A 144,179-nucleotide genomic window follows, 5' to 3' on the forward strand; every position below is an offset into this window, starting at 1 on the left:
GGCCAAGGAAACGGTCAAGATATGAAAAGGTGGACACTTGGGAGGCCAAATTTGAGCATGCCTTTTGAGTTTGGACCCCCCCCAAAAAATTTATGCACCTTATGAAGCAAAAAACGTGGAGAGCGAATGAAGAGGCATGAAAAAACGTGGAAGAAGATGGCGCCCGAAAAATGCGCCATGAATGGATGAGAGGCATCATGGCTGCTGCAAACAACCCCCCCAATGGATTATGGGGCTTCATTCCCCTCTGTCTGTGGACTCTATCGCCGCCCTTCGCCCGTGGAATGATGGCCTGGTTTGAAATTTCTGATTCTAGTCTTTCTCTCTCCTCCCTCTCTCTCTTCTAAGAGGCAGTTCATGTGTGGGAAGGAGCAATGAAGAAAGAATGATGGAGACTTGTCCGGCATGGACCGGATTGCTACACGGGCTGAGAATGGTGATTTGGGATGTTGCTGGACATGAAGTGTTGCTGTTTTCCAAATCTACAGCCATGGACACAAAACCCGAAACACGCGTTTAAGCGGTAAACCAAAAAATTACAAAGAAAATTTAGTGTTTTATGCTTTTGATTGATGGAATGCCGTTCATATGGACTAAGATTTGATTATGTTGCTGATTCTTCTGAGTTCTTACTGTTTATAACCAGAAATTATGAAAAAACATGCATTTCATGGCCCGAAATAATGTCAAGAAACCCGAAAATGCATGAAAAATGGGGAAAAACAAGGGTTTTGGGCATATAAATGGGGAAAACCGTCGATACACATCAACTAATCTTTCAATTTTGTTGCAAATGAACTAAGGGCCACAGCCCACAAACTGGTTTTCATTTTCAGCAATTTAAAAAATACAAGAAAATGAAGAAAATGGGGAAAAATGATAAAAACACCATGAAAAATAGGGGAAAAATACATTTGGGGCTACGAAAAATATAGAAAAATAGGATTTATGTTTGTTGATGTATAGCAAGGCTGGGGCATGAAGTTATGCTTCAGTTCAGCCTTGTTTATATGTTTTAGTGCGTGTTTCCTTCCTTTCTCCACATAAAATGGCAAGGAAACCCTGAAAGAAATGAATGCAATGATGCACTATCAACGGGGAAGGGTAGAGTTGTGGAAAAATGGTTAAATGCCGTTGAGCATGAGGAATAATTTGCTGATTTTATATGCATTGCATCTAGGACGGAATAATAATGATAAAAATTAAAACCTAGTAGCACGAAGATCACTTCGGTGCTAGGTGTTGCAGCGAAGCACAAAGCGGTTAGAAAGAAAAGCATGAAAGAGATGTTTTGCACTTGCACGCTGGTGGTTTTTAAAATGTTTGAGCACTAGGCATCCACCTCTTTGCATGATCATTTAGAGGAAATTAAAAGTATCAGAGTTAGCTCCTGGATATGCATAGCAATTGTTTTCAGTAGGCCTGTGACCCACCGTTGAGAGTGTGAGGTTCCTATGCTGTAGGCTAGTCGTGGGATCATAAAGGGGAAATTAAGTAAGGACAATGGTACATTCCTGGATACGTTTATTTGGTACCTTGAGTGACGTTTGTGCGAAATGTCTAAATGTTGAGCGGCGCATCGAGGGGCCAATCCCCAAGGTGTAGGAGAGTCGCAGAGGGTTGACGGCATTCAGCCGTAGGAGGAACCCCACGTGTGTGTGATTCGAGCCTTTTGGCTATGTGAAAGGGACTCCCTCTGAGGAGCAATATTGGGTTAGGATCAGTTGGACTACAACGTATTACAAACGCAATGTTTAGGAAGGCAGAGATTTTGATAGACGCTCCTGGCCGCGAGGCCGAGGGGTTGTCTTGTGCATAGTGACGAGGTCCGGCTAGTGCATGAGCCAGTGCCGGCCCGTTTTTAGGTCCATCAAATTGAGACTTATTAATCAAAAACAATAGTGTCCGATGATCCACATGGAAAATAACTTGATTTCCCAATAAACAATGTCTAAATTTCTACACCGAGAAGACCATTCCAAGTGCATCTCTTTTAGTAATAGAATTATTCTTTTCAGCAACACTCAATCTTCTGCTTGCATAATAAATTGGTTTGTACCAACTAGGCACTTTGTCCTGCATCAAAATAGCTCCCACCGCCAAATCAAATGCATCAATAAAAACATGGAAAGGTAATTCCCATGCTGGAGGTTGCAAGATTGGAGCCACAACCAACATCTTTTTCAAAACACATAAGGCTCTCTCCTGATCTTCCCTCCACACAAATTGCATCCCTTTCTTTGTGAGAGTTGTAAGAGGAGAGAAAATATGTGACAGATACCTTAAATATCTGCTATGCCACTTGACTTGCCCCACAAACTACATAATTTAATGCACATTACTTGGAGCCTTATCCTTCTAAACAACTGCAATCTTTCAGGGATCTATACTCGTACCTTCTTCAGATAGGATATGACCTAACAGCACACCCCTTTTGGTTGATAACACTGATTTGAAAGGATTTAATGGCATGCCAAACATTCTACATCTTTGAAAGCATAATCTCATGTGTTTTAAATGTTCTCATTTGCTGCCAAAAATGCAAAAATCATCAATGAATACTCTCATAAAAGTTGTTAAGTATGGTTCAAATGTTTTATGAGCAACTCCCTAAAACTCAAGTAGTCCATTTTTCAACCCAAATTTCATAATTGTGCTAACATAATCTCCCCACTGTGTAATAAAAGCTATCTTATCCATATCTTCCGAATGCATCCTAATTTTGATTATATCCTAAAAATCCATCCAAAAAACTTTACATCTCATGGCCTACCACATCATCCAAAAAAGAATCAATAAAAGGAATTGGGAAATGATCAGTAATAGTAGCTGCAATTAATTTCCTGTAATCCACACAAACTTTGATCTTCCCATTCTTCTTTGGCACTGCAACAATAGGAGATAACCAAGTAATGTCATTAACTGGTTTGGTAAACCCAACTCTCAAATGCTTGTCAATTTCTTCCTTTACCTGTTTGGCATAGTTAGGATTCATTCTATACCTCTTTTGAGAAATAGGCTTAGCATTTTTCTTCAAATTTATCCTATGCTAACAAACAACTAGATCAAATCCTTTCATATCCGTATAATCCCAAGAAAAAATACCTTGAAACTCTTTGCACAACTGAATCAAATCCTGCTTGAAATTGTCTTCAACAAAAATATTGACCTTGATAGGTTTAGGCTCTCCTTCACTATTTAGGTTAACCTCCTCAACCTCATCTTCAACCACTCTTGCATATCTTCTCATTGGATGCTCATATCTTAGTTCAACCTGAACAATAGCTTTCTACCCTTCCTCTTCTAGTACACCAAAATTGTCCATAAAACTATCCATACCAGTTTGATGTTTTTCAAGTCCTTGCTAAAAAATTTTAGGATGAGTAGTACTCTGGTCTCAAATTAATTTATTCTACTCATTTCAGGATCTTTTCTGAAATTCAAGATGCTCTTGATCTTCAGGAAGCCCTTCTAAATTTTGCCTTCTGGACTACAATTTGAATATTTTGCTACTCCAAAAGTACATTTCCAACCACATTGGGCTGCTCTTGATACTCTTGTATGATACCATCAACATCTATTTATAAAACTGGAACCACCAAAGAATTTTCTTGAAGAAATAATTCCTCCTCGTCATCTTCTACTTCATCTGCAAAATTAATAGTTTGAGCTACAACAGGTCTAGAAGACATCTTCAAAATAACCTTATTAACTGTGGATAACCTGATTTCCTTCAGTCCTCTTGGGATACACACATAATCATTTTTCCAATACTATTTGAGTTTAGCCAATTTAAACCACAGTCTCCCCAAAAGCATTGTATAAGAATCTCCAATCTCTGGCATTCTCAGCACAACAAAACTCACTCTAAACTTTAGACAAGCCACTCAAACTTTTTGATTCCGTAAAATACCCAAGGGCTATAACCTTCTCTAATCTACCATCCTAACCTAAAATGGAACTCGCAATAGCTCTTTTTTCTCAGTTGGCAAATATGTATGTTCAAGGAGTATATTAACTCCTGAACCCCCATCCAATAGGACGTCGTCATGTTTTCTTCCTGCATACTCAACTTGAATAGTAGACACTTGATAATCCACAACTTCTTGTTGAGTTGGTATAACTGCTTGACATTCAAGAATTGCATGATCTTGAATTGTTGTACTTTCAAGAACTTCATGTTGCTTTTTCCTCATCTTCATAAGTAACTTCTCTTCAAATCCTGGTATCAAGTACAAATTTTGCTCTAAGGTTAAATGCAAAGAACGCTTTGCTAAATTTTGAAATAACTCTTCTGAACCTCCTTGCTATAATTTTCCAGCAAATGTGGTATTAGAAAATTTTTCCTGATCATCAAAAAATTGATTATGTTGTTCAAGAACATACTCCTGATATTCAAGAAACTGCTCCTACATTTTAGGTTTCTGCACACCTAGATCCCCTACATCATCAAATTCAAATTTTTCAATAAGTTTTGCAACTTTTTAACCTACTTTGTTGTCTTTTCCCTTGTTTTCTCTTAATTTTGCCAATCAAGCTTCACAACTTCCTGGCTTCTAGTTACCACTAAAACCATGGGTTCCTCTTGACATTCATCTACTTCAATACAATTAGAACAATCGCAATGAACATGCACACTTGTAGCATTAGTGTTACCAGACACCTCCTTTGCCCCTTCTTGAACCTATACTTGGTGAATATTCCTATAGCCAACAGTTCCTGGACCTTCAAGAAATTGCATTTTTTCATATTGATCAAGTAACTCTATAAGGACTACTACAACTAGGGCAGGTGGATGTTGTTGATGAGATGCTTCTACAGGTCTTCCATCATTGCGGGACCTCGCTACTAGCATTTCTCTCTCGGTCTTATGCCTAGCCCAAAGTTCATAGTTTGGTCCAACAAAGTGTCCTTGACCTCCACAATAGTGACATGCTCCCATTTGGGTGGTTTGATGCATGTGCCTGAAAATTTCCCCAAGGTTGTCTTGCCTACATTCTTCTAGTTCCTTTGAAGGGTCATTGTGCTATAGTGTCAATAATAATCTGATTCATTGCAACTGGCTAAATAGGTCTCGGCCTAGGCTACATCACTGGCATCTGTTGTGCCATCCTAACATTAGGATTATACCAGCAAGTCCTAGCTTCATGGCCCTTTCTCTAACAAATCTCACAATTCTTTTTCTTCTTCTTAGTTTCAGAAAGACCCAAATCTTTCAACTTCTATTTAATCATCTTATCCAACTTACTGTCCTTTGATATTCTTATCTTTATCCTTTACTTTTTTCTTTTTAGTCTTGGATGATCCTAATTTATTCCTTTTCTTCTTACACTTTTTCCTACTAGACTCTTCGTCATCAGAGTCACTAGAATCATCATTTGCATCTAGACTGTCATTGTTGTCCTCATCAGCACTATATGTATCTAAATCTGAATCTGAGTCTTCATCTGAATCTGAATCTGAAGAATCCTCATCCTTACTGGTCTTAGATCTAGAAGTACCAAGTCTCCTTTCCACTATCATAGCTGCCCTAATCAATGTATCCAAAGTATCATTTTGACACATCTCCACATTGGCAATGGGATTCTTAATCTTACCCCTTAGGTCATTCATAAAATAAGTGATATGCACTTCCATTGAAGATGTATCATTAGCATTCAACCTCTTCAACAGATTCGTAAACTTCTGGGCATAGTCCTCCACCAACATAGTCTTTTGTTTGATCTTCTTAATCTTCCTAAGAATATCTCTCGAAGCCTTGTCATTACGGAAGTTGTTTTTAAAGCATCATATGAATTGAAGGCTGCCATACAATAATTGGAAAACCAATCCATGGCCTTTCCCTAAAAGGTAGTAGCAAACTATTGTTTTTTAACCTGATCCCCATACATCTGGTTGAATCCACTGGCTATCCACCTTGCCTTGAATTGTGCCACATGGCAGTCAGGGTCCTCCTTTCTTTTGCCTAAAAATTTAGATGCTCAAACATTTGGATTAACTAACTGATTCAAATTCATTATGGTTTGCTTCTTAGGCTTCCTTTGATGTGGTAAAGGATTAAAATTCAAAACCCTCTAAGTTGGAATTCTAACATTCCTCAACAAATTTGTTCTTCCCAACACTCTATGATCTAGCCTCTCAAATGCCTGCCTAGGACGAGTATTGTGTTGTTCCAGAGGTAATATTGCATCATCATCTGACAAATTTGGAGAGTCTATTGAAGTGGCACGGGGATATCTGTTGAGGTACCCCCTGCCACAGAAGTCTTCCATGCCTCAATAAACTGCTTGTCATCTAGCCTACCCAAGCCTTCTAATTCACTCCTATCATTCAGTCCTACAACCTGTTGTTGCTTTCTTGCTAAGGCCTCCCTGATTTCTTGAGATCTGCTCTTGGTTAGGATAGGATTGGATAAATAAGGATAATTGTCTGGCATAAAAACCACCCATAGAAGGCATCTTATTTGGTCTCAATGCCATCAACATTCCAACAGTCTGATTTAATAACTATTCATTCCATATATGCACCTTGATCAAGAAATGACTTCCATGAAAACTAGAAAGGATTGAATATTAGAGCCACTTTATTTCTTGAATTGAGATCAGCCACAAACAGCACTTGATTTGCAAGAATGACATACATATATATAATACACAGCATAATTTTTCATAGCAATATGCTATCCTAAAAATTGTCGATCGCGTATTTCTTATCTTTAAACTTCATGACCACCCTTCTTTATGAATATGCCATCCTAAAATCCCGATATGATGGCTTCATATTGCAACTCTCAAAATGATTAGAGATCTGAAAATTTCAACCTGACTTAGAAGCAAGAACTTCAAATTGGAAGATAAAACCTGCAGGATTTTCCTTGAATCCCCAGCATTGAAAACTTTTGAAGAGATCGAATTCTTCAAAAATAATAACTTCAAATTTTCCTCCTTGAAACAACTTAACTGCAGAATGCATCTTATGCACAGATGATGTGATACATCGTCTTGGAAAAAAAGATGGTTTTCTCTGCTTAGCAAGTACATAATTGCCAAACTGTCCTCATTCACAGGCTGACCCTGTCATTTCTTGCTTCATTGGCAAACCATATCCCTTTCTTTTTTCCCAGGCCTAAATCCTAAATCATGATAACTTTTCCCATGAAACTGGCAAGATCACCAAAGTGTTAAAGGCATGCTCAACAAGAAAGCAGAGAATACATAAACACACCATCAGGCTAGAATAAAGATCATAAGTATAAACATATTCTCTATACACACTTTGATATCCATAACCAAAAACCTTTTATAATCCTATAATGCAGAAATAGATATTCATATGTTTGAAGAACATGACTTAAACATTGAAAACAGCCAACAGTCGACCATAAAGGTATGGCATTGTTCATTCATGTATATTAAAATCCACACAACTGAGATGAGGGATACCCACGTCTGCATAACAAAATCAGTGCCTAGCATACAGTTATTCTGTCCCATGACATTTAAAGATGCAATTACATAGGCTGATATCAAACCACTATATCCATATATGAAAATAAGAAACTAAGGTTACTAATAGAATTTGAGTCCTAGGGATTTGTGCCCCTAACCGGCATAGTTCTAATCAAACCATTGATAGTATCATGTATGTCTTGGGATGCATTGAATACCCTTTGTGGTGAATTTTAGAGAGCAACACACGAGACATTTAATTTGTACTTGGCAAGATTCATGTGGGTCTTCCTAGATGAGCTTTTGGTCCTCAAGAGAACAGGTGATCATTTGTGGCATTTAAGGTTGTTATTTGAGAGATTTATGATCTTTGGTATATCTCTGAATCTTTTTAAGTTAGTGTTTGCTAAAAAAGAGGAGTATTATTGAGGGATATACTCTCTAAAGAAGGAACGTCAATAGATCCAAGAAATATCTCAATAGTTCAAAGGTCAAAGTATCAAGAATGTTTTGAGAGATATAAGATGTTCGGTATGTCTTTGAATCCTTGTAAGTCAATATTTGTTACCAAAAGAGGAGTATCATTAGGGAAAATACTCTCTAAAGAAGGAATGCCAATAGATCCAAGAAATATCTTAATAGTTCAGAAGGTCAAAGTATAAAGGAATGTACATGAAGTGATGAGGTTTGTGGGACAAAAATCAAATGGTATGCACGGAACCTCAAGTATTTATCCAATTTTTTGGCACCTCCAAAAACTTTAAGAAATAAGGGGATGCATTTTTCATGGACACAAGATTAGAATAAATCCTTTAGTTCTGAAGAAATGTTAATAGTAGCTCCAATACTATGACCCCTGCAAAGGGACTTTCCATTCCCTCTATCCATGGATACATCAAATGTTGTTCTTGGAGCAATATTAATGTAGGAAAAGGTTCTTCAATAGTTTAAACTAATGTACAAGTCCAAGAGGAGGTTATCTACAATGGAAACAAATTATACCACCTGACATTAAATTATTTGAGGCTCAAGTTATTGATGTGCAAAAAACAAATTTAAGACAATGAATGTGTTAGTTATATACCTTAGCATATATATCTTAATACTTAAAACAAAACAAAGCATATATATTATATAAGCTTTTTTGTCAGAAAATGGCGGATTATAAGCTATATAATAGCTTGTAGAACGTCGATGTAATCAATGACGTCCTCATCATCGTGGATGTCAGCATCGTCCTCATTATCACGTTGCAAACTCGGAAGGATAATAACCCCCCCCCCCCCAAACATAAATTACACAAAAGAAAAATTAACGTGCCTTGATCAGCACCCCCCTGCAAAACTATAAATTGAGGGCATGGGGTTAACTAGAAAGAAAAAAAAAAGGCAATCATTGATGAGGACGAGACGGTGATTGAGAAGGAGGAGACTCTACTCCGTCGACTAGAGAGAGAGAGAGAGATCATACCTATTCTCTCACTATTGCTCTATACTAGAGAAAGAGCTACTCTTGCTCTTACCCTTGCTTGCCAAGGTGAGAGAGAGAGAAAGAAGTATTACTCTCCACAAAGCAAGAAGAACCATCCGCGAGGCCTACATTATCGAATCCCGCAATAACCATCATCATCATCGAGAGTCTTACACCTTTGCTAACTGGTATTATTGCCGTGTTCTTCTACTTCTACAAATCATATCTCCATCATGGCCCCAAAGAGAAGGAATTGCAGGTGGCCCTGCTAATGTGGAAGCAACGGTTGGAGTTGTGAGCATGGGAGTCACTAACGGAGTCATGAGCATAAACAACAACCCTTTACCAATTGTGATACCACGTGTTTTTCTAAAAATTTCTATTTAAATTCACTAGTAATAAGATAAGTCTCTTAAGAAATATTATGACCCTAGAGCATTCACTTAGTAAATTATTAGAACACCTTGTAGACTAGAAACTGTTAAAGGAACTATGAAAACCTAGAACTCAAGAGGAATCATGAGGAAATTTTAATGTTAAACCCCCCCCCCCCCCCCCAATTTTAAAAAAACTACTGAATTCAAGACAAATTTACTAAGAAGAACAAAACCGTGAAGAAACTAGCCTAGGATATAGTTTCAATCTAGAAGCTCTAATAGAAGATTTTAAAGACCAAAAATAACTCTAAATTAAAGAAACTGACTTAAGGCCAAGATACTCGGGTTACAAGAATGTCATCATAAATCTTAAACTGGGAAGTTAGAGACCCCAAAAATCTAGATACCCTTAGTTAAATTCCAAGGGAAAGAGTTCACTGTGTGAAATTCAAGGGTCAATTGCTACTAGATTAATCATCATTTGAAAGTTGCATTTTTTATTGAAGTCATAACTGCTTGAAGACATCAATCTTGTTTGCGATTTTCTAGATTAGATCCTGATTTGATTAAGTATTGGAACAAATAAAAATTGAGGATCCCTATACCTCCCCCAAGATAGGGGCCGAATTCCCATACCAAGTGGGGATTTTTTTTTACCGTTGCAGAAGCATGGACCGGCTCCAATGGCAAGAGGTCTCCCAATAGGGATCATATTAAGTAGGAGGTGGCTAGGGTGCCAAGGGGGCTCTAGCTAGTAAATCCTTTACACATCTAAGAACTACTTGATCCCCCTATATGGCCCAAGTTCTACTTGGGACATCTAAAAACGCTAGCTATAGGCGGATTTGATCTTGGTGATGTGCAGATGCGCCGAATAAGGCAACATGTGAAATTGTAATTTTTCTCATGTATGAGCAGGAGAACACACATTATGGAATGTAATCAATGAAATTGTTTTATTCTGATTGCATGTCTGTGGGTAAATTACGCGAACGAGAAATTGTGCATAAAAGGATTTTTAAATTAATGAAGCTATTTTTATATGTTTTACATAATGTGGTAGGTAACTAGATGACTAAGAACTTCCAGAGAGGGAAGCGGGTGGATGTATTCCCGATGAATCCAATCCTATGGCAAGGTGCTCTCGGTTAACCAAGAGGTTTTCCCAAAAACAAACTCTAGGAAGGGCCGATTTGCTAACTTACCTAGGGTTTGGTCTTAGAACCCGTACTATTAATTATCTTAAGGGAAAGGTACAGTGGCTGTGCCAAAGTACTGCAAGGGATTTCATAAATCCTTAGCTTGCTACCGGAAAAAAGCATTGTACTCCATGAATCAAGGGTAATAGCAATGGCTCCTTTTGTACAAGAAGCCTCTCAAAGGACCCCTCCGGATGTGATCTAGTTGTTGATAGGTGATTATTAGGTCAATTAGAAACCTTTAGATCGGTCCTCCATAGGTAACGGCAGGACACTTCCCCCGTGGGGTAGACCTAGGGTTAACTAGCTAGAAAAAACCAGATCATTCTGGTTAGAGTACGGATGGCGACGGCTTGAAGGCAAACTCTGGACGACTACTTGTAATGTTATCTATCACGTAATTGAGGCCGATATGTTACAATATTTTAGTACACTTTTTTTGTTTAAACACTACAAAGTTTTCAACATCCGCAGAACTTCAAGAGCTGCAAAAAATTTAGATTATGTGAGCATGAAACATAACCACATGAGAAAGTATTTCCATTCCCAAAGAACATGTAATTTTATTACTTCGATTACTATAAATGCTTGAAACTTTCCATTGACTCAAGTCGTATATTTAGCCTTCGATATAGTATGTAATCTTTGCAACATACCAATTCTTCAATCATCAAAACTCTCGTTTTCCTTCTTTATTTTATGAAAACCCTCTAACATGTGACATGCACCATCAACAACACAAATGAAACAATCCTCTTCTTGTCTCTCTCATCGACAACAACGCCTCAAACAAAAGATTTCACTCATTGTGCTTCCTATAATTGGAGAAAAGGAAAGAGAGATTGAAAGCAAACCCTTACTCTCACAATCAAATAATAGAGAAATTATAGCAACTGACTTCATCCTACAATTCCATTCTTCAGCACATCACCATCAAGCTCAAAAACCAAGCAAGCTTCCATCACCTATTGTACGTTTTTTTCCCTCATGTTGTGCTTTTCACTTCTTCTCACATCTCCCACATCTTCACTTATTACTAATATCCCTTTTCCTTGCCATGTGGCAAACATATTACTAAACACTTAAAAATTCAACTCGAGATTCTAAATACCACGGTAGGATCACAAATCCTATCAGTAGGACTGCACTTCCTACAGTAGCATGAATGCATTTCAAAACTAAGGGGAACTATTCATTGGCCAACATGTGAGTTACCACTTAAGACTCCCATCCATTAACATCACTCCCACTATGGATAAGCATTGAAAAGTCTAGCAAGTGGCATTTATACTACTTGTTCAGTTTGTTCATATGTAGAGACATATTCAAGGTCAAACATTTTCACACACCATGATTAGCTTACCCCTCTAATTTGTTCATACTTTGTGTGAACTTTTATTTTTATTTTTTAACATCTGACAAATGCATGCTTTGACTTCCAAAACCTTATCAATTAGGATACCTAGGCATTAAACTACTCATAACTTTTGATCCATAGCTCAAATTGATGTGCTTTCTCAAGTTCTAGCTCCAATTCCAAACTACAGATTGTTAGGAGATATTAGAATCAAATTCCAAGGATTTCAATCCCAAAAAATCTCTTCACAATCTACAATCCCACATTTTTGCATATAGTGTATTATAGATATTAAACTTCCAAATTTCATATCTCCCATATACTTGCTCAATTGGCTACCAAACTTTGTAGGGATCTTTGTTAGGTATGAAAGTACACTTTGAGCATGTTGCCCATCATTTGAAACCCCTTGATTAACACCATATTTCATAATATCAAATTTTTCCAAAACTACTATCCATAATAAGCTACTCTATACCTTATATATACACTACTTACAACATCCATATGTACATAATTCTACAAATGTATTTCTTGAGACAAAACCCGTTGATATTGCTTTTATAAACTGTCCCATCTACATCCTATAATATGCAACAATACCCTTTTAGCAAATAACTAATGAGTATGGCAATGTTTACACCAATGAGAGCAACATCATCACACTCAAACTAGGCCAAGTGAGTCCTAGTAATAGAATTTTCCTTTTGGTTAGCTCAAATCCAAAGTGGTCTCCATATCCTTCTTCATTACAAGATAAACAAGTAAGAATTTCAAATATGCCCAACCCTTCTCAGTACATTATCAGCCCCTCTCATATATAGCTAATCATTTATAAGTGTGTATGACTTGTCCTTTTTCACAATTACATGTATTTTACCCTTACCAGCCAAAGATTTAAGCTCGCTAGGTTTTAGGAACTCTTCAATTAAATGAAGGCTTTCCATTTCTTCATATCTAGGATTGTCTACCCTCATAGCATCAACATCATTTGAAATAGCATTTTTAGCCAACTCATGGGCTAGTATTAATTTTCTTGCTAATATACGAAATTATAAATTTTTACAAACTACTTCATGTACCCCTTTATCTTGAGCAACCAGTTCCTCAAAACTTATTTGTTAGCTTTCTAGAGATTTTGAACTTGCTTGACAGCTACTAACATAGCATCCCCCTTTGCAACCACCTTTCTATATCCAAACTAAATACATTGTTTTAAGCACCATGTAAACTTGCATATTTAGACTCGTTATTGCTTAGTATTTCCTTGCTTTTATGACTTCCTGAAAATACTTATTAACTTTTAGCATTCAAAATGGAAAATCCCAAACCTCCCTTTTTCAACATTCTTCTATATTTTCCATCAAAAAACAAAGTGGCACAATTATCCTTCATTTTCTCATGAATTCAAGGATGTAGGATCGTCTTTTTATAATAGCTGCACTTTCAACATGCTCTTTATAGGTCAAACTGCTAGCTAAATTAGCTCTTATAGTATCCTCTTTCAAACAAGTAAATTCGAACTCCTATAGAACCAACAATCATTTAGTTATCCACAAGGCATTCTCATTAAACCGCAAAACTTGTGGCAATGATTGGGAACTAGTAAGTACTACAATGGTTATTTAATCAAATATGATTTCCATCTTTTAATTGCATATACCAACCCCCATGCTGGCAGCTCTTCCATCTAAGCCTTTGCAAATTGCTCCAATAGATCTGTTGTGTAAAATGCATCAAAATAGCTCTAACAACATTCTTTCCAATACTTATGCTAATAAAAAAATATTCATCCCAATTTTGAGGCATAAAAACTAGCAAAGTAGTCTGCTTCTCATGTATCTAAAGAAATGCATCCTCTTCTATTCGTATCCAAACTGAAGGATCTTTTTGAATTTCTTTCTGTAAGGGATACACATTCCAGCTAGCATATGCATAGACCTTGATATGTACCTCGGTTTTCTGAAAAACCCTCATTAACTTTTTTACTATTTTTGGAGAATCCATAAGAAGCAAAGCCTTAGCTTAGCTTTACTAGGTTCTGGTAAAATGCCACGAATAGAGACCACATGAACCCCATCGTTCACCCATTCAGTTGCATATCTCAAGATTCTTGCATGAATGAAAAAATGTCAATAGAAAAAAAAAATGGAAAGGACCTCCCCTAACTCGCAACAACAAGCTGAGAGTCCTCAAGTGTATCACTTTTCCTCTTGCCAACTTGCATTCATCGGGATTTAGCTATCCCCCATCTTGATTTAGTTTGTAAAAAACCTAATCTAGCTTTTGAACATCCAAAGCTGTAGAGCTATCAATGCAAATGTCATCCTTAAACACTCACAAGGATTTCTCAATGAAAGAAGAGAATACCCACTTAACCCATCTTTGAAAGCTCGCATATGAAACCCATCACATACACTACAAAGCTCATGGCCTGCTACTCTCATCTTGAAATGGAAGAGGATAGTAATCCCTTGTGGTCACTATATTAGAAGACTTAAAATCAATGCATAAGCTCCATTTTTCATTCTTCTTTGGTTTGATCACAATAGGAAATATCCATTCTACATCATTAGTAGGATAAATAATTCCTACATCCAACAATTTTTGAATTTCAACTCTTAAGTATATTTTCTTGAACTATACCAAGTTTTTCTAGTGTATGATCTATTAGTTTATATCCTTCTACCAATTTGATGTGATACACAATACTATTAGTACCACTCAACTAATAATATTTAGCCTGAGTATATAGCTTTGGGTATGTCTAAAAGATGGTTGGATATTTAGCTATTTCACCATTAGTCAACTTGTTTCTCAACATGTTCATCAGCTTAGGTAACCCAACATTCATTTCATGTTGTTGATTATAAATTTCATGGTGTGGGTTATACATTTCCTACTATAGGTTATGCATTTCGTGTTGCATGTTATGCATTTCCTACACTGGATTTATTATTTTCTTCTCTTCTTTTGTACCTTGAATTGACAACCCAAAGAGGTCAACATTTGTAGAAAGTAAACTAGCTTCTCATTCTATATCTTCTTCATCAATGCTAGAACTTTCTAAGTCACTAGTCTCATCTCTTTCACCATCACTTTCATGTCCACCTTAAATGACAGACCCTCTTTTCATATCAAAAATTGTCCACTTATGGGTAGGCTTGTCCAAATAGAGTTCCAATTAGCCTGTATGCCAATCTTGTCTGGATGTCATACCAATCAACCATGGTCATCTCAAAATGAGAGAATATGCCCCTAGCTTGGCAAGTATAAGATAAAAGTCCAAGCATGTCCTTGGCCTCCAATATTAACCTCCAAGTTTTCAATAACTCCCAAAACTTTACCTTTGAGCTATTAGCTATTTTAACCTTAAATATTAACTTCCCTATCATTTTAAGATGCATTTGTAGCATTGTCTCTTCAATGATTACACAAGTAGTACAATACCATCTACATAAACTTGATCAACTTTCCTTCCATATATCTATGCATCCATAATAGATATAATGTCTTTCATATTTAATAGGTATGCAACCTCCCACATGCTCTTAGCTTTGGTCCTTCCTTTTCTAACATCAACTAGCCCACGCCATTGTCTTCTCAAGGATGAACTCATTTGCAATAGTTGTCTATATATAACATTGCCTAATTGACTCCTGAGGCAAAATCCCCCATTTGAATTTTTTTTTCTTTGTCTAGCCTTCTTGCTAGTCTTTGGCTCATCTGTAACATGTTTTTCTTTCTTAATTTTTGTTGTGTGTTGAGCTTTAATTTTAGTATCCCTCTCTTTGGCTCTCTTGTTTTTCTTTCTTAATTTTTGTTGTGTATTGAGCTTTAATTTCAATATCCCTCTCTTTAGCTCTCTTATTAGCTAGAATATCTACATTTTTCCTATCATCAAATATGTTGGTTTCAATTACATTCATATCAAATGGACCTTCATCAAGTATTCTTTCCAATTGTTCCCTAGCATGTTTAGGCTATCACTATTCCTACTACAGTCTAGCATCTTGCCTAGCATTTTATTGCAACATGGGATACATCCCCCCACGTGTTCTTCTTGGATATGGACAATTAGGAGCAATATATCCTCTTTCCTACATTTGAAATATTCCAAGTTTTTCCACCTATTTCTTGGAGGTCCTCTAAATCTCAGTCACAACAAAGGTTGCCTAACTCACAAAATATTCATATTCAAATCCAAATTTATCAATTGTTCTTGTGATTTTCGAAGTACATCATCATTAGGTTTTCTATAATATTGTTGTATATCATTAAGTCTTTGAAATATCCTAGAAAGATTTATAGCTTGCTATCTTGTATTTTCTAGAGCGATATCAATCATGTTGAGCATTTGAAAGAAAGAGGAAGAGAGAAATGGTTGTTGTGTTTGTTGTACTCTCGTGTTCTGAAACTAGTGAGTAGTAGTAGCAACAGCAGTAGCAGCAGCAGCAGCAATAGTAGTAGTAGTAGTAGTAGTTGATGAGAGAGAGAGGTTTTGTTAAAGGTGCACCTTGGGTGTGTTCGATGCTTTAGGAAGGCGTAGAAGGCTTGTGTCTCCATGCCCGGTAAGAGAGATACTGTAAGCTTTCCCATAAGGGAGTGGAGAGAAACAAAAAGAGTGGCAACAAAGAAAGAGAGAGAGAAAAAAAGATAGAAAATAAGAGAGGGAGAAGAAGAAAGGAAGAGGAAGAGAGAACGAAAAAGGGAGAATCAACATGAAAAACAAAGAAAACATGAAAGAGAAAGGGGAGAGAATATAAAACGAAGAGCGCAAAGAAAGGTGCAAAGAAAGGGGGAGAAACAAAGAAAGGGGGAGAAAACCAAGACTTTAGTTGACGTTAATTTTGTTAAGTTACAAGAGAAGAAATCCTTCTCAAACAAATTTTTTTTTAAGAGAATAAGAACAAAAACAAATTATTTGTCGTAACGTAGACCAAATGGAAAATGATGACATGTCAATCATTCGAAGATTATCAACATTAGTATCTCTATGATCCTATTAGACCATCCATTCCAATTTTTTTATAAACTTATTTGCATCCTCATTTTTAGTACCAAAAAAAGGTTCATACCCAATCGCAATCATGCTTGAGTTTTGGTTTCCAAACCTTACACTTTCCAATTGATATGATCAATTAGAGATTCTTTGGGGATACCAATATATGGTAGATGAATTGGGAGGTTGATCCCTATAGACTCCCAAGACAATACCATATTACAAAAGCCAAGAATCTCTCACAACAAAAGTACTTAAATCAATACCACAAAAAGCAAAACAATGTCCCCTATATCACTTTCCTTCCATTGAGAGCACAATCCAACCTTATAACAGTTCAAATTTTTAGATTTATAGATCTCCCTATTTTTAAAAGCGGTAACCTACTATTGGATGCAAATCTATTGCAAAGAGGTGAATACTACTCAAGGGACTCCATGAACAGGTAACAAACTGTCTTATTATTCCACATCTATATGCTAACATAGAAAAATATATAGTTCAATATACTCTTTTTTTATAAAATATTAAAAAGATTTCAAGACTCACAAAACTTCAAAAACTACAAATTTTCAAATTATGCAAGCGTAAAACATAGCTATGTGAGAAAAGTTCCCATTCCCAAAGCAACTTGTAATTCTATTACTCTGCATGTTGTAAATCCTTTGAACTTTTCATTAACTCAAGTTGTATATTCAACCTTCGACATTAGTATATAATCTTTGTAACATATCAATCCTTCAACCATCAAAACTCTTGTTTTCCTTCTCTAATTGATAAGAAACCTCTAACATGTGGCATATACCATCGACAACACAAAACAAAATAACCCTCTTGCTATCTCTCTCACCGACAACACTACCTCAAACAATAGATTACACTCGCCATGCTTTCTATAGCAAGAGAAAAGAAAATATGACTAAAGGCGAACCCTTACTCTCGTAGTCAAAGAACAAAGAAAATGTAGCGATAGACTTCATCCCATGATTCCATTCTTTAGCACATTGCCATCAAGCTCGAAAACCACACAAGCTTCAATTACCTATTGAAGTCGCTTTTTTCCACATATTGTTCACTTCTTCTCACATCTCCTACGGTTCTTCCTTATTGCTAAGGTCCCTTTTCCTTGCCAAGAAGCAAACATGCCACTAAACACTTAAAATTTCACTTAGGATCCCAAATACCGTAGGTGGGACCATAAATCTTGTCAGTAGTACTACACTTCCTATAGAAGCGAGAACACATTTCAAAAGTAAGAAGAAAAACACATAGTAAACATGTGAGTTATCACTTAAGACTCCCATCCATTGACATGACTCTCGATGTGGTTAAGCATTGAAAAATTAAGTGAATGGCATTTACACTACTTGTCTAGTTTGTCCACATGCAGTGACATCCAAGGTTAAGCATTTTCACACATCAACGTTGAGTGGTTCTATGAACATTTTTTATACTACAAGACAATTATTATCCAATTTATAAGAAATTCTCTAGAATCTCACCTCTTATCTAATTTGAGCATGGATTGATATGTAATATATTCCCCTTCCCTCCCCTCCCTCCCAAAATACCCCTGAATACCCCTCTCAAAAATCATGCAAACACATGCCTAACGTGGCACCCACTAGCTCATTCGAATGCCTATATAATACATGTTTATGTAAAAAGAAAGAAAGAAAATGTGTGTGTGTGTGTGTGTGTGTGTGTGTGTGTGTGTGTGTGTGTGTGCGCGCGCGCGCGTGCGTAAACTACCAGTATTAGTTTGGTTAGTCATGCAAGTTAGTGAGTTAGTACATAGTTAGTAAAATTAGTTAATAGAGGAACGATGGTGGATGTAAACTAATCATCGTCGCCATCATCCTCTCCTCCACCTCATCATTTTTCCCTCCCTCCAAAACTAGATGTTGACAACCTTGCCATAATGGTGCCACTGCCATCGTATCCTCTTCTCCACCCATCCCCCCTTTTCTCCTCCTCCTCTCTTACCCTACTACTTGGATTACAATATGTGCACTCCATAATCCACATGTTTCTTCACATATATATATACACACATACATACATACACATATATAAATATAAAATCAGCCCCCATCCTATAAAAGGTCTCCCCGCCATACCACCCTAAGGAATGAAACCTTGAGGTTGGAGAGAGAGAGAGAGAGAGAGAGAGAGAGAGAGAGAGAGAGAGAGAGAGAGAGAGAGAGAGAGAGAGAGAGAGAGTGTGTGTGTGTGTGTGTGTGTGTGTGTGTGTGTGTGTGTGTGCGTGCATGCGCGCGCATGCGCAAGAGAGAAGAAAAGTGTAGAGGTAATAGAAAAGAGAGAGAGAAAGAGAATGCAAAGCCGAAGTAAGGAACGTACTGATCTCACAAGGCAAAGAAGGATGCACACATAAATAGATTATGACCACCCATATCTTTTCTTATATAATCTTTCACTCTCGTATTGTCATGGTATGCTAGAAAACATGTGGACATCAAGGGGATTATCATCAAACACGCAAACATCATCCACAAAGCCTAATATTTTTATTTTCCTATTTCATTTAAATATTAATTAGAGATTATATAAAATTACTACTACTAAAGGTTAAGAAATACTTAAAAATTCTAGACCATTGCAAGAAAAAAATAGTTGGTTGCTTGAATAGCATATAAGTCTATAATTATATGCAAAGTCGGGAATTATATTGTAGGGAAAGATGAGATAGTAAAAGGAATGAGAGGATATAATATTGACTTGAACCGCACCTTATGCATGTATGGAAGCCTTGTTAATGAAGATAGGGATCATGCAATGGTGTTGTCAAGATAAACGAAAAATGTAATGATTTCTTAGATTATACTTGGTGCTTGCATAGACATGTTATCTAAGATAGGGATCATGTAAGGGTATTCTATGTGCACATGGCTAAGATGTTATAGAGAACAGGCAATGGTAGCAACTTGAACGGGTTTGTTGATAGAAATTCTTGCACCTGGATCTGGATATGGTTGTTTGTGGATATACCTAAAAGATCTACCATGGATGTGGATGTGATGAGGTTACTATGGAATTGTGACTGGCATAGTACTCCCTCCCCTAAGCCTTGCAGCTAGGGAGGGCTTACTACCCAACTGAATATTACTATCTAGAGTATGAGATCCTCACCTAAACAATGAGGTCAAACGTGCATGGAAGGTTCCCTCCTATGAAGGCCTAGGGCCAAATGGCAGCTTTAGTCATATTATCATTAATCTTGCTTGCCTATACTGAGAGAAGAAATCATTAGCAAACATGGTATATGGAGACGAGCACCAAAGAGACCCTAAGAAGAAGAAATGAATAAGAGTGAGATGGATCTAGGCTAGAGTATTTCATTATCGTATTGAGACCGTTTAAAGTATTCTAATAAAAATTGCCTATTTGGAAAATTTTGTTAACTACTTTCGTGTCATGCCAAAAGGACATTCAATAAACCTTGTGTAACAAGACAATTAAGCAAGATACTTTTATGTGTTCTCATATTGTGGTAGGACTCTAAAAAAATAACTAAGAATGTTGAGTGTATTGGGTGGAAAGCATATGGATAGTCACTCACAATTATGCTATCCTATGGATAGGTGGACTTAATAAGTCAAAGTGCTTTCTAATGGAAATTCATGTGAACCCAATGATTGCCTAATCACTAGGACCATTATCAAGGCCATAGTGATTATATCAAGGCAGAGAAGTTTTTTAAACTCCCCTTCGCCTCTCACTCATTTTGAACCAAGTACAGTGATAATCCACTATTAGCTTCGATTGATTGCAAAACAATCCTTCTTGGTGGCTGGGCACTAGATTACTAATAGAGATTGATAAATCAAAGGTCTCTCAATTGAATCAAGTATTAGTTGGTCTTAGAGAAAAGCTATGCATGGTAGTGCCTTTAATCATCAAACCCCAAAAGCAAATCCCAACTAGAGCACAGAAGTCTATTCCCCAATCACATTGGGTGGATTCGAGTACCACTTCGATTTAACAAACATATATCTTGACCTATCTCACAGAATTGACTTTATCTTTCAATTCCTTGATCCACTTTGAGTGTTATGATTCAAAATTAAAATAGGCAAAACTATGCCAAGCACTACATTAACATGCAAGATCCCAAAGACAAAACCCATATCAGCTACTTGAAGCTTCTAGATGATCACCTCAATTGGAAGCAAGATCAACCTCGATTATATCAATTTGATCACCTTGACTTGGTCTCAACATTAATCTAAACCAAAAGGCAATCTAAAAGCAACAGAAAATCTCAACCTCAAGTGAGTTGCCCATATAAGTGTGATGTAATTTAAGAATTAAATTATCAGTGTATATTTAACCTAGTTAGAGATATTTTAAATTTTTATTACTTTAAAAATCATGATGTAATTTGACCTTCAATATTTTTAAGCTAAAAATCATTGTCGGTAAGTTGATAATGAAGGTGGGAGGAAACTTAGAAACATCCACCAACATACACTTTTGAGAAACGAACCTTTAAAATCCAACACATACGAATCTCACTAACAAACAACTCAACAATAGATAAAGGGGGTTAAAGGCACTAGGACTAGAACAAAAAGAGAGCCAAAGAAAGTGAAAAATGAAACTCAATTGATTAAAGAAGCCTAAGAGACAAAAAAAGCATAAAAGCATAAAAATAGCAAAGTAAGAGGACCAAAGAAAACAAAGCAATCCAAAAGTAAGACTAACATTCCTCAAGAGAGCTAAACTCAAAACCACCAAAAGGAATTGGTTCAGAACTAGAGCTTTAAAAGCTAGACTCTTGCGAATGCGGAATGAAGAGACCTATCTATTTGGATAAGAGAAAAAATACAAATGGTCCAAAAAAAATTGTATACTTGATCTTTTACATTATTGCATACCAATTCAAGTGTCTTCTACAAGGGAAGAGCTTCAGAGGCAAACTCTGATTAGAGAAGCTTAAGAGACAAAAAGCATAAAAGCATAAATATAGCTAAGTATGAGAAACAAATAAAACAAAGCAATACAAAACTAAGACTAGCATTGCTCTTTGAGAGCTAACCTCAAAACCACCAAAAGGAATGAGTTAAGAACTAGAGCTTTAAAAGCCCACCTTGTGAATGTGGAATAAAAGAGACCTATCTATCTCAATAACATTAAAAAAGGTAAAAGGTCTAAAAATAATTGTATACTTTACCTTTTACATTATTGCACACCAATTCAAAAGTGTCTCCTATAAGGGAAGGGCTTAAGAGCTAAACTCCCATCCCTTTCTTCTAAGACTTTATTGATCATCTCATTAGTTTATAGAAGCCAACAAAGATTGAGGATCGAAGGATCTCATTGTTATTTAGTTTTCTTGTTTGTTGTTGTTGTTGTTGTAGTAGTGGTAGTAGTAGTAGTAATTTTTTCTTCTTTTCTTGTTTGTTGTTATTGTTGTTGTTGTTGTAGTAGTAGTTGTTGTTGTTTTTTCTTTTTTCTTGTTTATTATAGTAGTAATGGTAGTGGTAGTGGTAGTGGTAGGTAGTGTTAGTGGTAGTGGTAGTGGTAGAGAGAGAGAGAGAGAGATGTTCTGTTAAAGGAAATGAGAGAGGGAGAGGAAGAGAAAAAGAAAGAAGCAACGAGAGAGAGGGAATAAACATACAACATAATAAAGAAAGAGAAAAAGAGAGAGAGATGGAAGGAGAGAAGAGAATGAATGGATAAAAAACAAAGAGAAAGTGGTGGCGAGGTTCGATGAGATCCGGTGCAATACCACGAGATGGAAAACACTTTGGCATACGTTAATTTGTGGGTGGGTGGAGACTTTACATACGTTAATTTTGTTAAGTTACAAGAGAAGAAATCCATTCTCAAACAATTTAAGAAAGAAAAAAAGAATGATAACAAAAACAAATTGTTTGTCATAACGTTGTCAAAGAGTTTTTTATTCATAATATAAATCATAGAATTCTTATGTTTGCACTATGAGTTTAATATAATGAGTATTGAAGGGCACTCTATGTAGAGGTAGAAGGAGGATCCCAAAAACACATTCTTAGAAGAGACCTTCTATAAGAGATGCCCAAAATTTAGTTAAGGAATCGCTAGATTCCACAAGAAGACAACATGAGGCTAAGATGAAACAAGATAAGAGAGATAGACCAAGGAATGTGATAGAGCTATCAAGACTTCTAATAAACCTTGAAGAGACCTTACCCACGCGCTATTGTTTTGGAAGAAACCCCATAGTTACCCAAATTGGAGCAACCATAAGAACTACATTGTTTAACATTCTGGGTGTAGTACCAACCATGAAAGAGTGATCTAAAGTTCCAATGATTGTGAAACAATTAGAACCCTACAACTTGACCTCTATAGCTTTGTAGATTTGAACAAGTCTATGAGGCTATAACCTTGAACCCACCAACAAGAAGGCTCAATTCTTTGGCCTGTCACAATAAGAAAGGAAGAACATGGTTCATAAGTCCCAATACTACAAAAAAGGAAAATATTAACTTATTCAAGAACTTACTCATTAGCAAATTCTTTGAAGTTGGCTATGTAGATATGTTGATAATCAAGCTAATAAATATAAGCCAGCAAGAAATGAGGCTATAACATGACTATATGCTTGGTGTTTAAAAGGCAAGAAATCTCAGTCTAAACAAATTCAATAATCCCTCTCATCAGCACTGCCTAAACCAACCCCTTCCAATCACTAAAGAAGGCATGGACAAAGAAAGTTGTAAAGCGATGGATTATTAAAGACATGGTTAAGGCAATCCTTGATCATGAAGTGGGAATACATCTTAGAAAATGTGCTAACAAGTATGGGATGAGCCTCTCAACTATTCTTAATCGGCAAGAGGCAATGAGCCTCTCAAAAATTCTAAGTTGGGAAGAGGTGAGGACCAATGAGAAGGGATGAGACAACAATGTTAATTGTAAAAGAGGAGGTTCTTCTCAATTGGTACTTCAAAAAATGTGATTTAGACACGGTGCATCTCTTCTTGATGTGAAGCTAAAAGTAGTTGAAACATGTCAAAGCAAGGATACTATATTTACTCAAAGTATCCCTGGCAAGAATTCATGAGATTGTTTTTGCAAGCCACATCCACCATTGGTATTTCAAATAAGTGAACCCTTGGAGCAATCTAGGGCCATTAGTTTTTATCAAACATTATGAAGGGCTTACATGGCAACTTGAAGAAGATATATGAACTACACAACTAAACCCCAAGCAATATTCGAAATGTAAATAAGATGAGATTCCAAGGCCGAAAAGAAATAAGAGTCATGAATTATATTACCATGGACACTCAAACAATTCCATACAATACTAATGCTACTAGTAATGTTATTCCTAGATGCTATATCTTCAAAGGACAAGATTGTTGGCAATTACATCTAGGATTGTTGTGAGGAACTGCCGTGGCCAAGCAAAAGAAAACATGGATGATTGGGAAGTTGTTTCAAGCACAATTGGATCATTCGTACAATTTTATTGACGAGTCTATAAGGTTTGCTACAAGGCACTTACTAATTCTTGATAGCCATGACATTCATATTTTTATTTCACTTGTTGACAATGCAAGTTTATTTATATCATTACACTATCGTTCCACACTTCTCATAAGCTTTAACCTTTGGATAGGACTATATTCAAGTCATTTAAAACTCATTTTCATTAAGAAAGAGCAAGCTAGGAGCAAAAAATAAGTAGCACTCAAGCAAGCAAGGGTGACTTGGCTTCCATATTAGCCAAAGCTTTCCAATTTTAATGCATTGTGGATATGGCCTCTTAATCAAAGAGATTACAATTTGATGGGATATCACTCCATCGAATTGATAGGATGACATCCCAACACACGAATGTTATTAGAAATGACAAAGAGATATTAAAAGAGGTTATACCACAAGTTCCTAGCACCGCATTGGAGGAACATATAGAAGGTCATATTGTGGAGGCAATCACATCATCATCATTAAGAACTAAAGAAGTATTTTTCCATCACGATGATTTGGACCTCTTGAGGAGGAATCTTATGGACTTGAATTGCTTAGACTTATACATTCTCCTATGGTAATTGCAATCTCTTGGAGAGGCACACTTATAGACTTGCCATAACCTACATAAGTAGTCGATTCTTTTAAGCACTTTGACAAGGTAATTATTTAGATAGTGCATACCTAATCACTTGACATTTCGACATCATCAAAGATTATGAAGTCCAAGGATCTATTCATTTTCTTTAGAGCATTATTACGTGGAGAATACTATTCCTATCATTGATTATTATTTCTCATTTCATGTTTTGACACAAATCTATGATCTAACTAGTCATCTCCAATGAACCCCTATGAGGAACACACATCTCAAGCATGACTTCAAGGAATCATTTGGTACTTGAAGATTTTTACCATTTATGACTTGATTTCTTCAATGATCTTTTTCACAATAATGAAATGAGTATGCTTACTAAGCCCATCCACAATTGTCTAGTTGCTATCCTTTCAACTTTGTGTTAGAATGCAAAAACGATGGCATCCCAAGGAAGTCAAATAAAAGAACGCTTATGCATTTTTGCCTCAATGCTCCAAGGGCTTGTATAAGGTGGTGTACGACTTTCATATGGCTTTCAACTCAAGGGACTAGTCACATACTTTACCATGTATCGATAAAAATTCATAGTTAAGAGTATAATGATTATATCACTGCCCCAAATATTGTATTATACCAATATGCTCAAGGTGGAGTATATGCTCAATCTAATCAAGCTTTTTGTTAATATATATGAAAAATGTTAGCTTTTGAATAAAGTAAAGCTTCCATGATTTAATTTCACTGTGTCAATAATGCTAGCTTATCAATTCATAAGCAACATCAACATTGCCATATCATGATGATGTAACAATTTCATATCTATAATCCCATAGTTTGAATCAAAATCCTCTTTTCAATGCTGCAATTTTCATGAACAAATTACATTTTCATTAGATTATTTGATTCTTCATCCATTGCTGACTAAACTAACAATTCATTATCTAGGATACAATCCCATACACCTCTCTAGTTTACCTACCACTTTTATACTTTGGCATTATATCTTGATATACGAGGATTAGGGTTTATATACAAAGAAAGTGCACAATTGGACTATCATTTACTCATAACAAGAAAACTCTAGTAGCTACTATGCTTGACATTTTTCTTATATCAATGGGTCTTGCATGGCCATGTGTGCAATAAAAGGTGATACAACAAATGGGTGAACACAAAGTTAATCATAAAAGGCAGAGGGCTTTAAATCAATCATATCCCGCATGATGTTTCGTCTTGCATAGCTCCCATATTCTTGTTAGCCTGCAAATGTGAGAATAGTTGTGCAAGTCTACAGGACACACAGGAGGAGGGAATCATTCAAGTCCAAGTGACTAACCAAGTTGTGAGAGGGTACAGCCACAGAGGAACGTAAGAGGGATGGCAAGATGAAGAGGGCAGTGTAATGCATAGGGAGGTGAACAGGGATAAAGTTGATAAATCACTTGATAATACTGTTCGTACATGTGTAGTATAAGGGCATAATCATACAACAGTTCAGGTATGCAATACTTGAAAAATGCCATGTTATGTACACCACCATACAATCTGAAGGACCCATAAAAAGCAACACACATTAACTTAAACAAAGCTACAGCACACCAAAAAGTGGGGAGCTCAGACAGATTATTTAGAAGCCCTCAAAATCCCTCCCACAAGCTCCACAAGCTCACAAGCAGGGCACTCCCTCGTAAGTGCAAAAGGTAATTATTGATCTGATAGATGGTCACCTTGCTGTCGCTCTTGCAGCTTCATTTTGACAACATGGAGAGAGTGAAAACATTAAACTAATTCTGATTTTGTAATAGGATGGCTGAACCTTCAGAGGATACTGAAACACCAAAAGTTATTTTGCACACCATCAATCCAACAGTCTTAGCTTTAATGACTCAGGCAACCTGCCTACATCTTGCTGCGAATTTGCTAGAGCTCGGAAGTCAACCTCGACCATACCAGATTGCTGCAAATAAAGGAGAGCTATGCAACGTACTGTCCTAAACCGACTTGGACCTGCACTGCCAGCTGCACCAAAATTTCCAACTCACAGTCAAAACAGGCCTTCACTGTCTAAAGATTTGCAGTAGATCGAATCAGTAAGGTCAATGCTTTGTATGTTCTTAGTATGCTACAACTCCCATTTTGTGCAAAGCCTGTCTTAGCTCTTACTGTCTTGTTCTGCTAAATTTTCATAAATGTTATCAGTCCCCCCACCCCCCGCGACAAATTTTGACTCTTGATCTCATAGTTCATCACACCTTAACACGTATTTTGAAGTGATGGTGGACCAATACACCTTATACCGTTAACATCAACTCACCTAGCATGCATTCTAGCACAAAGGTATAGATTTAAAGAATCACTGAGAGCATACTGAAGAAAGAGAAACACCAGGTTGTTACTTGCTGCTCCAAGAAATAGTACCTGATCTCAAAGTCCAGCAAAAGTGTCTTATGTCACCTGCACAATCATAATCTGTCCCATTTATCAATGTGAACCCCTCTCGACACATAATCCCATGTATCTAGGTGCCCTGTAAAGAATCACAATATCTCCAATGAAGCTTACCAATGAGGAAAGAGGGGCATCTGCCAAACCGAACTAAGAACAGTAACTAAAGGGAAACAGCCAGCCAGGTGCGAATTAGCCTTACACTGCTGCCTCTTCTCCGTTAGAGCATCCTCAACATAAGCAGGCTCTCTATCCAAAGGCTTCCAAGTTCCCCCTATCCATGATGTAACCTCTAAGAGCTTCAAAGATCATCAATGCAAGGCTTGGGATATAACCGAACTCCAGAATCTTTCATGAGAGCAACAAACCGTGGAACTCAGAAGAAAAGATACTAAGGAGACTCTCCACTATCCATGATGTGACCTCTAAGACCTTTGAAGATCATCAATGCAAGGCTTGGGATATAACCCAACTCCAGAATCTTTCATGAGAGTGACAAACCGTGGAACTCAGAAGAAAAGCTACTGAGGAGGCTCGCTAGCCTCTACCTCTATCTACTCACTTGCATCCTAGAACTCTGACTCGCTCTCCTCTTATCATCTGCATATGTGGAGGTTGCAAACCACGTGGTTGTAAAAATCACATGGCACAACCGACAGAATCTGAGCAACGAGTGAAGAACACACAGCAAATATGAGAAGAACAATTTCAAATGAACTGATACAAAGATAGATCTGTCCACCCGCGTGCTTCTACTACTGTGAAGCTTAGATGGCGATCCAAATAGATGATAGGCGAAGAGCTTAAGGGTAGCATATGCCATAGGATCCTCCTTAACAATACTGCTTCACATACACCAAGCAACTCGATGCATTGTGCCTCGAGTTGCTACCAACATAACTACTCTATTTAACCCAAAGGCTAGATCCACAAAGGGCACCTTTTTGCCATTTGGTCACATAGACCTCATCTGATATACAAGTCAGCACCCACCCAATGTCCGTACTCACACATGGCTTTGTCAGAGTGCAGCGGTGCGGAAGCGTAGGACTGAGAGAGAGAGAACGCAGAGAGAAAAAGGAGAGAAAGAGACAGTGTACAATGAAGATCTGCTGTATAAAGAATGCTGAATACAAAGATATACACGGGCGCAGTGCGCTGGACTGCGTGTCTCCACCTCGACGATGCGACCTGCTGTCCACCTCGAAGTCTGCTGCAGTCTGCACTGTCTGCTGTCTGAAACCTGTGAACAGAGACAGAAAACTGCACAGCACCGGTCTGTAATCTGCGACAGAGAAGAGTGGGCAGACTGCTGGAAACGTCGGCAATATATAGCCGAAAAACTGCCTGAAATGGGGCGCCAAAAATAGGGCGCAGCCTGGAATAAGTCGGCTGCAGGCAGTCGGACTGCCACGTGGCAGTCCGACTGCACAGTCCGACTGTGCAGCAGCCTGCTGGTCCGACTGTGCAGGCTTGCCTGCCCACCAAACAGGCTATGATCTCTAACAGGCTTCTCCTCATAATGGGGGCCTTACAACTTTGAGCACCATGGATCATTGGTGGCACCTTATGAGGGTAGGACATTGAGCATATCTAACACCCCCCTCCCTCAACATCCACCCGCACGTGAACTACATTCTTAGCCCAACGCCAAGTCTTTGAAGATGAATTTAAAGAAGATCCTTTATAAGAGATTTGGTGAAGATATCTGCTCCATTCTCCTCTGTTGGACAGTAGACCACCGATCAAGTCATACACATAGTGATATTGGATCTCAATGTGTTTGATGCATGCATGAAAATTTGGATTTTTGGCAATGATGATACAACTCTAATTGTCGCATCTTAGTACTATTGAATCTTCATCTTGTACTCCCATATGCCATAGAATTATCATTAACCATACAGCTTCACATGTAGCAAAGTAAGTTGCCTTGTACTCCCATATGCCATAGGATTATCATTAACCATACAGCTTCACATGTAGCAAAGTAAGTTGCCTTGTACTATGCTTCAGTAGAAGACATTGCCACACTTGGTTGCCAAGAGAAGATTCCTAAACCTAAAGAGAAACAATATCCAAAAACCGATTCCTCGAATCACTGTCACTTTCCTAATCTGAGTCACAGCTCCCCATAAGAGCACTTCCAGATTTGTAAGTTCCCTTCAAGTATCTGAGCACCCCCATCACAGCTATCCAATGACTTTCTCGTAGTTTGTTTGAGAACCTCCTCAAAACCCCAATAATAAAACTAATATATGGCTTGGTGTTACACAACTAGATGAGGCTGCCAACCAACCTTTTGTACCTCCCAATGTCTGCTAGTGCTAATGTATCCTCAATGAACAACTTCACATTGACCTCCATAGGTGTAGCTATCTCCTTACACTCAATCGTGCCAAATGTTTTTAAGATCTATACATACTTCTTTTGAGAGATGAAGATTTTGTCGAACACTTGTCAAACTTCGATCCCCAAACAATAGTACAACAAGCCCAAGTCTATCATTTCGAACTCAGAGCTCAAAGCCTTTTAAGCTTAATGGATCATATATTCATAGTAACCTGTAATAATAAGGTCATCCACATATAGGACAATCACTACAGACTTTTCACCATCCCTGCAAACATACAAGTTAGCATCTGAAGCATATCTTTTGAATTTCAAGCCTAAAAAGAATTTATCTATCCATTGGTACCATGCTCTAGGGGCTTATTTCAGCCCATACAATGCCTTCTTTAACTTACAAACTTTGTTCTCAAAATGGGAGGGCCTCAAACCCTAGTGGCTGAACCGCATACACCTCCTCCTTGAGATCACCATTCAAGAATGTTGATTTGATATCCATTCGATAAACTTGCCACTTCTTATAAGCAGCCATTGCAAGTACTGTGCGAATAGTGGTCATTCTAGCAATTAGAGCAAATGATTCTTGAAAATCAAATCCTTCAACCTGTGAAAATCCCTATGCAACTAATCTCGCTTTGTACTTTTCTAAGCTACTATTAGCCTTGTACTTTACCTTCCAAACCCACGTGGTATCAAGAATCTTCCTCTTTTCTAGCTGATCCACTACCTCTCCCAAGTATCATTCTTCATTAGGTTGTCATACTCAGCTTGCATACCTATTCTCCATGCTCGATCGGCAAGTACTTCCAAGTCTGCTAGCTCCTTTACTTCTCTCATAATCTCAGCCATCAAGGCCATTTTGACTATGTGAGCAGAAGCCTTTCTTTGCTTCTCTATTCTCAAAGAACTCCTTGGCCCATCTGCCTTTTCCTCAGTTGTGGTAGGCATAGAATTGCTACAATCATAGAGCTACTTCACCTATCGTGGCAATGGCTTTTCCGATGGTGTGATTGCAGGTTAATGAACTTTTTCCTCATCATCCAAAGATGATACTTCCTCCTCCTTGAGAGTAGGGATAGCTCTTGGAATAGGCTCATAGTGGACTACTTCGCTAGATGATAAATTGAAAGAACTTATATTCTTCTCCTACTGTATGTGGCTATCTCCTGAACACCACATCACAGCTCGCTATGATCTTCTTTGCCGCTTGGTCATTCAATTTGTAAGCCTTTTGCTCATCACTATAACCCAAGAAGATACATTTTGTACTTTTTGGATTTAACTTGTTTCTCTTATCCTTTGGAACATGTGCATAGTATTCACATCTCAAAGTTCTAAAATGTGAGACAAATGGTTTTTTACCAGAATAGGCCCCATGAGGAGTTTTGCCCTTAAGAGCCTTTATGTAACTCCCATTCTAAATATTTACTACACTATTAAAAACTTCTGCCAAAACTGGTTAGGCAATTCCTAACTATGTTTTTCATAGGTTTGTCAAGCCGTTTTGAGTTTGTGCAGCCTTTGCATTTTAGTTTCCAGCCCCTGCCATGTGTTGACTACCCCAGGACTGCCACATCATCATCTGCGCAGTTTTCTGCAACAGTCAGACTGCATTTATTGCAATCGCCCAGTCAGGGCTGATCGTCCAGCATCAAGTCAGACAGTTTTCTAAATTTTCAGTCTTTTATCGAACAGGGAGTAAGCAGTCAGCCTTTTATGATACTCAACACGAGATGTTTTAAGGAGTTGGCATTGGACGAGAACTAGGGCTTGATAGGACATCTCAAGATAAGGAGATGACAGCATGCATATGGATCCCATTTGCTAGCATTAGGAAGTGCTCACGGATTAGCTATATTCAATGGCTTATTGAGACGGCCATGATCAAGATGGCCTTGTGGCAAAACATTTTGCACATGCATGTTATGCATTGATATCTTGTCAAATATCTTCAATAGAGCTATATGTGAGGGGTTTCCAGCAAGTTGGTATGACCACACAATAGTGCTGATTTTTAAGAGCAGAGATCCATTGGTCACTAACTACTACTACACTATTATGTTTGGCCATATGCTAGCGAAGATATATGCCTCTATTGTGGAGCATGAGTTGAGTTGGTGGGCTGAAACAAAGGGGATACAATCTGCACGACAAGCTGGCTTCCGCCAAGGATACAATGATCGGCCAGCATCAAGTCGGACAGTTTTCTAAATTTTCAGCCTTTTATGAAACAAGGAGTGAGCAGTCAGCCTTTTATGATACTCAACACGAGATGTTTAAGGAGTTGGCATTGGACGAGAACTAGGGCTTGATAGGACATCTCAAGATAAGGAGATGACAGCATATGGATCCCATTTGCTAGCATTAGGAAGTGCTCACGAATTAGCTATATTCAATGGCTTATCGAGACCGCCATGATCAAGATGGCCTTGTGGCAAAACATTTTGCACATGCATGTTATGCATTGATATCTTGTCAAATATCTTCAATAGAGTATGTGAGGGGTTTCCAGCAAGTTGGTATGACCACACAATAGTGCCGATTTTTAAGAGCGGAGATCCATTGGTCACTAACCACTACTACACTATTATGATTGGCCATATACTAGCGAAGATACAGCCTCTATTGTGGAGCATGAGTTGAGTTGGTGGGCTGAAACAAAGGGGATACAATCTGCACGACAAGCTGCCTTCCGCCAAGGATACAATACATTAGATCATATATTCATGTTGAGGGCCTTGACTGAGGAGGGACGATCACGAAGGCAAAAAATCTATTGTTGTTTCGTGGATTTCTGCAAAGCTTTTGATGCAGTACCACGTGCAAGACTCATGCAGAGGTTGTGAACCATTGGGGTCCAAAAGGATATGTAGTGGCTTATTTATACATTATATGAGATAGTGACAGGTGGAGTACGAGTGCCTAGAGGCACAACAGACTCAGTGTCTAGCACGGTTGGTGTAAAGCAAGGGTGTCCGCTCTCTCCTTTGCTATTTGAATCGTACATTGACAAGATTTCAAATTACATACAAAGATGGGGTGGTGTTGGAGCCAACTTGGCTAGGGTATTGATACCAATTTTTTATATACATGGAAATGGTTAGACAATATGTATACCTCAGAGTCACTTTCAAAGGGCCACATTTTCATGGAAGGAGAATTTAGAGGCTAGGCTTACAGGGGCATATGTAGCTTTGGGCACTCTAGAGTGACAATGTGCAAATATACAGTTCCAAGAGCCCCATACCAAATTGTGGCTCTTTGACACTTTAGTTATGCCCACACTTCTTTTTGGAGCAGCCATTTGGGGCCCAAGCCTTTATCATTCTAGACGGGCACCTCTCATAGACTGTAACAGACCTAAGGCACAACATTATGATGGCTGGGAACATATGGAGAGATTGTTGGTCATGATGATAGCGCATATGATAAGGGCAAAATCCTAAGTACCACAAGAGATCATCCGAGTAGAGTTGGATGCAACACCCATGGTAGTGAAGGCAGTATTTGTGATATCCCAACTTATCGCAAAATGGACTTGAAGCACTATAAAATCATTAAATAGAGGAGATCTCGAGCAAAAAAAACCCGAGGATCGTAACTTAACATTTTTTCCGAATTGACAGGACTGTAGCCACCTATCACGGAAGTTACCACGTGAACAAGAGTTATGAGCCATATTAGTCATTAGTGTCAGTGTCCATAATATGGACGGTCCAAAAATACTGGATTTTTCAACAAAACTAGTATATTTTTTATATTTTAGATATTATTTATTGTAAATATCCTTAAAAGCTATGGAAACTTCTAGAACCGGGTGTCATGTGAAAAAAGCAAGTGGCTTTCTTAGCCAATTTTAGAGATATAATGCAAAAAGAAGGATTGGAGAAATCGCACGCATCGCGATAGCAGTTTACAGGTAGCAAACAACACTCCGAACAGGAAGGAGGAGTGTAGGAGTGATCTGGAAGATTTCTAACCAGGTGTCCTGGGTATCCGGGGATTTTACTCACCTTTCAAAGTCAATGGAACCATCAGATTTGCGATTTGAGTATCAAATTGCATCTTGGAAGCTTCAGATTACTAATTTTGCCAAGATCCCCTCTATAAAGAGCTCTTTTTCTTGGCCACAACCCTTCTTCTCTAATTTAGCTATAAATCAGAGACATGGGGAGCACTTGAAAGAGGTTTGAGCAAGAGAGGAGAGGCCCTTCTCAGGAATATAGAGCAAAAGGGAGGAAAAGAGAGGAAGGTAGAAGGATGCCTCCCTCTCCCCCCGAGAGGCTACGAGAGGAAGCTAGAGAGGGGAAATTAGAAAGAGAAAGAAGGAAGATCCCGAGAGGCAGCGAGAGTGTGAATTAGGGAGGAGGTTAGAGAGAAAACGGCTTAACTCAACCTCCCTCTGTCTCAGTCTTCAACTCGGCAAGCTGCTCTCACGCTCTCCCATCACGAATTCATTTCACCTTCTCTATCTCTCGTACCCGCTCGCGAACGATGGCTCCAAAGCAACAAGGCAGAAAGACCATGAAATCCACCGCAACCGATCAAAGAGTATTGCCAAAGATACAAGAATGCCCAAGGTTGCCAGAATTGCCACTATCAATAGAACATCGGGTGTGGCGAATGCAAGCGCAAGCAAAGACGAAATTCCCAATGATGTCGTGCCAAACCAAGTTGTTCACAACTCAGAAATAGGCTATTATTTTCATATCGCCACATAAAATAATAAGGTTTTTTCCAAAATTAAATACATAAAATGTTAGCTTTTACATTTACATTACACGAGATGTCAGTTTCATCTAGAGAGCGTATTAATACACACACAAACAGTTAACGGCTACCTATGATTTGTAGATAGATTAATCCAGATTACAATTCATAGAATCATGATGGAAATAATTGCAGGAGGTTATTGCACGAAATGAGTAAAGGACGTTATACGCACTCGAGATTATTAAAATAACTTGATATATTTATTGCCAAACGCGACAATGGAGTTGATTAATCCTTAAAAAGTGAAAGTCTATTCAAAGAATCTTGTAAATCATCTCGTTAAATTATTATCGCAATATTTTTCTAAGTACCAACTAAAGGAAATTGGCTTCTGTTGGGTAAGCTAGCCCTAAACGAGAAATTCATGTCTTACTTAACAACGTTGAAAGATTTGTACTCAACACTTCTTTATGGAAAGAAAAATCCTCCTTAGAATGTAAGGTTACCTTAGGTTAAGGATCTATCTTGGCTATATGAAGCTATGAACTGCACAATGGTGTGATTATCATTGTTTGAAAGGATTATTTGTGTTTGCTAGAATCTAGATCTCTGATTAAAAACATTGATAAACAAGATAAAAAGAAAGATCACACTAGGCTACCCCCAAGCTATATGCGAGACCCTACTCCAAGGGGATCATGATTATCAATTAGAGAGGCTTAGACCGACTCCGTAGCGGAAAGATCTATCTGTAGGGATAGTCTCGAGCAATAGAAAATGTGGATGCCAGGGGAGGCTCTGACTGTAAATTCCGCATTACTTTTAAAATCTGACAAGCCCCTCCGCAACCCAGGATGGGATCCTAGAACCCTAATACTAATTACAAGGGAGAAATCTTGGTGGACAAAATATCCTCATGAAATTCTATATGTCTTCCGCAGGATTGGAAAGATGAAAATTATAATAAACTTTCAATATAATAAAGGAATTTATTTTTTATTCAAGGGTTGTTTAAATTGTATGTGTGTCCGTGAGATAAATTACATGAAGGAACCTGTGATTTAATGGACTAATTAAGGAAGCTGGTTGTATATGTTTCAATAAATGTGCTATAGGTAATTAAAAAACTAAAGATGATACTATCATCAAAGAAAAGCGGGTGGGCATGATCCCCGACCGGTTTGTCCAACGGAAGGGTGGTCCCTGTTAGATGGGAGCTTTTCTAAATTGGTAATAGAAATAGGAAGACGATAAATTAACCGACTAGTCGTTAAGTGAAAAACCGACTTGCATTGTTTTAGAGGGCCAGAACGGGATTTTGCCTTATGGACAGGAGGATTGATGTACCGCACTTCCCTCCATCTTCCATTCTCTTTGAACCAAGTGCAATGGCAAGTCCGCTTCAGTTCGAGTAATCCTGTAAGAAGTGAGAACTCAAAATTATTGACGCTAGCTGGTTGTTAGAAGACCCGCTTGATTTTAGGACCCCGAAAATTCAAGTCGTCGATCCTAGTGGGTTCGGCCGAAACTCTTTCGTTGCAATGTAGACTCAGTAGGGCCTAAGTGATAAACCCCATGATACTCCAAGGGAGCACCGGGCGGCGTCATTTTGGAAAACCTACTAATGGACTACTAAAAGGTGCGCCTTGAATTGAGACTGGCGGACACCTCACAGTTGGTATCTGAGCACTCATTAGAATAGAATACGACGTAAGCTTAAGAAAAATATTTCTTGGATGGTAAATATAGCCTAGGACATGTTTTCTTCTCTTTGTTAATGTATATTTTTGAATTATGGCAAAATAACGAATTTTGAAAACGATTTTTGATTTTCCGAGTAATGTTTATGTCAGCTATGCATTCATCTAGTCTTGCCTAGAGAAATCACATGATGCGGATATTAGATCTGTTGTACAACCCCTCGCCTCTATATCGTGAAAAATGGGAGATGATTAGCAGAGAACATTGCTATATCAATGCAAGCTATCTAGCTTATCTTCAGAATAATCTGAAAATGATAAAATGGATGGAAGATCTTAAAGTTGTGAAGATCTATCTCTTTTGTGAAGCCAGTGTAAACTCAACCCTATATACTAGGAGCAAGAAGATCAAACTAAACCCGTACATCTATGAGGAAGTTACAAAGATCCTTCCAACTGACAGAATAAAAATCGTAGATCACTCTAGCCGCCGCAACTACAAAAGGGACGGATTTCTTGAACTCCCTCAAAAATATAGATCCTTCCAACCAACAAAATAAAAGTCATAGGTCGCTCTAGCCGCCGCAACTACAAAAGGGACGGATTTCTTGAACTCCCTCAAAAATATAGATTCCTGGATATCTACTCTCAAAATCCAAGTTACTTCATAAAGAATGTATTAGAGTGTCATGCTTAGATTGTAGTAGGGAATCCTTTTCTGAAAAAAATAAGATGAACCTGTGAGCTATCTGAACAATGTATTTTTTTTTCCCATTTGATTACCTTGTACATCCATTGTAATAAAGATTGATTGATACTTTATCAATCAGAGAAATAATGGGACCTTACTTTTTCCATGGAACCTCTGAAATCACAGTTTAACTTTAGTAATGGAAAAAGAGTTTTGTTTGAAATTGTTTTAATAGATTAAGCGAAAAATAATTTGAGTATCAAACTCTAATATTAACGCTATATAAATTTCGTAAAATTTAACTTGGGAATTGTTGAAAATTTCCCAGAATTTTGCACCCACAATAATTCCCAACGAAGCCCAAGAGAAAAGGAATCTTTTAAAGCAAGTCAAACCTCCGAATTTTGACAGGAAAGGCGAGAATACAGAAACCAATACAGAAATTTAGATCGAATCCATAGAAGATTATTTTACTACTACTGAAACTGTCCCAGCCAACCAAGCCATGATAGCTAAGCTAAAATTAATTGGTGAAGCTCAACTTTGGTGAAAGCAGTGGTGTCGAGATCAAGGTGTCCCTGAAAATACCATTACTTGGGATTTGCAGAAAGAAGTTGTAAGAGGAAGATATTTACCTCCATCTTATGACACCCAGAAGATAAATGAGTTCTTTAATTTGAAGCAAATGAAACTGACCCTGGAGGCATATTACTCCAAGTTTGTTTCACTTCTTAAATATGCACTCTCCATGGATACTGCTCAACAAGTATCCAAGTTCTGCAATGGGCTAAATTCTCCTCTCAACACTCATTTGGAATCAATGCGTCAATAGACCTCCAAGATGCTTTGATTCGAGCTGCTCTTATTATGCAAGAAGTACAATCAAAGCATAAAAATAATAAGTTCTGAAGCTACAATAACCAGAACAAAGGAGGATTCAAAGGTCAAGCAAAAAGAACCCAAGGCCAATTTCACCAAGGTCAGAAGAAAAAGGCAAAACCCAATGCAATTGAAAATTTTGTTCCTACCCAAGGAAACAATGATGGTCTTAGGTGCTTTCACTATAATGAGCCAAGACATTTCAGGAGAGATTGTCCAAAGCTTGGTGGAAACCATCGCCAAGGCCAATTTCGAGGTCAAGGTAGAGCTACCCAAGGCCGTGGTCAAGTAGCTATGGCAAGAGGAAGAAAGTCAAATATTACCCTTAAAAAGATTAATAAGGAGGAAGACCCTACTATGGAAGAAGATATTGAAAAAGCAATTTTTCATGATGCATTTCACAAGAAGGGTCCAAATCGTCAATATTTGATAATACAAACACCAGCTAGTCACCGAGGTAAATCATTTAAAGTTTTGATTGATTGTGGAAGTACACACTCATTTAGTTCTCCCAAGTGTGCTAAGAAGTTAGGAATAGATACAATAAATGCATCAAAACTGCTTGTGAAATTAGCAAATGGAAAGGAAGTATTTTCTACACAACAAACTGCCAAGGTAGAGTTTAGCCTAGGAGGAAACCTTTAAGTATGAGATTCAAAGTAATGAACTTAGGAGCTTATGAATGTTTACTAGGAATGGATTGGTCAATTCCCAATGATGCTCATATCCATTGTGGAAAAAGTCAAGTCACATTTCAAGATTTAAACAGTGAAATAGCAACTACACAAGGTGAAACAGGGAAACCTAAAAGTTCAATTAGCAAAAGCTTCTCGAATTGTGAAAGGCCTGAATAAAGGATTACCAATTTACTTGATCAAGCTTAACAAGGTAAATTAAGATGGCAGACAAAAGAAGAACCATCCTGGTTAAAAGAATACGCCGACGTATTTCCTAAATAGCTAACTGAGTTACCTCCGAAAAGAGAAGTCGATCATAAGATCAAACTTGTTTCAAAAGCCACTCCAGTGGCAAAAAGACCTTACAAAGTGTCTATTCCTGAAGCCATCGAACTAAAAGAGCAACTCAAACAACTACTAGAACAAGGGTATATTCGGCCAAGTAGTTCACTATGGAAAGCCCCAGTATTATTCCAAAAGAAGAAAGATGAAACTCTCTATCTTTGTATTGACTACCGAGGGCTAAACCAAGTAACAGTGAAGAATAAGTACCCGATTTCGAGGATAGACAAGCTTCTTGATCGTCTACAAGGAGCAAGGATCTTTTCTAAGATCGATCTTTGGTCAAGATATTATCATATCTGAATTAAGAATGAAGATATTCCTAATACCGCCTTCAACACAAGATACGGCCATTTCGAATTCATCATGATGTCATTTAGGTTGACAAATGTCCCAGCTACCTTCAACAGGTTAATGCAAGACATTTTCAAGCCTCACCTCGATGATTTTGTTCTTGTATTCTTTGATGACGTCCTAATTTATTCTAAGGAGGAAGAAGATAATGAACCACATCTTCGCATTATCCTAGAGACGATGAGAACACACAAATTTTATGCCAAGAAAAAGAAGAGTGCCTTCTTCAAAATGAAGATTAAGTACTTGGGATTTATAGTGTCTGCTAAAGGTATATCAGTAGATCTTGCCAAGTTCAAAGATGTTCAAGATTAGCCATCCCCCACCACTATCAAGGAAGTGAGAAGTTTTCTAGGTCTAACAAGATGATATAGGATATTCATCAGAAACTATACCCAAATTGCAACACCTCTTACACAGACCTACTCAAAAAGTCTGTTGCCATTATCTGGACGCCAATTGAACAATCTAGCTTTGAGCAACTAAAGCATAGTTTGATAACTACTCCTATCTTAAGCCTACCTAACTTAAGCAAGGAATTTGAAGTTATCACAGATGCCAACTCTCTTGCATTGGGATGCGTACTAATACAAGAAGGTCATCTTGTAGCTTACTCTTCGAGAAAATAAAAAGCCCATGAAAAGAGAGATGATACTTACGACTTGGAGTTGTTAGTTGTGATTCACGCTCTTAAATTATGGAGACATTACTTGCTTGGAAATAAGTTTTCCTTAGTCACAGATCATAAAAGTCTTAAGTGGATTTTTACTCAGCCTGATCTTAATATGAGGCAATGACGGTGGATCGAAATTCTGCAGGAGTATGACTTTGCAATTAAGTTCAAATCTAGTAAAGAAAATGTAGTAGCAGATACCCTTAGTCGTAAAGCCTTCCTTAATGCTCTTATCGCTGAATAACTATCTACGGCAGAAACTCTGGCTACAATGGTATCGATGCCAACTAATCCTATCATCGAGTTGACTAAGGATGAAGCAAATAAGGACCCAGACTATCAACAATTGTTTTGGGAAGTTCAGAATAAGGAATAAGATCCCAAATTCAAGACTAAGTATCAAGAATTCTCCACAGATGAAGATGGACTTGTTTATTTCAAAATGAGACTATGCATTCCTTTAAGTCAAACTCTCAAGAGAATGATACTTTGAAAAGCACATGACTCTCCTTTTTCAAAACACCCGAGGTATGCAAAAACTCTTTATGCTATCAGGAAAAGCTATTACTGGCAAAGACTCAAGGGTGATGTACTTAAGTATATCATTAAATGTCTAAATTGCCAAAGGATCAAATCTGGACGTGTTAAGTTACCAAGAAAACTCCAACCACTTGACATTTCCCAGATGAAATGGGAGTTTATTAGCATGGACTTTGTAGTTGGCTTACCTTCTGTGCAAGGAGAATATAACTCAATAATGGTAATAGTAGACATGCTAACAAAGATCACTCATCTTATTCCACAAAAATCAATTACAAAGCTTCAGATATTGCAAGATTTTTTGTGAAAGAGATTTTTAGGTTACATAGGTTTCCTAAAAAGGATCATCAATGATCATGATTCTCTTTTCACATCACATTTCTAGAAGAGTTTATTTAAAGCAATTGGGACCCAACTTTGCATCCACTGACTAATAGGCAGACAGAACGAGTTAATCAAGTAATTGAGAATATTCTGCACGCATATTATAGCAAGGAACCTAAAAGACGGATTCAGTATCTATCCTTAGTGGAATTTGCTTATAATGCCTCCTATCATCGAAGTATTCAAATGACTCCATTTCAGGCACTATATGGTCAATATTGCCGTATGTCACTTAATTTTTCTGATTCTAATAAGGATAGAAACTTCGAGAAAAATGTTAAAAGATATGGATGATCAAATCAAGATTATCAGACAAGATATTCAAGCTGCCAAGGACCGACAAAAGGCATATGCTAATCTAAAAAGGCAAGAACGCATCTTCAAAGAAAGAAACATGATCTTCGTATGTGTCCATCCAAAGAAGAGTTCTTTGTCTTTAAGAGAATTTAAGAAGCTAAGTCCAAGATATTGTGGACTCTATCCTCTCTACATATCGAGTCTCAAGGCCAGTCCGATCGCGATTTGTAATGGAGTGCTACAAAGAAAACAAAATACTAACGGTTAGAAACCTGATTGTCAGTACAAAGGATATCGTTAAAAAAAAAAAAGCAAGCAAAACAAAAGAAAAACTTACAAAGTCCTCCAGATATGTCCTGTGGCCGCCACTCCCAAGATGATGGACCACCTTATTGAAAGCATATGTAGCTAACCCTAACCCTAACCATATCCTTGATTATCAATAAGTTTTAATACCTAACCAAGGAGTCCTTGAGCTATAACCTGACAGAGTAATTAATGTAAGGGAGAGGAAATTGAGAAGTAGAACCCTTACAGAATATCTCATCCAGTAGAAAGACTACCCTAAAGAAGATGCCACTTGGATTGACCATGAGTCACTATGTAACCAATATCCCTAGTTTCATTCGAGATGAGGACATTCCGATTCCTCTAAGAGGGAGAGGATGTGATATCCCGACTTTGATTTAAAATCTTCCTGACTTCTCCCAAAATGGATTTGAAGAACTCTAAAATCATTAAATAGAGAAGATCTCGAGCAAAAAAACCCGAGGATCATAACCAGCCATCCAAATGAGCAATGCCACAAGCCACAATCAAACCCATAGACTCATCAATGAGCTCAACAATGTCTTTATGGAAAAGATGAGGCTTTCTAGCTAGCAAAGCTGACTAGCCAAGAGTAGACGGACCCCAAGCTACAGAACAAAGTAAACATTGTTGACTGTGGTATTTGGGCTTTGCTCAATATCGAAAAAAACTAAACCAGTACTCTAAATTTTGGCATTAGTGTTATTACCATACCTAACGGATGTACTTGAATATCTTTGTGAGATGAAAAAGTTGAATCCGTCATAAAGTGAGAAGAACCACTATTGACGATACACTAGACCACGTGGCCATAGGGGAGAGTGGGGCAAGCCTCAACTAGCTATTGAGGCAGGTCCATAGTTTGAACCAAGTCGAAATCCCTTGCACTCTCAATAAAAGCTGGATTGGCTTGAGGACCCAGGTCCATTGAAGGTTCAACTGACCAATCAAACATACCCTCAAAAGTTTGAAAGGGTGCAAACTAAGAGGGATTGCCTTGAGCCACATTACCAAGAGGACCAGCACCTTGCCATTAGTTGTTACTGGTAACTTGATTTTGATTTTGAGGTACGGCATTTCCTCCTCTCTACCCTTGTAGAAGAGAGGTCTAACACCAAAAATGCTAGGCGTGGTCCCTTTGGCCTTAGCATGACACTCCTAATCCATATGACTTGCCTTTTGAAAATGGATACAGAAGTGCTTTTTCTTAGGCTTAGTGTGCTGACACCTCTTGCGAACCACTTCAAGGGAATTATTTGGTAGGTTATCACCATTCCCTTTAGATTTAGATCCATTACCTGATTTTTCCCTTCTGTGAGGTAGCAACCACTGAATCCTCCCAACAAAATGTATTCTTCTTATGGACCTGATCGTGCTGCCTTCCAAAGCCTAAGAGGTGGCATTCAAAGTCATAAATGGAAGGAGTATGAGGTTTTTTGGATTTGGTGTGCCAATGGTGGAGAATTCGGCAAGCAATCGTCGACATTCAACAAACTTAACTTTCAAGTTATCATGTTACACTCTTGGACATTTGGTTGGGCACTAGCAACAAACCAAGTCATGACCACATCCTAAGAGCTAGCATCCCATACCATAACCCACACCATCCCGGTGTATGGACGTGTTGGCCTATAGGCCAACAATCAAAGAATGGTGATCACACAATGATATGCACAATAGGTCTATGATTTCTATAAATAGGACTCAGCTGCCCTAAGCCTAAAGTGCCCATGGTATATTCATACTAGGTCACTTTAATGACCATTGCATGGTACATCCTTCAACATCTAGATAGGCAATAGCAAAATTGGTCACAAGTGGTCATGAAGTTTCTTAGTACGAATGCACTAAGGGAACTTCAAGGTTAGGCCAAGCAAGTCCTTACATCGAGGATGTACCAAACAAATGTCATTAACGTGACCTGTCACCTAGTACGAATGCACTGGGGATACTTTAGGGTTAGGGTTAGGGACCTATTGTGCACATTACTGTGTGATCACCACTCTTGGACTATTGGCCCAATGCATCTATACACTAGGACGGTGTGGGCTAGTGGTATGGGATGCCAGCTCTTGGGACATGGTGGTGTTGAGCTAAAAATGCATTAGCTTTACTTAAACAGCCCCAAAACATGCTTAATTAATGAAGAAACCTAGTTTATTTAAAAGAAACGTGATCCTAGAGAGTTTCTGTGTCCCATAAGCACATACTCACTTGGGAGGGCCCAAACTTTCTATAAATACATATGTTGCCCTCCATTCAGCCCTTAATCTCGTTTTTGTAGATTTCAGGTGTTTCAACTTGCTGCCCACACCCCGTTCGCGGAGGACATCTTAGCCAAGCTATCTATTGCTGTCTACATCAGTTGGCGCCTGATTTCCAGCCCTCTTCTCGCAGTTTGGAGCTGATCCCAGCCAGGCGGTTGTTGTTCCTGCACAAACCTGCTGCCGTACTGCCTGCCACGTCATCTACAGCCTGCATTTGGCAGTTTTCTCTCTCCTCCAGTAATCGCCAACTCCTACAGGCTGTTGCCAAGCTGTTTTCCTGCGTCTAGTAGTTTCTCTCTCCTGCAAGCTATCCTACTTGCATTTTTAGTCTGTCCCTCTCCTACAGTTTGTGTTTTTAGTCTTTCTCTCTCCTACAGTCTGTGTTTTAAGTCTTTCTCTCACTTGCTGCCTACGTTTTTAGTCTTTCTCTCTCCTCGCCGTTGTCTGCATCAAATCCAACTTCTCACTGCTACGTTTGCTGGTGTTCGACATTCGAAGGCTACCTTGCTGCGATTCGGGATCTGTTCAGAGTACGACGCTCTCTCCAGCTCATTACCCCTACCCTGATCCTTGAGATACAAGAGTTCGAGGTTCAGTATTCATTCACTACATAGTGTGTTTACTGCATGAGCATCATACATTCAATAGTCATATCACTTCATTCATTCATTGTGTTCATTGTCTCTAAGTTACCCTAACCCTAACTGTGTTAGGGTATCTATGCTTTGTCGTACGGCTTCTGTTTATGTTTCTGTATTAGGGCATTTCTTTATAGATGGTGACTTGATTTGTTGCTAGCGCCCATCTAGATTTCCAAGGATGTAACACATGATCAAGATTAATTCTACATGTTTTATCTTGAGCTGCCTAGTGGTGAGTAAGGTGAGCCTACTAGTCTAATGTAACACGTGACTGGACTAGAGTGGCTATAGAATGTCCCTTGTCCATTCTCTTGCAAAAGAAGACTCTGGGTTTTCTTCAACCACCTTGTCTAACTATGTGCTACTTCTAGACGGCCTATTAAAATCAAAACTCAAATGTGAGTTCATTGCTGACGATGAAAAGAAATCCCTCAAAGCTTGAACCAATGGACTCATAAGAGAGGGCTCTAAGGAGGGTTTTGGAGTATCAGACTAAGACATCAGAAGTTACCAAAGTTCGTTCATGCAACCCCTAGTCTCACAAATGCTATGATACCATGTGAGGAGAACACCTAAGGGTCTGCAAAGAAAACACAAAAAAACACAAAACATAGAAGTGTAGAGCGAAGGAAAAACTCAATGAATTTAATGAAATAATATATGTTCAAAGATTGGAGAAGAATTCAAACCATTGTCTCTTTAGGAGCGGGCTGAGCAAAGGGAGTCTATGGAGACCACGGTTGTCACGTCTGATAGCGTCCAATTAGTACCATCCGATACTAGTACGGTACTAATCGGACTAATAAATTTTGGACCTACGTCCGATGAAAAAAATTGTATATATATTTTAATACCTAAACTGAATGTTGGGACTCAAAGTAATACACTTTAAACATTTAGAGACTTTATACTAGAAGTTTACATATTAAGAGCTTGAGGATAGAGAGGATGGCCAATGGAGAGCTTGAAAGTGAAGGCATGGTGGAGAAATGGCAAAGGAGAGCTTAAGGGAATGGGGTTAGAGAGCTTGAGGAGAGAGAGTACGAGAATAGAGAGCTTAAAAGTTGAGCTTGAAATTTGAATTTGAAATTAGAGAGGGAAAGAGAGGAACAGAGTATATTGCTAGAAGGGAGGCAAGGGGGAAAGAGAGAGAGATTTTGGGGTATGTACAAGTGTGTTGTGGAGAAGAAGCGTAAACAACACCTACAATTTACCCCAAAAGTGACCCCAAATGGTCACAAACAGGCACTTGAAACAGTCAGACAGTTTCTGTCAGATGCCATCAGATGTGATCGGACATGTCGTACTGGACAGGATGGATCAGACGGTTGACCCGTCCCTCAAACGTGGACAACTAGGATGGAGACAATGCAAGTAAACTCAAGCAAGAATGCAAAGGAGAAAAGAAAAAAGTAAATAATCAAAGTAAACTCAATGCAGCAAAGGCTAGTCAATGCAATGGATGATGTCATGAGCAGCTGGCAGCCAAGATGCAGCCGCCTAGGGAAGAATTGAGAGCAGGCGATTGCTGTAGATGAAGATGTCGATATTGGACAGCAGCTTGGAACCAAAAACACAGCCTCGAGGGTAGGGTGATGGCTGGCAACAATAGCATGGTGATGTAGGAGAGCACCAGACTGAAAAAGCAAGCTGTAGGACACTGCCAAGAGCTAGGTGGCACAACCCCAAGCTCGAAACAGCAGTGAAGGATCCTTTGGCAGTTGGGTGGCACTAGTATCAGGTAAGCGACCCTTCTAGATGATGACAATAGGGACAGCAGCAGCTAATGGCAAAGCGGAAGGCTGATGATGACATTAATGATGACAATGGAGTGTGAGCACAATCTAGTATGATGGGATTTAAGTGATGAAACTAGTGTGCACATTGAGTCCCTATTTATAGAACATGCTAGAGCCAGAAAAAGTCTTGTGTGTTGTACAAAAAGTAAAAATGTCTTTTGGGGGCTGTTTAAAGAGCCCCAAAAAGGCCACAAAATTACGATCTTTGAGAACTCAAGTTTAGATAGCTCAAGAAGCAGGTCATCTCTAACACAATCATGTTCTGTCTCTCTCAACATGGTGTGGCAATGTACTTAATCTAAATGCCATATGACACAATGCCGCTAATAAGCTCGAGCAGTAAATTTGCCACCTAGATTTGCTCTGATTTTCTTTACCTTCTGTGTAGCTTGTCTCTTCATCATACTCCTCAGTCAAAAAGCTCTGCAATGCCTCTTACTTGGGCTCAAGAAGAAGCCCAAACATCCAAAGAACTCATCAACAATCAACATGAAGCAGATCGCTTTTTTTGCCCACTGCCCATTGGGTCACACAAATCCATGTGAAAAGCTCAAGTGAAATAGTAAATTTTGTAACGAGCTGTCCATGGAATACATTTTCTATGATGCTTGCCTCATATGGAACTGAGAGAAGGTTCCAGTAAGCATGCCCTAAGACTTGCTAAACCTTCATCCAAATGCGTGCAACTGACCCTATGTGACAAAACAAACCCTACAAATCAGAACTCTAGTACCATGAGTGAGAACCCTAGGAGTAACAGAGTGCACAATGTATATGTATCAACATAGCATTCCATGAAGTCCTCAGGATGCAGAAACATCCAATCCAACCATGGAGATCAAATCTCTAATCTTGGCAACAGAGAATGCTGCCCAATCTGTTCCTCCAATCTGGTCCTCATCAATTTACAGCACCTACAATTTTAAAAGAGTACTAGCTAATATGGTGGAAGGAGTAAATGTGAGACTGGATAGGGATCACAGCAACTTGCACCCAATCGTGCCATTTTTCTGAATTGATATATGGAAAATAATTTGTTGGCCAATCAAGCAATGGCAAAAGCCTCTCTCTCTAGGAGTGGGCTGACATAGTCATCGGTGACCCCATCAACAGCACGATTGTGTCATACCCAGATGGATTACCAGCTAAACTCCACTCTGAAGGGTGCAAAATCAGTTGGTCAGTTGTAGGGCAATGTAGACAGCCAAAAGGCAGCTGTTCCTAGCTGAGATGATGACGTGGTAGGCAGCAGCAGCAGCAGCACCTCCTGGACAGCAGCGCTGCAGTAGTAGGGCTTCATCTGAGCCTTCTCGAGCCATTGTGAAGGATCAGAGACCTGCATTTTGCAATAGGGTCAGTTAACAAAGCAGCAGAGGAGCTGAAAATGATAACACCAGGGCAGAAAACAGCAGCACCTCCCTGGGGATGTAGTTGCCAAATGCACAAGATAAGCACAAGCACTCCAGGATGGGCTGAAGGCTGATGGACCTGCATTTTGCAATAGGTCTCCAAACACAGCAGCAACAATAAAATTTGAGCAGAAAATGATGATGTCATGGTAGCAAACAGAAGCATTGCCAGATGCACAGGACAAGGACAAGCACTCCATGATGGGTTGATGAATGATTGCGATAGATGGCAAGAATGATGGCCATGGACACTAATGATAAATGATGGCACCTAGATGGGATAAAATAGTCATGCCCCAAGTGCCCTATTTACAGAACTTTTTGAGCTTGTTGTCCTACCAAGAAAAAGACTTCTGTCTTTTTGTCTTTAAATTTGCATTTTGGGGTTGTACGACAGGATTATAGGCTAAATACTTGGTAGGCTAATGTACATGCACTACATTAAATGTCCAGCCGTGCGTGGGTTTGGTGCTGGTGTAGTAGCAGTGCGGGGGTTTGCACATACTCTATTGCGGGCAGGTTTTTAGTGTATTTTTCAATCTTGGTTGCAAATTGAATTGAATCATCTCTACATCATTGCAATCTGTTCACCCAATGAAAAGAACTTATGTTTCATCTTGTTATCTGTAACATTAATCATGCAAAGTTTCATCTTTCATACCAAGCATTTTGAGATCACATTATATATAATCTCATCTTGAAACTAGCCAAATAAATTATGTAAAAGATGCTTACGATTTATGTAAAGCACATTTTCATGCTTCTCAGCCCTTGGAACATGTGAATGCCCAAAGATAACAATTTGAGGTGCTATGGTATCAATGAGTTGTTGTGACTCCTTGGATACTTTTGGAGGAAAGCCACATATGTGCCTTGAAAACAAAAAAGAAAAGTGCACAAAGGGTCTCATGAATGTTCTGTACATGTATATCTATCACATCAAAATAGAACAAAACTTACTAGCCAATAATCCTTACATCACCAGGAGTTTTATTCCCGCAATAGTCGCTACCCGGGTTGTAGGTAAGTCACAATGTCTGCCCACCAAACACTCACAATGAGGATAAGACAGTAAAGTGTCCTACCATAGAAGCCAATACAAGTGCAAGAAAAAGTTTATGAGAGCAAGAAAAAGAAAAGGATAATGGTCATGTGTATGATCAGAGCAGTAAACTCCCTTCTATGTCACATAAATCAAAGGACTTAACACTAGCACTATCCATGCAAGTGGCACATGCCATTTCCATCTAGTTGAGTTGTTGAATGGTTCAATTCAAACATCAGGCCTGAAAGTTACAAGTACTTGAAAATGCTAGACTTGTAGGTTCACAAATGTGACTGTGTGCACACAAAGTTTGAAGATAATTCTCTATTTAAGGAATTCGTGCAAAGGTTTTAGAAGATATACCACATCGATCATCAGAATACTTGCACTGATGGATTCACACATACACTTAGGATATGCCTTCTATTTTTGCAATTACACAATATAAGAATCATCATGGAATTTCAAGCATTTACTGCTTTGTTTTATTGTTATCCACACATGAATAATACTGATTTAAGCAAGAATATTGCAGAAAATGCCTGCTTTTATTAACCTGAAAAATCACAGTATTATTGAATAGAAAGGTATAAAACATACGAGAGAGAGGTGAGAATTTAGAGGTCAAAGAGTGCGAGAAAGGAGAACAGAGTATAACAAAAGTAGTCTGCCCTTAATGCAAAACTGGGCCTGTTTTCATTTTGAAAAGCAAGGAAGCAACTTCTTGTTTTCAAAGGTTTTAGAGAAGACAGAATGAAAAATATGATTGTATGCTTTAGAGGCACTACCCCTCCTGACCTTTGACCATGCGGTTCAAAAAAATTTGATGCACAAGAGAAAAGAAGAAAATACGAGAGAGAATGAAGAGACGTAAGGATGCCATGCAGCTAATTTGGAGTGCCACGCAGTCAATCTGGAGTGCCACGCTAGCTCACGGATGGACAAAATGATGCCACACAGTCTATATAAGGCATGCAGCCCATCTTCACTGCCACACCAACCATATGGCAATCTACAGCTTTCCGTCTCTCTCTTTCTCACTCCGAGTCAGTCCCCCCAATGTGAATTGTCGGTCCCCCTAGACACACACTCTCTCTCTCTCTCTCTCTCTCTCTCTCTCTCTCTCTCATTCTTCGTAACTTAATAATAAAAATAACATCAAATGTGAAATCCATTGTCAAGAGAAGAACTTTGATGCCCCTACAAGTCGGAGTTTTGACTACTAATGACAATCTACCCTAGCCTCAAAGTGCCAGCTCCCCGAGCTTCCTCATCAATACTACTGAAAACCCCCATGCACACACATCACCCCAAAACAAAAAACCCAAGGATGAGTACCGGACAAGAAACATACCTTGTCATACCCACCACCCTCACACTAACAATGTCCCATACCACCCTTAATGAGATAAAAGCGTACCTGTCATGCATAAACCATCATGATTCCTTGACCAAAGTGGTTTTGTGCATGTCATCAAACCTCACGTCCAATTGTAGGTTGATGCTCTAATACCAATGAAACGTCTCCCTAGGATCCAACCTGCACACGAGACACAAATATTAGGGACTGGACATCAAACTCGCCTCCTAGCCATAGAGCCAAACGGACTCACCTCCGAGCCTTGGGAGCTAGCAACACTTAGGGTCACAACCACATCCCAAGGTTAGCGTCCCATACCATCGTCTCGATATACGGATACATCAACCAATGGGCCAAGAGTCCAGGAGTGGTGATCGCATAATGAATGTGCACAATAGGGCCTTGAGTCCTATTTATAAAACTAAGTTATCCTAACCGAAGTGTCCTTAGTGCATTCACACTACGTCACTTCATAACCATTGTAACCAATGCTACTAGCACCCATCCAGATGTCCAAGAATGTAACAATGTCCTTCCATAGTTGGACATCTTTTCAGTTGATTGTCATCTCAAATAGAACAATGGTGCTCCCCTATCGAGCTTTGGCTTCTTCACAACTAGGTTGGTGCATTAGGATCAACTTCATGTTCCTTTAGAATTGTCTCTATGACCATGACCCTGCTCCCCTATTAAGCTAAGCAACTCCGTGTGATAGAGTTGCTTTGATACCAAGAGTTATGGACTCTATAATATGCTTGATCCCTAGAGTACATGTGTAGATTTTCACAATATGCATGTTGCATGAAGAAAAAAAAACACACGAAAACACCTATCTTAGACCCCTCGCTCTATGCATGAATATACAATTTAAATTCGAATAGTTAAAGGATGTTAGACAAGTTAGTTTGGTTAGCAATGTAGGTTAGTACATGAATTAAGCCACTTAATTAATTAGGCAAGTTAGTTAGTAGGTCCTTTATTATAAATTCATTTAAGTTATTTAATACATAACCAACTAACTAGTTATTTAATACATAAAGGTTATTTATTATGAATTCATTTAAATTATTTAATACATAACCAACTAACTCGTTATTTAATACATAACCAACTAACTAGCCTAATTAATTAAGTGGCTTAATTGACTTACTAACCTACACTGCTAAAAACTAACTCGTCTAGGAAAATAATGAGATAATTAGAAGTTAAAAATACTTAGAAAATTTCATAGATATCTAATTAATTAGTTGAGAAACTAGGAAATTTTATCAAGGCATTCAATAACAAAAGAAAATTTATTAGAGGAATTAAATATATGAGTATTTAATTAAAATTACCAAGGAAAGATTATAGGAAAACAACCAATTTAAGGGAAAGAGACTTAAGAAAGCTGTAAATAACTCAAGACAAATAGACCATTGCTCTTGCTTGAGAAAACATTACGCACAAGAGTACGATAAATTGGGTTGTAGCATGCACTTTGACTCCCCCAAGATAGAAAGAACAAGTGGAGATAGGGAGCGTCTACAAAGAAGAATTATTTTAATAAGTATAATTGCTTATTTACTAACCATAGGGTTTATGTAATAAGAAGGTTATAGGAGTTAGTTGCAATAAGAAGGTACATTTTAACTCCAAAATGGTAAGGTGAGCCAAGGCAAAAGCATACAAACATAATGAGCTTCCTTAGGTATCATCTTATGCTAGCATAGACCTATATGGCAAATCCTAGGGTCACTTAGAATAGGGTCTCATTCAAGAGGGAAAGAGATTAGAGGAGCAGTGCCATGTTGGAATAACAAATATTAATGTTAGAATAGACCTTTGGAGTTATGCTCAATTCTCAAGTAGTGGAAAAAGTAAAACAAATAGAATATATAAGCAAAAGGGTGCAAAGAATGCTCAACTACCGAATACAAATACAATTATATGACAAACACAGAGACTGATAAAGAAACACAGTTAGGGTTAGGGTAATACAGAGACAATAAACACAAAAGATGAAAGAATCTGATTAATAAATAAATACAATGCTCAATGTAGCAAACACACTATGCAAGGTGAATACTAAACCTCGAACTCCCACGTCTCACGGACCGGAGCAAATAATATGAGTTGAAGAGTGTGTCGTACTCTGACGGATTCTGAAACACAATAGACGGTCACCAATATGTCTAGCAGCAGCAAACGCAGCTTGATGATGGCTGGATCAATGTCAAACACTGTGAAAACAGCAAAATGCAGCAATGTTGATGATGTGGCAGTTGGTGCAGTGCTGCAGTCAGTAAAACATGGCCAAATGACAATGCATGCAAGCTGTATGGTGACGTCAGTTGTCCACACAGGCTAGTATGCAGTAAATGCAAGCTGGCAAACAGTAACCAGTAGTAAATGCAGACTGTATCACAGTCAAACAGGCTGGAAACAGGTTGCCAGCTGTTGGAAAAGAAAGCTCAAGACAGCGATTGCCAGTAATAGAGAAGGGCTGAACAGCAGTGACCAGCAAGCTGAGAGTGTCTGGAAGTTGGCGTCAACAGCAAACAGCAATAGGCAGCAACTCGAACTGAGATATCTCCATGCGGTGTGTGGACAGCAGAGTTTCAGCACCAGCAATATGCAAAAATAAGATCAAGACTAAGTGGTGGGCAGCCTGTCTAATTATAGATGCCTAGGTCCTCCCAAATTAGGATTTGGCTTACGAGACACAGATACTCTCTAGGAACACATTTCCTTTTAATGAATGTTTGGTAAATAAATTAATTAATCTTGCTTTGGGGCTGTTTAATCTAGCTAATCAGATTACCATGTATTTTTAGCTCAACGTCCCCTTTTAAGCCCAAAATTGGAACTAGAAAGGGATTGTACCAGCCCAAGCCCATACAGTTTTCTTTTTCCCCAAGGCATCCTATCCCAAAGCAGCCAAGGCATCGGACAAAGCATGCACATTGGCTGCCCAATGGCCTACCAAGACTATAGAGGTGATGGTCCTCACAAGGGAATTGTTCACTTATCCAAGCGCCCTTTTACAATCATAGTCATCCAAAGGACATGGATAATGATACAATGTATAAAACTATCTATCAAGCAATAATGAACCAAAATCCTATCATCCCTAAGAGAAGAAAGACGCCCCCTCTCAAAGTGAAAGATAGTACCAAAGGGAATCACCCTCCCCGTCAATCTAAAGTAAAGAGGGGATGGTGCACCCACGCCGATCCTGGGCAAAAGGTAGCAAAGAATTGACTTGATCAAAATATCTACAAAATTGTTAAATGAAGGCACAAACTCCAAATGGATGGTGTCTAGCTCAACTTGCTCTCTCGTGAAGTAGTAGTGAACATTGTGTCATGTCCGCTAACTAATGATGGGGTTACCAACTAGTGCAATAGCACTTTGGTTGTCGCAATAGAGGATAGCCGGTGAAGCACATGGAAATTGAAGAGCCATCAACAAGCTCCTCAGCTAGACAACCTCTATGGTACCATAGAAGAGGGCCCAATACTCTACTTCGGCTATGGAAGTAGCCACCATCTCTTGCTTAAGGCTTGACCAAGAAATGGAAGCCGTAACCAACGAGAAGATATAGCTACCATGTGAACACCAAGTGTCAGGATCTACAACCCAATCTGAATTGGTGCATCTCTACAAAAGCAAACCGTAGCCATATGTCAATCCATAAAAATAAATACACCAAATATATCTCAATACATGCATATAACCAATCCAATGTGATATGTTAGGTGCATTGAAATATTGATTGAGTAAAGAAACAAAGTGTGCAAGGCTTGGCTTAGTATAAATCAACCAAAGTAATTCCCCTAAAGCTGATCTAAGTATGCTCATCGAAGTACTAACCTAGGGAATCCTTAGAAAGCTTGGAAATGGGATCGAGAGGCATTATTAATTTTAATTTTAAAGCTGAAAATTAATTTAATAATGCAAACAATGCTGGAAAATGAGATTAGAAGGCTGCCACTTGGCAAAACTTGCCTACGCAAGTCAAAAAGACGTTTTTTAGGTTGGGGGAGAGAGAGAGAGAGAGAGAGAAGGTCATTCTATCCTTGTGCAAGCTGAGAGAGATAGAGAGAAGGTTGCCATAGCTGCTACAACATTTGACAGGCCATTTCTAGCCAACAAGAGATCCTCCGAGAGCTAGTAACAAGCCCTAAAGAGACTAGAACAATAGGTAACAGCAGTTCGAGGGCTGTTTCAGCCAAACAAACATCATATTCAGTGTGTTCCATCAATGGAGATAGCTTTCATGGCTGTCTAGACAAGGCATTAGCTAATTTCTTCCATTTTATCACGACGGAGTCTGAATTTTCTCTCTATTTAACATTCTCTCTCATTCTCCAACCATTTCCTAGCCTTGCTCTAAAGATCTCAGCATTCTAATCCCTAGAGACTGAGAGATTATATTTTTCCCTACTATAAACCCTAATTTACAGAAAAATTAGGGTTTGACAGCAATCTTGGAAAGCGTGCCAAGAGATTCAAGTCTTAAGACTTAAATTTTCAAGGTTGAGACTTAATTCTCAGCAAGATTTAAGTGAGGGACCAACCAACATTTGAATTTGGGGCAATTTTCATTTCCTAAGAAGTCGATGAAGGCTAATTGCCTAAGCAAATCAAGGGGCAAATCAATTTGAAGACTTGCTGGTCATTTATGACAGCAAGGGACTTTTGGATTGCAAAGGGGATTAAAGGATCCCATTGTATTCGAATTCAATTGCAACAAAAGATAAAGAAATACCACAAAGGGGACGCCAATTTTGGGGCCAACAAGGTGTCCAATGTCCGAGATTGTATGGTAAAGTTTGTATTTCCTATTTTGTGATATTAATCATTATTGTAATTAAGTGCTTAATCAGGTCTTCGCCACCCTTTCCAAGAAGGAAGGTTGGTTTTAAGGTACCATCACCAGGATACCATTAATTCTCTTGATTTGGTGGGGCTGAGGCACTTGATTGGAAGTCAAAAGCTTTGCATTATTGCTTAAGTTATGCTCAACTGCTCATTATAGCAAGTATGTCTTTACATGGTGATACAGGATCAAGTAGTGATGATGCATCTCAGTTTGGTCATTCGCACAAGGGGAAATACAATGCATGATCTTGGACAAGGTTCTCAGCATAGACAGGAATGTGAAAATGTGGGAAATGGCCCAAATGTAGGGACTTCCCTACCTCAAGATGCTGATGAACAAAATTTAATGATAGGTCCAAAGATCTGATGAGGAAAGCAGCAAATCTCTTTGTTGAATTGGCAAAGGAACCTCAGTTTACTACATTCTTGAATGCCCCAAAGAAGGACAGCAATAAAGGCAAAGTGAAAAAGACACCTTCTAGAGTCTCGGGAGAGCCGAAAGAACAAAAGGAAATATCTAAGCCTCCATTGGAAGAGCCCAAAGCTTCTCGTGAGCACAAACAATTGGTACCCATGGGACAAGTGCAAAATGCACGGCCAACCTTGGTAGTGCCAATCCATAGAAATATGGACAGTAGGGTATTCATGCAAATGCAAACATGGGACAACAGGATACTTTGGTGGTGGCACCATTTTTCATGCAATAGTTGGTCAAGGACTGCATACAAGAATGTATGGCACGAATCCCCATAGTATGCAACAACCAATGCATGGTTCTCAACACCCAATGTATCCAAGTATGTCAGGTGGAATGCACAATCCCATGTATGGCAACATAGGCACAATGCCTAGCGCACAAAGTGGGCAATATGCAAATGTATCTACATCTCCTAGGGCTGTTGGAGCACAAGGATTTAGTGCTGGCCTAGTCAATATGTTTGGTTGCATATGATATGGTTTATTATCTGCAGCTCTAGAACTATACAGTTGCATCACTTTATGCTCATGTAGCATCAGTTATGATCAACATTGGATCATTGGTTTTTTATCACTATAGACTATTTTTCTTATATTGATTTGCAATAAATGATTGTTAGTTTTCAATGGTATTCAGCTGATTGTACGGACAACAGCATGTGTTATGATGCCATTGATGTTTCAGCCATGGTTTATGCTACACTGTTGTTTGGTTTTGCCAGATAAGTTGAGGTCATGAGTAATGGATGCATCCCATGATATTCTGGCAATGCTTTTGAGATTCTTTGTGAGTCTTATGCTATATTACACTCAGTGGTAATTTTCAACATGTGTTGGCTATTGAGCTAAAAATGCATTAGCCTAACTTAAACAGCCCCAAAACACTCTTAATTAATGAAGGAAACCTCTTATTTTAAAAAGAAACGCGATCCTAGAGAGTTACTATGTCCTACATGCAAAACCCTAATTTGGGTACCCTAAAATTTCTATAAATAGGCATGCAACCCACCATTCTCCCTTAATCTCTTTTTTGCAAGTTTCAGGAGTTGTATCTCTACTGCCCACACCCCTTTCGTGGAAGACATTGTGGTTAGGGATTCCCCCAACCATCTACTAACATCTAGCACCTCATTTCAGCCTTTGCCTCCTATTTGCACTTGTCACTTGGTACCCTGGAGTTGTCGCCTGTAGTTTGTTGTGGTGTTTGATGCTGACATCAACATCTGGTGCTGTCGCCAACAATTTGGAGCTGTCACCCTTATCTTCTCTCTCCTCAACAGCTGCATTTACAATTTGTAGCCGCCGCCCTGATCTTTTCTCTCCTCCACAAACTGCATTTGCACCTAACAATTGTCACCTAGTTTCTCTCTCCTTAGGTACCTACGTTTTTAGTCTTTCTCTCTCGTGCAATGGCGTTTGCATCAGATCCAACCTTCTTTGGCTAGATTTGCTGGTGTTCAACACTCGAAGGCTACCTTTGGCACTACGATTCGAGATCCATTCGGAGTACAATACACTCTATAGCTCAAAATCTCTGTCTTGATCCCGGAGATACGAGAGTTAGATGTTCAATATTCACTGCATAGTATGTTTGTTGCATGAGCACTATATATTCAATATTCATTCGCTTTATCATTCATTGTATTCACTGTCTCTAAATTCCCCTAACCCCAATCCTAACTGTGTTTTGAGTTTATCAATCTGTGCTTTGTTGTACAATTGGTTTTGTGTTTTTGCGTTTAGAGCATTTCTTCACATGGTATCAGAGCTAGGTACTCTCTGAGAAACCTTGGCCTTTGATCGGAAAGCTCATTCACAAAAGCACGAACAACAAAAGGGTCAGCTGACTTCAAACACATTCACAACACTACTCTAGTCTCCACAGCCAAACATGAACAAAAACAATCAAGAGAGGGCCTCCCAGCTTGCTACTATTCGATTTGACATGGCGGAAGAAGCACTGGACTACCATGGAGTCTATAGACCATATCAAATTTCTGTCGTTGCGTATAATCTCATCCTTATGCTAGGGCTCAGCAAGAGAGTGAAGGTAAGCCTGAGTTTTCTCCTTTAGATTCAGTGCACAAAACTAATGATCTTGCATGGCCTTCGGAATCTCCACTACAGACCAGCCATCCACAAGTGGAACCTCGATTGGATTACATAGCACTTCCACATTACTTCTTTTCTCCAATGCCAAGTACAAATCCTGCTACTTCAGATTCTATGCCAATTGATTCTGTATTTTCTAATGGATCGGAAGATTCTGATCAAGAAGGGACTCTTCAAAACAAGCTTTGGTTTGTGAGTACCGAAGAAGACAATTAAATACTTGCGTTCTACAGCTCCAGGTGTTGGGTGACCTCAAAACCCTGCATTTTGGTGGTCTGCTTGGTGGTTGGTGACCCCTCTGGTAGTGATCATTCGGCATCGGCAAATTTTCTTTGGTGTGTTTGGTGTTTGCAGATTTGGAAGATGTCTTACCAGTTTTCAGGCTTTGATGACTCAGAGGATGAGCTCCTTTCTCATCATTCCTCTGAGCAGAGACGAGATTATCAGGAGTTTCGTGATCGACGACGGGAGGAGACTCCTCGCACCCGTCCTTCTTCAGTCCATGCCTCTCAGAGGGTTCCATCTACCGTGAAGGTTCCATCGGTGAAGATTGCTTCAAATGTTCGGATGCCTTCCTTAATTCCCTCGATACAGGTGCCCATACTCCCTCCCTTTCCGAAGGAAGACAAGTTGGATGGTTCCAACTACTCCCTCTGGTCGTGCAAGGTGGAGTGCATTCTCGATACATTCAACCTATGGGAACTTGTTTCTTCATCCATCGACCGTCCCCCCGCGGATCCGTCAGATGGAGCTTCTATGGACCGTGCAGCCTTGTGGGATAGGCTCCACTCTCGAGCCCGTTCCTTTCTCTTTATGAGTCTTCACGACTCTGTTCTTGTTCATGCTCACAGGTTAAAGGCCACGGCGGAAGTGTGGAAGAAGCTTGCATCTTTGTACCAGCATAAGACGTTCGCCCACAAGATTTCTTTGGAGAAGAAGTTGCGGATGCTCAGTCTTGATGATTCTTCTTCTATGAAGGAGCACATCACGAAGATGGAGGACATGCGAGGCGAGCTAGCCTCTCTTGGTCGGGTGATTTCGTCCAAGGATATGGCGATGATTCTCTTAACTCGGCTGCCCTCACCTCGGTATGATGTCTTCTATACCAGCCTCATCACCTCGAGGACCCGCAAGAAACTCCTATGGGAGGAACTTTCCCCGCTTGTCTTGGAGCATGACGAGCGTCTCAAAGAGGTAGGTGCCAGTGGCTCCACCAAGGCTTTTACTTTTACTGCAAGTACCGGTGGCGGCAAGAAGAAGAAGCAACAGAAGGAGAAGGCTAAGGAGAAGGAGGAGGAGGACAAGAAGGATGCGACAGAGAAGAAGCCCAAGTGCCCACATTGTGGGAAGGGCACTCATCCCGAGGAGAAGTGTTGGCAGAAGTACCCCCATCTAAAGCCCAAGGAGAAGGATTCGAAGGCGGCCCCAACCACGACAGAGTCTGCTTTTGTGCATGTCTTTGTTGAGGAGGATATAGCCCTAGCTTCTACCACTCAAGAGAAGCCTTGGCTCGTGAACAACGGAGCATCTTCTCACATGACCTTTAGACAGGATTGGCTTCAAGATCTTCGTTCGAGAGGGGGAACTGTCACCATTGGTAACAACTCTACAATTCCTGTTCGAGGCGTGGGGACTTTACCTATGTTTTCTGACAGGCGGTCTTCTTCCGCCAAAGTTCTTTATGTACCTGATTTGGGCTTTAACCTATTGTCTGTGCATGGTCTTACTCAGCTAGGTACCCGAGCTATTTTTACCCAGGATGCTGTCACAGTGGAGGATGCTTCTACAGGTGATGCTCTTTGGACAGGTACACAGGAGGGTGGGCTGTACAAGCTCACAGTCTTGGTTGCGTGGGCTTCCCATGAGCTTGGGCTGCTTTGGCATGCTCGTTATGGGCATCTGAACCTTGATTCAATTCGGCGGGCTTCTCGGAGGAAGATGGTGGAGGGACTTGCAGATTTCCCTCCTCTTCACACTTTATGCCCCAGTTGCTTGAGGGGCAAGCAGCATAGGCAACCTCATCCACAGGTTGCTTTTAGGAGGGCTTCTTCATTGCTTGAGTTGGTTCACACCGACCTTTGCGAACCTATGGGCACGGCCTCCCTTGGGAAGGCCAAGTATTTGATGCTGATTGTGGACGACTTCAGTCGTTATGTGTGGCCTTATTTTTTGGAGTACAAGAGCAAGGCATACTCCCGTTTCTACAAGTGGAAGGTGTTTGTGGAGACACAAACTACTTCTAAAGTTTGTGGTGTTCGAACTGATCACGGTGGCAAGTTTATTTCTCACCTTTTCTCTCAATTTTGCAGGGATCACGGCATTCAAGTGGAGTATTCCCATCCGAACACACCATCCGAGAATGGTGTGGTGGAGCGTGCGAATTGGACCATGGTGGAGATGGCCCGATCCATGCTGGAGCATAGGAGTCTTCCTCGCTCCCTTTGGGGTGAGGCGGTGGCTACGATGGTGCATATTCGCAACCGCTCTCCGACTTCGGCATTGCAGGACATGACTCCTTTTGAGGCTTTCTTTGGGAGGAAGCCTTCCATGTCCCACTTTTGCATCTTTGGATGTGATGCTTTTGTCCATGTGGACAAGAAGAAGAGGAAGACGAAGCTCGACTCTAAGTCGAGACAGCTTATCTTCGTGGGCTATAGCATGACCATGAAGGGATATCGGCTCTACGACCCGACGACATGGAAGATTGAGGTGAGCAGGGATGTGATCTTCGATGAGGCTTCAGCCTCTAAGGATCCGATTGATGGTTCTATTACAGGTGCTTCTTCGTCATTGACGGACCCTCTCCCACCTTCTTTCCCTACTCTTCCTTACAGGCTGCCTCTTAGCTCCTCTCTTTCTTCTTCGGTTCCCCCCCCCCTCCTATTTCTCCTTCTTCAGTTCCCTCTACTTCGGCTTCCCCTCCCCCTTTGGTGGATGTGACTCCTTCTTCTTCGGGTACTTCCACCCCTTCAGCCTCCCCTCTGGAGTCTTCTAGGGATCCACAGCCATCCGATGGGTTCGTTCCCCCCCCCCCCTCCTATTCCTCCTTCTTCTGTTCCCTCTACTTCGGCTTCCCCTCCCCCTTTGGTGGATGTGACTCCTTCTTCTTCGGGTACTTCCACCCCTTCAGCCTCCCCTCCGGAGTCTTCTAGGGATCCACAGCCATCCAATGGGGAGCCTTCTTCAGATGAGGAGGATCTCCTTTCCTTGGTGAGGGGGCGTCCCTTTCAGAGACACGTGCTTTGCCGGTTCCGGAGGCTACTCGGTCTCCCTTGCAGCAAGAGGAGTCTCTTAGGATTCCTTTGTGGTATCGTCGGCTTATGCAGGATTCAGGTGTTACTCACTTTCCTGCTTTTTCTACAGGCCCACGCAAATCAGCCCGATTACAGGCTTAATGGGATAGTTCACTCTGTGTGAACTATGCTCTTATGTCTCAGATTCTTCAGGATTCCAAGCCTTCCATAGTGGAGGAGGCTCTTGCACAGGATGTTTGGAGACGGGCTATGCAAGCCGAGCTCGATTCCATCAAGCGCAATCATACTTGGGAGCTTGTACCATGTCCCAAGAAACGGAAGGTGATAGGTGTCAAATGGGTCTTTAAGACCAAGTATCTTGCCGATGGCTCCTTGGGCAAGCACAAAGCTCGGCTTGTTGCCAAGGATTTTGCACAGTGGGCAGGTTTGGATTACTTTGAGACTTTTGCTCCTACAGCTCGGATGTCCACCATTCAAGTTCTTTTAGCTCTTGCAACTCACCACTGTTGGCCTGTTTACCAAATGAACGTCAAGTCAGCCTTTCTAAATGGCATCCTTGAGGAGGAGATCTATGTTTCTTAGCCTCCCGGTTTTCTTGTGCAGGGGAAGGAGGATCATGTCTACAGGCTGCGGAAGGCCCTTTATGGCCTGAAGCAGGCTCCTCGTGCTTGGTACCAGCGGATTGACTGCTTCTTTCTACAGTGTGGTTTTCAGCGCTCCGATCATGACCCCAACCTCTACTTTAGGGTTGCGGGTGATCTATGTGTTTTGCTTATCTTATATGTACATGATCTTATTCTTACACGGAGCAACACTCAGCAGGTGAAGCACACTCGGTCTATTCTTCGGCAGGAGTTTGACATGAGGGATCTAGGGATCCTTCACTTCTTTCTAGGTCTGGAGATCTATCAGTTGGCACAGGGCATCTTTATCTCGCAGCACAGGTACATCTCCGAGCTTCTTTCGGAGTTTGGTATGGCCGAATGTCGGCCTATTTCATGCCCCATGGACCCTGAGTCCAAGATTTTGGCAGATGGAGTTCCCCTTTCTGATGCCACCCGTTACAGGTGCCTTGTTGGCTCACTTATCTGGCTTAGTCACACCCGGCCGGATATCTCTTTTGAGGTGGCTTTGTTGTCTTCTTTCATCAAGACTCCTACACAGGATCACTGGAGGGCAGCCTTGCATGTTCTTCGGTATTTGCAGGGGACTCGATCCTATGGGATCCTGTATGGAGACGCGACCACTCTTTCTGGATGAAGTGATTCTGATTGGGCCGGTGATGTGGATTCAAGACAATCCACTACAGGTTATGCTTTCACCCTTGGATCCGGTGCTATCTCTTGGAGCAACAAGAAGCAGCCTATTGTGGCACTTTCTTCTACAGAGGCTGAGTATCGGGCCTTATGTTCGACCGCTATGGAGGCAGTTTGGCTCCGTCGCTTGATGGCGGAGATTGGCTTTTCCCAGACAGGACCTACGAAGCTGCGCGTGGACAACCAAAGTGCCCTTGCTCTAGCAAAGAACCCAGTGTTTCATGCTCGCGCGAAGCACATCGAGGTTCAGTACCACTACGTTCGAGAGCAGATCGTGGATTCGGAGCTGCCAGTGGCCTACTGTCCCACGACGGACAATGCGGCTGATCTCTTCACGAAGCCTTTGTCTCAAGCTTCTTTGCTTCATCACATGCGAATGTTAGGTCTTCAGACCCTCCCAGGATCTGAGAGGGGGTGTTAGCCTGTCCTGGGCCAATCGGCCAACTCCTGGGTATAGGCAATCGGCCCATATTATGGGCAGGATGGACATTATAGTGCAATCGGTCAATTTTGGGCCAAGTCGGCCAGTTTGGAGGCTGGGGGGCTATATATAGCAGTCCCCCCCCATCAGTCCCATATACTGTTTTTGTAGATTTCAGCACACTCTCCCACTCCGGCATTGGTGCTGCCATTGTTTCCAGCCTGATCTGGTGCCCTCACTGATGCTTCGGGCTGCGTGCAGGGACTGATCAGTCCACACCTTTGTATTCAGCATTCATTTCAGTCAGTGTAAATTTTCTTCCTTCATTTTTTGCTTTCTCTCTCGTCCTTTGTGTTCGTGTTTCTTCTTCCGTTGCGCACTCTCACAATCGGTACTCATTGGACATCAACAGCCTATTTCTGCCTATCCACCTTTACCCCCTCCTCCTTCTTATCCACCCCCGCCATCACCATCTAATCCCATCTATCCATCTTCCCAAACACTTCATGGTTCTAGCTCCCCATCTGCCAAACATACATTTAATGACAAGACTCCTTTCAATGGGTCAAACTACACCACTTGGTCAAATTTGGTCAAACTACAATCTATGAGATTTAGTGCAAGGGTTGGAACCCCAACCTAAGATTTAGTGCAAGGGTTGGAACCCCAACCTAATCCCACTCTTGTTCCATATGAGGTCATCCGCTCATGGAAGGCTCCAAACGCCTCCAGTATTGTTCAGCTTCTGTAGGGCTTATTGCCTAAGTTTCACTCTTAGCTTCAGCATTTCGACTTACCATCCAAGTGTTGGGCACACTTGACTAACCGCTATGCAGCTCGAGATAGGACCAATCGCATCAATTTTGATCATGAGCTCCAAAATTTCAAAATCATAGACAAGGATGACTTGAAAGTCAAGTTGGCTGAGTATCAACATCTCCTCACCAAGTTCTCATACACTAAGGCTCCTAAGTCCTCTAATAACCACATTACCCTATTTCTTAATAAACTATCAAGAAAATATTTCCATTTTGCGCAGCAAGTGATTTCACAGCCTCAGATGCCCACATTTTATGATTTTGAGTTTGAGTGTCAACTATGGCGTTAGCAAGGTTGTTCGATAAATTCCATGGTACGTCCTTGATAGAGGGGACTCTAGTTGCATCTTCTCAAAAGGGACAACAAGGCAAGGGCACACAAAACTCAAATCTAAATCTAAATCTAAATCAAAACAGGGTTAGTGAATTCCAAGGAACCAATCAATCTACACTTAAACCTGGATGACAAAATGTACCTAAAAAGAATAGGTATTGTCAATGTTGTCAAAAGGCTGTCCATTATGATGATGACTGTCGATCTAAGACAAGAGGCACACAGCCAAAATCCAAGAATTAGACCCCTGCACCCCAATCGGGTAACCCCCAACAAGGGAAGCAAAGTGGTGGTAACCCTCAATAGGGACAATGGCAAGGCTAGACCCACATTGCCACAGGTCAGTCATCACAGTTAGCGAACTACTCAACTCCAGAGGGTTTGTCTAACTAGTTTGTAGAGGCCCGTATTGTCTCCTTAGAGACATTAGATGCGAGTCTCATTCACATTTGCGAGTTACCTCCTGATGAGATGCTTGCAGAGGTCCACTCGTCATAGCCGAGCATGTGAGTACCTATTTAGCTTATGGACAGTGGTTGAAAACGATGTTCATTACAGTCTTTGGTACCTTTGTGTACCATGTCATGGCTTTTGGTTTATGCAATGCTCTTGGATCTTAGCAAAGAACAACTAACAAGACGTTTGTTGATATCTCCCTTAAAGAACTTAAGGTTTTTATAGATGATTTGGGGATGGCTACCACAATCCATGATAAATCACTCATCGTTCTATGTAAGTGCTCTGAGTATTGTTGTGAGTACTGCATAGCGTCAAATCCTCAGAAGTGTGCATTCCGAGTTCCTTACAAGTTATTGTTAGGTCATGTTGTGAGTGCAGTCAAATTTCCCACTAACTTGAATTCAAATCTCGCTTCACTAGATGATGTCTATCATGTCCCCCAGCTTGGAGTGAACTTGTTGTCCGTTCAACAAATTTGCCAGTTGGGGCGAGCAGTTTTCTTCACTGCGACCACAGTCAAGGTCGTAGACTCTTAGACTAGTTTATTGATTGCTCACGGCATGGCACAACCTAATGGCCTTTACCACATGACCCACTTTCTTACTAAGACAACTACTGATGATTCAAAGTCCCATCACTTTCAAGCTTTGGCCACTACATGAGAGCCCACAAACTCTAAGCATCTTATGCATTTTCACTTAGGACATCTTGGCTATAACTCTCTTTATGATCTATCGCGTTAGGGGATGGTTGAGGGCCTTCCATGCCTAAAACTATCTTGAGAGGTCTATAAAGTATATCAGCTAGATAAGCAACATCGTATACCCTTTCCTCAGCAATCTATCACTCGTGCTGCGGAACCCCTTAGGCTCATTCATGTAGATCTTTGTGGTCCCACATCCACCACAACCTTAAATGGCACACTATACTACTTTTTTTATCGTGGATGATTTCTCTCGATACACATGGGTATACTGTTAGAGAGTCAGTTCCTGGACAGCAGTGTGCAGAGTTGTACGAACAGAGCAAGTGCCACATCAGCACTACGGCAGGATGCCACGTCAGCAAGGCGGACAGGTGCCATGTAGCACAGGTACAGTCGGACAGCAATTCCGCACAGTCGGACAGTTTTTCTGTATTATTTTATTCAGTCGACTGCACTTAATGCAGCCGACCTGCTGCTGGGCACTTTTTCCTGACTGACTATTTATAGTCAGATTGTGGCACATTCTCATTTATTCTAATCTTGTGATCTGTCAGAGTTGGTTTGCTGAGACTGTCTGCATTCGGACTGACGGAGATCGAGGTCTTCAAGACGGAGACACACACAGATATTTCCTCTGCCCCCGTGTATATTTCTGCACTCTTATACAGCATACTACACTGCAAATTTTCTGCATTACACTGTCTCCTTTTCTCTCTCTCTCTTCTCTTTGTGTTCACTCTCTCTCAATCTTTGTCCTACGCTTCCGCATCGCTGCACTCTGACATGGTATCAGAGCGATGAAGACGGACTGACTGAGTGCTGAACCTATCTGAAGAGGAGATTTTAGCGTGACACAAGGCTGCGTTTTCAGGATTCGAGGGCTGCGCATCGGATCAAGGCTGAAGCGAGTGTGGGCATGCGGGAAAGGAGACCAATTGGTGAATTTGCTACAGTTTTTTGCTGTTTGAAGGGGAGGAAGACTGCGTTTTAGGTCTTCCATTGCAGATTTTACCTTTTCATCGCCTCCGGCGGGTGAAGAAGGTTCGGGCAGCGGAGGAAACAGCCCTAACAGGCTTCGTTTACACAGTCAGAGGGGGCTGATTTTGTGTTTGTGCAGGCTTTGCAAGTGAACATGTCTACAGAGACTGATTTGGAATTCCAGGCGATCATGGACAGGAAGGTGCCTGTTCTACCAGCTCTTCCATCAGATCAAAAGCTTGATAGTGACAATTACCGCATTTGGCATGTGATGATGTTGGCCATATTGGAGTCTTATGATTTGGAGGAGCTTGTGATGGAGGAGATCACTCGACCCTCGGTGACAGATGAGTCCAAACTCTCTTCCGGTACTCATGCGGAGTTGATCAGAACTCAGTCTCATTGGGACAAACTGAATGCCAGGATTCGTTCTTTTCTTTTTCTGTCTTGCACTACAGCTGTGATAGCTCACATCGAGCACTTGACGGTGGCTCAAGAGATATGGCTGGAGCTCGTGACCAGATGTACAACCGGATGACCCTAATGAAGAGGGTTTCTTTGGAGGTGCAGATGCAAACCTTGTCCGTGAATAAGTCTTCATCGCTTCGGGAACACATCAACAAGCTTCAGCAGCTTCAGATACAGGTTCAAAATGCGGGGAATCCCATTTCCTCCAAAGACATGGAGATCACTTTATTGTCCCAGTTGCCGCCACGATTCAGTACTTTTTATTCCACTCTTATTGCTTCAGGGCGGGAGTCGACTCTTCGGTGGGAAGAGTTGGTTCCTATGGTCTTGGACCAAGAGGAACAGTTGAAGGGACAAAATGCTTCCAAATCGGAGGCATTGGTTGGTCAAGCCTCTCAAAAGAAGGGGAAGGACCAAAAGAAGGAGGACAACAAATCCAAGAAGGACAAGGAGAAGGAATCGACTTGCCGTACGTGTGGTAAGACCGGTCATTGGAAAAAGGATTGCCCCGACAAAGACAAGGACACCAAGAAGAAGGACACGAAGGATTCTGGAGCAGTGACTGCACCCTCATCAGCTGCTTTTCTACACTTAGCAGTCATTGAGGGCTCTACACCGAAGACTTCTGATGCTGCGATGACAACTCCCCAAGCTCGAGAGTGGATTGTGGATAGTGGTGCCTCACGGCACATGACTCCTTCCGTTGGTGATTTGCGACCTTCGCGTGGGCAAATTCTCATTGGAGACAGCTCTTTTGTGTCTATTGTTGTGCGGGGTGAGATACAGCTTATTCCAAATGGATGTGATGGTACCGACACTTCAGAGGTGTTGCATGTGCCAGGCTTGGGGTATCACTTACTTTCATTCCATAAGATTTGTACTCTTGGCCTCTTGGTGGTGTTTGACAGTGATACTATTCGAGTCCTTGATCGTGGATTGAGGAAGGTTCTCTCTGCAGGGTACGAGGAGAATGGCATCTACAAATTCAAGTCTTCTATAGCTCTTACGTCTCCTCTTCTTACCTCTCACACACAGTCCGAGCTATGGCATGCTCAGTTTGGCCACCTTAACTATGAGTATCTTCGGAAGGCGTCGCGAGGGTCGTTTGTCCAAGGCTTACCGGATATAGTGGTGAGCCATCAGCCGCGTGTCTCCTACATTCGTGGGAAACTGCATCGAGATGCGATTCCCAACAAAGCTTTGAGGCGGTCTACTTCACCCATGGAGCTTGTATCTACGGATCTTTGTGGCCCAATGAGAACCAAGTCCTTGAAGGGGAGCTTGTACTTCATGTTGATCGTAGATGTCTACAGCAAGGTGACTTGGGCCTATTTCTTGACATTGAAGTCGGAGGCTTTCTCTCACTTCAAGGATTGGCTTCTCTTTGAGGAAAACCGATCCAGCCGGCGACTAAAGACCTTGCGTTCAAACAAGGGAGGTGAATTTATGTCTAATGAGTTTGCTCATTTTTGTGCAGATAGGGGCATTCACCAGGAGTTTGCTAACACCAATACTCCTCAAGAGAATGGCATTTTGGAGCGGAAGAACCGAAGTGTAATCAAGATGGCACGCACCATGATGGAGCACCGACAGACACCTCAGTTTCTATGGGCCAAGGCAGTGGCTACCACAATTCACATCCTCAATCGATCTCCCACTTCGGCCGTTGACAAGGTGACACCTTTTGAGGCTTACTTTAGGACTAAGCCTGATGTCTCTTATTTCAGGATCTTTGGGTGTGACGCCTATATGCACATCCCGAAGACACAGCGTGACAAGTTCGAGGCGACTTCCCGACCACAGGTCTTTGTTGGCTACAGCTCCCAATCCCAAGGTTTTCGTATGTTTGATCCCGTCAAGAGGGATGTCTACACAAGCCGAGATGTGCGGTTCATGGAAGTTCCAGCCACTAAGGGGAGTGAGGAGCACCCTATACTTGGAGATCCAGAGAGTTGGGCTCCCAAGACATCTCCTTTGGAGCCAGAGCCTCTTGATGGAGGTTCTTCTTCTGATTTAGAGTCTTCTCTTCCACCGGCCATCCCCAAGAGCTTCCGCCGGTGGATGTTCCCGAGTCTTCAGCAAATGGAGAGCAACAAGGAGAGGTCCGGCCCCTCCTCGTTGGGCCCGTAACACACTCCGAGATTTAGAGATCGAGGGGGTCCCTAAGGAGTGGAAACCGCAGGATGGACCGCGGAGATCACGGCGGAATCAGGCACATTCTACGAAGCTTGTTTGCTCTAACTATTGTTTGATGACCCATGTTATGCAGGATCGTGAGCCCACTTCAGTGAAGGAGGCTTTGCAATCTGATCATTGGCGGACGGCTATGGAAGCCAAGTTGGAGGCTATTGAGAGGAATAGCAGTTGGTCTCTTGTGCCTCATCCCTCTCACAAGAAGGTGATTGATGTCAAGTGGGTCTTCAAGACCAAGTACCTTAGCGATGGTTCTTTGGACAAGCACAAGGCTCGCCTTGTTGCTAAAAGTTTTGCTCAGTACCCAAGCATTGACTTCCATGATACCTTTGCCCCCACTGCTTGTATGGCAATCATTCGAGCTGTTCTTGCCTTGGTTGGCCATAGGAGATGGCTTGTCTCTCAGTTGAATGTAAAGTCGGCTTTCTCAATGGTGACTTGCAGGAGGAGATCTATGTTGAGCAGCCTCCTGGCTTTGGATCCTCGGATGGGAAAGTTTACAGGTTGAAGAAGGCCTTGTATGGCAGGATCCACGTGCTTGGAACAAGAAGATCAACTTGTTTCTTCAGTCACAATTGGGATATCGGCGCTCCAAGGCCGATCCGCAACTTTATATGCACACTTCTGCGGCTAGTCGTGTGTTGTTTGTGTTGTATGTTGATGATTTGATTCTAACAAGGGATCATGCACAAAAAGTCCGAGAGACCAAGACAGCTTTACATCAGACATTCGAGATGACGGATTTGGGCTTCTTCATTTCTTCTTGGGTCACGAGATTTATCAATCTCAGAGGGGGATTTTCATCTCTCAGCAAAGATACATTCAGGAGCTCTTGGTGACTTTTGAAATGGAGACTTGTCGGACCATTTCTACTCCTATGGATCCGAATTGGAAGGCCACTTCACACTCACATTCTCCCTTGAAGGATGCTTCCCCCGCTACCGTCAGTTGATTGGATCCTTGATTTGGCTTCTCAACACTCATGTTGACCTTTGTTTTGCTGTGGGTCTTTTGGCAGGGTTCATGAGTGAACCCAAACAAGTGCATTGGCAGGTTGTCCTGAGGATTCTTCTGTATTTGAGGGAAACCTCTAACTTAGGGATTTCTTATCCAGCATGCACAGATGCTTCTGATCTTGTTCTTGCAGGTTGGAGTGACTCGGATTGGGCTAGTAACATGGCCCACCGGCGGTCTACTACAGGCTACTGTTTTACCTTGGAAACAGGTGTTATCTCTTGGAGTGGCAAGAAGCAGCCCACGGTAGCCCTTTCTTCTACTGAGGCGGAGTATCGGGCTACATCTTCCACCACATGTGAGGTTGTGTGGCTTCGGAGATTGTTGGAGGAGCTTGGCTACCCTCAAACTCGTCCTACTCTTCTGCGGTGCGACAATGAGAGTTGCATTGCCTTGGTACGGAATCCTATATTCCATGCCGAGACAAAGCACATTGAGATCCAGTATCACTTCATTCAGGAGAAGCTTCTAGATAGGACCATTGATGTGGAGTACTGCAAGACAGAAGATAATCTTGCAGCTTTGTTTACGAAGGCACTTCCCGAGGCTCTTCTACAGCAGCATTCCGAATCCCTCAGTCTTTTGACCCATCCAGGATCTGAGAGGGGGTTTTAGAGAGTCAGTTCCTAGACAACAGTGTGCAGAGTCGTACAGACAGAGCAGGTGCCACATCAGCAGTATAGTAGGATGCCACATCAGCAGGGCGCACAAGTGCCACGTGGCACAAGTATAGTCGGACAGTTTTTCTATATTATTTTATTCAGTCGGCTGCATTTAATGCAGCCTCGGCATTTTTTCTTAATTCACTATTTATAGTCAGATTGTGGCACATTCTCATTTATTCTGATCTTGTGATCTGTCAGAGTTGGTCTGCTGAGACTGACTGCATTCGGACTGACGGAGATCGAGGTCTTCAAGATGGAGACACACGCAGATATTTCCTCTACCCCTGTGTATATTTCTGCACTCTTATACAGCCTACTACACGGCAGATTTTCTGCGTTACACAGTCTTTTTTTCTCTCTCTCTCTTCTCTTTGTGTTCACTCTCTCTTAGTCTTTGTCCTACGCTTTCGCATCGCTGCACTCTGGCATATACTTCCTCAAACACAAGTCCAATGCTTTCACTTATTTCAGTGCTTGGATGCTACTAGTGGTCCATAACCAGACGGGCCGTTGTGTGGGTACTATGAGGAGTGATTCTGGTTGTGAGTTTACCGCCCACCACTTTTTTGAGTTTCTACAAGAGCAAGGCATTGCACACCAATTCACCTCTACCAACTCTCCTGTCTAGAATGGAGTCGTAGAGCGTAGGAACCAAACAATCGTGAATATTGCACACTCTATGTTGTTCATAGTAGAGCTCCCTGAGCGCCTTTGGGTCGAGGCTAGTAATACTTTAGTATACATCCTCAACCAATGCCCGGATTGTGGCAGTCCCTAAAAAGACTCCATGCAAGGCATCTTTTGGCTCTCAACCTGTTATTTTTCACTTCAAAGTTTTCAATAGTCATGCTTATACACACACTCCTAACGACAAGATAGCAAATCTCATCCCTCGAGCTAATCTCTTGATTTTTGTGGGCTATTCTTCTGTCATGGTTTAAACTTTATCCTTACAGGTATACACTGATTCTGACTAGGCAGGATATCCTGACACCCAACGTTCTCACGGAGGCTACTTGTACACCTTGGGCACATCACCCATCTCTTAGGCTAGCTGTAAGCAAGAGATGGTGGTGGCTTCCACAGCCGAGACTGAGTATTGAGTTCTCTTTGATAGTGCTACGAAAGCCATCTATCTAAGGAACTTGCAAGCCGCATTACATTTTCCTTGCGAGTCACCTACAACTGTTTGTTGCAACAACCAAAGTGTCATTGCCCTTGTGGGCAATTCTATCATCACCCCTCAAACATGGCATGTGGTGGTTCACTATCACTTCACCAAAGAGCAAGTTGAGCTAGGCACCATTCGCCTGGAGTTTGTGCCGTCCAATGACAATTTTGCAAACATTTGACCAAGGTGATGGTTCTCCAATATCTTATTCCGTCGATCAGCTTAGATACACCCTCCTTTACTTCTTCCGATTGACGGAGAGAGGGTGCTTTCCTCTTACTTCTCCTTCCAAATTGAGAGGGGGCAGTTTCCTTCTCTTGATAGTGATATTGATGATGTTTACAGCTTTTCACTTTCAGACATGTATTTATGATGTATTTTCTATTATAGACATTTGTAACTTCATCCGCACTGTGAACAATGACATGATTGTAAAAGGGCGCTTAGACGGAGGGAACAATTTCCCTGCAAGGGTACTATCTAAGTGGCAACGTTGCATCACATTCTGCATGAGCTTGAAAATTTACATCTTCCTTTGCATTGCCCCATGCATCGGCATTCTATTCATGTAAACATACATATGTGCACATTTCTCCCTTTTTGGTCACCCTTGGAGTGGTTGACTCTAGATCCACAATACTTGTGGCATTGCACATGGCAATCTCCAAAGGCACTTCTTTTCTTATGATTGCCTACTAGCTTTGCTTGTCCTGCTTGCTTACCTGTCTTACCTCTCTCTCCATATATTCTCCGTAAATCCCTAAGCACTTATCCTAGTAGTGTGTGGGATTGTTTTGCTTGTTTTATGAAGGTAGTGGAGCTATTCATCCTTATTTTCCCGTACTGCAGAGGGCATGGTGACTCAATGGGACGAACACTAATTTGAAACCTTCACTTAATGCTAAATTTTTTGAACAAATCACACCAAAAGCCCTCAAGAACAAACAAAGAAAAAAATCATCAAAAAGTCCATTATTGATTCCATATGCCCTTGTAAGACTTGGTAGGCCCTTGGATAGCCAACGAGCACCCTTAGTCTAATGCCCTAGCCTCTCTCGGTGATCACTTGGGCTCCCTTGGTAAGATAACTAGTTACTATTGCCTCTATAGTCTTGCTAGGTCACTGGGCAATCGATGTGCACCCTTTGCCCGATGCCCTAGCTGCTTTGGGGTGGAACGCCTCATGGCTCAATTTAGGGCCTGAGAGGGAGCATTGAGCTAAAAATGCGTAAGCCTAGCTTAAACAGCCCCAAAACACACTTAATTAATGAAGAAAAGCTTTATTTTAAAAAGAAATGCAATCCTAGAGAGTTACTATATCCCACAAGCATAACCCTAATTTGGGTGCCTAGCTTTCTATAAATAGGCATACAGCCTACTACTCTCCCTTAATCTCGTTTTTGTAGGTTTCAGGAGCTGTATCTTTACTGCCCACACCCCATTTGCAGAGGACATTGCGGTCAAAGCTTCCCCTAGCCATCTACTACCATCTAGCACCTAATTCCAGCCTTTGCCTCTTGTTTACAACTGTCATTTGGTACCTTGTAGCTGTCGCCTACAGTTTGTTGTTGAGTTTGATGCTGACATCAACATCCAGTGCAATTGCCAACAATCTAGAGTTGTCGCCCTGATCTTCTCCCTCCTCAATAGGCTGCATTTATAGTTTCCGGCTACCACCTTGATATTGTCTCTTCTCCACAAGCTATGTTTGCACCTAACAGCTATCGCCTAGTTTTTCTCTCCTCACATACCTTTATTTTTAGTCTTTCTCTCTCCTACACTGCCCTCTACATCAGACCCAGCCTTCCTTGGCTGTGTTTACTAGTGATCATTGCATGGTGCACGCCTTGGTTGCATTGAGCATTGTATATATTCACTATTTATCATTCAATAATCATCTTTTTTAGTGTTTGTTGTCTCTAAGTTACCCTAACCCTAACTATTTCCTTTATCAATATTTACTTGTCATACAATTGTGAAAGCCTTGGGTTTAAAAATATGGGCTTGGGCTAGTACAATCCCTTTCTCGCTCCAATTTTGGGCTTGAGAGAGGATGCTAAGCTAAAATTGCATTACAAACCGATTACCTCTTTAAAATAGCCCCAAAGCATGTAAATTACCAAAAGTTCCATTAAACGGTGTATGGTCCTAGAGAGTTTTTTTGTCCCATAAGCAAAACCCTAATTTGGAAGGATCCTTCTGGATCTATAAATAGATAGGCTACCCAACATTCAGCCCATCCTTTTGTGCAAGTTTCACTCTACCGGGCAAATTTCAGCCATCAACCACCTACCATCTACAGCCCATCACCATCTAGCCCCATGTGGCCTATTTCCAACAATCACCCTAATCTAGAGGTCTCCATCTGATGCATCATCATAGCACCTGTTCAACCTGCATTTTCAACATCTAGTGCTCGCCAACAGGTTGTTGCATCTCTCCTAGTAGGCAATTGTTGCAGTACCTGCGTTTTTGCTGTCCAGCAAGCTGTCTACATCAGCTCACACCTCCCTAATATCACCTAATAGTGCTCTGACCCGAGTGATCAGTTTCTAGCCCTTCTCTAATGGTATATTGCTGCGTTTACCAGATTTCAGCCTTCAAACTGCTGCGTTTTGGGTGACCAGTGTACTGCCCTTCATTATTCAGCACTCTCTCAATTTCAACTAGCAGTTACAGCACTCTGGATCCATCTTTGGTGGATGTCACCCTCCAACATCATTCATTGCTCTACCATTGAGCATTCTATACACTCCCCCATTCATCTTCACCATTGATTTATTCACTTCAAACTTCTCTTCTCTCTCTGTTTGTGTTTTAGTATTTTTAGTTTTGCGTTTAGGGTTTGCATTTATTGCGTTACAATCTGAGTTATCTTCACACGGAGTGTTTGTACATTCTATGTTTTCTCTGTCCAAGCCCTCGCATATCTTTACATGGGGTTTCCTTTGGCTTTCCCTTCCACTTTGAGAGGGGATGGCCTTATTCTCTTGGTGATGACAAGACTTTGATTCCAAATTGCTTCATTAACATTATTATCTTTATATTACTGTATCATCATCCGCATCATCAGGATGACTATGACTGTAACAGGGTGCTTTAGCAAGTGAACAATTCCCCTGCAAATGCATTGTCCAAGTGGCACCATTGCATAGAATTTTGCATAAGCATGACATCTTGCATTGTCCTTTGCATTACCCTATGCATTGGCATTCTGTTATTGTAAACATGCATCTATATGCACTTATCCCTTTTCATTTAGAGGGTGGTCAACTTTGGATCCACCATATTTGCAGTAGCTCCAATAGCAATCTCCTAGGGCACTTTTCTTTCTTTCCTTACCACATATCCCCCATAGCTTTCTTCTTCATCAACACCCATGGATAGTTAGGATAGCGTGTCTATTTTGTGATATATTGTAAGCCAAGCTATGGGGGAGAAGGTGGGGATGGGGAGAGCACAGGGTTGGGGGTGGTTAGTTGACGATGGCCCCTCCTGCAAGTCTCGCTCTTGGCTAGGGCTACAAGGAAGTTGCATGGCAACTACTAGCCTCTGCTATAGGATACTAGGCTCTTCTGAATCCATCACCGTCCACTATAGGAAGCGTGTGTTGGTTTCTTTTTTGGAGGGGCCAGGGAGGGAGATTGGTGGCCCCTCTTGAGGTGTCCACACTCGAATGGGACTAGTAGGGAGCTACCTAGCCCCTATTGTAGCAACACTCAACTCTTTTGAATCCATCATCATCCACTATAGGGTGTTGTTGATCAACCTCCTACTGGGACAACTTATAACCAAACCGAGTGCACTCTCCAAGTTGATGTCCAAAAGCATGGCTCTTAAGACACTATCCAAGCTGCCCTGTGGAATGTTGGCTGACTAAGATGTTGCCAACTTCAATCTCCATGAATTTTGGGTATTTTCTTGACAATTACCATTGCCACGTGTTCTTTTGGCAGCCCAAATGCTACTACACAGAAAAGAAGCAACTTGAAAAAAAACTTGAGGAAGGTGGTAGGTGAGAGGAAGAGAAGTGGTAGCAATGACTCAAGGGAGGGAGATAAGAGTGACAATTGCAAGCTAGTGCATGGGGTGCAGACAATAGTCGACGCAACAAGCAAAGTCATGTGCAAATGGTAGGTGCAAGCAGTTGGCATCAATATAGCACAAGGGGAGTGAGGTCAGTGCCGGCATTAGCAACTCACTAAGGGGGGAGGAGCGCTCATTCATGTATGGTTTCCTTAAGTTCAAGAGTGCAAGAAGCATATGCAATTTTAGGACACAATTGGCAAGTGTTGTAAACATATCGCAATAATTCATTCAACAATCTCAATTTGTTGAACTTATGCAAGCTACTCTTGATTTGAAGGGGGCAAGACACAATCCTAGTTTAGACAACTACTTGACTCTTGAGGCTCATGCACATTTAACTTGATCAAAGGCATTGAATGCACTATCACCGAAACCAAACATACAAGGATCCCTAGTTCAATAGTTTGTTTATCCACAAGGGCATAATGTTGAACATGCTTCTTATGGATAACAAACAATTCTTCAACCATCTACATATCCAAGTATTTTTGGGGCGATTCAATGTTTCAAGCTACAAATGCCACTACACCCAGCAATATTGGAATACAAGATACAACTTGCTTTCAGCCACATGTGTAAGGTGTTCAAGGAACCTTCATGGGGCATTGCCCAAACTACATAATGGCATATATGGCAATATTGGCATGCAGCCAAACATGCAAACTGGAATGTTTGGTCAGTTGAGAGGCCCTATAGGGAAAATGAAAAATTCAATGCAGCAATGGCATCACCTAGGCCACAATTTTTGCATTCACTAGTTTTTACGATAATTTGATACCTTTGGTCAAGGTCAAAGATTATAAAGAAGGGCCAGCAATGAAGTTTGAAACCTTCAATGGTGTACACAATAGGCCAAAGGCATTGACCTTCATTCAGCAGTTTGATACAACCTACTTTGAGGGTCACTTCTCTAACCAGCAAATTGGGTATGCTGTAAACAGGTTGTCTCTTCTCACTAGCTCACATACTTCGAAGTGACAACAGCTTGGCATAAATTGGATACAATTCAATGTGCTGACTTGGAAGAGTTCAACAATAAGTTTTAAGCAAATAGAGGCCTATTGATCTGATCTACCTAAGGAAATGCTTGACTATTGCACAAAGACAAAAGTGACCAGCATGGCACAATTGATAGAGAATGCATATACAGGCTACACATCAATGCACCGACATTTACACGTATTAATGGTGGTAATGTTGCTTCTATGAGTTTGCAGTACGTAAGTGAATAGACACAAGGAGAAAGAGAAAAGAGTCTTAGAGAACAAACATAGGTATGAAAGGAACAAAGACTGACCTAAAATGTAGTAATGGCTGATTACAAACAGCCTTAGCACATATGCCGAGGCAGGTCAGTGAGGGCACCGAGATGAAAGGCTGACGAAGGATGAAGGTGATGAGGAGGAGAATGAAGGCAATAGTCAGGTTCGATTCAAGCTGAATGATGGGAGGCTCAATGGCAGTCACCCTTGGCTGTGAATAGAGAGAAAGTGGGCAACAGGCTGGAGTGAATGAATAGAAGACTGGAGTATGAATAATGAAGATAGTGACGAGCTGCAGGCTGGAGCAACAGGGAGGTAGGAGATGACAACAAGCAGGCAACAAGAGGACCGAAAAGGAGGCATAGCATAAGAATAACACAAGAGCAAAGAAGAAAAAATCAAGTCGGGCTCAATTGGACCAATCCCATCAGTTTCTTCCATCTTAGACCTGCCATCGCAAGAACTGCCGTCACATTTTACATTCCTGTCCATCACTTTGTGAGTGACATCACACAACCTAGGTTGGGCTTAGCTATTAGGTCCCTCTCCTAGCTCAATCTACGCATCCCTAACATGGCAGCAAACAAATGAAAAGCACAAAAGATGGTATCCCAATTGTAGAGCCACTCTAGCTCACAATCAAGCCCAAGGGCTGGCAGCTATGACCAGACCTCAACTTCCCTTGTTCATCATTGTAATGTGTAACTTCCATGTGTTGAGAACTTGTTGAGCTAGACAAATAATTTGATCAATATTCTCTGTTCAAATCTCATAGATAGTCAAATGTAAAAATGAGGTGCCTGGTTCTTTTAAGGTTCTTAGTATGAACAAAGACGTCCTGTGGCCTCTATGTTCTTAACCATGTTTGCTTTCTACAATACATCAACAACAAGCTCTTAAGGTCCACAGTGATATGTATGTCTGACCCTTCATCAACATTGCCTGCAACTGCAATTACAGCACATCCTGTGGATTCTTCCAATAGCTTGAGCACCTGCTCAGCAGAAAGCCGGCCCTTCCTTCGTGCATCACCTACATCACCTATGGAAACAGCAAGAACAGATGATGAAGTGAACCATTACGAGCAACATGAAGGTACAAATCAGTAGCGATGGTGAGTATTGTCTGAGATAACCGACTATTGTTTTTATCCTAACATATCGAAATGCAAAATTGGACATGAATAGCAAAAGCAGGCAGAATATCAAAAATGCTCATTGATAGCTTTCATGCAGCAAGATTTCAAGTTATGTCTGAGCTGAGAAGTAATCCTTACAAAAATTGTAAGTTCTAGTTCTTGCATCCCAGTTAGAGAAGGGAAACCACTTAATCCATAGCTGGCTCCACTTCTTTCATCCAAATACGGAAAGGAAAACTAATTCATTCAATTAGAGAAGGGAAACTACTCAACCCATAGGCTGCATTTCTTTCATCCAAATCAGGAAGGGGAAACTGCTCAATCCATGGAGTGTTAACTTGTCTCTTACCTGCGTGGATGATAGAAGTAACGGCCCCCTCCTTCAGAAGATTGATGGTAGGAGAATCGAGCACTCCATGAGTGTCCGACACCAGACCTACTACTGTCACCTTGTTGTCCATTGCGGACTACCTTCTCGTATGCAAGTTGGCAAAGTGGACAAGTAACAACGAGCGCTCCGCGGCGACTTCGCTTCCTGCAGACCAACGCAATTCGAGAAATCGCGTATACCTCCACGCGGTAAAGCACGAATTCTGGGAGGAAAGAAAAGACAAGGAGTGGGAACCACGGAATTAAGTTCCAAGTGGCAAATAGTAACGACGAGGGTTTTGCCAACGGGGTTGTAGATCAAGTGTGTTCAAACCTTAGACTATAGCTTTAAGGCATCTTTGAAATTTGAGCCTTTCTCAAAAAAAAAGGGAGGGCATGGTCACATCTTGGACTTCCATGTAGCTTATTACATGGGAGGTGGTCCAAACTCTCGTCACCAACCATAGCACCGCAACATGATATGTCTCTCTATGGAAGAGAGTATGGTCTCCATGCTTATCTTTGGAAAATGCTCCCTAACATCACGAGAGCCTTGGTGAAGCCTCTCTACATTATTCCTCTCACTGGTCCATTCAATAATTGATTCCATGTATTGTGGGATACAAATGAACCTAAACTTAAGTTCCCAAGTGTTGTAATTCCATATGTGAGTAAGCTTAGATTCAAACTTGTGTGGAGCTATGGATTATGTGGACATTACCACCATGATTCCTTGAATGCAAATGAATAAATGCAACATGCAAAGCCATTTCAACCTAAAGCATCTTGGGTCAATAAGGTTGGAAATAGCTAGTAGCATGGGGGGGAAAGTAATGATAATCAAGCTAGAGATGCAGATGTAGATAGCTAGCAACTTGTGAAGAATTCTAAAGCTAAAGAAAACCAAGGATCAATTGTGCTTGAAACTATGTTGGCAAGACCACCTCAAGTTAGAAACTTTAGGAATATGGCCATTATTCTAAGGAGGAAAAGCAAATACTTTTACTAGTCTTAATAGAAAACCAATTGAGCAATTGGACTAAGAGTATCCTAGGATGGATGCAAAGCTTCAAATGTTATCAGCATATGATGGGGTAAAATTATACATAACTAGGTAGCATGGATGGTTCACACTACAAATTAACTTAGACAAGCATGAAGGAGCTCAGATGCCCACTTAGTTCAAAGAGCATGGCATTTCTTAGAATGGTGAAAAGGCTTTAAGAAGATGGATAAAATCAATGCTTGAAATAATAAAGGTATTGAACCAAGTTATATTTGCTTCATTCAATATGAAAGGGCTAAATGGTGAAGCTAAAAGATCCCTCTTTTTGGAGATGGATATACATGCATCAATATGATATCAAGTTGATTTGAGAGCATAATTTACATAGCAAAAGCAAATGAATATTCTACTGCATGGATATAATAGTTTTGTGGGAGGAGTTAATGGAATTGAATCTAGGTATATCATGATGGTGAAGAATTATAGAAATCCTAGGCTTAAGTTTAATGCTCATGATGGCAAATAATCCAAGTTTCATTTGATTGGGAGGGTGCATTGCTTGATGTCATCAATGTGTATGGCTACAATGACACAAGGCTAAGAAAGAGTCAATGTTCCATCCTTCGCAGATTAGAGGTGGAGGGAGGGTGTATTGCTCGATGTCATCAATGTGTATGGCTACAATGACACGATGTGGAGGGAGGGTGCATTGCTTGATGTCATCACTATGTATGGCTACAATGACATGGGGCTAAGGAAGAGACAATGTTCCATCCTTGGCAGATTAGAGGTGGAGAAATGTTTGTTAGCAAAGACTTTAACATGGTTCTTGAAGACTACAATGCTTCTACATCAAGATCCAAGGTGAATGGAGAGGAGCAGACCCTACGTGAATGAGCAATTTACCAATTGCCATTGGATATATAGTATTTACAAGGTTGTAATCTTGCATTGAAATTCAACTCATTTTTCCACTTAGGTTACTAGGCTAGATTAGACCATTAGTACTATCTCAGGGATGGCCTCTAGCAACCACCATTAGTGATCAACATGAAAATAGATTAAAAATGCTTGTTATCTAATCATCTTCCTATTTTGTTGACTTTGAGCTCTTTTGAATTACACAAGATCGAAGGTTGTCCACATAAGCTCCTAGCGGCCAACCCCAACATTCCATGGGAAAGGTTCATATGCAATATGCAACAATGCATCAAGCTTCAAGGTGTCTAGCTTTGGAAAAGAGAAAGAGAAGAAGTTTGTGAAAAATCAAGAAAACTCACCAAACAAAGAAGGCTTATCTTTTTAAAATACATTTTGTACGCTTGGCTAGTTGGATAGTAGGGACTTAGCTAGGCTTTTCAAACTTTTTGCCAGTTTCTTACTCCAACTTGTAAGGTGATTATTTATTATTGCCAATACAATACTTATTTGCATCCAACAAAGCATGGATTTTATAAAACAATTAGAATGGATTGTAACTAAACCACCATATAGTTCAACATTAAAAAAAATATACAACAAATTAGTCACACCAAAGAGCATTAAATGCATTTTTATTTCTCCTTTCTTTTTAAGCCTTGAGATTGCTCAAACCCCATTCCTAGGAAGGATTACTATGATTCAACATTTATAAGTGCCTATATGTTATGCCAAATACACCCTCCAATCACCCAACTCAAAAGATACTATTGATGTAGCTTTATTTTTTGATAATACAAATTCTTATATATTTTTGCATCATTGTTTCTTGTTGCTCCTACTTTCCCTCTCATGCATCACCCCTATTTGGTTGTCCACCATAGCGGGTTGCCCCATCACACAATAACCATGTTGAAAGATGGGTCATCTCGTGGGAAAACAATATGCTTATTAGTTTATGCATGCTTAACATTAATGTGCATGAAATATTAAATACCACATGGAAAAAGTGTGAAAGGAAAGAAGTATACAATGGAGAATCCTTCAAAAGGCTACAAGAAATACTTTGGAGACAATCCCACTCAAGTTAAGTGGCAATACCAAACCACTTGAAGAGTTTGGATGAGGATCCTTTATCACATTTGGAGGTGCATATAAAGATTGTAAATGATTTCCGAGTGGCATTAGAGAACTTTCAACTCATGAGAAGGAATCTCTAGAATCGAACTTCAACTCACCACAAACTCCACACAAAGAGGAGCATCCATAGCTCCATACACCACCAATGATGAGTAGAACCATGTGAAAGTAAGATAAAAGTCCCTGACAAATCAATTACAAACTGTAAGGATGCTTGTAGTCAGTTGTCCAATGTACCTATCACAATAATTTAATCACATATTATACCATTACCCTTTTTGAAAAGGTTTTTGCCAACATGAAAAGAATTATCCCTTCATTAATGACTTTGAGAAAAGAGGGATCACTTTTGCACCACTTTAGGATCTTCCCCTCTACATATTATCTAGTGGTTATGACTCTTACTTGATTAGTGGATATTAAAGTTGTTTGAGTTGGCTCCCAAAGGGTAATTTTTGGATTGTTATAGAATACAGTTCAAACAAATTTTGTGATTTTAAAAGGAATTGTCTATCTTGTAGTTTTTTCTTGAAAATGGCAAGGGTTGTTCCACCCTGTTGAGCTCATAATGTTGATTCACCTACAAGGGCATGCAACAAGTCGAAGATGGATTTATTGTTCCTAACATTAAGATGTGTGAACTTTATACATTGCCACAGTCTCCCAATGAGGTTAGTTATATTACAATCCCATGAGGAAAGATGACTACACATTAATCACAAATATAAGTTTGCACTTTATATGTTTTCACAATCTCTCAATGAAAGCTCTGTTTTCATTCCCATGAGGAAACATGATTACACTTCAATCACCTTCTTCTCTAAATAGAAGTATGGTCATAGTATCCATAAATAATATATTGCACCACATTAAGATAAGAGAAAACGTTCTTAAATTTTTGCTTTGTTGGATGGGTATGACATTGGAAAATGGTACACACAATGAGCACACATATTATTGGGCTCCTTTACAAAGAACATAAAAGAAGCTTGTGAGTTCCAACTTATTTTGTATTTAAACTCACAATACAATACTTTACAATAACACAATATAAATTTTACCGAAGCGAGAGGATTTTAAGCCATCATTGCATGGAACAATAGAGAATAACATGGCATATAACTTGTTATCTTATTATCACCAAGGCGATCATCAACACAACAATAGGGATCATCATCAATGTCTTTAAGATTGTCTCTAACTCTTCTAAGATTGTCAATGACAAGTGCAACTATATGGACATCAACTACTCTAGAAAGGAGTATCTTCATGGTGGTTTGCAAAAGAAATACTTTCATGATTAGAGCCAACAACATCACTTTTGTATAACATAAACCACAAAGGAATACGTGTTCCATATTGGTTTGGGATAAAATTGGAGCCCAAAGACATTGGTCTTAAAGAATTGTTCTGGAAATTGGAATGTTCATTTGTTACATCCATCTGTCAAGAAGATATGGTCTGTCTTTGTCATTAGTTGCATGAGGATTGTATAGTTGACAATGGAACACCTACAACTACAAAGAGACTCAAGTTTACTTAACAAATAGTTAGTAAGAGATATCGATAAAAAAACCAATCAATAAGTTCTTGATTAAATCTTACAAGCATAAAGCTTCCATATACATTGCTATCCAATTATCTATGTAGAGTTCCTTATTCAAAAAGGTAGACTTTCATTTATGTTTTGGGCACTAAATACCTTATGAATACGAAGAAGGGTAGTACCTTAAATTTGCATTTGATAAAAGAATATTTCCACTTTCTTTGGGATCACTAAGAGCCTAAATATTACATGACCCAGTGGAGAAATGTTTTTCAAATGGAGTTGCTCTTTTCTCTTATGCTCATTTTTGCCACATAGTGGCGTGTGCTAACATTAAAAAAATCTTCCTTGAAACATTCAATCACACGTGGTTGTACAAATAAATGATATAAATCAACACGAGCCAAGCATAAATGTCCCCTCATGCAAAGCATGGACTGATGCCAGGAGGCATATTCCACGGTGGATTCCGTGAGGTTTTACGGTGGATTCCGTAAACTTAGATGACCGGGGCTCATACGCAAAGAGGATTCTTTGTGCGAGAAGTTGATGGGGACGCCTGTCCTTTTCGGGCGTTTCATTAATTTAGTGTGTACATGGGTGATTCCATAGCGGGTGATTCCGCAAAATGCATATTAAATTAATAAACGTTTATGAGTTTAGAGTGCGCACTCGTAATAAATTAAGGTTAGGATTTATTTCTAACCAGTTGATTTATTTATGTAGCTGAAGACTGCTAGGTATTCACTTTTGTCGGTTTAATTGTGTTATTTTACTAACGATTGTGAATGCTTCAGTTGATGTGTAGAGATAGCAGCTTGGCGGAGGAAAGCATTGGAGTCTAGCGGGTTTTCGATCTTTGGACTATATTTTGATAGGCGCCACACCTATATTTTGTTATGTCTATAGAGACATCGATTATTTATTATTATTTTGTATGCGCTTATGCGCCTGGATATATTATTTCTATTTGGATATTGAGATTGGGCGTGCCAGACACTATGGGCACCGTCCATTAGCTTTATTTTCTTATTTTTGGTAGAAAGCAAACTCAAAAGCTAAAAGCTTGTCATATTTTTGTAATTGGGCTATTTTTGAGCATGAAGATTGGAAATATACATTAAATACATGCTTTGTGAAGCGCTCACACAAGGCATGGGGGAGATTGAACCCAATTTGTCTCTTGTCTCATGTCGTGCTTGCTTTTACATGGGTTTTTGTGCTAAAAAGTAGAGTACTTTGTTCTTGGGGACCTTCCGGGATTCACCACGTGAGCTATCTGCGACCGATCTGCGCACCAGTGGTATCAGAGCGGAGCAGAGATCAAGGGCTTCCAATCGCTACCAATCTCGGGCGAAGGCGGAGCTCCAGGAACAAACAGCCTCTACAATCAATTTCGTCGCGAACCGTCGATACAGGCAGACTTTTGGCGATCAAGAACCCCTATTTCCACTGTCAGATCGCGAAGGACCAATCTCTGTCGGCGGAGGACCACTCATCAATTCTCTTCATCAAGTCGTTGCAAACAGAGATAAGATCTTTCCTAATCAAGCTTATTAATACCTTAGAGCTTAGTCTTAAGCTTAAGAAGCTCATAAAGCTTCAAATCGTCAAATCGATCAGCAAGAGAAGCCCCCGAAAATCACGTGCGGAAAAAAAACGGACCCCCCCCCTCACGAAATTCACGACGGCCTGCATCAAGCTCTTAAGCTTAACTTCTTTAAGTTAAGCTAAATCACTTCAGTCAGTTAAGGCAAACAAGTCTGTAAACTCCGGGTCCTGCGCATCAGAAGTCAAGTTTCACAAGTCGACTCTAATCAAGTCCTGCAAGTTCTGCAAGTCGGCTAAGTCCAGCAAGTCAACAACTCTGCAAGTCTGCTAAGTCTGCAACTCTGCAAGTCAGACTAAATCAGAACTGACTAACGCTCGAAACTCATAGAAGACTTGTTCGTATGCAAAAACTTTGAACTGGAAAGTTGTTCGCAGCAAGCTGTTTTACCTATCTGCAAGTTCGTTGAAGTACTTTTAGCAAACGGAGACAGAAATATTTCAGAATTTCTGAAAATTGAAGAAGAAAATACCCAAAAATACATAGCCTTGTAACCCCAAATTTGAGCTACGCTTATCCCGCTAACTGATTTTGAGTGAGAAAGGTTTGTTGAGTTTTACAGGATGACTACCCCGCATATGGATGATCCTATGACTGAAGACGACCTACCCGAGCCTACCATGGAACAAAAGCTGGATCTTATCATGCTGCAATTGGAAGAAGAGCGAAGAGCTAGGCAAGCCTTGCAAGCGCAATTGACAAAGCTACAAGGAGCGTCCACTAACAAAGAAGAACCTCAAGCTGAAGATCTGATTCGCCGTACCATCGACGCCACTCTTGAAGCACAAACCATTCGCAAGGAATCCAAGATAAGTAAACGAAGTTTCAAGTTTCGCACTTTCAATGGCATAAGAGAAGGAAAGACTGTTTTATCATTCATTAGCCAGTTTGATGACTATTTCCATGAGGAAACTTATCCTGAGAAAGATAAAATCAAGTGTGTTACTAATCATCTGATAGATAGAGCATCACTTTGGTGGACTGCAGTCCGTAAGAGCATAGAATGTCCTGCTACATGGGAAGATTTCAAGAAGAAGTTCATGCAAAATTTCCTTCCACCGCAATTTCATGAGAAGGCTATCAAGCAATGGGATTTACTTCAACAGCGCGATCGTGAGCCTATTCCACAGTATACAGAGCGTTTTTGGAATGCACTCCTACAGCTACGCATGCTTGAAGACGTACCAGAGACGACCCATAAGCGGAAGTATATGTCTGGACTTCTTGGACATTACTACGCTGAGGTGAATATGTTCAAGCCTGCTACCCTTGAAGACGCCATCTCCTTAGCCCACGATACTGAAGATAAGTTACGTGGAAGAGATCGACGACCACAGCCATTCCAAGCAAACGGTAATTATGGATCTAAACAATTCAATTCAAATTTCAGAAGGTTTAATCCAGGTCGTTTTTCATCACCATCTTTCCGCAAGAATTGGCCTAAACCACCCGCATTACCATCCACTGTCAATCCAAATCCTAAGCCTATCCAACAAGCAAATCCAAATATACCCAGACTCCCAGCCATTGCAAATAATGTGACCAAAACCAAGCCCATCGTATGCTACAAGTGTCACCAGCCAGGCCATCTCGCAGCAAATTGTCATTCAAAGAAGCCATCAGCACATATCAACTACCTTGGAGCTATGGACGAGGACGAGTAGGAGGATATGCCGGATTTCACTGAAGAAGAAGATGATCCTACTACTACTTCCGACACTTTACCAGGTATGCCTACTTTACATTCATTGTTGACTATGAAATGTATGGTGCATGGAAAAGAAAGAATTATATTGCATGATGACGATAGTACGCATGATTTTATTTCAGCAAAATTGGTAAAGGAATTGAAATTGCATACAGTACCTACGCACTATCGCATAAAAGCTGCATTTTTAGGCACTAGGTACAATGGCACACAAGAAGTTCAAGATTTAGAAATTCAAATTGGTCCATATATTGAAAGAAGAAATTTCTTAGTTGTCCCATTACAGTCTAGCGGCATTATTCTAGGAATGCCATGGAGACACCAACATAATCCCAATATAGATTATTCCACACACACAATGAATATTAATTTTCAAGGAAAATCTATTACATTATTTGGTATGCATGCATCTCATATGTTTCCACTGCTTTCGCATACTCAAGCAAAACGTGCACTACGCAAGAACACTAAATCATATCTCATTTGGGTGAATGAATTGCACGCAAAAGAAACTCATATGCACCCTAGGCATAAGGAATTTCTTGCATATTTTAAGGATTGTTTTGCAGAAGACCTACCACCAGGTTTACCTCCATCACGTCCAGAAGACCATAAGATTGACCTAATACCTGGCACACAACCACCTTGCAAAGCCCCATATAGGCACAATCAAATAGAGCAAAAAGAAATCCAGAGTCAAGTAGAAGAATTACTAAATAGAGGCTTAATTCGACCTAGCAGTTCTCCATTCGGTGCACCTGTGCTCTTAGTCAAGAAAAAGAATAATACTTATCGGATGTGTATTGACTACCGAGCATTAAACAAGATCACTGTAAAGAATAGGTATCCTATACCTAGAGTTGATGACCTTATGGACAAATTGCAAGGATCTTCTATATTTAGTAAAATTGACCTTAAATCTGGATATCATCAGGTGAGGTTAGATAGATCCGACATATTTAAGACTGCATTCAGGACACAGTTTGGCCATTACGAATTCTTAGTTATGCCATTTGGATTAACTAATGCACCTGCTACTTTCAGTAGAATGATGAACCGTATTTTTCTAAAATATCAGTATTGTGTGATTGTTTTCTTTGATGATATTTTAGTGTTCAGTCAAAGTGAAAAAGAGCATTATGAGCATTTATCATTAGTTTTTCAATTACTGAAAGAAAATCAATTGTTTGCAAATCCTGACAAGAGTGAATTCTTTAAGACAAAAATAGAATATCTAGGTCATATTGTATCAAAAGAAGGAATAAAAGTTGATCCTAAGAAAATTGATGCAATATTGCATTGGCCTATTCCTAAAAATGTACATGAACTACGCTCATTCCTTGGTCTTGCTAGTTTCTATAGGAAGTTTGTACGTAATTTCTCATTACTTGCTTTACCATTGACCAAACTTCTTAAGAAAGGCATTGTTTATCAAGAAAGGCATTGTTTATCAATGGACTGAAAACCAGCAGAAATCCTTTGATTTACTCAAACATGCATTGACCAATGCCCTTGTTCTACAATTGCCTGATTTTAACAGACCATTCTTTCTAGTTGTGACCGATGCTAGCGGATCAGGAATAGGAGCCGTGCTTATGCAAGAGAACCATCCAATAGCATATTCTAGTTCTAAGCTGAAACCCTCTGAGCTTAAATATTCCACTTATGACAAGGAACTCTTAGCAGTTGTCCAAGCATTAAAACAATGGAAGCATTATTTAATGGGTTCAGAATTCATGATAAAGACCGACCATCAAAGCATTAGACATCTACTTAGCCAACCCCAAATTTCTGACCGTCATATCAAATGGGCTTCATTCATTCAAAGTTTCCATCCTATCATTCAATACCAACCTGGAAAAGAAAATGTAGTTGCTGATGCATTGAGTAGAAGACCTGCAATTCATAACATTTCTATCATATCTTTTGATTCTTTAATTGCTATGAAAGACACATATCACCAGGATATTACTTTTCATTCTGATTGGCAAAAATTAGTTCAAAATAATTTCATTCCTGTTGATTCATTGTCATATAATGATGGATTCATGTTCTTTGAAAAGAGACTGTGTGTTACTATTCCATTCCGATCTTTTGTATTGAATGAAATTCATTGTCCCCCATATCAAGGTCATAGAGGTATCATTTCTACATTACGCATGTTAACTGAAGATTTTTATTGGCCGCATATGGATGCAGATGTGTCTAATTTTGTTTCTGAATGTTTGATTTGTCAAAGAATAAAAAGACATCATGGTAAACAGTATGGGTTATTAATGCCTTTATCTATTCCATCTAAACCTTGGGAACATATATCTATGGATTTCATTACTGGCTTACCAAATACTAAATCTAACCATGACATGATTTGGACAATTGTAGATAGATTTAGTAAGCAAGCATATTTCATTGCATGTAAGAAAACTTTAACAGCATCACAAGCAGCACAGTTATTTTTGAAAACTGTTTTTACTAACCATGGATTGCCGAAAGTGATTATTTCAGATAGAGATTCTAGATTTTGTAATAACTTTTGGATTACACTGTTTGCAAATCTAGGCACAAAGATTGATTTTTCATCTGCATTTCATCCAGAAACAAATGGACAAACAGAAGCCACAAATAGCACCATTCTAGATCTTTTACGTGCATACACTATCTCTAAACCTCAGACATGGGATACTCATTTGCATTTATTACAGTTTGCATATAACAATACTCCACACACATCTACAAAGAAAGCACCTTTTGAAGTTATTTATGGATATAGATTATCTACACCTGTTGCCTCTTTGTCTAATAGAATACAAAGTGCCGATGATATTGCTGTTATGCATAACACTATTTTTGATGAAGTAAAGGATATGATTGCTAAAGCCCAACAATCATATACCAAACAAGCCAACAAGAAAAGACAAGCCATGAATTTCAAAGTTGATGATTATGTTTGGCTTAGAATAGAAAAGCGTAGACTGCAAAGTGTAGATAGACATCCAGTAGTCAAATTAGCCCCTAGATTCTACGGACCATTTAGAATCATTCATAAGATTAATGACAATGCATTCAAGTTAGAACTGCCATCCCATTGGAAAATTCATAATACATTTCATATTAGTTTATTGAGACCATTTAGAGGACAATTACCTATCCACCCTATCTATGAAAACCCACCTTTACTAGAAGAAGAAACTGAAATACTTGAACCAGAAGCCATTATAGACACTGATTACATGACCACTAGAACTGGCCGAAGGTATTCTAGATATCTAGTGAAATTTAAGAACCATCCTGTAGAGGAAGCACAATGGATGCACGCTAGAGACCTAAATGCTTTCCCCACTCTGTTAGCTCCACATTGAGCTAATAGCAATTGAGGTCAATTGCTATCCCACCCCGGGGGTATGATGCCAGGAGGCATATTCCACGGTGGATTCCGTGAGGTTTTACGGTGGATTCCGTAAACTTAGATGACCGGGGCTCATACGCAAAGAGGATTCTTTGTGCGAGAAGTTGATGGGGACGCCTGTCCTTTTCGGGCGTTTCATTAATTTAGTGTGTACATGGGTGATTCCATAGCGGGTGATTCCGCAAAATGCATATTAAATTAATAAACGTTTATGAGTTTAGAGTGCGCACTCGTAATAAATTAAGGTTAGGATTTATTTCTAACTAGTTGATTTATTTATGTAGCTGAAGACTGCTAGGTATTCACTTTTGTCGGTTTAATTGTGTTATTTTACTAACGATTGTGAATGCTTCAGTTGATGTGTAGAGATAGCAGCAGTGGCGGAGGAAAGCATTGGAGTCTAGCGGGTTTTCGATCTTTGGACTATATTTTGATAGGCGCCACGCCTATATTTTGTTATGTCTATAGAGACATCGATTATTTATTATTATTTTGTATGCGCTTATGCGCCTGGATATATTATTTCTATTTGGATATTGAGATTGGGCGTGCCAGACACTATGGGCACCGTCCATTAGCTTTATTTTCTTATTTTTGGTAGAAAGCAAACTCAAAAGCTAAAAGCTTGTCATATTTTTGTAATTGGGCTATTTTTGAGCATGAAGATTGGAAATATACATTAAATACATGCTTTGTGAAGCGCTCACACAAGGCATGGGGGAGATTGAACCCAATTTGTCTCTTGTCTCATGTCGTGCTTGCTTTTACACGGGTTTTTGTGCTAAAAAGTAGAGTACTTTGTTCTTGGGGACCTTCCGGGATTCACCACGTGAGCTATCTGCGACCGATCTGCGCACCATGGACTCCAAAAGATGCTTTCTTATTCTCGTCATTATACTTGATTTGCATCTTCAATGGCAATCTCATTTGTTTGAGGTTCTCATCTCCATATTTGAGTATCCTTTTGTGGAGCTTTCCCACCACAATGACACTCATAGTCTACTATTGTCTTGAGTGGACCATGCTTTTTGGCAATGCAATGGCTGCAACTTATGTTCAACCATTATCTCTAGGATTTTGAGATCCCCATGAGATCTATTGAAACATACTCCTAAAAAGGGACTTTCCTCTCCAACATTGCCCCATGAATGAGGGGATTACCCATGGTCATGAGACTTCCCATCCACTTTTGCGAGTACATGAATTGGTGCTCTTTCACATAGGAAATAGGAGTGTTATTTGGTGCTTCCTTATTTCATTGGATTTGATTGTTGTGTTGACTCTTTCATGATATCCTATACCCTTATTAACATAACTCACTTCAATGATGCTCATTGAATTCTCTATTATCAAGTTGCAATTTTATTCTAATCCTAATCATACAAATTTTTGACCTTCATCATTATTTTAGTGCAAAGGTTGTTCTTCACTCTTCTACACCCTTCAAGTCAAGCAACCCTCATGTCATGCTATTTTAAGGCTTCCGATGTAATTATTCAAAATTGCATATTATTGAGTTATGCCTATTTAAAGGAAGTAGATGGGCACAAACCTATTTGGCTTGTTATAGTTGAAAGGGAGCGACGGATCGAAGGTTGGACTCGAGAGCTATGGCGGGAGAGCAAGAGCAAGAAAGGGAGAGACTAGAAATGGGAACTCCAATAGTCACAATGTGTGATCGGGCCTTCCTTTATTCAACCTGTCACTAAAAGAATAAATAATAAAGTGACGGTGACGGGCGCCTGCCACCTGCAGTGTGCAGTGGCGGTGACTGTCAGTGTAGTAATACATGGGCAGCTAGGCAGATGCGCCTTTACCCCCAACAACCTCCCACTTAAAGGCGAATCTGCCCCAGTGAGGAGTGAAAAGAAAAAGAAAAAAGACAGTACACCATGTACACATGTACAACAGGATGAGGAAAGACGTCATCTCATCCCACGCCCATCAACCTCTTGAGGAAGGCAAAGTGCTCTGTAGAGAGGCTTTTCGTGAGCAGATCTATAGGATTCTGGTCAGTCGAGATCTTGACAAGATCAACAGACTTGTCCTCAACAACCCCACGTATGAAGTGATACCTCACCTCAATGTGTTTCATCTTCACATGGAAGACCGGATTCTTGGCTAACTGAATAGCACTCATAGAATCCGAATGCAGTGCAGGGATAGCATCAATGCCAAGGTTAGCAACTAAACGACCCAATCAAATGGCCTCCTTGCAAGCCTCAGTGGCTGCAACATACTCAGTCTCTATAGTAGAAAGGGCCGTGCATTTCTGCACCCTGGACATCCAAGAAACAGCACCTCCAGTATAGGTGAATACATAGCTGGAAGTGGACTTCCTACTATCTGAACGTCTTGCATAATCAGAGTCAATGTACCCCACGACTCCTGTATCCTGGTTGCCATAGCATATGCACATATCTGCAGTGCCCTTCAAGTACCTCATGATACCCTTCACGTCATCCCAATGCTTCTTGCCAGGTGTAACCATAAAGTGTGCCACAACACCAACTACAAAGGCAATATCTGGACAAGTGGCTATCATGCCATACATAAGACTGCCCACTGCGGATGCATAGGAAATCTTGGCCATCTCAGCCCTCTGCTCATCTATCTGCGGACAATCAGCCTGTGATACCTTCACATAAGAAGGCAATGGATAGCCAATAGGCTTTATGTCCAGTATGCGGAAGCGCTCAAGGACTTTATGAATGTACTCCCTCTGTGACAAGTAAAGGAGTCCTTGATTCCTGTCACGTCTAATGCGTATACCAAGTATGTGAGCGGCATGTCCTAGATATTTCATCTTAAAGCTCTTCTTGAGCTGAGCCTTAAGAGCATCTAGCTCATTGTGAGCTTTCCTTGCTATCAGCATATCATCCAGATAGAGTACCAAAATCAATAAAGAACCATCACAGGCTTTATTAGTGTAAAGACACGGATCCATAGCACTTCGACTGTAGCCCTGTGACTACATAAAGGCATCAAACTTATGATACCACTCCCTAGGTGCCTGTTTCAAGCCATAAATACTTTTCTTCAATTTGCACACTAGGTGCTACCTGCCAGGTTCTGCAAAGCCCTTAGGCTGCTTCATATAAATCTCATCATGCAAGTCCCCATGTAAGAAAGCCGTCTTGACATCCATCTGGTATAAATCCAAGTCAAGCTGAGCAACCAAAGCCAAGACTAAGCTCAGGGTGGTCATCTTAACCACAGGAGAAAAGATCTCATCAAAGAACACACCATGCTCCTGCTTAAAACCCTTTGCTACCAATCTAGCCTTGTATGTCGGCTTGGGGTGTCCAGGGGTACTTTTTAGCTTATACACCCACTTGCATGGCAAAGCCTTCTTGCCCGTAGGCAAGGAAACTAAATCCCAAGTGTCATTCTTATGCAGGGAGTCTATCTCAGACTGCGTAGCCCTCTCCCAGGAGTGACTGTCACCCCTGTGCATAGCCTCATCATAGGTGAAAGGCTCTCCTGCATCCGTAACCAAGACATAATGCATTGAGGGCTGAAATATATCAGGTGGACGTCTGTCTCTAGTAGACCGTCTCATGGCAGGCTTTGCTCCCTGCCCAACTGCCTATCCAACACCCTGACCATGAGCATCTGCTGCAGCTGTAGGCTGTCCAATCGGTTGTGCGGGAGCTCTTGGTTCCTCCTGAAATATGACCATGCGGATCTCAACAACTCTCTCAGGTTGCCTATGCATTTTGTCTTCATGGAAGACTACATCATGACTATGGATGACTTTCCACGCTTGCGGATCCCAGAGACGGTAACTCATCTCACCTGCATCCCCATAACCAAGGAAAATGCATTTGACACTCTTGGGATCCAGCTTACTTCTCTTGTCCTTGGGCACATGGCAAATGGCCTCACATCCAAAGACACGGAGATGCGCATAAGAGGGAGGTTTTCTAGTCCATACCTCCTCTGCAACCTAGAAATCCAAACCACTAGAGGGTGATCTATTTATGACATGCACAGATGTACTAACTGCCTCAGCCCAAAAGCTCTGTGGTAGGCCTGCATGGCTAAGCATACTGCGTACACACTCCTGGATGGTTTTATTCATCCGCTCAGCCAAACCATTCTTGGGGAGGGGTGTAGGGGGCGGTCAACTGACGCTTAATACCCCTCTCATCACATAACTGCTCAAAAGCACGTGAGACATACTCGCCCCCATTATCTATCCTTAGGCATTTTAGCCTATACCCAGACTGGTTCTCAACCAACGCAAGCCATCTCTGAAACACAGCCAAGACATCGGATTTCAGCTTAATGGGATAAGCCCAAACTTTCCGTGAAAAATCATCTATGAACATAACAAAATACTTTGCACCACCCATAGACTAATAAGGCATGGACCCACAGACATTCGAATGTACCAATGCCAAGGGCTCACTCATGCGTGGCCTACCAGACTTCTTATGCGTAGACCTAGTCTGCCTACCATAAAGACAATGCTCAGATGAATCAAAACATGCATAATCAAGGGGTGGTAAGTACTGCAAACCAGAAAGCATTCTCATTCCCTTCAAAGAAATATGGCCCAAACGGGCATGCCAAAGAGATACATGTGGGATAGAACCCACAAACAAAACATGATCAAGGGAAGAAGCTGATACAATCAAGGGGTAGAGATTGCCAACCTTGGCACCTCTCGCAATCACAAGTCTGCCACGAGTGATCTTCCATGCAGAGTCTCCAAAACATACATGATATCCTGCATCATCAAGCTGTCCAACCGACATGAGACTACGTGTCAAAGCAGGTACATGACGTACATCCTACATAATAAAACTGCTGCCAGAAGGAAACTGCAACCTAACATCATCAATGCCCACAATATCAAGAGAGTTGTCATCACCCAAGCGCACAGAACGTGAAACAGTACGGTATGAATGAAACCACTCTCGGCAAGGTGTCACATGAAAGGATGCACCTGAGTCCAAGAGCTAACACTGTGCATACATAGAGTGTATCTCTGTCATCTGTGAAGCACTAGAAGAAGCTGTTAGGATATAATCATCATCATCATCATTCTCAGACTGCATAACATTGATCTCTCCAATTTTAACACTGGACTTTGCAGGTACTATGTTGCGATCAGAAGACTTATCCTGCACTTTGTGTTTTCCCTTATCTTTGCGCAATTCATGGCATTGTGGCCTAATATGGCCCTTTTTCCCACAATGGTGACAAGTAACTTTTGCATTCCTGCCACGGGATTTGCTACGTGACTTTCCACAAGACTTGGACCGAGATTTCTGAGAATCCCGTCCATGGCCACTACCACTACCATGCTTTCCATATCCATCATTCCTGCCTCTAACTGTTATAGCATGAGACACATGAGAGGCATCCAAATTCTTACGGTTAACCTCTTCCTATAGAAGAGCACTCTCAACATCGGATAATTTCAAGTTAGCAATAGAGGCACATAATGCAGTGCGGAATACATCCCATGACTCATTAAGAGTACCAAGCAAGAAAAGAGGAGTGACATCCTCTGCAAAAGTGATATTCTGCAAAGTCAAGTTCTTGAGTATAGCATGGAACTGGCTCAAGTGAGCAGACATAGTCACATTCTCCTTTATGCACAGATCCATAAGCTGCTTCAGCCAATACATCTGACTCGCTGGACTTTTCTTGACATAGAGATTTTTGATCTTTTCCCACAACTGCCATGCACTTTGTTCTTCCTCAAAGACATTATAGTGAACGTGTTCTGTGAGAGACAATACAATAATGGACTTGCATAACTCATCAAGCTCAAGCCATTTCTCATCTGGCATAGTTGCAGGGGGATGCCCGCTTAACCTCAAAGGTTTGATATGCAATTTCTGCACCAACACCTGCAAAATCAGGCTCTTCCAATAAGAGTAATTCATACCATCAAGCTTAGTGATGTTGAAAATAGCATGATCAGTGGTGGACGAACTCGCCATAATGTAGGCTGGAAGACTGTAGACAGTTCAAAACTGCTTGCTGTTTACTGTAGAAAATGATAAAAAAATCACCAAAATCGAGGAAAAATGGTGAAGAAAGTGGAACCAAAGCTGCTACCCACCAAGTACTAGTGAAAGTACATCATTTTAGAGTGTTTCAGCATGAAAAATTTATGTCAATCCATACATATATACTTGCTGTAATAAATTTCAGATTTTAGTAAAAGAGAGCTAACAATGCCAAAATCGGAATCCAAGGCAATCAGATACTGCCAAGACTAAAGCTGGCATCATGCGGGCATAGCATAAGCACATGACGGTCGATAAGCATGAATCCAACACCCAAGTATGTCATACAAACATCTACCAATGAGTAGGCACACCCCCAGGCAACGGGGCAAAGTGTTCCTGCCACTACCAAAACTTGACACAAGTAGGTGTCAGTTCACAAAGATACGGATCCAAAATTGAGACTTAGCTCATAAGCATACAGTGAACCAAGACATATGATGTATCATCCCAAAAGGTAAGAAGTCCCAAAGTCTCAAGTGTCTGTAACTACTCAATAGCATGTAATGGCTCAATGCATAAAAGTACCACCTACTCAATGTCTGATAAGCATTCAAGAATGCTCCCAGTGGCACAAAAGTCGTATGTACGATCTCAAGAGCTCAAGCCAAGGCAAGTCAAAGTGCCAATGACATAAGTCCAAGACAATACATCAATAGTACATCCCGAATATGTAGGCGGTAGAGCATCCGTATGTAGCATCCATAAGCATGTAAGACATCAAGTACATCCCAAGATACAACTCTGGCAAGCCAATAAATAGCTCAAGTAAGCTCCGAGAATCCAAGGTCAAGCCAAGACCGAGCTCCAATAGCAATAGGCTCCAAACAATGTAACTAGCATGTAGTAATGGCATAGGCTAAGCATGTCAAGACCGGTCAGATATAAGCAACATACATGCCATAAGTACATCAAAGACAGAGCATTCAAATGCTTTGCAAAGTGAGCTCAAGCTCAACCAATGATCTCGAATCAAAACCAAGCTCTATGTCGAGCCCCAAGTGTCAATACATCACCATATATGCCCGAAACATAGCCCGAAAAGCATAGGCATAAGTATACATGAGTAAAATGACTTCAGCCCAACTGTGTACAGCAGTGATTTACTATTCAAAACTGAGAATTTCAGCACCAAGATCAGCTCCAAATGGTTGCCAAACAATAGGCATACATTCCCCTAACATTCGAGCATCAAACGGGACCAACCGGGCATCAAATGACAATGCCAAACAAGCTGTAGCATCAAACGTCAGTCTAACACTGTCATAAACTGCATGTGGACTGTTATGATAGTCCCAAAACACTGTTAAATCAATCCAAATGCTATGCCAACACATCAACCATCAAAACCAAGCATCAAAGCATGTTCATATGCCCGAAATGGAGCCTTTCCAAGTGCTAATGGAGGGGGAGAGCTGCTATTGTGACTATCAATGCTGAAGACACATATGGGAGGGCTACGTGATTTCACCAACTGTAAATGCTGGTCCCGGGGCTGCAAAAAATGGTGGCCAAGCTTTGGAGGGGTCCGGTTAAAGCCAAGGAAGGCCTCAAACAAGCTCTAGCAAGTCTTGTTCAAAGGCAAGTGAGATATGAAGCAAGGGAGCTTCAATGGTGGCTGCCCCAATCTTGTTTACAGCTTGTGAGACCTGAGAACTGAAGTAAACCTTGAAGAAAATGATCAAATACCTCTGATGTAATGCCTTGAAGGTGCCCAACAATGCCGGGAAGGTGCTCGGGAAGCCGGGGAGTGACGGGAGCTCGAAGGAGTCGGATATGGTTGCCGGGAAGGAGACCCAATGCAAGTAGGGAGTCGATGGGATGCTAAGAATACCATGAACCAAGCTCAAGAGTCGGAAAGCAAAGCTCTGATACCAGTTGAAAGGGAGCTTCGGATCGAAGGTTGGACTCAAGAGCTATGGCGGGAGAGCAAGAGGAAGAAAGGGAGAGACTAGAAATGGGAACTCCAACAGTCACAATGTGTGAACAGGCCTTCCTTTATTCAAACTGTCACTAAAAGAATAAAGAATAAAGTGACGGTGACGGGCGCTCGCCACCTGCAGTGTGCAGTGGTGGTGACTGTCAGTGTAATAGTACACAGGCGGCTAGGCAGAGGCGTCTTTACCCCCAACAATAGTGCCATTGTAAATTGCTCTAGATAATTCTATATTTCATGTGTGTATATTCATTCTCTATGTTTTCTTTGTCCTTGTTATGCCCAAAACTATCTATTAGACACACTTTACTTTATGCTTACCATGTGTACTCACTCATAAGAGGTGTAAGTATTTTCACATAGCCTATGGTTTTGAAGACACATTATTATCAAGCACCTTTTTGTAGTTGGTGGAAGTTATGGGCATGCTATTCTTGTTAGAGATAGTTGCATTGACATGTTCATTGTTTTGGAATGAAACAAGATAGTTGTCTTGTTCTATCACAAATTTAATTAATAGCCACACCATTGTGCTTGTATGTGATAACATTTTATTAAAAAATCTCGGCCTTTTCATGTTGAACAAAGTCTAAAGCTTTGTATATCCCTCTCTAATCATGCTTATCAAGTTGATTTAGTGATGAGATTGAGCACTGCAACAAAAACTAAATCTATTGTAGATATGATTTAAAGATAGAGTTAAATGAGTGCATATTTTAGGGACTACCTTGCAAAAGGATTTATTAAGCAGAATGTCTCCATGGGGTATCAATCCTCACCAAAAATGAGGGTAGCATAATTCCCTTTCATGTAGGTTGAAAAGGTCTACATAAAAGGACAACAATCAAGAACACACATTTGTTACCTAAATTGACCAAGTGGTGAAAAATAATTCTTCAAGTTTAATCTAATGTCTAAGTACCATAAGATGTAAAAAAACTTTGGAGAATACCCTAAAAACTACTTTTTAATACAATATGGACAAAATCAATTTTTGGTTTTGCCTTTTGGGTTGACCGACACTCCAAGAGATTATGAGAAGTTTGTATTATCTACATTGAAAAAATCAATAATGCTTTATTTAACCATTAGAGGAACATGGACTACACTTACTTATCATGTTTCTACTATTAAGATGAGTAAAGCTATACCAAAAATTGTCCAAGTTTGAACTCTATTGCATAAAGCTATTGTACCTTAGATATATCATCTACAACATTGAGGCATTGGAATGAATCAAGAAAGTTGAAGGTACTGCCCAAATTGGCTATCCTACAAACTATTGAAGCAAATGAAATCATTTTTGGGTTTTTTTTTGAAAGTTCATGCCAAACTTGTTGATCCCTTTACATGTTTAATTGAGGGCAAGAAAAAGCACATTAGTTACCCTTTTAATATCATTTGGAACACAAGCTCGATCAACCACCTTATACCAAGACAATTGACTTATTATGTATGGGATGTGCAAGCTCACAAGCACCTATACAACACATTATACCACATGAGAAAAGGAACTCTTGGTAGTTGTCCACGTCCTTAAAATATAGTATTATTGTTTAGATATTACCGAACTCATTGTCTTGACATATGATCATTCACTGTAGTTCTTTGCAATCAATATAGCTTTTGAGGATATAAGTGAAGGTGGAAAAACTTATCTATTGAGGTACATATCACAAGGGTGCAAATATTAAACTTTGATGCTCTTGATAAGATCTCTAAGGTCATTTCTTTCTCCATTATGAAAATCTCTAGTGGTGTCTATCTTTCTCTAATGGGTGTTGCAAAATAGATCCTCATTTTAATAGTATTTGGCAACTAGTTGAAGATGAAACTAGTAGCATACTAATCTTTAGCAATCTAAATGCTATACAACAACTACCTAGAGAAACAAAGCAAAAAGTATTCGATCAAATGCGGATTTTCATTTAAAAGCAAAGTGATTATGGTACTAATCTATGAGCTCATCCATCTAACAATGGACAAATGTTTGTAACATAATAATTTCTTACATTTTCATGCATTTTCACATAAACTAAAAACCCCTAATGTTGCATCTCGTAGTGAGGGTTTTGTGTGCTCAATTATTTGTCTTCTTGTTTTTTAGTTAGATTTTTGTGTTTGAATAAACTAGGATTGTTCTTTGACATTGTATTAAATTTATTGAGCTTGAGAACCTGATAGCCTTAGTTGAGTTTGGTGTTTTCTTAGACAGATTGGAGTTGGATACTGATTGTAACCACTAGACATTTGAGTTAGGTATATTTTCTTGCCTATATCTTTGCACATCACACGAATTACGAGTTCACGAGCACTTCACGTTGCACTTGTTGGATACACTGCTCTTAGGGGTTATCTCCTGATGTTTTTCAATTACTTCCATGCCATGGTTTGGGTTGATGTACTCTTTGCGTTATCCTTGAGCACTAGCATGGCATGTTGCCCGCTGTAGCTATATGCAATAAAACTTAGAAGCACATGTACTAGAGAGAGCACCTTCATTATTCACTTTCTCCTCCATTGCAGCATCCATTCTTTTTTCTACCCCATTTTCAACCACCACATCTCCGGTCAGTCTATCATCATCCTTCAGCAACAACCATAGCATACTGTTGTTTGAATCCACTGTTGGTAGCCATTGTGAAATATGCACTACCACCTCAGACACCAACCAACCTTTAGCTATGCTACCTTCTGGCTGAGCTCGTTGTCGCACAAAGCCTTTCAGGGTTTTCATGAAGCGCTCCAAGAAGAACATCCATCGCGTATGGACAGGTCCAATAATCTCCACTTCATCTACAAGATGTATAAGAAGGTGGATTTGTATCGTGAGCATGCTGGTAGGTAGGTATTTCTCAAAGAGACATACCATCTCCATTGCTCCCTGCCTCGCGGATTCAATAGAGGACATCTTAATCTCCTTTTGTGAGATCCATTGCACTAAAGTTGACAACCTATAAATTGCCCCACGTATTTTTGGAGTAAGGCGTCCTGCGATCACGATCGGTAGTACAAACTACCACAAATGAGAAAGCATTATGAACAACGACTACACTCCAAATAGCAAAATACATAGGCCACTTACAATCCATTCGTAGTACAAACCTGATATATCTTATGGCAATCATGGGATTTTAGCCCTGATAATTGGTCATCTTTAGAAAATGCAGACCTGAGAGAACGCATCATACCCATCGGAGTGCAGATAGGCTTGACTATTTGCTTCACAATGCACTCTTCTTTAGAGGACAAAACCCAAGGAGCGCGAGGTAGTTGCAAGCGACCATCAACACTCGACTGCTGCCAAAGCGCCTCCATCTTGCCTACCTCCTTCAAATCCATTCACGCCCCTATAGTGTCTCTCTTTCCTGTGATGTGGTCCCATAGCAAGCTGCCCACGTTCTTGAAAATATGCATGGGATCCAACAAGTGTCTCTCTTTCCTATGATGTGGTCCCATAGCAAGCTGCCCACATTCTTGAAAATATGCATGGGATCCAACAAGTGGTTGATTTGTAAGTGGGTCCAATATGGCAACTTGTAGAAAACTGAGAACCATCGCATTCCATTTGGATGTGATTCCGTGTGGACCATTTTCAGCTTGTACCAGCTTTGGGCATTCATACATGTTGGAGGTCGTCCAAGAAAACCTTCCCTGAGTTCATGACCCTCTAGCAAGAAAGTGTCATGTCCTTGATATACCATATTCTTCATGGTTCATGACCTTCGGGAGTCTAACTATGGCCCACACAATGGACAGGCATACCAATGAGAATGGAAGCCTACTTACCTGAGCACTCTCTGAATCCCAGAAAGTCATGCATTGTCCACATGAGAATGACTCGAATATTGGTAGACCGTCAACCATCGTGCTTGCTCTTATCTTACACGATGACCCCCTCCTCTCACAAAATCTTAAGCTCATTGACTAATGGATGAAGATACACGTCCATATTTTTGACTTTGTAGCAGCCGAGAACGAGTAAGCTAAGGATGAGATGTCATTTCTTCGTAGAAAGCCATGGAGGGATATTGTAGTTGACAAGGACTATAGGCCACACATTGTAAGAAGTTAAGCACATACCAAATGGGTTCACGCCATCCATTACAAGACCGAGGTGAAGATTCCTTGGCTCTCAGGCAAAGCTTGGGAAGGTAGAGTCAATGTGGCTCCATGCGCATGAATCCGCTGATATTCGTTGAACTCCATCTGTGGATCTATTCTGCATATGCCACGTTGTCAAGCTCGCCATGTCGAATGTACGAAACATGTGGTTTATGCGGGGGATAAGCAGAAAGTGTCTAAGAACTTTTTGAGGGATGGTTTGCCCTTGCAAGTCTTGTCAATACCTATGAGAACCACACTTTGGAAATGTCACCATAATCTCGTATTCTCCTCGAAACAGTATGAAATCGTTGATACATGCATGGATGTTGTTGTAGTCCATGCCAAGCTTTTGTAAAACATGTCATGCATCATCACGAGACTCAGGCATGGCATTTGCAAGTGGTAATATATGATACTTCAGTAACCTGAAAAAAATCATAAAACACCTTGAAAAAGCACAAATGTTTTTAATGATAGTGCCGAAAAGAAATCAATGAAGCGTACGTACAAGATACTCGATCAACTCAGTAACACTCGCATCGCTCCACCCATATTTTGCTTGTACACTTAGAAGTGCAAGCAGTGTCTTCAAGGAAGATACTCGGCACCCATCATATAATGGTATGGATGCTTCCTCTCTAAGAGGATCAAAAGTCTCGACATCCATGGGCATCAATGCATTGATCATTGCCTCCATCTCAGGCTCCAAGTTTGTAGGTAAGCCTCGAAGGCTGCTTGTCTTCTTTGGTATTGACAGTATAGATTGGGTAGTACCTTCCAAGTGGTGGATTGGCTCAGGCACTCCATCCATCGCACGCCCACAAACTCTTCTAATTAGCCACAAAGGGTGCACTCCTCCTTGGGATGAGATGTCACCTCCCTAGATAGAAAATTTGCAAGCCACACCCAATCTTTTTGTACATGGTATTCAATTAGCTTGCGAATACAATGCATGATTGATATAAACTTTTCTTACCGTTTGCTCAAAATCTAAGATCGCCTAATCAATGATCTCAGATTGAAACTCGCCGAAGCGTCATACGTGTTCTATAGACAATCGACGTTTTCATCTAATTATAAGCTTACATTGAGAGCAAGGACATGGGACACACTGATAAAGATACGCCTCACGATCTTGAACATCACGACCTTCATCGTTTTCCATTTTTTCTATGTTACAACAAACAATTTGTTTTTGTCAATCGACGTTTTCATATAATTATAAGCTTACATTGAGAGCAAGGACATGGGACATGCTGATAAAGATACGCCTCACGATCTTGAACATCACGACCTTCATCGTTTTCCATTTTTTCTATGTTACAACAAACAATTTGTTTTTGTTATCATTCTTTTTTTCTTTCTTAAATTGTTTGAGAAGGGATTTGTTCTCTTGTAACTCAACAAAAATTAACGTATGTAAAGTTTCCACCCACCCACAAATTAACGTATATCCATCTTGTGGTATTGCATCGGACCTCACCAGACCTCGCCACTACTCTCTCTTTGTTTTTTATCGATTCATTCTCTCCTCTCCTTCCATCTCTCTCTCTCTCTCTTACTCTTTCTTTATTATGCTGTATGTTTATTTCCTCTCTCTCGTTCCTTCTTCCTTTTTCTCTTCCTCCCTCTCTCTCATTTCTTTAACAAAACATATATCTCTCTCTACTACCAATTTCCTTTAACAAAATATATATCTCTCTACCACTACCACTTCAATAAACAAGAATAGAAGAAAAATCAACAACAACAACAACAAGCAAACAAACAAGAAAAGAAGAAAAAACTACTACTACTACCACTACTACAACAACAACAAACAAGAAAACTAAACAACAATAAATAAGAAAAGAAAAAAACCTGCTGCTACAATAATAACAACAACAACAACAAACAAGAAAACCACCACCACCACTACTACTACTACAACCATGACTACGACGACTACGACTACCACAACAACAATCACTACCACTACAATAAATAAGAAAAGATAAAAAAATATTACAACAACAACAACAACAACAACAACAACTACTACTACTACTATAATAACAATAAACAAGAAAAGAAGAAAAAACTACAACAATGACAGCAACAACAACAAACAAGAAAACTAAACAACAATAAACAAGAAAAGAAAAAAAACTACTACTACTACAACAACAACAATAACTAAGAAAACTACTATTACTACTACTAGTACTACTACTACAATCACGACTACGACTACCACAACAACAACAAACTAGAAGAGAAGAAATTAAACAACAACTACTACTATCACTACCACTACCACTACCACTACTACTATTACGACTACCACAACAACAACAAACAAGAAAATAAAAAATTAAACAACAACTACCACTATCACTACCACTACTACGACAACCACAAAAACAACAAACAAGAAAATAAGAAATTAAACAACAACTACCACTACCACTACTGCTACAAACAATAAAAAAAGAAAAGAAGAAATAAAACAACAACAATAACAACAACCTCTCCCTCCTTCTCTCTCTCCCTCCCTCTCCCTCTCCCTCTCTTTCTCTCTTTCCCTATTATGTTTAATGTTTTCTCCCTCTCTCTTTTGTTCCTTCTTTCCTTTTCTCTCTTCCTCTCCCTCTCTCATTTTTTCCCTCTCTCAATACACATGATTTTTAACAAAAACATGTAAAAGAAAAAGAGAAAACACAAAAACAAAGCAAGAAGGAACAATGCACTCACCGTAAAGGCCCGAGGATGGATTCGGTGACTTCTCTTCACGACGACGGCTCCTCTTCGCCCTCCGTACACTTCCTCCTCTTCTTCGCGAACGCCGGCAGTGACGTTGAGAAGCTTTCCTTCTCCTCTTTCTCTCTTTCTCTCCCTCTCCCTCTCAAATGCAAGATGGAGTTCGCTCTCCCTTTCGCTCTCTCTTTCATTTACTCGTGCAAAATAACGCGCTTGGGTTTCGGCCTGTGTTTTTTTTGTCTGAGCACCGTTGCTATTTGCGCCGCTATTAGCATTGCCAAATGCGACGCTGCTATTTTGCATTGGAAATCATCATCGCTATGCCTTCATATCCTTGTAGTGTTTCTTGGTGTTCCTCTTGGAACTCCAGGTGATAAATTGCTCAGCAAGCAAGGGAGGAAGAAAGTGTTGAAGGTTTTGGACAATATAAAGTGGAGTGGTATGTAGCCATAGATTTAAATATATTGAAATGCATGTATAACTTGTCATGAAGTACAAATTCTAAGAGTATTTACATTTACTATATGGCTAGAGCCAAGGATTTTAATGCTTCTAATTGGAATAAGATGCCTAATAAATACACCAAAGATTCAAATTTTCAAGCCATTCTAGATATCCATTTATTAAACATGCACATGTGCACATTGCATGCTTTGTGTAGAATAGTAGAGAAAGTTGTGCACCTCTACATTGGATTTCAATGAATTTGCAATCCCAAAACGCCAAGGATGATGCTATTAGGGCTATTGAGAAGGTTTTGTGTCAAACATCGGTCTCCACGTAGGCAATGTTGTGATTGAAGTAGATCCTCAAAGATCCAAAACGAGAATAATGTTTCTAGGAAATCCTCAATAGGTGGAGTTAAGATGGAAGGTCTTTGGGCTTCCATGGTAAGCCCAAGAAAATGGAACTCCATGAGAGATTCTCCCTGCATTCATTACAACCAATGCAAAGTGCTACACAATGTAGTCAAAGACCATGAGGATGACAAAAGAGTAAGGAGAAAGAATGCCAAACTCTATGAGGCACTGGACATAATGTTCATGTATCGTGATAAAACATCTTAGTCCATGGAGGATCTCCTAGGCTTCAAGAATGCTCGCAACAAATTCAAAATGTCCATGAGGCAGCCTAAGGAGTAGATAATCTCACAAAATATATAGTGAGGAACATCATATTTGATTTCTATACCTTGAACTTACTACTTACTAACCTTGTCTTTAATTTCTTATGAACATTATATTATTTAAAGTCATGATCCTTGGTTTGAGTAGAAGTATGGGATTTTGTCAATTTGGTCCATCCAAGGAATGGAGAAGTCCATTACCAAGCAAGACCACACTTCAGATATACAAGACATGACGATGCTGCACAAAAATAAAACAACCTACTTGAAGTATTCTGATGGTTCTATAGAGTAATTTGACACAAAACGAGAGCAAAATAAGAAAAAAGGGTGTGCCAATTACTCAAATATAGCTCTTGCATTACAAATGGTGAAACAAAAGATATGAGAATTTTACAATAATTCGTGCATGAATGATAAATTTTTACAATGACTGGGCTCCAGGGAGAGACAAGACTAGAAATCAAGCATAAAGAGTGGATAATATAAGCATTTTTTCCTCTTTACATGGGCTCGAAGAGGATGGTTTCATCTTCTTTGTTGACATTCCATCGTCATATTCTTCATCCTTCGAGGTTGGTAGTTGTATATGTGGTCCTAGCACTTTTGAAGGTAGTGACTCCACTGGAACCCTACCTTTCATTTGCCACAAAAATTCTTTTTTTGAGTAAGGAGGCAAATTGCACATATCCTCAACCTCCAATGCAATGGCATCATTGCAAGCCTTCTCCTTTCTCTTAGACTTAGTTGGGTTTTGATATTCCTATTCCTCAGAGTCCTCCTCCTCACTACTACTTTCTTTCTCTCAGTCCAAATCCACATCAAAGTCAAAAATTTCCATACGACAGGGTTTGTCAGCGGGTTTGGTCTATTTCCTTCCTTTTTTTGAATTGTCCTTGATCAGAAATATCTTAACATGGCTAGCATGCTGGTAAAAATAATACAATGTATTAATTGATAGATCTTTTGTAGCTAAGGCTTTTTGAATATCCCTATTTAGGCCTTGCACACACAAAGAATGCAATATTTTACCATTAGATTGGGTGTTCTAGGACATACATCCTCTCAAGATCTTAAATTAAGTTGTATAGCTTTAGATTGTGGCACTACCTTGTTTTAGCCTACACAATCTTTCTAATTTATATGGGCATCAATCCTGTCCAGGCTAGAACTACAAATGGAATGTTGTTTGGGTAGCATCAAACATTTCCTAGTTCTTTCCCCACATGAGCCAAAGCCGCTATCTCTTTTTGTATCAATGACTCGAGTACGACCATCTTATGGGCACGATCTACTTGGGTGGGAAAATCAAATATATATGCCACCTCGAATTGCATGAGGAAGGCATCTAGGTTCTCAATTGATGAGCCACCAAACTTTGGAAATGGAACTCCTGTCTAGGTAGCCATCCAAGTGTGATTGGAATATCACAAGGAAAAATGGGTAAAACCACTATTGGTTGAACTAATGCAGACAACCGCCCTGTTAGCTTTAGTGGCATCACAAGAGCAATTGGTGGACTAGGATACATATCTTGAGGTCTAGATATGGTCATCAGAAATGAAGCTCCGTCAAGAGACAAAATCCTCGATGTCACTACTCATGCACAAAGCAATGTGAGAATGTAGGTTGAGGACGTCCTTTGATGGACCCTTCCCTAATAACACGTGTGCATGTAGACCTATGCACATAAGAAAGATCAGCAATGGTCACCATGTGTAATCGGGCCCAAGTTTCAATAGCAATTGCTAGGTGCAAATTGGTTGCACCAACTCTATGAAATGGTAGCCTACATCTTAAATTGTCAATGCAATACTAGTAATTTGAAATTTCAATAAACTCATATGTTGTTACAATGGATCATATAAGTATCACAATATTGGAGATATTCGTCCACATTTGGATTGCTTCAATTGTGTATATGCACAATTTCTTATATCAAATATAGGTGCCTAGGAGCAACAATACTTTGCCCTTATTAGAGGTATTAGAAGATATAATTATTGCAAGGTCTTTGTATAAGGGATATTTATTGACATCCATTTTTGGGTCAAGCCATAATGGTTATGTTAACATCAAAGATATGAGAGTTAGAGCAACTGTCTCCAATGCACCATTTGTTTCGTACCAATATAACATCCGGTATTGCTAAAAACTGGTACATGGTGCAACATTATGGAAATTATAATGAAAAGCATCCTTTCTAGTAAGTCAGAATCTCACAAGTCTTCCACAAATGTTTGGAAGCATGATTAAAACTCTCCTATAACCAAAAGTTCTAAATGGGACTCTCATAAAACAACCTTTAGCTCCAACTTTGTGGTTCATCTATCATACACCCTTTCAAATTGATGGCAACCACCTTAATACCTTAAATGGATTTTCCTAGTAAGCTGAGAGTAGATTTTAAAGCTAAGATTCACATGCAAAATAGCCTTGGACCCCTAAAAGAGTAAAATTTAGTGGGAAATGAAATGGTTGCGGATCAAGGAGCTAGAGTTTTCCTAGATGCATTTTGATACCAAAAATCCAAGGCAAGTGTCTATTCATCAAATCAAAGTCCTTTGACCCCCCATTTAATGACAGCAAGGTTTGGCATTATGAAACAATTATTGGATCCCAATGTCGAAAAGCATGTGACAGAGGCTAAGTGATAGATTTCAATGCAAGAAAGTGGCTTGTCTAGTCAAATCACAATTCCAAGATAGTTTGCCCCCTCAATCGGGCCAGAACCAGTTTGGGCCATGTAATGTGCCCACCCATCGGCTGTCTAGGCACGTTTTTAGCGGTCAAGGGAGAGGATGTAACGTCCCTGCTCACTATCCCATGAGACTCCCCCCCTAATTTTTATAAAGTAATCAATATTTTTACCACCCCTCCCTTGTCATCACCGGCAGGAAGAGGGAATGGAGTCGGCAAAAGGGAGGAAGCTGGAGACAAGCGGGATGTTGGAGATGACAATGAAAATTATGGGGGGAAGGGGCACATGTGTGCCACCTTTCCCCTTGACTATCTCTTTTCCCCCCCTTTGGCCGGCATGCCACCACAGAGACAGGTGGTGGGTGGGTAAGGCCACCACCACACCACCTTCTCCCCGCGTTCCCCTCCCCCCCCCCCCCCCTTCCCCCCCCCCCAATTATAATCCCCTCTTCCTTATATAAACCCCCCATTGTAAGAGGTAAGGGAGGTATTTGCAATAGAAGGGCCTGGACATTGAGCAACATGAGAGAGGGAGAGAGAGAGGAGAGGAGAAGAGAAGGATGAGAAGAGAAAGAGAAGAATAATAAGAAGAGAGGGAGAGAGAGGGAGAGCAAGAGAGAGGGAGAGAGAGAGGAGAGAAGAAGAGAAGGAGGAGAAGAAGAAGAGAAGGAGAAGAAGAAGAGAGAGGGAGAGTAAGAGAGAGGGAGAGAGAGAGGAGGGAAGAAGAGAAGAAGAAGAAGAAGAAGGGAAGGAGAAGAAGAGGAAGGAAGAGAGAGAGAGAAAGAAGAAGAAGAGGGAAAGAGAGAGAGAGAGAGATGTTGGGGGTAAAGGCGCCTCTGCCTAGCCGTCCGTGTATTACTACACTGATAGTCACCACCACTACACACTGCAGGCAACGGGCGCCCGTCACCGTCACTTTATTCTTTATTCTTTTAGTGACTGTTTGAATAAAGGAAGGCCCGGTCACACATTGTGACTGTTGGAGTTCCCATTTCTAGTCTCTTCCTTTCTTGCTCTCATTCTCCCACCATAGCTCTCGAGTCCAACCTTCGATCTGTCACTCCCTTTCAACTGGTATCAGAGCTTTGCTTTCCGACTCTTGAGCTTGGTTTGTGGCATTCTCAGCTTCCCATCAACTCCCCACTCGCATTGGGTTTCTGTGGTGGGAGCTCACGCTTTGGCGCCAAGACCCACGGACCACTTATTGCTTCAAGCGTTTCAAGCTGAATGCTAATGGCTACCTCTCACATAGCCTATGCGCTCTCATGCCTACTAGGTGTAGTGAGCTTACCTTCATGTCGATCAAGTTGCCTCCTCTCTCGCACACTCCGGTAGCTCCACGATCCAAGTGCAAGCTTCAAGCAAGCTCGATTCTCCCACTCCAAGCTCCAAGCTCCATCGTCGCGAGCAAGATAAGAGAAGAGAAGAGAAGAGAAGAAGAGAGGAGAAGATGGAGAGCTTGTCCACCCCACGATCCCTCACCCTCACACACTCACTCCCTCACACTCTCACACTCCCTCTCTCAAGCACAAGCTCAAGCAAGCAAGAACAAGAAGAAGAAGAAGAAGAAGAGGAGAGCTACTTTTGGCCACATACAAGAATGAGCTTCTAATTCACTTTTCAACTTTATATACAAAACCCTAAATCCCTTTTGGGTGGTCATTCCCTTTTCCCCTTTTTCACATGGCCGGCCGTAGCCTAGGGCCTTTTTCCCATTGTCCTTCTATCTTCCTAACTTCCTTTCCACTGCCCGTCTACATTTACAAATTGCGCGGGTGAGAGCCTGACACTCCTTGAATTAAACCATGATGCACTTGCGCTCTTTTACAAAAGTTTTGACTTGCGCTTTTCCCTGTGGGCCTTTCTCCCTTATTTAGGACTCTTCTCCTTGTGCATCTTTGTCTTCCATTTCTCTTTGCCTTGGCCTTTGTCTTTGTCTTTTGCTTTAGCTTTTCCAGATTTTCCACTTTCATTCATTTGAGGGTTAACATTACCCCCCTCCTAGACGAGTGCCAGTCCCATGGCACTCACCGTCGTAGGTAGTAGGCGTTAGCATGCACCGAAGACGTGGGTGACAAGGACGTCTGCAGTTGCCATGGCGGAGTGTTGGTACTGGTGGGGAGGAAGGTCGTTGTTGGGGGCACATTGGTGGGTTAAGTGGTAGGTGGTAGGGCAATGGGAGTTGGTGGTAGGGTTGTTCTTTGGGGGGGTTGCACTAATGGAGTACAAGTGGCGGTTTGTTGGGGATTCTGTACATGATGATTCTTGGCAGGCTTACAGGGTGATAAGGATAGGAATTCAAAATTGAGTGTTGATGAAGAGAGAACGACACCTTCGTTGGAGTCTTCAATACCTGCAACTGAAAACCTCTCATAGGTGGTTTCTCCCTAGGGGTAGTGCTAGTCTTCTTTATCGTGCAAAAGACATAGTTTAATTAGTTTGGGAGACAGGTCGAACTCTAAGCAAGTTGAGAGTATTGTCCTGCACTTGAGGATCCAAACTGTGTATATATTTTGATGCACATATTATGTGAGTGCTCATGCATACTTAGATATTACTTAGGTAGAAGACCGCAGGCTAGTTTCTCATAACAACGTGTGGATGAAGCAAAGTCGTCCATGGTGGGAAGAAGTACACGTGAAGGTGTATGCGACATCCTGTGTATTGTGATTGCACGACGTAACATAATAGAACATAGGGATACTGCACTATCGGTAGCTGGTAGACATTGGGCCTGTGCGATGAGGACAGTGTACTTTTCATGGCCATTTGTGCAGTGCTTACCACAATTGATTGCAATGGTATTAAGGCAGAGTGCAAGAGGGAATTGTGTGAATGGGTCAGGGTGACAGGTCTAACCATAGGCGAGACAAGCTCCCTAGGTCTGTCCTGCCCTTGATGTGCCCAGAACTATTGTGGGTGATGCTAGGGGACTAGGGGACTAGGTACGGAGCCAGCCGACCCAGGTCACTGGATGCACCTAATTTGAGGACCCCTAGGTGTGGTGCTGTGATCGTGGGTGCTTCTTATCTTTTCGTTCTTTTATTTTGTTTTCTTTTTTTTTTGGTTTTCTTTTTTGTTTCTTTTTCTTATGCCTTTTTTTCTTTCTTTCTACCTTTTTTTTTGACTTGCCTAAGTACAACCATTGCAATAAGGCTATCAATCTTTCAATGGGTTGGGAAATGTCAAGCTTCGAAGGCTCAGGAAATGGATATGACAGTGATGATTGTGCCCTAGCCTCGTTGTTAGAGAAGCTGTTGTTGCGATGTTGGTACGGTTGAGGTAACAACCATCATAAGCTCATTGTAGAGCTTGACCCAAGAAGAGAGCCTAGCCCATGACTATGCTTTGGTTCGTGCGATGTGGGCACTCGCAAGGGTAATTTTTTGCATTTGGTAGCGTGGCTTTTTTGTGGTTCTTTGTGCGGTTGGTAGTCTTGCGGTGACTTGGACATTGAACACGTTTGCACGAAGACCTGTGTCATCCTGCATCCACTTATCACTTCATGAGAGTATATGCAAATCGCATGCGTCAAGTACAATGAACAAATGCAATCATGTCAAGATATAACTTTTCAAAATGCTATGATGCTGATTGCAATGCCTATTCCAGTGCTTGTTAAAGATGTGGCATATATTAACGATAGGTAAAGGAACTGTGTACAAGTGGGGAGCCTGCCCCTTTAATCATCAAAAGACAAAAAGTTATGGTAGGATGGCTTGTTAAGTTGCTTGTATATCATAGGGGCTACTCGATTTGCACAAGGCGGGGTGAGTCTGGGTGGTTAAGTGACTAAGGCTCTGCTGGTGAGGGGCTCCTATGAGGTTGGGCAGGGAAGATGTCGGTCGGGCCTGAATGGTGTAGTCTCTGGCCGCGACCGTTTCCAAGATGCTTTTGAACAATGCATCGAATTCTTCCTTGTCTCGAGCTGCCCTTTCAGCCTTTGAGCACCTGGTGCCCGAGCCCCTGTTGGGGGCTTGCACAACCGTTGTTGCCACACCTTGTGTGCTTCTTTGAGCTTCTACTCCCCTGACCTGGGGATTCTTTGGCCTATGTTCCGAGGCGGTGTTGCTTGGAACCTCGTTTCTTTGCATACCTTTTGAGGGTAGGCACGTAGCGCACCAGCGAAGGGGCTTGTGCTACATGTTTTCGTCGATAGCGGAGAGCGTCTTTGCAAGCCTGCTACTCTAGGTGCTCCATGTCTTCCTCGTAAGGGGACCTGCAAGATGCGAACCAAGGATTAGGCCTTGATACATGATAAAACCAATCGCATGTAAGGGATTATAGTGTGGGTTATCAAGCGCATATGATGAGAAGGGGAGGGGTGAGGCATGCAATGCTTGTTGTAGAGGGATGGCCCCCATGATGATGTTCATTTAGCCTCCAGCCATTAGTAGATCTTGGCTCATGCTAAGTTACGTGGACTGGTGGTCATGGATTGGGGTAGGGCTCATTCTCGGAAGGATAGATCGGAAAGGGAAAAAAGTGTATAGAAAGGGACTGCACCCTGTCTACACCATCAGAGATGTTGGTCAGGGCTTCCTATGGTGGTAATGAGGGGTGCATGCCCTCTTCCCGGAGGTGGAAATGGTCACACAACTTCTAAATATATGGTGAGAGGAGGACCTAACGAGCTTAGCCTGTTGACCCCAACTCTTCTCCTTGCGCTTGACTATTATTGCTTGTGTGTGTTGATAGTATCTATACAGGGTCACAAAAGTCATTGTTTATTTACATACATATCCATGAATCCATATCACTTCATGAGGATAAAAGCCAATTGTAGAACTCTGGATTGTACTGGAGCGTGGCACACGCATCCAGTACTCGTGGCAGCTTACTCAATACCGATAGATATTTTGCAACATCGAGTAGCATGGAACCTTGTTCGAGTGTACTAGCAACATGTAACTCCTCCTCAATGAGAATCTTATCAAACAGAGAGTTCTCTTGGCTAGGTTCAGCTAAGTCCGTACCCCGAATGGTAGTCAACACTCGAAGGGAAGTTGGTGCCACATAGGTTGGGTCTCTTTGAGACCGCAATTTGGCCAATCGCTCCTCTGAGACTATCATGATCTAGGCTCCTAGTTCGGCCATTGCAACGCGGTTTTCACACCAACGCTATTCAAATTGACTTCGGCCCTTTGATAGTTGCTTTAGTTGCTCTATCTCTAAGAGATTTGATTGGCAGAGTGCATCATTGAATGTGACAGTTAAGCGCAGTTCTTGGCTTTCTCACCAGAGATGAGTCACATGTTCATACAGGAGCCTGTTATAGTGCTCGTCAAGATGTTCTTGCTCTTCCCAAGATAAGGGAAATGGCAAGTATTCTTTGAGCTACTCTTTAGGGAATGCGCGCATGTTTGCCAAGACATAGACACGTGCGAACACTTTGAGCTTAGCATCCAGCTCAGTTAAGCACTCTATGACACTTCTATGTTCAACGAGGGCTTGCTCGGTTGCTATCTCATGCAAGGTTCTAGGAGTTTGCCTGGGCTTTAGTGTAGCTGGTGGCTCAAGCCTAGACGCGCAAGTTTGGCCAATGCTTAGGATTTCTTATGCTCTTGGGGTTTCCATGTTTCTCCTGAGGCTTTGTTATTGCGTCATGGTTCTCCTTGGATGTGACTGGTATAGGTTTGTCACCCTGTTGTGACAGCGTTATATCCACTCTTGATTGGTCAATGCAAGTTCTATTGTCGGTGGATTGAGTGTTGCAAGCAGCCATTGATAGTAATGACTACTTTGATTTTTCAGAGCACACGGATGTGTCTGAGGCTTCACCGCTATTAGGAGAGACATCAATGGGTTCATTGGTGGATGGAATCGATGCTTTATTCATCAGCTCTCCAACGCTCTTCATCTCAATGTTCTTGGGGTCCACAACCACCTGCAACTATTGTTGTTTTCACAGTTTTCTCCTCTTTTTCTTGGTCAGTGAAGGTGCATCTCTCAACGACTCAGGACCTAGGACTAGGTAAACCGTTGATGTGCTTGGTTGGGCCTCAGCATTTCCTTTCTCTAGTGTGTCCTCATGGGACATAGTTGTGGCTTGCTGAATAGCCTCGCTAGGTTATGAGGGTACAACTGTCTCCCTTTTGGGAGAGTCTAGCTCTTCAGCCAATTCCCATGTGTTTAACTCCTCCAGCCTAGGCTTTAGGCACTTTGGAAGTGCTGGAGTTGTCAAGGAAGTTGGTTGCGACACCTCCTTCATAGGTAAACTATTAAGGACACGTTCTGCAAGGGGCATTGTTAGAGCCAAGGGCTGTGATTGCTGTGATCCCTAATTGGAAGTAGTAGCAGCTAGTCCAGTGGGTTGGCTACTCTTGGTGGATTGTGGTGTCAGGTCCCTAGGGTGATTGGAAGTGGTCGCGTCTTTTATTGCCCTTTGAGCATTCATCTGTGTAGATGGAGCATCAGTTGATCTGGTCACATTGGGTTGCATAGGCATATCCTTGGGCCGAGAGCTACGGCTAGTGTCATGTCCCCCCTCTTGGATATTTGGAAACTTTGATGGAGATAGAGATTGGGAGTGAGCAGCCGCCATTGACGACCGCTATTGTGCTTCCTGTGTCCGTTTGGAAAAAGAGGATGTAGGAGATTTAGGACTCTTAGGTGGATTTGGCACTGGCTGAATGATTTGCTCGAGGCTATTAGCCGATTGTGCCATTTGCTTAGTTGAGCAATCAGCCTTGCCATGAGCAATGTTGTGCTTATGATGCCTATTATTCTCTTGGAAAATCAAAGGCTCTTTGGGCACTAATGGCTTTTGTGCATGCTCAATGGCTACATATGACATTTGCTTATTAAGCATGCTAGGCTGAGGCTCTTTCTTTCGAACACTCATGTCTGGTTTCTTGCCTCGAGACCTAGAGTTTCTCTTAGATTTCCTCTTGTGCTTCATTGCTTTTGATGCAATCTTGCCTTCAGTTGATAGAGATGGTTTAGTAGGGGATTTTGGTACCCAAATCCATCGGTTACCTATGTAATACCCTTGAGCACATAGCAACGCTTTGGATATCCATCACGGCGTTGTGCTGACCCTCCTTCGATGCCTTCATCTATAAGGCTTGGGCTTCTTTTGGGGTATTCTATGATATTTGTGAGTCCAAAGCCCGTCCTTGGCATTGTCCCTTGACCTTCTTGTTTCAAGCGTAGCCTCACTCACTGGTTCTCGTTGTTCGACCTGTGCTTGTATCAACTCTTCCAACAAGTCCTTGCTCTCGTTAGTAGGCTTGACTGTTACATCAGCACCTTCCTTGCCTTTCCCTCGAGGTTCGATGAGGTCACCCTTGCTAAAGGTTGTGACTATCCTCACACCCGGTAGTGTTAGGTGTATCCTCTGTGCTACATAGTCAGCCTCACATTTGGTCGCCCTTTTGAATGGTCTTCCCAAGAGGGTTTCCTTACCATATTTAGCACTATTTGGAGGAACATGAAATAGGATAGGCAAGCTTTCAGTTTCAATTGTTGCAAGGATATTGCACTTCCCTATGAGTGCTTGTGGAGGCCCCCCCATAAGGGCTAAGAGTTGCATTAGTCGGTGTCAGCTCTGGTTGGCCTAGTAGGGTCCATGCCTCATAGGTCAAGACATTAAAATCTGCTCCTTCATCAATCAGAGCATCGATAGTATGCTCTCTTTTTGTGGTGAGTTTGACCCTAAGATAAGCAGGTGGTACTATGTCTTCATCTTCCGGGTCTTGGCTTGTAAATTTAAGCCTCCTGACAAATGCCCTTGAGTCCCCAACTGCACGACCAGATGTGGATTCTCCACTGATGTCTTGGCTCATCAGTGTAGTGCTATTCAATGAGCATCTATTGTCAGGACTGTCATATCTAGTCATTCTTGCTATTGTAGCTTGATGTTGGTGCTTTCCGCTTTGACTAGATGCAGTCCGAATGCAACATGTATGTGTTTTTGCAGTGTGACCTTTTTGCCCTTGTTGGCTAGATTGGCCCATTGAGGTTCTAGGGTCTTTGTTTCTCTCGGTTCGGGTATGGGCTTTTGGTTGCTCTTTTGTCAGTGAGAATCCATGTTCGTGTAGAGCCATTACTACACTAGGGTCTAATTTGGAGGACCTATCACGGTGCGCATTTTCTCTCCAACCTACTTGGGGGAGGTGTGGAGGGGGGGCAGAGCCCCCTTTGCGGGGGTCCGGGGGGCAGTCCCCCCTGGTCCGCAGGGCCGTTACGGTAAAAACCATGCGCAATTTGGAGGATCGTTTAGCCAAATTTTGAACTAATTGTTCTAAGTTTCAGCCCAGTGATGGATCTGTGATGTGCCTTTAGCTCTACGTAGCCTTTGGGGTCAATTTCGGGATTCAGATAAGTCAAAATTTGTATTCTAGATACGTGACCGATTTTGACAATTTTCTGTTTGATTCTCAGATGTCCGATTTTCAGGAGAATCGAACTTCCGATTATCAGAATCGGACGTCCAATTTTGGGTTGGTCCGATCTGCCCAATGGTTCAATTTTGGTCACGTCTGATTCTAGGTGGTTTATCTGAGTGAGTTTCTTCAGTTATTGAATACAATCCTCAATTTATGGTCACTCAGTGTGCATGTCGCTTCTCGTGCACTTGCACTCAATCAGGCTTTCAATTTCCTTAAGTGCATTCAAGTGCAGAAATTCAAGGTGAGTGCAGCAACCAATCTCGAAGCGTCTTATGCACTCTCGCTTTGTTTCGGGCCTGATAGGCTTGTTGGTCAACTTTCTGGCCGCCTTGACAAGGTTCAAGGTTTTTCTAATATGTTGCCTCGTTTGTTTTTGGCCAATCAGGTTTTAACTGCTCAACGCTTTGCGTCTAGGTCTCTAGGTCTTGCTGCTGCCTACTTCAAGCTGCTAAGCGGCTGCTCCCTACGATTTCGTCTATTCCGTGTGCCAGAATCAAGTTCTGAGTATCAGAAGGACTTTCGATAGTTTGTGCTGCTGAGCTCTAGCCGGGTCAAGTCAAATTTCTGAGAATTTGATAAAAATTTACACTCGACCCAGCTGGTCCGAATTGTAGGGTCCAAATGGGTCACTTGGACGGGCCAAGGTACATGGGCCGAGGGCCGAATTCGTGACTCGGACAGGGTAGACTCGGACGGGCCGAGGCATAGACTCGGACAAAGTCGCTCAAATAGGTTGGCTTGGACGGTTTGACTCGAACGGTCTGAGGGCTGAATTAGTCGATGGTCCGAATGGTTGACTCGAACGGGCCGAGTAGGTCTGGGCCGAATGGGTGTGGGCCGAGTGGGCCAAATGGGTTGAGTTAGCCGGTTGGGCCGAATGAGTTTTTGGGCCGAGTCGGCCGGGTCAAGGGCTGAATGGGAGAGGACCGAGGGCTGATTCTAGGGTTCAGCCCAGAATGGCCGTCACTCGGACGGGCCGAACGCGGCGCAGTTTTGGCAAATTTGACAAATAATACTTCATTTTTTATGATTTTGGTCTTGAGGGGTCACACAAACTTCCAGAATGCAAGAATAGACATGAATGAAGGATTCTATACCCCTGGAATAGCAAATAACCTCCAAAGTACAAATCGGCAAGCAAATCAAACCCTCTTTCCCTGTTTTGATAGCAAAAACCCTAATGCTTATTTTCTTTGTTTTTCTTTGTTTTCTCCTACTCTAATGCATCCAAATCACAAAGTAAATACCTACACTACTCCATCTCACAACATAAATCTCAAAAAAGCAAAAAATCTACTTGCTAAGGAGATCGACTACCATCTTCAATCCCCTCACTTCCTACCTATCTCAAGCACCGGTTCAGGGAAAACCCTACTTCAATGCTCGATTCAAAGCGTGCAAGTGCTCAAGGCTTGAATCCGTTGGTCCTAGCAATGGAACCAAAATGTGGTGGGAGCTCACGCTCAACCGCCAAGACCCACGGACCGCTTATTGCTTCAAGTGTTTCAAGCCGAATGCTAATGGCTACCTCTCACATAGCCTATGCGTTCTCATGCCTACTGGGTGTAGTGAGCTTACCTTCATGCCGATCGAGTTGCCTCCTCTCCCGCACATTTCAGTAGCTCCATGATCCAAGTGCAAGCTTCAAGCAACCTTGATCCTCCCGCTCCAAGCTCCAAGCTCCATCGCCACGAGTAAGATAAGAGAAGAGAAGAGAAGAGAAGAAGAGAGGAGAAGATGGAGAGCTTCTCCACCCCACGGTCCCTCACCCTCACACACTCACTCCCTCACACTCTCACACTCCCTCTCTCAAGTACAAGCTCAAGCAAGCAAGAACAAGAAGAAGAAGAAGAAGAAGAAGAAGAAGAAGAAGAAGAAGAAGAAGAAGAAGAAGAAGAAGAAGAAGAAGAGAGCTACTTTTGGCCACACACAAGAATGAGCTTCTAATTCACTTTTCAACTTTATATACAAAACCCTAAATCCCTTTTGGGCAGCCATCCCCTTTTCCCCTTTTTTACATGGCCAGCCATAGCCTAGGCCCTTTTTCCCATTGTCCTTCTATCTTCCTAGCTTCCTTTCCACTGCCCGTCTACATTTACAAATTGCACGGGTGAGAGCCCGACACTCCTTGAATTAAACCATGATGCGCTTGCGCTCTTTTACAAAAGTTTTGACTTGCGCTTTTCCTTGTGCACATTTCTCCCTTATTCAGGGCTCTTCTCCTTGTGCGTCTTTGTCTTCCGTTTCTCTTTGCCTTGGCCTTTGTCTTTGTCTTTTGCTTTAGCTTTTTCGGATTTTCTACCTTCGTTCGTTTGAGGGTTAACAGTCTCCTTCCCGGCAGCCATATTCGACTCCTTCGAGCTCCCGTCACTCCCCGGCTTCCCGAGCACCTTCCCGGCATTGTTGGGCACCTTCAGGGCATTACATTAGAGGTATTTGATCATTTTCTTCAAGGTTTACTTCAGTTCTCAAGTCTCACAGGCTATAAACAAGATTGGGGCTGCCACCATTGAAGCTCCCTTGCTTCATATCTCACTTGCCTTTGAACAAGACTTGCTGGAGCTTGTTTGAGGCCTTCCTTGGCTTTAACCAGACCCCTCCGAAGCTTGGCCACCATTTTTTGCAGCCTTGGGACCAGCATTTACAGTTGGCAAAATCACGCAGCCCTCCCATATGTGTCTTCAGCATTGAGAGTCACAACAGTAGCTCTCCCCCTCCATTGGCACTTGGAAAGGCTCCATTTTGGGCATATGAACATGCTTTGATGCTTGGTTTCGATGGTTGATGTGTTGGCATAGCATTTGGACCGATTTAACACTGTTTTGGGACTGCCATAACAGTCCACAGGTAGTTTATGATAGTGTTACACCGACATTTGATGCTAGAGCTTGTTTGGCATTGTCATTTGATGCCTGGTTGGTCCCGTTTGATGCCCGGATGTTAGGGGAATGTATGCCTATTGTTTGGCAACCATTTGGAGCTGATTTTGGTGCTGCAATTCTTAGTTTTGAATAGTAAATCACTGCTATACACAGTTGGGCTGAAGTCATTTTACTCATGTATACTTATGCCTATGCTTTTTGGGCTATGTTTCGGGCATATATGGTGATGTATTGACACTTGGGGCTCGACATAGAGCTTGGTTTTGATTCGGGATTGTTGGTTGAGATTGAGCTCACTTTACAAAGCATTTGGATGCTCCGTCTTGGATGTACTTATGGCATGTATGTTGCTTATGTCTGACCGGTCTTGACATGCTTCGCCTATGCCATTACTACATGCTAGTTACATTGTTTGGAGCCTATTGCTACTGGAGCTCGGTCTTGACCTTGGATTCTGGAGCTTAGTTGAGCTATTTATTGGCTTGCCAGAGTTGTATCTTGGGATGTATTTGATATCTTACATGCTTACAGATGCTCTACCACCTACATGTTCGGGATGTACTATTGATGTATTGTCTTGGACTTATGTCATTGGCACTGTGTCCTGCCTTGGCTTGAGCTCTTGAGCTCATACATATGGCTTTTGTGCCAGTGGGAGCATTCTTGAATGCTTATCAGACATTGAGCAGGTGGTACTTTTATGCATTGAGCTGTTACATGCTATTGAGCAGTTACAGACACTTGAGAATTTGGGACTTCTTACATTTTGGGATGATACATCACATGTCTTGGTTCACTGTATGCTTATGATCTAAGTCTCAAATTTGGATCCGTATCTTTGTGAATTGACACCTACTTGTGTCAAGTTTTGGTAGTGGCAGGAACACTTTGCCCCGTTGCCTGGGGGTGTGCCTAGTCACTGGCAGATGTTTGTATGACATACTTGGGTGTTGGATTCATGCTTATATCGACCGTCATATGCTTATGCAATGCCCACATGATGCCGGCTTTGGTCTTGGCAATATTTGATTGCCTTGGGATCCGATTTTGGCACTGTTAGCTCTCTTTTATTAAAATATGAAATTTATTACAGCAAGCATATATGTATGGATTGACATGGATTTTTCATGCTGAAACACTCTGAAATGATGTACTTTCACTAGTACTTGGTGGGCAGCAGCTTTGGTTCCACTTTCCTCGCCATTTTTGCTCGATTTTGGTGATTTTTTGGTCATTTTCTGCAGTAAACAACAAGCACTTTTGAACTGTCTACAGTCTTCCAGCCTACATTATGGCGAGTTCATCCACTGATCATGCTATTTTCAACATCACTAAGCTTGATGGTATGAATTACTCTTATTGGAAGAGCCAAATTTGGCAAGTGTTGGTGCAGAAATCGCAAATCAAACCTTTGAGGTTAAGCGGGCATCCGACTGCAACTATGCCAGATGAGGAATGGCTTGAGCTTGATGAGTTATGCAAGTCCACTATTGTATTGTCTCTCACAGAACAGGTTCATTATAATGTCTTTGAGGAAGAACAGAGTGCATGGCAGTTGTGGGAAAAGATAAAAAATCTCTATGATAAGAAAAGTCCAGCAAGTCAGATATATTGGCTGAAGCAGCTTATGGATCTGTGCATGAAGGAGAATGTGACTATGTCTGCTCACTTGAGCCAGTTCCATGCTATACTCAAGAACTTGACTTCGCAGGATATCACTTTTGCAGAGGATGTCACTCCTCTTTTCTTGCTTGGTACTCTTAATGAGTCATGGGATGTATTCCACACTGCATTATGTGCCTCTACTGCTACCTTGAAATTATCTGATGTTGAGAGTGCTCTTCTGCAGGAAGAGGTTAACCGTAAGAATTTGGATGCGTCTCATGTGTCTCATGCTATGATAGTTAGAGGCAGGAATGATGGATATGGAAAGCATGGCAGTGGTAGTGGCTATGGAAAGGATTCTCAGAAATCTCGGTCCAAGTCTCATGGGAAGTCACATAGCAAATCCTGTGGCAGGAATGCAGATGTTACTTGTCACCATTGTGGGAAAAAGGGCCATATTAGGCCACAATGCCATGAATTGCGCAATGAAAGGTGCAAAGATAAGGGGAAAGAGAAAGTTCAAGATAAGTCTTCTGATCGCAGCATAGTACCTGCAAAATCCAGTGTTAAAATTGAAGAGATCAATGTTATGCAACCTGAGGATGTTGATGATGATGATTATATCCTTGCAACTTCTTCTATTGCTTCGTAGATGATAGAGATACACTCTATGTATGCACAGTGTTGGCTCTTGGACTCAGGTGCATCCTTTCATGTGACACCTTACCGAGAGTGGTTTCATTCATACCGTACTGTTTCGGGTACTGTGCGCTTGGGTGATGACAGCTCTCTTGATATTGTAGGTATTGGTGATGTTAGGCTATAGTTTCCTTCTGGCAATAGTTTTGTTATGCAAGATGTACATCATGTACCTGCTTTGACACGCAGTCTCATGTTAGCTGGATAGCTTGATGACGCAGGTTATCATGTATCTTTTGGAGACTCTACATGGAAGATCACTCGTGGCAGACTTGTGATTGCGAGAGGTGCCAATCTCTACCCCTTGATTGTATCAGCTTCTTCCCTTGATCATGTTTTGTTTGTGGGTTCTATCCCACATGTATCTCTTTGGCATGCCCGTTTGGGCCATATTTCTTTGAAGGGAATGAAAATGCTTTCTGGTTTGCAGTACTTACCACCCCTTGATTATGCATGTTTTGATTCATCTGAGCATTGTCTTTATGGTAGGCAGACTAGGTCTACGCATAAGAAGTCTGGTAGGCCACGCATGAGTGAGCCCTTGGCATTGGTACATTCGAATGTCTGTGGGTCCATGCCTTGTCAGTCTATGGGTGGTGCAAAGTATTTTGTTATGTTCATAGATGATTTTTCACGGAAAGTTTGGGCTTATCCCATTAAGCTGAAATCCGATGTCTTGGCTGTGTTTCAGAGATGGCTTGCGTTGGTTGAGAACCAGTCTGGGTATAGGCTAAAATGCCTAAGGATAGATAATGGGGGTGAGTATGTCTCACGTGCTTTTGAGAAGTTATGTGATGAGAGGGGTATTAAGCGTCAGTTGACTGCCCCCTACACCCCCCCCAAGAATGGTTTGGCTGAGCGGATGAATAAAACCATCCAGGAGTGTGTACGCAGTATGCTTAGCCATGCAGGCCTACCACAGAGCTTTTGGGCTGAGGCAGTTAGTACATCTGTGCATGTCATAAACAGATCACCCTCTAGTGGTTTGGATTTCTAGGTTGCAGAGGAGGTATGGACTGGAAAACCTCCCTCTTATGCGTATCTCCGTGTCTTTGGATGTGAGGCCATTTGCCATGTGCCCAAGGACAAGAGAAGTAAGCTGGATCCCAAGAGTGTCAAATGCATTTTCCTTGGTTATGGGGATGCAGGTAAGATGGGTTACCTTCTCTGGTATCCGCAGGCACGGAAAGTCATCCCAGTCATGATGTAGTCTTCCATGAAGACAAAATGCATAGGCAGCCTGAGAGAGTTGTTGAGATCTGCAGGGTCATATTTCAGGAGGAGCCGAGAGCTCCTGCACAGCCAGTTGGATAGCCTACAGCTGCAACAGATGCTCATGGTCAGGGTGTTGGACATGCAGTAGAGCCTACCATGAGACGGTCTACTAGAGACAGACGTCGACCAGATAGATTTCAGCCCTCAATGCATTATGTCTTGGTTACAAATGTAGGAGAGCCTTTCACTTATGATGAGGCTATGCGCAGGGGTGACAGTCAGTCCTGGGAGAGGCCTATGCAGTCTAAGATAGACTCCGTGCATAAGAATGACACTTGAGATTTGGTTTCCTTGCCTATGGGCAAGAAGGCTTTGCCATGCAAGTGGGCGTACAAGCTAAAAAGTACTCCTGGACACCCCAAGCCGGCATACAAGGCTAGATTGGTAGCAAAGGGTTTTAAGCAGGAGCATGGTGTGGACTTTGATGAGGTCTTTTCTTCTGTGGTTAAGATGACCACCCTATGCTTAGTCTTGGCTTTGGTTGCTCAGCTTGACTTGGATTTATACCAGATGGATGTCAAGAAGGCTTTCTTACATGGGGACTTGCATGATGAGATTTATATGGAGCAACTTAAGGGCTTTGCAGAACTTGGCAGGGAGCACCTAGTGTGGAAATTGAAGAAAAATCTTTATGGCTTGAAACAGGCACCTAGGGAGTGGTCTTTACAGATCCCTATAGTAGAAAGGGCCTCTATAGTGTGCTATGGATCCGTGTCTTTACACGAAGAAAGCTCTTGATGGTTCTTTATTGATTTTGGTACTCTATGTAGATGATATGTTGATAGCAGGGAAAGCTCATGATGAGCTAGATGCTCTTAAGGCTCAGCTCAAGAAGAGCTTTGATATGAAAGATCTGGGAAAGGCTGCTCACATACTTGGTATGCGCATTACACGCGACAGGCATCAGGGACTCCTCTACTTGTCACAGAGTGAGTACATTCATAAAGTCCTTGGGTGCTTTCGCATGCAGGACGTAAAGCCTATTGGCTTTTATTGCCTTCTTATATGAAGGTATCACAGGTTGATTGTCTGTAGATAGAAGAGCAGAAGGCCGAGATGGCCAAGATTCCCTATGCATCCACAGTGGGCAGTCTTATGTATGCCATGATAGCCACTCGTTCAGATATTGCCTTTGCAGTTGGTGTTGTGGCACGCTATATGGCTACACTTTTCAAGAAGCATTGGGATGCTGTGAAGGGTATCATGAGGTACCTGAAGGGAACTGCAGATATGTGCATATGCTATGGTAGCCAGGATACAGGAGTTGTGGGGTACACTGACTCTGATTATGCAGGACATGCAGATAGTAGGAAGTCCACTTCTGGCTATGTATTCACCAATGATGGAGGTGTTGTTTCTTGGATGTCCAGGGTGTAGAAATGCACGACCCTTTCTACTATAGAGGCCGAGTATGTTGTAGCCACTGAGGCTTGCAAGGAGGCCATTTGGTTGGGTCATTTAGTTGCTGACCTTGGTATTGATGCTATCCCTACGTTGCATTCAGATTCTATGAGTACTATTCAATTAGCCAAGAATTCGGTCTTCCATGCGAAGACGAAACACATTGAGGTGAGGTATCACTTCATACATGGGGGGGAGGAACGCGGGGAGAAGGTGGAGTGGTGGTGGCCTTACCCACCCACCACCTATCTCTGTGGTGGCGTGCTGGCCAAAGGGGGGGAAAGAGATAGTGGGGGGAAAGGTGGCATACCTATGCCCCTTCCCCCCATAATTTTTATCATCGTCTCCAGCATCCCACTCGTCTCTAGCTTCCTTCCTTTTGCTGACTCCACTCCCTCTTCTCGTGGGCGACGACAAGGGAGGGGTGGTAAAGAATTTTGATTACTTTATAAAAATTAGGGCGGGTAAGTCTTATGGCGGTGGCGAGCAGGGACATTACAAGTTAAGTGTTAACACCAAGAAGTGGACTAGATAGATTATAGTTTAGTGGTAATCTTGATCAAAGAGGGCAAAAACTCAAAAAATGTAACATGATTGGGGGGGAGGGGAGGGGAGCCATTTTTTGGCACCTCCTCAAATCCTCCAAAAATGGCATTTTCAATCTTGCAACGATCTTCTCCTTGCTCTTAGGCCTTGAATGCTTAAAATTTTTACTCTCTATCTTTCTAATATATGTGAGAAATCATGTAGTATTCAACAAGATCAAATTTTAGTATTTCTCTCTCCTCTTTCTCTCTCACCATAAATGTTGTTCATATGGGTTGAGAGAATGAGGGGGAATGGGTGCTGATTCGCACGATGATAGAATGTGAGGGATAGAGTCTCTCTCTCTCTCTCTCTCTCTCTCTCTCTCTCTCTCTCTCTCTCTCTCTCTCTCTCATAACCTCCTCATCCCTCCTTCAAGCTAATATTCCACCCCCTCCCTTATTAGCCTACCTCACCGTAGTGTTTACTTTGGGAGGCTATTTTTCCTTATGATAAAAAGTCAAAAAATTTATAAAATGTTACAATTTTATTTTTTTCAAGACAATGATTTGAACCATTCCTAGTGCCCCCTCTCCCCTCGGGCAAGGCCAAGACCTCATGATCCCCCCAAGGCTCAAGTATCAACATGTCCACAACTTTGGATGTGAGTACTTCTCATTAAACTAGTAGACGGTTTTCATGAGGAGCATGAGGCATCAAGATAGAAGGACATGGATGTTAACCCTTTGAAGACCAAGACGGGAAAATCTAAAAAACTGGAAAAGGAAGACAATCCCATATTTAAAGACACGAAGCACATGAAAAATTCTAAATGTAAGAGGAAGTGCATAAGAATAAGTACACCTTAATATTTTAGCAAGAAGAGCGCTAGGCACATTGTAATTTATTTTATAAAAGAGCACCAGGCTCTCTCCCATGCAAGTTGTAAAGAATGAGAGGCAGGGCTAAGGCCAATGCTGATAGGAAGGAGGAGGAAAAAGCGTGGAGGAATGGACAAAGGGCAAACCAAAAAGGGAATGGTCGGTTACTAAGGAGGAGATAGGACATGTATACAAGTCAAAAAGGGAATGGAGAAGCTCATTCTTGGTGTGTGGCCAAACTTGCTCTCTTCTTGCTTCTTGCTCTTGCTTCATTCTTGTGTATAAGAGAGGGAGTGTGAGAGAGGGAGAGAGTGTGTGTGAGAGAGTGAGGGACCATGGAGAAGGTCTTCTTCTCCTTTCTCCTCCTCCTCTTCTTCTCTTCTTCTTTCTTGCACATATGGCTATGGAGGAGGAAACTTGGAGCTTGGAGATAGAATTTTTATTGAAAGCGCATCTTGGATCATGGAGCTATCAGTGGATGCATGGGAGGAGGCAACTTGATAGAATTCAAAGGTAAGCTCACTACATTTGTATATGGGAGAGTGCACACGGCTATATGAGAGGTAGCCATAACTCTTAGCTTGAAACACTTGAAGCAATAAGTTGTCCATGTGTCTTAGCAATGTGCTCATGAGAGCGATGATATTTTGGTTCTATTGCTGGGATCAATGAATTCAAGCTTGAGTGATTGCATGCTCCAAACCGAGTGATGGAGTAGGAGTTCATCTGCAAACAACACTTGGTTTTAGATAGGAAGTGAGGAAGTCAAAGGCCATTTGATCTCTCTTGTGGATTAGCAGGTTTCAGAAGCTTTGTGTGCATTGGTTAGAGTAGGAGAAGTATATTTTGATTAGGTTTGAGACATTAAGGTTTTTGAAAATCAAGAAAAAATAAGGAAAAAATAAGTCTCTATATAACCAGGAAATAGGGTAATAGAGAAAGAAAATAAATAGAATTTTTAATGCATGGGAAGGAAAATAGAGAGTAAGGGTAGAAAGAGAGAAATAAAAGGTGAGAAAGGGGGAAGAGAGCTCATTTGCACACTGAGAGATTGAGAGAGAGAGCAATTGAGAGAGATAGAGAGTTACAAGTCAAGTGGTAGTAGCAATAGCAATCTTTGGTATCCTTGCATTCGGGTGTTCCAAGTATGCCCTAAGTCTTCACTGATGTTTGTTGCATTAAGCCAGAATCCTATGTGTAGTAGAAAGTAGTGTATTGAATCGTTTGAACTAGTTTTGTACCATTGGGGATTTTTCCATACACCACTCGAACGACAACTGCAGGTCGACGACCGAATTCTCCTTAGACTTGGATGTCCAAGTACCATACACCACTCGAACGACAACTGCAGGTCGGACAACCGAATTCTCCTTGGACTTGGATTTTTCCATACACCACTCGAACGACAACTGCAGGTCGGACGACCGAATTCTCCTTAGACTTGGATGTCCAAGTACCTTTAGTCTAGTTGGGTATCCAACTTGGACAAAATTCCACTCAGACTTCGGACCATTTTTGGGCCTCCGATGATTGACCCCCTCAAGCCTCAAACAACCAACTCACACACTCGGACCGGGCATCCCTCATCGGAGTTTGAGCCTGACCACTTAGACATTCATTTTTCTTGAGAGCCCACTAGGAGGGTTGAGTCTGGGACTCAGACAAGTTGTCCAAAAAACTAATTTTGACAAATTTTTATCATTGCAAGACCTGTTAGGGCTACAACTAGCTATTCTATAACCCAGGTTGTAACCTAGACCTATAAACAAGACTGTAGAGCTGATTCTCACCAGAACCTTAACCTAACAAGTCCAAGAGTAATTGGAATAACTGAGCACTGGCCACTGGTAGAGACCTAAGTTGACTGTCTGGGCTTGAACACCCATCAGATCACCTATCAAAACCCATGAGGGACCCAAAATCAATTGTTCAAAGTAATCACAATCCGTGTGACAAAAGCTACAACGGCATGAGACTAATTGAAAGAGATTGACGTCATTGAAGGTTACACTTTGCATTATAGATAGTTAAACGCATGTGAAAACTAGAAAGCTTGATTTCACACAATTCACATTTGCAGATTGATTAGATTAACAATGAATACACTAAAGGGGATCAAGCTAAAAATGAATCCACCAATAGGAGTACAACCTCAGGAACTAGATGAGTGAACCGAGACACTAAAAACAATGATCTAGGGAATATAGAATCATCAGATTGCTGAGGGAAGGAGGGACTAGCCAAGATTAGAGACACATCTTTGGTTGGCCTAGTCGACCTCATAAAAGTACGAGTGGATTAGGAGACAACCACCATGGTTGTTGTTGGTACCAACTTGAAGGAGAATGGCCTTGACCTTGACCTTGACCTTAACATGGCATGATACTTGAATGACATTTGGCGACTTATCACTCAGTATGTCCAACCAGACAAGGATAACGCATTAAGGAATACTTACAACCGATATCATAGCCAACCTTGAGGAGGAGAGAAGGCTAGGAAGGATCACACTGCAATGCATAGCAAGCTTTAGCGAGGAGCAAAGGGCTCAGAGGTTACACCAAGAGAGAGAGCTCAATGAGGTTCACTAGATCTTAGCCATATTAGGTAGAAACAGAATGGGAGGAAATGCCGATAGGGAGAGAGCCTTAGAAGCCGATCTTATAGTGAGTGAGCTACTCACAAAATGATTGCTAGACAATACTAGTGCTGAGCAAAGTGGGGTAACCTTGGCAACATCACTGTCACCCCAAATGCCAAGAGCCAAAGAAAGATACCCATGATTGCAAAGCAACTCCAAAAATTATTAAGCAAGCAATGACCCCTATAGCTTTGTCAAGTAATTTGAGTAGGTGTGCAAGGCTACCAACCTCATGGACCCCACTCAATAGGCACAAGCATTCAATCTTTGCTTAGGAGACAAGGGATAGACTTGGTTTACTAGCTTAGACAATGCTAAACACAATAATTTTAGTGATCTAAAGGATCTCTTTATCAAGAGATTCTCAAGACTGGATACTTTGATAACCTTTAAGCTGATGAATGTCAACCAAAAAGCAAAGAGAATATACAAGACTATGTCACTCATGTGAGGAGTCTCTATAAAAGGATATCTGTAACAACTGAGTGACCCAAAGAGAGAGCAATATCCATCGTATTCATTAATAAGATTCACAATGAAGAACTCTATAAGGCCTTAACTAGCAACTCAAACCTACAAAGGGATGTGCTAGCAAGAGTCTTTAAGGAGGTTATACGAGTGGATGACTTACTCAAAGAGAGAAGCTCTAGAGCTATATAACAAGTGAGCAACACATTTAGAAATGCCGAGAGAATTGCAACACTTAGCAAACAATTAGCCCCTAGCAAGCAAGATAAAGGAAAGAGTGTTGATTAGACCTAATCAATAGCTAATCTAAAGTCAAAACTGATTAGACTACAAGAGTCAATGATGTAAAAATGTCAGATCTAGAGCATGGCTATGGAGGTTGAAAGAGGAAGAGTGAGCTCATGAGGTAACAGACATCAAGACCAAATGTCACACAAGTGAATTAGGTTCCAAGATGGAAGCTTGGACTCATAAACACAATCTTGTGTGTTGACTGCAAGTACAAAAGTACTATGACATTGTGTTCAAAATGAGATCAAGTACAATGCTTTTACAGGAATAGACTAAGCTGCACTTTCCACCACTATGCATATGGGTTTCTGTATCCTGAGCCCACACTGCTCCATAAAAAGAGGCTAAGCTGAGTGTGATTGCTAATATCTCAACACCCCTCCTCAATCACAACCAGAGAAGTACAAAGTGTGTAGAGGCTTTAGTGAGCAACCACCTGCAAAGTGTGGGCACACCACAAACATAGTAAACACCAGAGGCTATCACAGAAAAGGCTAAGTGTGGGTATCAAAGATGTGGTGGACATCCAGAAGCTATAGCAGGGGCCTCATAAAGTGTACAAAGGCTGTAGTACAAGGTTACATGAGGAGTTTACAAGCTTATATCAGAAGCATTTGGGCTAGGAAATAGAAGGCTAAAAAAGTCTATCAGAATAGTTTGTCCTTCTCTTGGTCTTCTTCTTCTTCTTCTTCTTCTTTTGCTTCATGGTCTTCTTCTTCTTTAACAACAACTAGATAGGCCTCTTGGGACCTCTTCCTGGCATGACAGAATTTCTCAGTGTGCTCGATCCTTTTGCAAAAGTCACATACCAGTCAATCTTTCTTGCCCTTGTACTCGTTTTACTGACATATAACATTTGTTCATGTTTAGAGGTGCTTGGTTTTTCTTTGGGTTTTACCTTCTTTTCTCCTCTTTAGCAAGGAGCCCTTAATGTCAACTAGATTAGGAGTACGCATGTTGATAATTGTAGTTATCACATTATTATAGTCAAGAGGCAGGCTTTTTAACAACACACCAATACAAATATCTTCATCCATCTTGAGATCAATTCCCACATGATGAGTTTAGAGACTTTCCATGTAGTTTAAATGAGTTGCAAGAGATGTGTTATGTTTCATATCTAACTTGAAAAATTCAATCAGTAATCCATACTTAGATGACTTTGATTGTGCACCAAACAAAGTATCTAATCTCTTCCATGTATCATTAGAGGTTTCACAGGTATCCACATGGTAGATGTAGGTGTTATCCAATTCCACCTTAATGATGGCTTGTGCTTTGTCATCATTCTTTTGCCAAGTAAGTGCAAGGTCCGCATCCCGAGGCTTCTTCTCCTTGCCATTGGTAATGACCCAAATACGCTTCTTCATCAGAATGAGCTTGATGTGGGTTTGCTAGGTGTGAAACCCGACCCCTTTGAACCGAACAGTTGGAGAGTCTTTGCCCATGCTGGAGCAATAAATCAACACCAAAATTCTAAGATTTGAGTAGCTAATGATTTAATTGTGCCAAGAGACACAAGGAATATAGTGTCAAATGACACTTGATAAGTTTCAATAGATATTATGCTTTCAAGCACTTGAGTTTGATGGTTTGATACTTGGATTTTTCCCTTCCTTGCTAATTTAATGGGAAGTTCTTGTTGAAAACTTCAATCCTTAGTGAATCAAAGTGGCAAAGGTTTGGTTTGAGTGGTAGGAGAGAGAAAATGAAGGAAGGATAAAGTTTCAAGTAAGTTGGCTATGGAGTTTTAGGGTTTGTAGGACAAGGGGCTGGTTTTTCTCTCTATGTGGCTCACATAGTGAATCATTTTGGAAAAGATTTGAGCTATGGGTGCCTTAGGTTATGGGCTTACATTTCCATATGAAGATCATCAGCATTGTTGCATAAGTAGGTGGAATCGTTAGTACGAATAGGAAGGGCGCAATTTGGACAGTGATCACGTTTCTCAGCAATGTTGGGCATATGCTCCACCAAAGTTAGCAACTAAAGTGCCACAGAGAAGTTTTGGAAGTAGAGGAACAATTCTCCAAAAGGAAGGTTAGTGAGATATGGCCTATAGAATGAGATATGAAAGCTCCAAGTAGGGTAGGTATAGGTTGGCTATGGTTTCCACAAGGTGGAAGTTGAAGTTGAAGTTTTGAGCTGCCACAACTGACTTGAACTAAAGTTGAGAGAGTCTGAGAGAGTAAAGAGAGGAGTTGAGTTGAGCTTAGGCCATGCTTGATTGGGCTTTGATACCATGTAAAAATGTTGGATCTAGAGCATGGCTACAGAGGTTGAAAGAGGAAGAGTGAGCTCATGAGGTAACAGACATCAAGACCAAATTTCACACAAGTGAATTAGGTTCCAAGATGGAAGCTTGGACTCATAAACACAATCTTATGTGTTGATAATGACATAGACACTTTGCTAGAAGTACAAAAGTACTATGACATTGCATTCAAAATGAGAGCAAGTACAATGCTTTATAGGAATAGACTAGGCTGCACTTTCCACCACTGTGCATATGGGATTTTGTATCATGAGCCCACACTGCTCCATACAAAGAGGCTAAGTTGAGTGTGATTGCCAATATCTCAACAAATGAAGGCTAGTGTGACCTCACGTGGATTGTGTGCATTGTGGAGGGAATCACTTGCCATTTGAGTGTTCCGATCCAAGATCACGGCCTTGTGCCAACTACGAAAGTTTCAGGCATGATGCTATGCACTACCAATTGCCAAGACAATTGCCTTATCAGTAACCCTATGCTCAACCATACTATCTAGGATTTAAGTAGCCTTACCTTGGAAGAGGAGCCCCTTAATTGAAAGCCAACCACTCCAAGGGTACCCAACAGAAATCCCCTGACTGCCAGGACCTATAGTAACCCATCCACCAAGTGATGTTCTAGTGCACTTTATATAGGAACCATTGGAGGAAGACTCATATGTGAACCCTTATGTCTCTTATGACAAGGCGGATAATCCCATGCTGATGGACTTTAGAGCTATCCCAATCATGGCTTTAGGTAGAGGCCTAGAACCATGAGTCTATGGCGTGTTGGATGTGTAGCCATCCAAGGTATATCTCATCCCAAAAGCAACTACGGAGAAAGCCAACTTGAGGTGTCCCAAAGGGGGAGTTACACACCTATTCACCAATTTCCCTAGGCAAAAAGCCTCCACTAGTTTGGCAATCATGCCATCTATTCAATGCTTGGACTCTTTTGTGTCGAGTCATTTGACAACAATGCTATACTCATCCCCATAAATGTCATGATAAGAGCCCAAACAAAGTAGGATGGTATTTCATTTCCTGGGCCTAGCAACTTGGACGCAGCCTCTATAGGAAAGAAGAGTCGACAAAAGAGAAAAAAGAGGATTGATGTAAAAGTAACACTCAAAAAAAAGTATGTGACCACCCCAACAAAGGGAAAGTAGATTAGTGATGTAGAATTAGAAACATCAACTCCTAAGGCAGGGGAGAAGGAAAGTGCTAAGGTTGGAGAATACCCTAACCCCAACTAGCAACTAAAGGCTATGGATAAGGTCAAGGAATGGATAAAAGAAGCACAAGCTCACTTGCAAGATACTATACCTATCATTGAGGATGAGATTAATGAACTTTTAACCATGAGCCCACTAGTCTCTCCCACATACTTCAGAGTAGGGGAGGCAACATCACCATATGCACAACTGCATAGGTAGAGCTTGGATGCCATGAATAGACAGGCTGTCCACCAAGGGCATTGCCAGGAAGCCCATGAAGATGAGTGAGATTGGATGCACACGCTAGCCACAATCGATCTACCATTCTCGGATAATGAGGAGTATGAGAAAGCCACTAACAAAATTGGTAAGCTTAGTGACATGCCCTCAGTACTAGTCTGCATGATGGCTAGGATCTCACATAGACAACCCAACCCTGTCAATGTACAAGTGGCCACTATCGCATAAATTGAAGATGAAGATGAGGAAGCAGTAGCACCTGCCTACTTGTGCATGACTGTCATTGCCAAGAAAACACAAATGTTCAATGCATTGATCGATGAGGGAGTTGACTTTAATATCTTGACTCATGATCATTGGATTCAAATTGGCAGACCACAATTGTAGCCCACTAATTCCAAACTCAATCCATTTGGGGCCGATCGTACGCACTTCTGGGAAAGTGCAAGATTGATATCTCTATCGAGTCTGAAAACATGCACATGATCTTTTATGCATTTCCAAATACGAAGAATGCGATTACAAATTTGCTATTGGGACGTACATTTAAAAAGCAAACACTGTACAATGTCGACTACTAGTCACAGTGTATTCATCTAGCCATAGGCAATGTACGAATAATCATGATTTTAGTAGGGGCAATGTGGCTCCATCAAAGCATGCAAAGCTACTTTTAGAGCAACCCACCACCTAGCCTAAGGAGGGGGATCGTGACTTGTCACAGCTTTTAGTAGGGGCAACGTGGCTTCGTCAAAACATGCAAAGCCACTTTTAGAGCAACCCACCACCTTGCCTAAGGAGGGGGATCGTGACTTGTCACAACTCACCAAACTTCAATGCTAACAAACCACAGAGACCAAAGTTAAGGCCCAAGAACCACAACTCAAATGGATGCCTAAGCACAAAGGCCCACATCCTAGAAGTAGGCACAGATGACCTCACTAAGTGTAGCACATTCTTTGAGCTAGAAGCCCAACCCATGGTCCCTAAGGATGACAGTACTCTTCTAAGGACCCACTAGAGGGTCGGTTACTAGAAGCTCCCTTGTCTAGCTCATCTCGACCCTACCCAATAGCAGGTCTTAGGCCATCCTACAAGAACAATGATCAATCCTCAGATTGGCTAAAGACCTCACTGAAAACATAGGAGATGACCTGGTCACCTGCATCAAGTGCTTAGATGCCACTTTCACCCTACTTGCTAAGAGCTATGATCACTTAGACCTAGGTCTACTTGATCCATCCTAAGCGTTGGATGTTCTCTCCATGCCATATACCTGGGAGGAATACGAATTCGTGATGGTAAAAACCCCCATGGTCACAAAGGAATTTATTGCCAATGTTGAGATATCTTGAGACCAAGCCCTTAAACAATGGCTGATCACCTACTATAGCAAGAGCAGAGTTATTGCCACGAGCCAAAAGCTGGATGAACTACGCAAGCTAGCCAATAATGACTCATCCTTCTTATGCAAGTGGTATGCTCTCTGACTCCAGTGGGAACAAGAAGGTTGCCAAATCATGACCAATGTTGAGCAACGATGTGCCATTAAGACCTTTGAGTATGATCCCACTTACATAGCTCCTACCTCTTTTAGGGTATTGACTATCACTCGCAATCGATTATTGGAAGATCATGTCATGAGCCACCCTTACTTAGATTGAGTCCTTACTGAAGAATAGCTACACATTGCTAGTAGAATCAACTCCGATGACTTCCTCACGGATGTTCTCACCTACATCACTCAAGTAGGCATATGTCCTTTCAACATGGATCGCTATGCAGATCTAGAATACAATCTGAACTTCTATACTTGGCTTATGCAAAAATAAAACACCACAAGCATGCGCTGAATGCCCTTGATCTCTCAAACCTTAATACCGAGAAGGATTCTTCTCAATTCCAAAGGGGAGGGGGTAAGGTGAATCACGCATGTAAACATGTAAGGCGAATGGAACATGTAAGGAAAAAAGCCTCAATTAATGTCCAAAAGTAGAAAAGAGTGGATGAAAATCAACTCGTGATTGAGGAAAAAAGTCGTAAATTTTTTGGAATGAATGGACTGCTTGAAGGAAAATTTCTTTTTTTTGTACTTAAGCATTTTATTCTTTTCATAAAAGCATAATCAATTCATGCTTACCTTTCAGCAAGAAATTATATTAAGGACACTAATGGTGAATTATGATATCATGGCAGGAACCCAAAATGGTAGCATAGTAGGATCGGGCCCATCGACTTCCATCCACGGAAGAAAAAGTGCCCAAAAGCGTAAGCATAGCCACAAGAAGTCCATGGCATAGCCACTGGAGCCCAAAAAGTGCTAAAAGAGAGAAAGCACACCTTTGAATGGACAGCCAAAATCCTTGTAAAAGAGTGCCATGCCTATGCAAATTGTAAGGGTAGATAGGTGGTAAGAAGGAAGCTAGAAAGATAGAAGGATAATAGGAAAGAGGGCCTAGGCCATAGCCGGCCATGTAAAAAAGGGGAAAACCACCCAAAAGGGATTAGGGTTTTGTATATAAACTCAAAAAGTGAATGAGAAGCTCATTCTTTGGTGTGTGGAAAAAGTGATCTTTTCCTCTTCTCTTCTTATCTCCTTCTTACTTGCTTGTGTGTATTTGAGAGAGGGAGTGTGAGAGTGTGAGGGCGTGAGTGTGTGAGGGCGAGGGATCAAGGAGAAGAAGCTCTCCATCATCTCCTCTCTTCATCTCTTCTCTTCTCTTCTCTTGTCTTGTGCATGGCTATGGAGGATGGAGCTTGAAGGTGGAGGCTTGAGGATGCTTGAGCTTGCATCACGAATCATGGACCTACCAGGTTTCTTGAGGGAGGAGACTACTCATTTAGGCATCAAGGTAAGCTCACTACACCCCATAGGATTGAAGGCATGTCGGCTAGGTGAGAGATAGTCATTTGTGCTCGCTTGAAACACTTGAAAGAATAAGCGGTCCATGGGTCTTAACTATTGAGCATGAGCTCCCACTACACTTCCACTCATTCTTGAGAGGATTCATCAACTCCTCTTGCATCCGCTCATAACCTTCACTCTTGAATTTGGTGAGAAAGGTCACATTTAGGTCGTCCTATATGCCAAAAGTTCTCACTGATTGTCTCTCATACCATTGAAATGCCATGCCTTTCAAAGTGGCAGGGAATATTTCCAACCAATGCTATGGGGTTTTGGCATTGTTGGCTACACACGCTACCATGAACTCAACTACATGAAGATCAGGGTCTTCATTGTATTCTCCCCTAAAGATTAGCAATGGGACTATGATTGTTGGCCTGCCATCCATATTTTCCAAGTGGTTCTTAGCCAAATAGTAATAAATAATTAATTTCAAATAGGAAATCCTTAAGTTCAATCTTAGGCTAGTTCGGGACTTAATTCCAAGTTTGATAAGGTGATGACATTGCTAAGTGAAAGGCTCCTACAACTAAACCCAATTTACAAGACTCTCCTATTTAAGAAAATCTATCCCCAAGGACTAGTACTCAAAAAAATAGGAGTTAAATTTGAGGTTGGGAGCCCTCCAAAGTTAAGGAATTTAGCCAACCATATTGATCAAAGTATAAGAAAAAGGGTCCCATTAATTCTAGAACTAATGATTAGCTTGAAGGACTTCAAGGTAAGATGAGAACTTTCATGGGTGTGACCCCTTTTGTAAATCTTTTATAGAATGGACATCAATAAAATACCCCTAGAAGAGTTTACTATAATCGTCATATCCACATGAAGAAACCAATTATCATGGAAGTGGAGCGAACTCTTATGGACAACAGCTACCCCATGCTAATATACACCCATATGGTCCACCACATGCTCAAGGCAATGAATTCAATCATTATGGACAACCGCCTATGCCACATACTCATTTTGGATAGCCATAATCTTATGTTGGAGTTAATCAATCATTGAGATAGCCACCTCACATTCAAGGATCATGGAGCAATTATATGAATAGGCCACATCATATGGGATTGTTTAAAAATGCATCAAATGTGGAACATGGTCAAGCCCATCATTATGATAAGGAATATAAAAAGAATATTAGCATCCCCAACTTCAAAGGAGATAATCCATTACCTACAGAGCTTGAAGAGTGGTTTGAAAAGTTAGAGATGCACTTTACTCTTTACCCATGAGCTGAAGAAGCAAAGATATGCTATGTAGCCCTTCATTTTGGAGGGTTATGCTCATACATGGTGGTAGTATATGACAAATAAAGGGCAAATATTTTTGACATGGGATGCATTGAAAAGATCTATGATAAAAGTCTTAGTCTTATCTCATTGGAAAAGGAAAAGTTGGAAAGGCATTGGTACTCTTTACAACAAAGGGGTCAATCCATTAGAGAGTATTCCAACCGATTTCTCAGTTTGTCAATGTATGTAGATGGACTTTTAGATGGAGCAAAGCTAAATAAATACATTTTTGGTCTTGCTCTAGCACTATCTTCTAAAGTTGGAGCTATGAAGCCTACCACCGTACATGAGCCTATTCAATTGGTAGAAAGTTATAGCTTGAGATATAGAAGATTTTAGCCTAAAACATGGGTATAAACTAGTCTAATTAGCCTACAAGATATACATACTCATATGGACATCCAAGAGATGGATTTAGAAATGATGGAAAGCCATTAAATATTGACAACAAAATTCCCACTTTTTCATAGCATATACATCAAAACAAGGTCAAAATTTCAAACCTAATGCTAATGGAAAGCTGATCAAAAGAGAATTGATTTCAATGAAAAAGCTCTAATAAAAAATGCTCAAGGGAAGCAGATTACTAATGACATATGGACATGTTTACTAAAGGATTGTACTTTAACTATGGAGAAAAATGGACAACTAATCATAAATCCAAGTGTAAGACAAAGAATGTAAGAGTTAGTATGATCATTATGAGGATGATATAGAAGAAGAAATGCATGCTACTACCATGCAAAATGATGATGAAATCAATTGTGAAGTAGTGGATGCGAATGATGAGGAAAGACATGATCAATATTATGATCCTATGGATGGATTTCCATTTGACTGTGGTGGTTACCACATAGATGATCTTTGGATTGATCATTCTTCACCAAGTTTATGTTCTAACTCTCATCATGCTTGAACTAGTTCTAAGGGAGACAATACACTCAAGTTCAAGGTGTTTATCAATGGGAGAGTTTCTCATATCCTTATTGATATAGGAAGCACTTACAACTTTGAGAATTATGAATCCCTTGAAGGGATGAAATTATTTCCTCTCAAGTTGGAGTCTTCCTTACATGTTTAGGTAGCTAATGGAGCTTATGAGATCAACCATACAATCTTGTCACACATTTATTTCATCTTTAGCATGTACCACTCATACCAATCTCATTGCTTTGGAAATGGGTCTACTTGACATAGTAGTTGGTTTTGATTGGATTAAACATCTTAGAAAGTTTTCCATGGACCTAGTGAAGAAATAGATGGAGCTTATGTGGAAAGGAAAACAAGTGGTATTGAATGAAATTGAAAAGAAAATCATGCAGCTAATCATCCTAAAGAAGATTAAGAAGGAAATAAATGCCAAGTCATGTATCTTTGCACTTCTACTATCAAAAGTAGATGAAGAACAGTCTTCTAGCTCTTTCAAACAAATGGCTCCTTGCTTGTGTAAGCTATTAGAAGAGTATAAAGATGTTTTTCAGCCTCTTTTTTGCCACCAAAGCATGAAATAGATCATATCATTAACCTAGCTCTTAAAACTAAGCCCATCAATAAGACACCTTACAAGTTGTTCAATTGTGAAAGGAAAGAGGTGGAAAGATAGGTGAAAGAGATTTTGGATATGGGTTTCATTTAGCCTAGTTAGCCTCCTTTAGAAGGATGGGTCATTTGGAATATGTATAGATTAGAGGGATCTCAAAAAGTGCACCATAAAGAATAGATACTCTATCGCTCGGATTGATGATCTCTTAGATGAACTCAAAGATGTTAAGGTGTTCACCAAGAATGATCTACATTCAGGTTATCCTCAGATCGGGATGAAAGAAGGGGATGAGTATAAGACATCTTTTCACACTAAATAGAGGTCTCTACCATTATTTTGTGATGCCTTTTGGATCACCCAACACTCTTGCTACCTTTCAAGCTTTGATGAATAAGATTCTACAATCTTTCCTTTACAAGACAATTCTTGTATTCTTTGATGATATATTGGTTTACAAGAACAAGGGGGATCAGTTGCAGCATGTTAGAGAAGTCTCTTTGAGCTCTTGAGGCAGCATGTATTATTTGCAAAATAGTCCAACTACACTCTCATGATAAAAGAGATGGAGTATTTAGGTCATATTGATTTACAAGAACAAGGGGGATCACTTGCAGCATGTTAGAGAAGTCTTTGAGCTCTTGAGGCAGCATGTATTATTTGCAAAATAGTCCAACTACACTCTCATGATAAAAGAGATGGAGTATTTAGGTCATATTGTCAGCGAGTAGGGTATTACATTGGATCTCAAGAAAGTGCAGTTCATGAAGGATTGGCCTACTCCAACCAACACTACTTTATTGTGTGGATTTCTTGGACTTTCTTCTTTCTACTATTAGTTTATTAAGGATCATGCTCATGTTGTAGCACCTCTTACTGATAGGTAAAAGCAATAAGCTTTTTTTTGGGATGCTATAGCATACATGAGCTTCAATGAGCTGAAATCTCGACTCACTTTAGCACCTATTTTGGATTGCCATGACTTTTCTAAGGAATTTACCATATATGCTAATGCAAGTGGTTGAGACATTGGGGCTATTTTGATCTATTACTTATGAAATTTGAAAGTTGGATGAAAAGGAAAGAAGTTTACATCTTTATGAGCAAGGAATATTAGCAATACTCCATGGCATCAAGAAATGGCACCGTTATCTGTATGGTAGTCATTATGAGGTGAAAAGTGACCATTAGGTATCGAAATATTTCCTTTAATAGCCTACACTCTCCCAAGCAAAGAAGATGTGGCTGGCCACCCTTCAAATTTATGATTTTGAGATCTCTTATATGGTTGGAAATGAAAATGTTCTTGTTAATGCTCTTTCATGCATGTGGACATGTTCATTATCAACCATCTCCACAATTTACAAAGATTGGATTGATGACATTAAAGAAGATTATTTGTTGGATCAGCATACTGCCACTATTATACAAAGATTATAGCAAGGAGATGATGGAGAATTCCCCCAATTATAAGTGGCATAATGGTCTTCTATGATTCAAAGGTTGGTCAAACTTGACCCCCATGCCTAACTTCAAGCAAAATATTCTTCAAGAGGTGCACTCTTCTCCTATTGGCACGACATTTGGGCCTTTTCAAGACATTTGAGAAGGTTCATAATAGTTTTTATTGGAAGGGGATTTGGATAGATGTAAAGGATTTTGTTTCTTGTTGTTTGGAATGTCAACAAAATAAGGATTCTTCTCTCTTACTCGGTGTATTACTATAGTCATTATCTGTTTCTACTAGCAAGTGGACTAATATATCCATGGACCTCATTACAGGACTTCCAACTACTAAACATGGTTGGAATAGTATCCTTGTTGTTGGTTTTGCTGATTGACATATAAAATTTGTTCACTTTCTTCCAACTAGGACCCAATATTTAGCATTTAAGCAAGGTAGCACAATTTATTGAGAGGATTTTTAAATTGCATGATATGCTATGACGATTATTTCTGATAGGAATTCCAAGTTTATGGGTAGCTTTTGGAAGAGTTTGTATAGCTCTATGGGCATTGTCCTCACTCCTAGCACTAACTTCTATCCTCAAATAGATGGACAAACAAAGAGAGTGAATAAGTGGCTTGAAGTTTATTTGAGACACTATTGTCATGATACATAGTCTACTTGGGACCATTGGCTTCACCTTGCTGAGTTTTGCTATGATAATACTCATCATTTGAGTATTGAAATGCCACCCTTGAAGATTTTATATGGATACAAGGTGCAAGTACCTTTAGCACTCTTTCATGATGATATTAATCCTCAAGAAAAAGATGAACTTGAGTGCATGGAGTCTCTTATGAACGAAATGTCAAAAAGCCCAAGGTATAATGAAGTCTCATGCAAATTATAAGAGGAGACATGTGGAGTTCCAAGTTTGGAGATTGGGTATTTCTTAGAGTACCTAAGTCTTGTTATGCATGCCTCAAAGTAGATCACAATAAATTAGCTCAATATTTCAATGTTCCATACCAAGTGCTTCAAAGGGTTGGAGATCTAGCTTATAGACTTCAACTACATTCTACTACATGCATACATGATGTTTTTCATGTTTCTCAACCAAAGCCTTATATTGGGCTTGAAATTCAAGTGCTTGAGAAATTACTACCCATTGATGAGGACAAGCTAATCATCTATGAATCTTAGAAGATTATTGGAAAGTGTAAGAAGGTTCTTCACAACGGTTCTTGCATTGAATATCTCATTAAATGGAAGGGGTCACCATTGGAGGAGTATACTTGGCAACGATCCACTTATTTTGATAGCTTTTTGTGGCTTCCCTAAACAAAATCTTGACTACAGGATAGGAAATAGATTGTTGTATTAAATTTCTATACTAAAATTAATTGGGCTAGATTCACCAAATTCGGATTTTTATGGTCCAAATGGGTACTATGGAATGTTTTCTATCCATAGACACCTCAATTGTCTTATTCAAAATTTTATATCCACAGTTATGGCCAAATTCTTTCTTGCAGCCCTATTTTTGGATAGCACTTGGATATAAATATTGTCGTATTTGTGACTCTTCACTTTTTGTTTGGATCACACTTTCTCTCTCCTCATAGCATGGAAATATCTGAAGTCGTACAATTAGTAGTCAGCCCTAGCAATCATAAGAAATCCATTTCTATAACCATGGATGAACTAATAAAGTACTCTCGATTGTTTCCTCTTGTGTGTATGGTGTATGAAAGAAGAAGAAAAAAATAACAAGAAAATGGTTTGGCCTCAATCTCTCTTCTTGTATTCTTGAGTGAGTGACAATGCCTAAAAACATGCTCAATATTGCAAAAATTTTCACAAAATTGTATACAATTAGTACATTATTACCAAATTTTTATATTAATTCTATGCAGATGTGATCGTAGTTATTGTCTTTGGAGGACGGTCCAATAGTCCAACAAGAGGGAAAAGAAGGATGTTATATTGAGCTTAGCGCTCTAGGATTTGTAGTGGAGAACAAGGGGTTATTGCTAATTTTTGTAGAGATTATAAGTTGTAAGGCAAGTTAATGGTGGGGAGAGAGATTAGAGTTATTCTAGGGATGCTCATTAGTGCATTTAGGGAGTTGATATAGGTGTCTAAAGAATGATCTCGAGAGGACATAAGAAGTCTGGCCAAAAGAACTCTTAGTGCAAGTTCTATCTATCAAGTAGAATTAAGGAAATTACAACAGTTATCATGAGTAAAAGTATATTTGTTGTAAACATAATGTTGAGGAGATATATTCCACACATGGATAGATGACATGTCTCTATTTTGGATACTCAAAAATGTCATCTGTACTTGTATAAACAACCTACATCCTTCCGTTACCCGGACATTAAGTCTTTTGGTTTCTTGGAAGGCTATAGTGGGTTCACCTTATTTCAATGAAAATAATCTCCGGTATACTGCAATTTTGCAAGAAATATGGTCTCTTTGTAAATGCTCTTGGCAATTTTAGCAAGTCTACAATTTAGGCCAAAGCATAAAATATCTCTCTTGTTTTGGAAAGTGAAGCCAAGGGTCCATTTTTCAGATGCAATCCAAGGAGGGCCTGTGTTTCAGCGTTCTCTACACACAATCTCCTTTGTGGATAATAGACAAAGCTACCTTGATGATTTTTTTCAATCTCAATACAAAGACCAATACATGGAGATGTTGGAATGTAGTGAAGCCATGGTCCATGTACTTACATAAAAATCCTATGCCTAAGGTTGCAATTTTTGTATACCTTTACAAATTTCAATAAAGTAAAAGAAATGTGGGGAGTCGTGTGAACTTGAGAGGATATGGGAGGTTGTAACCATCTCTTCCTATCTCTACTCATGCACGAGCTCTTCTCAAAGGCTCTTGATTGGCGCGTATTTGAAAAGAGGAATTAAAAAAAAAACCAATTGATGGCGAGGGTGATGGGAGAGGGCGCCTTCTTGGGGCCATCAGAATTTGGTAGAGAGAGAGAAAGAAACAGTCTTTATTGGGTGCCATCCCGTATGATTACGGCCCTGTGAGTTTGAGAGAGAGGAGGCATGTCTTCATAATATAGGATCTAGACAATGGAACTCATGTAACATTTTGGGTCAAATGTGCATATTGAATTTTCAAATGATCATCATCATTCCACCAAAAAAGGACCTACTGCATTTGTTTCATACACACAAATTTGTCTAAATTAACCATGGCTTATGGATCTAATAAAGCCAATTGATTTCAAAATATTAACGATAGTGGACTTTTGGAGTGATGCCCTTATATTGTGATCTCTAAAAGTTTCGATTGGCCAAAACTTTTGAATATGCTCACACATTGCCCCTACGTATCCTCTTATTTCTTCCATCTCATTCTATAAACTGTGATATATTAGCTAATTGGCCATCATCCTTCTCTTGTAACATTTGTTCAACCTGCTACAAAGGATCATCAAAGTTCTTAGAAAAACAGATTAAAGCACTTTGATTTTTGGCCAAAGTCTTCAATCTCTTATTGATGGCATCTAAGCAGTGTAGGACCCTTAAGGATCCAACATAATTGTGATATCTTCAGATATGTTTGAGAGCATGACCAATTGATTTCTTTCTACCCATATCCTTCATCTTGTGCACATTCATCTAAGGATTAGGAGTGATGAGAACAATATTAGGGTTAAAGCCATTATCTCCCACACTAGATGACTCACCACCTCCATGATCCATGAATTATATGTTGTAAAATAGTAAACCACATGTAAACTTAATTTTAAAAGCTATTGATAATTTATCATATACATAATCTAAATGACCATTATTTGCCCATTAGCATGGTCAAGCTTAAACTTTGTCTTGGCTTTGGATTCAAAGAGCACAATAAACTATGGATGGATTGAGTCCAAGAAGCATGATAACTAGTATTAAAACATGTATTTGTAACCATGATACTTTTACTTGAAGTTTTTAAAACATTGATTTGAAATGAATATATTGAGAGAGAGAAAGGGAGCCACTTGGAACACACTAAAAAGTAAGGTATATAATGGTCACAAGAGAGGCCAACCATGTAGCCTTGCAAGAAAAAGTATTTAACTACTCAAAAGAATAGAGTTAGCTTCTAAGGCCCAAATAATTACTTTTAGGAAATCATATTGTGTGACAATTGTTGGCACTAAAATTCATTGTACCAATCCACCTTTGTCTAATTTCATAATATCATTTCTATCTCTCTCATGCATGCACTTATCCACAAATTAATATTTGATGCAAACATGTCCTTAGTTGGAAGCAAAAAACATATCAAGCCACTTGAAATAA

At 40.8% G+C, this 144,179-nt stretch overlaps 1 protein-coding gene across 7 annotated transcripts; it reads right to left on the minus strand.

The window, feature by feature from the left end:
• Positions 1-23,042: 23,042 nt before the first annotated feature.
• LOC148019163 (uncharacterized) lies at positions 23,043-78,181 on the minus strand. 7 transcript variants are annotated; one of them, XM_087660698.1, is made up of 5 exons: positions 77,901-78,181; positions 77,340-77,454; positions 48,383-48,442; positions 48,141-48,277; positions 23,043-23,281 (listed from the first exon to the last, which is right to left on the minus strand). In XM_087660698.1, the coding sequence occupies exons 1-5, from the start codon at positions 78,010-78,012 to the stop codon at positions 23,205-23,207; spliced, it is 501 nt and encodes a 166-aa protein (XP_087516824.1). In that variant the 5' UTR covers positions 78,013-78,181; the 3' UTR covers positions 23,043-23,204. The 7 variants fall into 7 exon arrangements, with proteins under 7 accessions (XP_087516824.1, XP_087516828.1, XP_087516830.1 ...); XM_087660702.1 differs by lacking the exon at positions 23,043-23,281 and adding an exon at positions 25,617-25,795 and having other exon boundaries at positions 77,901-78,179; XM_087660704.1 differs by lacking the exon at positions 23,043-23,281 and adding an exon at positions 26,177-26,196 and having other exon boundaries at positions 77,901-78,179.
• Positions 78,182-144,179: the final 65,998 nt, after the last annotated feature.

Source organism: Lygodium microphyllum, chromosome 20, assembly GCF_053477565.2.
Source record: "Lygodium microphyllum isolate KBCC chromosome 20, Lygodium_microphyllum_v1.1.10, whole genome shotgun sequence".
Classification (NCBI taxonomy): domain Eukaryota; kingdom Viridiplantae; phylum Streptophyta; class Polypodiopsida; order Schizaeales; family Lygodiaceae; genus Lygodium; species Lygodium microphyllum.

Bases quoted from the DNA above. Each gene is read 5' to 3' on its own strand.
- LOC148019163 (XM_087660697.1), bottom strand. From the start codon at position 78,012: ATGGACAACAAGGTGACAGTAGTAGGTCTGGTGTCGGACACTCATGGA. The intron at 48,443-77,339 runs GTCAGACATACA...TTTGGTGGGCAG, and splicing joins GCAGGCAATGTTGATGAAGG to ACATTGTGACTTACCTACAA. The intron at 26,956-48,140 runs GTAAGCATCTTT...ATTTTGGTGCAG, and splicing joins AAATGTGCTTTACATAAATC to CTGGCAGTGCAGGTCCAAGT.